The sequence below is a fragment of the Cololabis saira genome, chromosome 5, assembly GCF_033807715.1.
Source record: "Cololabis saira isolate AMF1-May2022 chromosome 5, fColSai1.1, whole genome shotgun sequence".
NCBI lineage: Eukaryota > Metazoa > Chordata > Actinopteri > Beloniformes > Belonidae > Cololabis > Cololabis saira.
Window position 1 is genome coordinate 7,783,858 of NC_084591.1, and position 142,692 is coordinate 7,926,549.

The 142,692-nt window shown below is 43.2% G+C and overlaps 1 protein-coding gene and 34 non-coding genes across 36 annotated transcripts; 16 read left to right on the forward strand and 19 right to left on the reverse strand.

The window, feature by feature from the left end:
• Positions 1-20,615: 20,615 nt before the first annotated feature.
• On the forward strand, positions 20,616-20,687 carry trnac-gca (transfer RNA cysteine (anticodon GCA)). Its single transcript has one exon. It is a non-coding gene; the product is annotated as a tRNA-Cys (tRNA).
• A 480-nt stretch (positions 20,688-21,167) lies between these two features.
• On the forward strand, positions 21,168-21,239 carry trnac-gca (transfer RNA cysteine (anticodon GCA)). Its single transcript has one exon. It is a non-coding gene; the product is annotated as a tRNA-Cys (tRNA).
• Positions 21,240-22,232: 993 nt separating this feature from the next.
• Positions 22,233-22,304, forward strand: trnac-gca (transfer RNA cysteine (anticodon GCA)). The gene has a single exon. It is a non-coding gene; the product is annotated as a tRNA-Cys (tRNA).
• A 2,814-nt stretch (positions 22,305-25,118) lies between these two features.
• trnai-aau (transfer RNA isoleucine (anticodon AAU)) lies at positions 25,119-25,192 on the reverse strand. Its single transcript has one exon. It is a non-coding gene; the product is annotated as a tRNA-Ile (tRNA).
• Positions 25,193-27,629: 2,437 nt separating this feature from the next.
• Positions 27,630-27,701, forward strand: trnac-gca (transfer RNA cysteine (anticodon GCA)). The gene has a single exon. It is a non-coding gene; the product is annotated as a tRNA-Cys (tRNA).
• A 7,016-nt stretch (positions 27,702-34,717) lies between these two features.
• Positions 34,718-34,791, reverse strand: trnat-agu (transfer RNA threonine (anticodon AGU)). Its single transcript has one exon. It is a non-coding gene; the product is annotated as a tRNA-Thr (tRNA).
• Positions 34,792-35,076: 285 nt separating this feature from the next.
• On the forward strand, positions 35,077-35,148 carry trnac-gca (transfer RNA cysteine (anticodon GCA)). Its single transcript has one exon. It is a non-coding gene; the product is annotated as a tRNA-Cys (tRNA).
• Positions 35,149-36,597: 1,449 nt separating this feature from the next.
• trnai-aau (transfer RNA isoleucine (anticodon AAU)) lies at positions 36,598-36,671 on the reverse strand. The gene has a single exon. It is a non-coding gene; the product is annotated as a tRNA-Ile (tRNA).
• A 7,229-nt stretch (positions 36,672-43,900) lies between these two features.
• On the reverse strand, positions 43,901-43,974 carry trnat-agu (transfer RNA threonine (anticodon AGU)). The gene has a single exon. It is a non-coding gene; the product is annotated as a tRNA-Thr (tRNA).
• Positions 43,975-44,259: 285 nt separating this feature from the next.
• Positions 44,260-44,331, forward strand: trnac-gca (transfer RNA cysteine (anticodon GCA)). The gene has a single exon. It is a non-coding gene; the product is annotated as a tRNA-Cys (tRNA).
• A 6,991-nt stretch (positions 44,332-51,322) lies between these two features.
• On the reverse strand, positions 51,323-51,396 carry trnai-aau (transfer RNA isoleucine (anticodon AAU)). The gene has a single exon. It is a non-coding gene; the product is annotated as a tRNA-Ile (tRNA).
• A 270-nt stretch (positions 51,397-51,666) lies between these two features.
• Positions 51,667-51,738, forward strand: trnac-gca (transfer RNA cysteine (anticodon GCA)). The gene has a single exon. It is a non-coding gene; the product is annotated as a tRNA-Cys (tRNA).
• Positions 51,739-56,017: 4,279 nt separating this feature from the next.
• On the reverse strand, positions 56,018-56,091 carry trnat-agu (transfer RNA threonine (anticodon AGU)). Its single transcript has one exon. It is a non-coding gene; the product is annotated as a tRNA-Thr (tRNA).
• A 1,636-nt stretch (positions 56,092-57,727) lies between these two features.
• On the reverse strand, positions 57,728-57,802 carry trnat-agu (transfer RNA threonine (anticodon AGU)). Its single transcript has one exon. It is a non-coding gene; the product is annotated as a tRNA-Thr (tRNA).
• A 1,694-nt stretch (positions 57,803-59,496) lies between these two features.
• Positions 59,497-59,570, reverse strand: trnat-agu (transfer RNA threonine (anticodon AGU)). Its single transcript has one exon. It is a non-coding gene; the product is annotated as a tRNA-Thr (tRNA).
• Positions 59,571-59,855: 285 nt separating this feature from the next.
• On the forward strand, positions 59,856-59,927 carry trnac-gca (transfer RNA cysteine (anticodon GCA)). Its single transcript has one exon. It is a non-coding gene; the product is annotated as a tRNA-Cys (tRNA).
• Positions 59,928-61,335: 1,408 nt separating this feature from the next.
• trnai-aau (transfer RNA isoleucine (anticodon AAU)) lies at positions 61,336-61,409 on the reverse strand. Its single transcript has one exon. It is a non-coding gene; the product is annotated as a tRNA-Ile (tRNA).
• A 919-nt stretch (positions 61,410-62,328) lies between these two features.
• On the reverse strand, positions 62,329-62,402 carry trnat-agu (transfer RNA threonine (anticodon AGU)). Its single transcript has one exon. It is a non-coding gene; the product is annotated as a tRNA-Thr (tRNA).
• A 285-nt stretch (positions 62,403-62,687) lies between these two features.
• On the forward strand, positions 62,688-62,759 carry trnac-gca (transfer RNA cysteine (anticodon GCA)). Its single transcript has one exon. It is a non-coding gene; the product is annotated as a tRNA-Cys (tRNA).
• A 468-nt stretch (positions 62,760-63,227) lies between these two features.
• On the forward strand, positions 63,228-70,189 carry LOC133443711 (uncharacterized). Of its 2 annotated transcripts, none has more exons than XM_061720882.1 (2): positions 63,228-65,187; positions 70,122-70,189. In XM_061720882.1, exon 1 carries the CDS (start codon positions 63,566-63,568, stop codon positions 65,144-65,146), a length of 1,581 nt encoding a protein of 526 aa, XP_061576866.1. In that variant the 5' UTR covers positions 63,228-63,565; the 3' UTR covers positions 65,147-65,187; positions 70,122-70,189. The 2 variants fall into 2 exon arrangements, with proteins under 2 accessions (XP_061576866.1, XP_061576867.1); XM_061720883.1 differs by having other exon boundaries at positions 63,228-64,136.
• A 1,122-nt stretch (positions 70,190-71,311) lies between these two features.
• On the reverse strand, positions 71,312-71,385 carry trnai-aau (transfer RNA isoleucine (anticodon AAU)). The gene has a single exon. It is a non-coding gene; the product is annotated as a tRNA-Ile (tRNA).
• Positions 71,386-71,864: 479 nt separating this feature from the next.
• Positions 71,865-71,938, reverse strand: trnat-agu (transfer RNA threonine (anticodon AGU)). Its single transcript has one exon. It is a non-coding gene; the product is annotated as a tRNA-Thr (tRNA).
• A 285-nt stretch (positions 71,939-72,223) lies between these two features.
• Positions 72,224-72,295, forward strand: trnac-gca (transfer RNA cysteine (anticodon GCA)). Its single transcript has one exon. It is a non-coding gene; the product is annotated as a tRNA-Cys (tRNA).
• Positions 72,296-73,701: 1,406 nt separating this feature from the next.
• trnai-aau (transfer RNA isoleucine (anticodon AAU)) lies at positions 73,702-73,775 on the reverse strand. Its single transcript has one exon. It is a non-coding gene; the product is annotated as a tRNA-Ile (tRNA).
• A 919-nt stretch (positions 73,776-74,694) lies between these two features.
• Positions 74,695-74,768, reverse strand: trnat-agu (transfer RNA threonine (anticodon AGU)). Its single transcript has one exon. It is a non-coding gene; the product is annotated as a tRNA-Thr (tRNA).
• A 285-nt stretch (positions 74,769-75,053) lies between these two features.
• Positions 75,054-75,125, forward strand: trnac-gca (transfer RNA cysteine (anticodon GCA)). Its single transcript has one exon. It is a non-coding gene; the product is annotated as a tRNA-Cys (tRNA).
• Positions 75,126-76,571: 1,446 nt separating this feature from the next.
• Positions 76,572-76,645, reverse strand: trnai-aau (transfer RNA isoleucine (anticodon AAU)). The gene has a single exon. It is a non-coding gene; the product is annotated as a tRNA-Ile (tRNA).
• Positions 76,646-77,124: 479 nt separating this feature from the next.
• trnat-agu (transfer RNA threonine (anticodon AGU)) lies at positions 77,125-77,198 on the reverse strand. Its single transcript has one exon. It is a non-coding gene; the product is annotated as a tRNA-Thr (tRNA).
• Positions 77,199-78,121: 923 nt separating this feature from the next.
• trnac-gca (transfer RNA cysteine (anticodon GCA)) lies at positions 78,122-78,193 on the forward strand. Its single transcript has one exon. It is a non-coding gene; the product is annotated as a tRNA-Cys (tRNA).
• Positions 78,194-81,064: 2,871 nt separating this feature from the next.
• trnat-agu (transfer RNA threonine (anticodon AGU)) lies at positions 81,065-81,138 on the reverse strand. The gene has a single exon. It is a non-coding gene; the product is annotated as a tRNA-Thr (tRNA).
• Positions 81,139-81,412: 274 nt separating this feature from the next.
• trnac-gca (transfer RNA cysteine (anticodon GCA)) lies at positions 81,413-81,484 on the forward strand. The gene has a single exon. It is a non-coding gene; the product is annotated as a tRNA-Cys (tRNA).
• A 1,004-nt stretch (positions 81,485-82,488) lies between these two features.
• trnay-gua (transfer RNA tyrosine (anticodon GUA)) lies at positions 82,489-82,560 on the forward strand. The gene has a single exon. It is a non-coding gene; the product is annotated as a tRNA-Tyr (tRNA).
• A 15,503-nt stretch (positions 82,561-98,063) lies between these two features.
• Positions 98,064-98,137, reverse strand: trnai-aau (transfer RNA isoleucine (anticodon AAU)). The gene has a single exon. It is a non-coding gene; the product is annotated as a tRNA-Ile (tRNA).
• Positions 98,138-98,616: 479 nt separating this feature from the next.
• On the reverse strand, positions 98,617-98,690 carry trnat-agu (transfer RNA threonine (anticodon AGU)). The gene has a single exon. It is a non-coding gene; the product is annotated as a tRNA-Thr (tRNA).
• A 285-nt stretch (positions 98,691-98,975) lies between these two features.
• Positions 98,976-99,047, forward strand: trnac-gca (transfer RNA cysteine (anticodon GCA)). Its single transcript has one exon. It is a non-coding gene; the product is annotated as a tRNA-Cys (tRNA).
• Positions 99,048-142,692: the final 43,645 nt, after the last annotated feature.

Below are 142,692 nucleotides of genomic sequence, written 5' to 3' on the forward strand. Positions count from 1 at the left end.
GTGCCGTGCCATCTCAGGCTATCTTACTTTTTTTATTTTTTTCACTTATAATCAACATGCATGTATGTTTCGTCAACCCTGTTACTGACATATAAATTACTGTTTGAAAAGGTTTTAAATCCATATTTAGAACAAATCTGATATACTATGAAAGATAAACCCCCCCTTGTTACACTAAGTGTGTTTGCAAAGTTGAGAATATTGAGGAGTTTACTTTTTTCCACTGATGAATATCCTCATTTACAATTGACACTTTCACAACATCTTCTGGTTTAAGAAAAAGTTATGGAAAGAAATAACAACGCCTCAATTTCTGTGAGTGGATCATTAGTCTCTTTTACTTAACATATAAAATGAGTTAATTTTACATTTGTCTTTTCCTTTTTTAAATTATATTAGAATATTATACAAGTAACAGGACTGACACCTCAGTAACAGGGTTGACAACATTTACCATATTGGTTATACTGCTTGTTTAAGTTACAGTTTTAGGTGTAATGGAGTTATAATAGGACATTCATAAACCTTTAGTTCAACATGATTAATCGGAATATTTTGGAGAGATTTATTGAGAGGTTTTAGCATAGAAGATGATGGAAAAAATGATGATGATGATGATACTGCAAATGTAAAGTTTGGCCTTAACAGAATAAACAACAGTCTCTTTATCTGCTGTGCCCCCTCAAACGCAATCAGTGGTACCATAGTTCAGTGTTTTTCAACCCAGTCCTACAAGGCACACCTGCCAGGAAGTATTTGTTCCAGCTCTACTCCTGCACACCTGAATTCCACACACCTGTGTCCAGGTAGCTCTATTTCTCCTGCTCAACCAATCAGGATCAAGCCATTAGCTGGATCAGGTGTACAGGAGTAGAGCTGGAACAAATACTTCCTGGTAGGTGTGCCTTGTAGGACTGGGTTGAAAAACACTGCCCTAGTTAATAACAGCAGTAAACCTCTGTGACGAGCGACAGCTGAACAACCATCCTGGTCAACAATTTTGGCACAATGACAATTACATCAATCTGACAATAGTTTGCCCACACAAAAACTCTGAGCAATCTAGAACCGCAAAAAAACTCCCAGATGGATATGACATTTTCAGAACTTTCTCACCTGTGTAACTTAATATTTCTATTTTGCTCCAGTGTATAGAGTGCAAACCATAATGCTAATTATCACTTCACGTAACATTCCTGTCTGCCTACCCAACACGTTTTGACCAGATGTCTACGTGCCGTGCTGTCACTCTAACAGGAGCAGGAATCAGTCTTAGAATGTCATCGAACATGTACCAGATACTGTCCTCACGGGCTGGCCAGAAATATCTATTCTGGCCAACACGGTGTATGCACTTCACTTGGGCATAGCCTTCATCTGTTGCCATGATAATTCCTGGGTAGAGCTGCTTGTCATATGTCAGGACACACCATTCTCCGATAATCTCATCATCATTCCAGTTGATCTCCTGGGGTTCCTGAATTTCCTCTGTCAGGTGCTCCTCTGACTGGGTTGGTGTAGGTCTGACTGGGTTGGTGTAGGTCTGACTGGGTTGGTGTAGGTCTGACTGGGTTGGTGTAGGTCTGACTGGGTTGGTGTAGGCCTGACTGGGTTGGTGTAGGTCTGACTGGGTTGGTGTAGGTCTGACTGGGTTGGTGTAGGCCTGACTGGGTTGGTGTAGGTCTGACTGGGTTGGTGTAGGTCTGACTGGGTTGGTGTAGGTCTGACTGGGTTGGTGTAGGTCTGACTAGGTTGCTTGAGGTTGCCTGAGGTTCCTCAGCCTGGATAATTTGAGGGCCCTCTGGCAGTGGAGGGAAGATGAAGTGGTGAGTGTTGAAACATTTGCAGGACAGGTTCTTCAATGTGGCACACAGACAGCTGACGTCCCTGGAGATCAAGTGGCCTTTTCTGTTGGTGACCACCTGGTGTATTCGCATTGTACCCTGCACCCCAACCTGGGACTTGATGATTGGGCCGGAGCTTCGGGAGCTGCGTGCTGGCCTGCGGTCCCCACCCCTGGTCATCCCGTTGCTGCTTCCACCTGCCTGCTGTGCTGCTGCCGTCCCTGACTCACCAGTCTGGCCCTCGGCAGGAGGGTCCCCCTTATGAGCCTGGTCCTGCTCAAGGTTTCTTCCCTCCTAAAGGGGAGTTTTTCCTTGCCACTGTTTGGCTTAAGGTTTTTCTCCCACTAGGGGAGTTTTTACCTGCCATTGTTTATGTAATAACTGCTCGGGGGTCATGTTCTGGGTATGGGTCTCTGGAAAGCGTCTAGAGACAACTTTTGTTGTATTAGACGCTATATAAATAAAATTAAATTGAATTGAATTGAATTGTCCCTGGGACCGATGCAATGTTTGCTGGCATGTTACAGTATGCATCCACTATGTTCTGGGTTTTCACATAAAAGAGCTTCACTGTCGTGCTAGTTGTCAGTAGCGCTCAGTATAGTGTGGCGGCATCAGGGATGTCACGTCCTTGACTCACAAGCTGATCTGCCAGTCTTTTTAACACTCCCCCAACACCATCAGGGGCTCCCTTGCCATGGCTCGCTTCGAAGAAATTCCAGGTGCCACTCTGAAAGCCTCTCTTGCTCAATTCAGTACTGAACAGGAAGAAATTACCCTTCTGTCTGTACTGAGTACACGGGCCATCACTGAGGAAGTGGACCACAGACACAGATGGATGATGGGCTTGTACATAGTCCAGTACTGGCTCAAGATGTTGCCAGATTGCCGGGGGACCTTTTTGCTTGGATGTGCATATTATGTAAATACTATTTGTAAGAGAAGTATATTTTCATGTACACACAACAGCGTATACTTTTGTCAACCCTGTTACCCTAGAATGGTAACAGGGTTGATGGTAACAGGGTTGACGAAAAATGTTCACCATTCCACACCAAAAATCACCATTCACTTCTACTTACCGTCATTGTGGATCACAAAGATAAAAGAATAAAATGATAAACGGTCGGGAAATATATGTTTCCCCGCGTTTGAATTTCATTGGGCGGCTTGGTTTGCGGTACGCCCAGTGCTTAGTTCGCAGCACGCCCCCCTGTGATGTCACTCGCTACTCCCTGCCTGCCGTTACTCATGACTCCCTGGCGGGGGGGTCTCGTTGGCCTGGCGGCCCCGCCAGGCCTATATAATGGTAGGGGAAACACTGGAGCAGGAGGAGCTTACATTAATATATTATTATATTAATATATATTATATTCATTCTGCTCTCGCTCCTCGGACAGTGGTGAGGTGCTTCACAGCTCTGAGCTAGTGTTTCTTTGTGCTTTTGCCTGAAGAAGACTCTTAAAGAGTTGAAACGTTGCGTCGAGGCACACATTTGTTTTATTGATTATGAATCCCTTTTTTCATTTTCTTATTTTTTTTTTCATTTTCTTCATTATATAAAAAAATCCTAATGGTGATGAATGACTGAACAAGCGTCATTGGGAGCTGCCCGGACAGACCGGACACCTCCTGTCTACGGGGACAGGTTCCTTTTCCTAACACTAACCTTAATCCCATTCATCTAAAATTCAAGTCTTAGATTTATTTAATTTAAAAACAGGGTTAAAAAGATTTTGATCTTAAAATAAGTATGCTATTAATTATTTAAAAAACAAGGTTAAAAGTTATTTTTTTTAAATAAGTAATTAAAATAAACTACATACATTTTTATTAAAAACAAGGTTCAAAGGTTTAAAATAATACAATTATATTTCATTCAGTATTGAAGGGGTTAAGACAGTAAAATATTTGTGTGTAAAGTTCCTGGTAAAACAGCCGGTAAAGACGGTTAAAAACGGAGTATAAAAGGCGGAGCCTCCAGGAGGCTCATTCTGCTTCTGGCATTGGGAGAGACAACATCTCTCTCCCCAGAAACCTCTTCACAGTTTTACTGTTTCCAGCCTGAGGAAGACCCAGGGACGCTCCAAACATTTTCATTTGGAACACCTTCCTTAGTTGCTTTTGATTTAAAAACACCTTTTTGTTTATTTTATTTTATAAAAAAAAATATTTATTTATTTTTCATTAAAAGGATTAGATTTTTTCAAAACATCAAATAGAGTATTTCTTCTTTTTGGAAAGCATTTTTTGTTATTTATATTTTATTCATTGGTGATTTCATTTGAACATTTCTTATTTAAAGGAACCGTCTGTAAGAAATGTCCAAAACTGGTACTGCAGTCACTTTTAAAATATTGTTGAGCGGCGTGTACCCTCCCCCCGACCAGAGGTTGCCAGGTAGGCTGCAGAATGCAGCAGGAACGTAGGCTGCCATGGCTGCGATAATTACAGCAGAGCTGGCAACCCGGATGCCGAAACAATACTGACTTGGTGATTGGGAGATAGGTGGAGGGTGGAGCTTCAGAAACAATACTGACTTGGTGATTGGGAGATAGGTGGAGGGTTTGATTGATTGATTGAATTTATTTATTTAAAACAGGGACAATGCACAAAAAAAAACATTAATCTTGTAAAACAAGAAGAGATGCTCTGAGCCAGGTTATAGCAACAATTGCTAATTTCCGCCTGTAGTCCCTGGGCAGGTAAAGTGCTAAGCAGATACAATATTAAGATTAATTTAAATAAGACATAATAACCATAATATTTAAAAATTTGACAGAATGCACTAATAAATAAAAGCACGGAAACAAGAGCGCCAGATCATAAAGTGCACAATAGAGACCAACAGCACATACACTCTCTCTCACTCTCATCACACATTCAAACACATACACATACAATACAAAGATAACAATCATCCTCATCCTCAACCACACTCATAACCAGACGCATACACACACTCACATAATACTCAACAATGTGTGCAAACTTGCTTACTTAATAACCAGCACTTTGACAAGCATGAGAATGTGTGAGGATTTGTACATAGAATAAGTTCTGTGGGAAGGACATTCCACTGACCCATGGCCACACAGGAAAAAGAAGAGCTGCCAAACTGAGTTCTACGTTGAGGAATACTACACTCACCCCTCGTAACAGATCTAGTTAGACGTACTGCGTTTTCAGAGCAGAGTGTCACAAACTTTTTCAGAGGGGGGGCATAAGCATTATGAATAATTTTGTGAAGTAGACAAACATTTGAGTGTATAATCAAGTTTTCAAAGCTCAAAATATCATATTTGGCAAGTACATGGCAATGATGGTAATGTCGTGGTTTTTTGGCATGGATCTTAAGACTACTTTTGTACAATAACTCTAGTGGTTTTGTAACTGTTTTACATGCCTGAGACCAGGATGTAACACAGTACAAAAAATGGGGCTTAATCATTGCATTTAAATATGTACTTGATGCCTCAAGGGTGAGAGAATTTCTTATGTATCTGAAATTAGCTAAATTATATTTCAACGTGTTACTCAGCTTTTTGACATGCCCTTTAAAACTAAGTGTTGAATCCAACATTACCCCCAGGTATTTAAATTGTTCTACGTGTTTTATTTTTTGCCCATTTACTACAATATCAGGGTAACTTTTAAGTTTACGCCTATTTGTAAAGAACATGGTCACAGTTTTTTCCACATTTAACGTGAGGCATGAGTTGTATAACCAATCACTAACCTTGTTCATTGCCTTTGTTAATTTCACAGCCACCTCTGTTACATTTTTCCCATGAGTATACAATACAGTATCATCGGCATACATTATAGTGTTAACATCCTGACAGACAGAAGGCAAGTCATTAATGTATAAACAAAACAGCAGCGGCCCTAAAATTGACCCTTGTGGGACTCCCAGTGTGGATGCTAGAAATGGAGATAGTATACCATTCACTCGTACACACTGGTGTCGACCACTTAGGTAAGATTTCACCCAGTTATGTACATTGATAGACAATTCATAATTTTTTAATTTATGTAACAGCACCTCGTGATTTACTGTATCAAAGGCCTTGCGTAGATCAAGGAAGACTGCTCCCACCACTCCTCCCTGATCTAGGCTGATTTTAATTTCCTCAAGGAAGTAGCAGCAAGCAGATTCAGTAGAATGTTTCTTTCTGAAACCAAACTGCATTGGATGTAAAAAGGACCTAGAATCCAGATGTGCAGCTAGTTGCTCTGCTACGACCTTTTCAATGACGTTTGAGATGGCTGAGAGTATGCTGATAGGTCGGTACATACAGCTCCTTTAAAGAACAGGATTGGTGATAGATGGTTGGACGGTTGTCAGTTCTGGCTGCAGAGGGAGACGCAACCATCAACCCAGATGGGAACAGCCATACGGGAAGCATTCGCTTTAAAGATATCTACTGCCATCTAGCGTTGTGAATGGGTATAATGTCTAGACCCCGAACGTAAAGCCTGGGATATACTTGCTGTTGGTGCTTGCGTTCGCGTCCGTTCACGTCCGTTCACCTGCACCACTGCAACGTCGCTCGCGTAGTACGTGAGGAGAGCGTCGTACTGGCAGTCACCGATAGAGGGCAGTAAGCAGAGCAACAGTTGGAAAACTGATTAAATATTTAGTAGTAGCGCTAGTAGCAGCGGTTGTAGCAGTAGCAGATTATAACCATAGACATATATACGTAGACGCCGCATCGAGCTGCTCCGATACGTCAATGTTGCCGCCATATTGGATGTGGCAAGACTACAGACTAATTACTTGTAGTAAACTACTACAAGTAAATGGACTTATTTTCATAAAGCGCCTTTCTACAAGGAAATGTATGTTTTTCGTCTCATTTATTCTTTAACACACGCACTAATATACTTGGGAAACAGTTAGGCACCAAATATAATTATTTAATTTTCTCAGATGGCAAAAATAAGAACTTTATTGATCCCACATAGGAGTAATTCATGTTATATCAGCTATAGAGAACAAGGTAGTGTATACCTACATATTTATACACTGATGGTAACCTGAGCTACATATTTCAGTTATATGATCACTATTCACTGCAATGTTTTTGTTCAACTTGCTGAAATTGTTTGAATTTGTGGTCATAAATAAATGAATCACCACATTACTGCCTGGAGGTCTAATATATCGCGCTCTGTCTGTATGGAACAAGTTGCCAATTAAAATCATTGAAGCACCGACTAGAGACAGGTTTTGAAGAACTTTCTGAGGAACACATTGAATGAAAAACCTTCAAACATGCTCAATAATGAAATATATATATTCAAACCAAATAACAATAGTTAGAAAATAATCATAAATACAGTATAATAACAATCATGAACAAAAACGCCTCATTGGCTTTATTTTTTCTTCCCTTTTTTTGCCTGGTCGAAATGGAGCAGGGAGAAGTGAAAACTTATGTAGCCCTGCCCCGGTTATCCACAAAACATAATTCGCCACCCTAAATTAAGCCATATACATCAATTTGTATCCAAATGTTATCTAAATCTGAGGGCATTAGGTGGGATATGAGTTTAATGTATTGTGATGGTTGGTTTTAGTGTACTTTAGTTTGTTTTAATTTGAAGCCTATGCCGTTTGTTTTTATGTTTTGTCAGACATATCTATTGTGTCTCATGTGATGTTTTGATGTCTTATTGTGTCTTATGTTTTGTTGTGTGTGGACCCCAGGAAGAGTGGCTGCCACTCTGGTGGCAGCTAATGGGGATCCAATTAAATGAACAAATCAAATAAACAAATACACTGCCTGACTTGTTTGTGTTGGATTTAAAACTATCTTGCTAGTATTTACATGTATGCATTTCTGTTAACACAGGAAATCTTAATTCAAACACTGTACTCAGGTAAGGGAAAAGAACGTCTGTTTATTATAAGGTCAACTAAGGATATGTCCAATATGAAATGAAACAAAATAAATTGAACCTCAAATTATGACTGAACAAATGATGAGGAAAACTAATTTTTGTCAACAATCTTGCCAAAAATCTTGATTAATTCGGATAATTGCTCATCCCTCTGCTTTTGTCTCTCCTCCTCCTTTTCGTCCAGCTCCTTCTGCCTCTTGAGTTGTTTGTCAGTGTAGTCCTTTAGAAAGGATAACACCTCATTCTTCCTCTTCCTCGATTTCTTCTTGGATGAACCTGGAGCAGAAGTACCAGGGCCCTCATCAGGCCCTGGAGCAGAGGAACTAGGCCCCTCTTCACTAGAGTCCACTGCAGTGGCAATGAGATTGAGGGGCCTGATGGAGTCCCTCTGCCCCAGGGCTCTGTGCATGGCCTCATAGAAAGGCCAGGTTGCGGCTGTGACCCCTCCACCCTCTGTTCCAGAGCCAGTCTTTGGCAGAATCAGATCCTGTGTGAAGGAGACAAGGTCAAATTATATTTTGTTATGAACCCCATTTATACTGCAGGACCGGAGACAGATGATTTCCGAAGATCCACCATGGTGTGAAGCATATCCACATGCAGAAGAATCCCATATGTGAGCCAGTGACCCATTCACCAAACTATTGTGACACATCGAACATTATTCACCCTGTACTACTTCTTCAGGTTTTCCCACTTTTTAGCAGCCTGGGTTGCTGTTATGACCCCCACTAGGTCCATCTCTTTAATGATTACACTTTTGAGTGTAGAAAATGTATGTTGTGAGGGGATTCTGATTATCTGTGCATGACATGACCTCCTCCTCTCAATACCAAGCACTCCAATATTGCTAAGCCTGTCATCATTCATTGTTGTTCTCAAATGATTTTTTATCAGCTTAAGCGCTGAGAAGCTGCGCTCGCAACGGGCACTGCTAACAGGCAAAGCTATAGCTATCCGACACAAGTGAAAAAGCTGATGAAAAACCTCTTTGTATGGTTCAAGAAAAGATGTTAAATCCAGGATACTGGATAGTTCAGTCCCACACTGTGCCTTTCTCTGAATGACCTTCTTTGCCTGATCCAGCTCATGTTTTAGGTCCTCAACATCACAGTCAAAAAGACAGGCAAGACGCAAAACTGTTTTCTCTTCTAAAAAGCTTTCACCCTTGGGGTTAAGTGCCTGTATACCCCTCATTATATCACAGTTATTTTTGCTGAACCGTCTCTGAAGTTCTGCATTCAAATGATCCAGGATGGGGGGACTTCCGGTGTAGCGACTAATGGAATAGGACGTGTTTTTTTGAGCTCCTGCAACAACCTTTAAGAATATCTATTTTTGGTACAGCTTTTTCATCTTCCTTCGGTTTATTTTTCCCGACCTTCATTATTCTACTTTGGCCCCGTATTTTTGCCGACCAAAATGTCTCCAAAAATCAAACCATCCGCACCACCGCCGCGGCCTTCTTCGCACGCCGCATCCCCGCCTCGTGGTGACCCCCCCGTCCAGCCTGGCTGAGGCCGCCGGGGCCGCTCCTCCTTCACACAACTTTAAGGCCGAGCTGCTCGCATCACTCCGCGTTGAGATGGCGGCTGTTTTCAAAGCGGAGCTTCAGGCTGCCTTGAATGAGAACCTGTCGAGCATCAAGACTGAGCTGCAAGCGGTGAAGTCGGAATTATCAAACAGCATTACAAACATCCAGTCTGATGTGCGCGCTCTGAAGAACACCGTGGTTGAAATGGAAACATCTCTTTCATCCTGCACCGATGACGTCACAACCTTACAGGCTAAAGTGAAGCATCTGTCAACTGAACTGATAATAAATGCAAGGATCTGGAGGCGAGATCCCGGCGCAATAACATACGGATCGTGGGAATTCCTGAAGATTTTTCCACCTCTTCTGCTGTTACGGATATTCCCTCTCTGCTCAAGGAGGCTTTCAAGCTGGAGAAGGAGCCTCTCATGGACCGCGCTCACCGCACCCTCCAGCCGAAGCCGAAGCCCGGAGAGCGCCCTCGTCCCATCATCGCCCGTCTGCACTATCATACAGACTGTGTGGATATATTGCGCCGAGCCAGGGCTCAGCAACGGATTACGTGTGGAGAGTTGACTTTTTCTGTCTTTCCCGACCACACCCAGAAGACGGCCCGTGCCCGAGCCGCTTTTAATGACGTCCGCCGCCGGCTCCGCGAGATCCCGGGGATCCGCTACGGTCTGCTGTACCCCGCCCGCCTCCGCATCACTCACAACGGCGCAGAGAGGGAGTTCAGGTCGGCAGAGGAGGCCAGCGCTTTCATCATGAGCGACGTGAGTTCATCAGTGTCGGGTTTTTTTTTTTTCTCCCATATATACACGGTATGTGGTTTTCAGTTTAAAGTTATTCTATGCAACTTCCTAGAGCTAGCAAGATTTGAAAGTGGCGCTTCCTCTAAGCCCCGCCCCCACCCACGAGTGCTCCGTCCAAAGCCACGCCCCCACAAACACGAACGCGCATACGATTATTAAACATTTTGGACAGCACATTTACAGCAAAACTACCCCATGTCTCATTCACCTGTAAGCGAGGCCAGTGCTAGGGGGGGGGCAGGGGGGGGCTGTGCCCACCCAAACGTGCATCCTGCCTGTCTCCATCCCGGAGAGCGCCGGTGCACGGCACGGCAGCGCTGCGGTGCGCTGCAGGCTCTAAAGCCACGGCTACGCCGTAGCCTATGGCGTACCCTACGGCGTACCCTACGGCATAGCTGTGGCAACAGAGACGGCACCGCAGCGCGCTGCCGTGCCGTGCACCGGCGCTCTCCGCTCTCGCCGTGAGACGCCTACATCCCCACGGACCCCAGAGCACAGAGTGCTTGGAACCAGTCTGTTGTATTTTTCCACAGCAGAAGTCAGGATCACTTTCTCCTCCCTAATCTTGCGGCGGATTCTGGCACGACCTTTGTTGCTGTCTGTGTCTTTGTAAAGACGCTGCGAGCGCCTCTTGATACTGGCCACCAGCACCTCAATCTTGATGGCCAAGGCAGCAGCATCGCTTGTCTTGTTGGTTGTTGCTTTGGAGAGGAAATATGTGTGTTGCACTTAGTGACTTATAATAACAACACAATTTGATCTCATTTTCATGCAGTTCTCAAATACCATTATGATAAGGTAACAGATTTAAAAATTAATTTTGGACGCCACATTCTGCTCTTGAAGAAAAGTCAACAAAAAAATCCCTTCTTTTCAGACAATACATTTAGTAAATGTTTCAAAATGAGATATATTGTAATTCCTATGCAAACTATCATAATCCTGAATGATTTGTGAAAACTAGATAATGAGATTGTTATCAATAATTCTGAGACTGAAAAAAAAAAGTATTAATCATGACTTCAAAAACTCTGTGCTGGCAAAACTACAGCGATCATTTTCTCACCTTCTGCCCACTCCTTCACATCACTGACCCGGTCTTCCACCTGACTCTCAGTCACTGCCAACTCTGCCGTCATGGACTCCAAGTTCCGCAACTGGTTTTCCAGAGCTTTTGTGGTCTAAAAATGACAATATGAGACAATAAAAATAATTAAATTAACATTCAAGTCCACAGCCTCAATGCCTGCTAACAAAGAAAATGTAACACTTAAAAAACTGATATTATTACTTTCAGATATCTGCGGGACAGTGAGGTGGCCAAGTTGTTGACCTTTTGCTTATTCCAGCGCATGGCCATGAGCGTCAGCATGTCTGTACGTCCTGCAACAGAAAACATATGATGATTTCATTATTCCACTCATTTCTTACACCAAAGTTTATACTATTTTTTCATCTCACCTGCTTTTGACATATGTTTGGTGGTCACTGCTATACGAGAGAGGAAGGCGTTGACCTGTTCCACCTCCTCCCCTAGTGTTAATCCAGCCCCCTCCTGATACGCCCCATTCCATTTCACCTGTTTAAAATACATTCAAAAACAAGGCATGTTATAACAAGTCAATTTTGAAGTGGAAGTCAGGAGGTTTTCACATAAAGTGATTCTGTGACATGATGGTAACAATTGCTTACTTCACATTTGAAATCATGGGCTTTGGCATGAAACACTGAGAGAAAGGGCTTCATGTTCAGAAGATGCTGGAGCTCCGGGCAGCTTTTTGTGACTCTTTGGAGGTAGGGCCAATATTTGCAGGTCACATCCGTGCAAAAAAACTAAGCACTGGCCAGCTTCTGTTGTAAGTACAGGGGATATGCAAAGATTTCTCCCCTGTACATATTGAGGGCAGAGAGAAGCACTCCATGACAACAGACTGCAAGCTCCAATCCTTCCTCATCTAGCTTACTGGCCGATCTTTGGGAGGTCTCCCTGGCTGCTGACCATTCCCCTCCACAAATACTTCTTCCGGAGATCTGCAATATAGAAACCGATGGATGAAAATGTTCCAAAGACTTACCTAACAAAACTTTCCAATAGGAGATTATTGTATTCCTGGGTTAATTATAGTCTGCAATATTACATGTTTGGTTGTGCTCTGTATGTAATTGACGAAACTGGTGACGTCTTCGTCCTTGGCTATAAAGATCCCGTCAAAGTTGGCCTTTTCCTCAGATCTAAATAAAACAAAGGGACAGTTTATGATACCTTGCATTCTTTTTTTTTTTTAAACATCTTTTTATTGAAAGCAAGGTATAAGAGAACAGTTACATATAAAGATAATATTTTTGCTTTTTTTTTAACGGAACATACATACAAACATACAAATATAACCGCCCACCCGCCCCACCCCCCCACCCTAAGACTCAACCTCTCCATCCCTCCCCCGATACCTCGCATTCTAAGGCTAATTGGTGCACATTAAGAGACTAAGGTTTTGTTAGTCATACAAACACTGTGACATTATATATATGTTACATGTTAGTACCTAGCTGCATTCTTAAAACGGTAATGCTTGCGATTTCCATCCACAGAAACAGCAAGCATATCCGGGCTGCACGCAGGACAGGTGAAGGGCTCCTCCTTGCAGATGCTGTCCACCTCATATCGCACAGCCTCCCATTCAAAGAAGCTTTTTATAAAGCTGTCAGCTGAGATCTTCCCAGTCTATCACAAAAAAAGGACATCAACAGCTAATGATATTTAAGAAATAAATTATAAGGACACAACTTTTCAATGCACAAATCAAACATATCAAAAAGGACAAATAATTTCAATACTCACACGGCCAAAGCGGACAGGTGAAGGAAGTCCTCCTCGCCTTCTTCGGTGGAAGCGCAGTTGTCAAGTACCATCAGTAGGCGAACACTGGGCTTGTCCCCAAGGACGCTATCTAATAAGTCATGAAAGGGGAAACTGTTTCGCCCTGCCCCACTTTTGTTGTTGCCGTCCTTGATCTCTTTATATTTTGTTTTTAAAGTTTTTATCTTCCTCTGGCATTGTAGCCACGTCTGCCGGAATCCCCTTTCTCTCAAAGAACGTGAATGACTTTCATAAATGGACTTATTACGATACGTGCCCTCGAGCTTCGCTTGAGTGGACAGATCTCCCCACAGATTAATGAGGCATTTCGTTTCTTCCTCTGTCCAAGGACTGCTGTTTTCGGCATCTTCTAACTGCTCCATACCTGTAACGTAGCTCCACAACTTGAAATGGGCAGGTGGTTTGGCGCATGGGTCTGGTCTGGCGTCGCGTAGAGTGACGTCACGGACAGTCAAAACCGATCTGAGTGTTTGGAGCTGTTCAGACTGAGACGCATCTGCCCAAATGCGATATGAAACTACCTCCCGGAGGTGGTTTCATATCGCATTCATATCGCATTTGGAGATGCTTGGAGGTTCTCTTTGAATGTGTGGTAAGTTGGGCACTTCAGAGGCAGTTTCAGCGTTGTGAGGCACGTTGAGGCTACAGGTCATTTCAGTGGAAACTTCAACATACAGGTGCTGGGGAGGTAAACTCCAACCTGTCCAAAACTTCGGGAGTTGGTTTAGTTCCTGAGAAGACCCTACAAAGATACAGGCATAAATATTTTAAAACCAAAGAACAAGTGACATAACTTTTTGAAGTTTACCCACCAGCATCTTTTTCACCAATGTGTTTCCATAAATATGGACCCAATGTGAATACTTAGCAACAGCTCTAGGATATGTATTGTTCCAAATCCAATCTATATATTTCTGAGATTCTAAGAACATTTATAATCTCACCATTTTCAATGTAGTCTCTCAAAAAGCCTGTGAGCAGGCATGTCTCCTCCACGCTGCTGTGGTCATCCTCATCCTCACTATCGGGCATTGGCCAGATGATCCTTTTCAAGATGGTCTAAGAAGTACAAACAGTTTCAAACACTAAATTAAAAGGGTATATTAACAGATTAATATCAGGGGTCTTATTTATACTCAAAAATACATCAATTTCGTTGGATATTAATTCCACAAACTTTTCATCTGAGAGTAAACGTATATTAAAACACCACGGGGCCTGTGCATGTCCAATAAAGAAGGGGAAAAAACACTCACATACAAACCAAAAAATACTATCAGGTCGATAGGGTGAGATCTTGGGGAAAGCAGTTCACATTATTGTTAACAGTCCAGCTGATGCATAGGAAAGCACAGCGTAATCATTTTCAGACTCCTCGCATCATAACTCGACGAAGCCATCTACTTACAGTTTTTATTGACAAAGTCAGTGGCCGCAGCAGGGTCCTCAAACCTGTGTGATGTCCCGTCTGGCATGGTGACTCTGAGGACCACCGGGAAGAGATGACCGAACTTCACCTCTGGAAAAGAGTGGAGGTTGTGGTTCACCGTGCTGAACGCGGCTCGTTTCTTGGCGACGGAGGGTGTATAGTCAGGAAACACAGAAATCCTTGCCTTTGAAAAGAAGTGGAGTTTCCCCAGCCCGCTGTAGAATCTGGTTCCGGACATGAAAGAAGTGGATCCTCACGATAAAAGGCTGAGGTGGGTTCCCCTCTCCGCATAGGCGGCGGGTGACTGAAATATTTGGTGAAGCTAAATATAGGGAAGAAAATGTTGAGGTTTTTTTTCACCCAAAACAGTTGCGTAACAATGATTTGTGCATAATTTGACCAATATCTGCAGTACAGCGACACCGCGCCAGTCACCAGGATGAATTGAATCGACTCATCATGCCATAAAATAAGTAGGCCTACCTATACTGCGCGCTGACGCGGTGGCTGCAGGCAGTGCAGTGGTGCAGTCGCTCGCCTCCGACTCACTGTCATTGGTAGCACAGCTGTTGGCAGCAGCTTCGGCAATGTTTTGTGTCTGTTTCTCTTTTGGTTTAAAAAATTAACGTATATCCATCTCAGTCTTGACTTGGAGCTTTGTGTTGTGTTTTGAAAGGACCGCTGCTGGCTGTGCATTTGTAATTGGCGGGCAAAAATGCGGATGTTTACAACAACATAATGCATTGCGGTTCTGATCACCTGAGCGGTCCGCAGACCATGGGGGTGTGACTGGCTACTTTTCATTTTTTTAACCGCATTGTCACTAGGGGAGCTGAAGCAACAACACACATTCAATATTGCAGCAATATTTTATTAATGTTTATTAATATTTTATTAATGTTGCGCACATATTATATAATTTTTGCAAAATACCTGGCATTGTATTTGGGGAGGCATAGCCTTCCCTAGCCTTCATTACCCGCCGCCCCTGCCTCTCTGGGTTTCTCTCGTTGGGTCCGATGGGCACGGTCAAGTAGGGGCTTCTCATTCAGTCCGAGCAGGTCCTGCAATAACTGGGCGACGAAATCAGTGGCTCGGGGTCCCTCCACTCCCTCCGGTACGCCGATCACGCGTATGTTATTCCTTCTGGATCTGCCCTCCAGATCCTCGCACTTATCCTCCAGACGAACAGCTTGTTTGGTCAGCCTGCCAACGGTAGCTCCCAACTCGTTAATCCGAGCGCTGTGGTCGGTGGCGGCACGCTCGAGTTCACGCACCGTCACATCATGAGCATCCACTGCACGCTGAAGTGGTTCAATAGAGTTCTTTGGTAACACTTTATAATAACTATCCGTTATAACTAGGTAATAGATCATTAGTAAACAGTTAATTAATAAGCTATTAATGACTTGTGAAGTATTTGTTAACAGTCTGTTAAGGATTCATAATGATGCCTTATAGATAGTTAATAGGTCATTAATAAACTGATAGTTAATGAGTTATAAATGACTTGCTAAATAACAGTTAACTGTTTGTTAAGGATTTATAACTGCATTATAGATAGTCAATAGATAACTTACAAGCTGTTAGTTAACGATTTATGAATGACTTGTTAACTGTATGCTAATGATTTATACCTATATCTTATAAATTAGTAATAGATCATGAGTAAATCATTTACTAATGACCTGTTAAGTATCAGTTAATGACTTGTTAAGAATCAGTTAATAGTTTATATACGTTATTGGGACGTTATTCTAAAGTTGCAACTATTCCTCATTTATTAATTGTTAGTAAATGAGGAATAGTTGCAACTTTAGAATAACGTCCCAATAACACACATAACCTAATAACTAATACTTAACTAATATATTAACTCACACTTTACAGATAAGTTGTTAATAGTTTGTTAACCATCAACCAGTGAAACTTTGTAGAACAGCAAGTGGATGGAACCAATAATAATAAATAATTTGATGTGATATTTAAAAGTATCACATTTTTGTATCTCACCCATAGGCTTTTCTGTGTACTGTATTTTACCAAAGAAACACCACGGATGAAATGTTGAACATTGTGTTTTATTTATTGACACATACTGAGCCATCACATGGCAGAACAGCAGTATAAAACAGTATACAAGGTTTGGACACTTTTTGTGCAAGACATAAAAACAACATAAAAACAAGATAAATCAAAATCAAGCCATTGGCATTACTAATATGAACATGTCTTAGCACAACTTGGACCCGCTATACTAAGTGAACCAGACCCGAGCGACAACCAAACTGCTCTAGGGCATCATTCCACAGTGACACAAAACCTAAGCTTTCTTAGACAGAGGAATCAGTTTGCCCTTTTTCTTTTGATGTTCGACATCCCTCAAAAGGTTTACATCCTGACTTAACACTTCAAGACATTTTTTTTGCAAAGTCCTGCAGTCGTTGCTGTGGTGTATGTGCAACCAGCAACTCCTTGTATTTCTTCGGGGCCACAACAGCCAGCTCACAGATCGGGGCACTGGCGACGACAGTGTTTCGGTCTACACCGACCTTTCGATATGCCACACTCAGCTTTCTTCCTTTCTTGTATGCCTTAAGGACTCTCTTGTATCTCTTGATGACCTCCTCAGGATGACGTGTTGAAACAGATAGAAATATAGTTAAGTATAACAAACATCAACACAGGGAAACACACAGAAAAGTAAAGAAGATTACATGGGCACAGAGCAATTGGAGAATCCAAGATAATATACCCACCAGGAAGTACATTTTGGAAAATAAACCATATATATATATATATATATTTTTTTTTTTAACAATTTTTTATTTTATTTTAATTCATTTTATGCAGACAGGGCAGACATACAGTATGCTTATCTTTGTACCTTTGGTTGTAGCAGCATATTGTCCAATATACATTGAAAAACAAAAACAGGTACACAATGTCCTACAACAGAAACATTTCATGTACATTTATGCTCGTCTTTCTCCTAGTCAACCCACCCATATACACACGCACTCAAACAAACACACAAGCAGCAACACTCAGTCCGCCTCACCCATACACACATCCAAATGTTAGCAATTAATCAACAAAAACAAAAAGAGAAACCCTCCCACCCCAGTGAGTGATCTGCAACCCCCCCCTCCCTATCTTTATACTTACATGGCAAACAATTTGCAGGATGCAAATTGACTCATTTCTAATCACTCGTGTTGTGCAAGTGATGAGGATGATTCTTAAAAGGATGGCCATTGTGACAAATTTCACTATTATAAATACTACCCATGTCAACACATTACCTATTGAATCGGTTCAAAACCTTCATGGCTATTTAAAAAATGTGCTAACAGGGTAACAGCTGTGCCTGAATGATTAGATCTGTGGAACTAACTCCAGTATCCGCTAAATATATGGAGACTGATTCCCAAGTGTAAAAAAAAATATATCATGTCTGGTCTTGTTAGCCTATGAAGACTGCGCTACTACTCAGTCAACTCATCCACACAAAAATCAAACCAATTTGACTTGTACACCATACCTTTTATTAAACAAGGTAAATTAGCGGAGAACTCTCTTTTCATTTCTTCACAAATTACAATTTTGCAATTAACAGTATGTGTATAAAACATTCACAACTTCTGTGATACCATAAAACAAATTTTCTTCATTTGTAACTATCCAAATGTTTTATAACTAATAAAGTTGGCATTCAGACAAAGGTTTGTTTCACTTGTGCCATTCAACACTCCCAGCTTATTGATGGTCAAAGCCTAAACGCTATCTCTTTTACATTTCTTCATATATTACAATTTTGCAACATACACATCTACAACTTCTGCGATACCATAAAGCATCAAGCTTTTAAAGAAATACCTGCCAAACTGAACAATTGGCATCATAAAACTACATATCTAAGAAAAAAACAAAACTTCTCTACAACCCTTTTCTTTGTAATTGCCATACTATTTACCCAATATGTTTTGACTATTCCTTTTTTCCTCCCTTCCTCCATCCTTCCCTTCTTCATTCTTTCATCCCTCCTCCATTCCTTTCTCTATCCTCCTTCCCTTCTTTCTACCTTCCCCTCAATCTCTCTTTCCTCCCTCCTTTCTGTCCTCCCTCCCTCTTTCCTTCTTCCTCTACTTAACTTTCTTTCCTCCATCCTTCCCTCTTCTTTCTTCAGAGGACAACAAGAGGGTTAAATCTAGACATTTAGATTAGACTACTTACACATTTTCCTTTTTAAGGCGGTAATCCGGTTGTACACATAAAATGTCAAGTTCTGCCAGTCTCTGTTCCTGAGAGCTTCAGGTTCAGCCCTTAAACATTCTTCACAATTACTCTTTGACGGTACAGTACAAGATCAGATTAACTGATTCATTTGCCTCTACTGCCCTAATCTCTGCCGGCTGCCAGCGTGCTCTTTTCTGTGGAGCTTTAACTGTAAGTGAGGAGACAAAAACAAAAGTTTTATTAACAGTGTAAGGGAGACGCTACAGTTCCAAGTCCTGTGCCAGTACATACAGTACAAGTGAAATTAAGAGGCTGATCAGAGCTGAGATAAGCATCGGTCCTCAATTATTTGATCAGTTTACAGCTGACAAATTTACAGCCGAGCCACAACTTGTGATTAGATGGCATTATAGGCCATAAGAAAGGCCCTTAAAAGTGCTTTAGTTTTTGAGGTTCCTTCCGGACGTGGAACAAACAAGAATGTTTTCTGTACACAGTGATGTTGATAGGTTTTCAATGTAGTGAGTCCCCAGGACCCACAGGTGGTGATTTGGGTGGGTCCCTGGGAAATTCTATGGGTCCCCAATAGGGTTGTCATAATACCAGAATTTCTGTAAATTTCCACGATTCTCGATACTTATTCGATACCACAATTTAAAAAAAAAACTAGGGCCTAGGGATGCAAATTATCGATTAATTCATTAATCGATAGTTGATGGACCTCATCGATTCATTAACTATTTACTGATGAGCAGTTATTTTCCTGAGAACCTAAATTTAGGTTTAAGTTTGAGCTCAACATTCCTGATACAGGACTCTACACTAGTATTTGTTAGTATATTTTTAGAGCACAGCACAATGAAAAATGTTTAAGTAACACGTTATTTAACCTTTATGTTGAGGGTCCAATGTGACCCATTTTTACATTTAGGAACGGTAAAAACACCCTAAACATTTTTCCTCTGACTTTAAATTGAACTTCTTCTTGACCAACACAATATTTGATACAGATGAAATGGTCTTTCCTGCCACTACACTATGATGATTAGTGTATTTACTTAAATCACAGCAGCATAAACTGATTTGTTTAACTCAACCTGATGTAAACATTAATAAAACTCACACAGGCAGCTCCATGTTGTCCCTGTGTGATCAGGGATGTGATTGGCCAAGGATTACAAAACTCTCAAATCACCAAGTATTTCATCCACCTAACAAGTCCAAGTCCTGCAATCACTATTTATAAGTACGTCTTAATGGAAAACTCAGACGAGCCGCATTTCCAGTTTGCTTGCACGCAAAAGAAAGTTGAATCTCTGAAAGTTGGTAAAGGCAGCGCTGTGGGGGTGTCGGAATTTCCCAGTTCATTCTTTTCAGGGTTTCCGGAGGTCAGGTGCTTATCCCTACTTTCATCAGCCAAGAGGTAGCATACATCTGGAACATTGTGGCAGAGTTGACCACAGTCAATAATCAAATAATAAAAGGTCTCCAAGAGAGTGAATATTCAGGTTAAAATCCTTCAGTTAACGTTGGTCCTAACGATTTTGCCACTTTGATCGGAGCAGTTGGTTTAACTAAGGTCCAGTCTTACAATCTGGATCCACCAATTTCAAGTCATGACAGCAAGGGGGTAAGCTCAGTGGTAGATCATTTGACTGCAGATCAAGAGGTCCTCATTTCAACTCTGCAAGTTTGAAGTCCAAAAGCTGTTCAAGACTCCTTCCGGGACTGTTGTGTTCAAGGGTGCTAGCACTTTGCTAAATTGAGTCCTTAATCCCAAATAACAGGTTGGGTTTTGTAAAATGGAGTGGTCAACTTTCCTTCCTTTCATGCTTACAGGGGAAGACCCATTACTTAATTGGGAAAGAGTTAATTTATGTCCTAAAAATGTTGCCACTTTGATCAGAATAGTTAGTGCAACTGAGGTCCACTCTTACAATCTGGCTCCACCAATTTCAAAACATGGCAGGAAGGGGGTATAGCTCAGTGGTAGAGCATTTGACTGCAGATCAAGAGGTCCCCAGTTCAACTCTGGGTGCCCCCTACTTGTGTTGTGTGACTTAAAACTTGATTTCACAGCAAGTTTGAAGTCCAAAAGCTGTTCAAGACTCCTTCCAGCACTACTGTGTTCAAGGATGCAAGCAGCTTGCTAAATTGAGTCCTTAATCCCAAATAACAGGTTAGGTTTTGTAAAATGGAGTGGTCAACTTTCCTCCTTTTCATGCTTGCAGTGGAAGATCCCTGCCTTCATTGGGAAAGAGGCAACGTATTTTCCTGAAAATGTTGCCACTTGTTGCTCTATGTCTCTCGGCTGGCCTGGGAACGCCTCGGACTCCCCCCGGAAGAGCTGGAGGAGGTGTCTGGGGTGAGGGAAGTCTGGGCATCCCTGCTGAGGCTGCTGCCCCCGCGACCCGGTAACGGATAAAGCGGGAGAAGATGAGTGATGAGTGATGTTGCCACTTTGATCAGAAAGGTTAGTGCAACTGAGCTCCACTCTTACAATCGGGCTCCACCATAGCAGATAGGGGGTATAGCTCAGTGGTAGAGCATTTGACTGCAGATCAAGAGGTCCCCAGTTCAACTCTGGGTGCCCCCTGACCATGAGGGTTGCCTGATCGCATATTTCTTAAAACCACCTACAGTAAAAGTGCAGGTGGCATCTTAAATTCTTTAAGCTCAATCCTGCACTTATTGTTTAAAAGTAACTTTATAGGAAACTCCAACTTTCATGTTGTGGTTTTGTAGGCTTTGGATGCTACTGGTTTTCAATACAAAGAAAAACTTCTAGCGCGTTTGCTAAATTGCAAAACTCTCAAATCACCAAGTATTTCATCCACCTAACAAGTCCTATTCCTGCAATCACTATTTATAACTAAGTCTTAATGGAAAACTCAGACCAGCCGCATTTCCAGTTTGCTTGCATGCAAAATAAAATTGAATCTCTGAAAGTTGGTAAAGGCAGCGCTGTGGGGGTGTCGGAGTTTCCCAGTTCATCCTTTTCAGGGTTACAGGAGGTCAGGTGCTTATCCCTACTTTCATCAGCCAAGAGGTAGCATACATCTGGAACATTGTGGCAGAGTTGACCACAGTCAATAATCAAATAATAAAAGGTCTTCAAGAGAGTGTGAATATTCAGGTTAAACTCCTTCAGTTAACGTTGGTCCTAACGATTTTGCCACTTTGATCGGAGCAGTTGGTTTAACTAAGGTCCAGTCTTACAATCTGGATCCACCAATTTCAAGTCATGACAGCAAGGGGGTAAGCTCAGTGGTAGATCATTTGACTGCAGATCAAGAGGTCCTCATTTCAACTCTGCAAGTTTGAAGTCCAAAAGCTGTTCAAGCCTCCTTCCGGGACTGTTGTGTTCAAGGGTGCTAGCACTTTGCTAAATTGAGTCCTTAATCCCAAATAACAGGTTGGGTTTTGTAAAATGGAGTGGTCAACTTTCCTTCCTTTCATGCTTACAGGGGAAGACCCATTACTTAATTGGGAAAGAGTTAATTTATGTCCTAAAAATGTTGCCACTTTGATCGGAATAGTTAGTGCAACTGAGCTCCACTCTTACAATCGGGCTCCACCATAGCAGATAGGGGGTATAGCTCAGTGGTAGAGCATTTGACTGCAGATCAAGAGGTCCCCAGTTCAACTCTGGGTGCCCCCTGACCATGAGGGTTGCCTGATCGCATATTTCTTAAAACCACCTACAGTAAAAGTGCAGGTGGCATCTTAAATTCTTTAGGCTCAATCCTGCACTTATTGTTTAAAAGTAACTTTATAGGAAACTCCAACTTTCATGTTGTGGTTTTGTAGGCTTTGGATGCTACTGGTTTTCAATACAAAGAAAAACTTCTAGCGCGTTTGCTAAATTGCAAAACTCTCAAATCACCAAGTATTTCATCCACCTAACAAGTCCTAGTCCTGCAATCACTATTTATAACTAAGTCTTAATGGAAAACTCAGACCAGCCGCATTTCCAGTTTGCTTGCATGCAAAATAAAATTGAATCTCTGAAAGTTGGTAAAGGCAGCGCTGTGGGGGTGTCAGAATTTCCCAGTTCATCCTTTTCAGGGTTTCAGGAGGTCAGGTGCTTATCCCTACTTTCATCAGCCAAGAGGTAGCATACATCTGGAACATTGTGGCAGAGTTGACCACAGTCAATAATCAAATAATAAAAGGTCTTCAAGAGAGTGTGAATATTCAGGTTAAACTCCTTCAGTTAACGTTGGTCCTAACGATTTTGCAACTTTGATCGGAGCAGTTGGTTTAACTAAGGTCCAGTCTTACAATCTGGATCCACCAATTTCTAGTCATGATAGTAAGGGCGTATAGCTCAGTCGTAGAGCATTTGACTGTAGATCAAGAGAACCCCAGTTCAACTCTGGGTGCCCCCTACTTGTGTTTTGTGACTTAAAACTTGCTTTCAGAGCAAGTTTGAAGTCTAAAAGCTGTTCAAGACTCCTTCCAGCACTGTCGTGTTCAAGGGAGCAAGCAGTTTGCCAAATTGAGTCCTTAATCCCAAATAATAGGTTAGGTTTTGTAAAATGGAGTGGTCAACTTTCCTCCATTTCATGCTTGCAGTGGAAGATCCCTGCCTTCATTGGGAAAGAGGCAACGTATGTCCTAAAAATGTTGCCACTTTGATCAGAAAAGTTAGTGCAACTGAGCTCCACTCTTACAAGAGACTTGAGACAGTAATTTCTAGTGTCCTACCTCACTTTACATCAGGGGTTCTTAACCTTTCTGACCTTGGGGCCCAATTTTTTCAGTACAGAGTGGCCCGGGGCCCATTAAATATAAACACTGTATAGCAGGGGTATTCAACTTTAAGAGGTCCATTTAGAGAAAATTTACTCAAGCGAAGGTCCAGAACATCATAATATATATATATATATATATATATATATATATATATATGTGTGTGTGTATATATATTCAAGTAGCCTCATAGTTGTATCAACATCTGCATCTGACTGTTATATTAAAAAAGTACATATTTGCCAATTAACATGTTTAACTTGAATTAAACATATTTTTTTCTCTTAAAAATAAAGTAGATTTTATTTTATTTTTCAAATGCTATCTTATTTTATTTCTCTACCAGCAGTTTGAATTTCCCCTTTTCTTTGTTAATTGTCTCAACACATTTTTATACTAAATTAATATAAACACATCTTAACAATTTAAGGTTCAGGTTCAGGTTCTCATATGCATGTGGAGGTGCTCATTGATGAGCCTGAAACGATATTTAGTTTTAATTATGTTCACTGTGGAGAAAGCTGCTTCACAGCTGTATCTGGACCCAAACATGGGTGTTTTAAGATGCTCAGCTTATTTTTCTGTGACTTCAGTTCAGACTTGAGTGGATATGTTGAAAATCTTTGTGTTTTGTTTCAGTGGCGTTTCACTTTCGCACTTTGAACGCCACGGTCTCTGAACGTATGAGACACTGGTTTTGTCCCAGTGGGAAGACTGAACAGGATGAATTTGTCCATTCCGGGTTGCATATTTAAAAATACAGCGAGGACAAAACTTAGTTTGATTTTACTTTGTTATTTACATTAATAAGTTGTCAGGACTCAGTGTGTCGGGTTCATCCGAGCCTGATCAGCTGCGACGGGCACAGTCCGCACCGCAGCTCTCTGGTCGCGCTGCAGCAGTTACTTTCCGATGCTTTTTCGAAAGCCCGAACAGTCCAGTCCAGCAGACACGACAGCTCACGCATCTACATCTACCATCCTTCAGCAGTAACGACGGAGCCCACCGCCCGAGCGGCAGCCTCAGCCGACCTCCCCGGCCGCGGGCACGCGCCGGGATAAATGAGCACGCCGCGCTCGCTCGCTCTGGGCGCAGACCCAATTAATCGATCCCTAATCCTGGCGGATCTAAACCTACTCTGTGCAAAATGAAGGATTTTCTCTGTAAAGACACACCATTTCTCTTACTATTACACGTACAGCTAGCTGAGTGTCTTCTTCTCCTCATTTGGTTGGGAGTTGCTATGCAGTCCCGCGGCCCTCGCGGCCCACACGTACAAAACTGAATTTTTTTTGGCGGCCCACTAGATGGCGCTCGCGGCCCAAGTGTGGGCCGCGGCCCTATGGTTAAGAATCACTGCTTTACATGTCACTTCAGTTTGGCTACCGTCTCGGGTTATTGCAAATATACGGAGAGAGTAGAGATTCTCCAAAAACTTGAACTCTTGACTTCAAACTTTACATTTTGTTGACTAATGTTTCTGATTCAATCAAACATACACATTTATTTCAGCTTTACAGAATTGATAACTGATGTACGTTATGGACACTTTTGTTAAATGGGTGAGTATGTCAGAGAAAGTACTTGATGGTAAATCCATTCATTATCTATGCTATATTCTTTGCAGGGTCAGGGGGGTCTGCTGGAGTCTGTCCCAGCTCATTTTGAGGTGAGAGGCAGAAACTTTCAACAATAACCCAAGTTTTAGTGGTAAACAGTTTGGCCAGTATGGGGATTGAACCCATGACCTTGGCGTTATTAGCACCACACTCTGACCTTCTGAGCTAACCGGCCTTCGCGGTTGTGGTTTTTTAGGCTTTGGATGCTACTGGTTTTCAAAACAAAGAAAAACTTGTAGCGCGTTTGCTAAATTACAAAACTCTCAAATCACCAAGTATTTCATCCACCTAACAAGTCCAAGTCCTGCAATCACTATTTATAACTAAGTCTTAAAGGGGACATATTATGGCATTTAATGTATATTTTAAACAGGCCTTGAATGTCTTAATAACAATCTAAAGCTTGTTTTTTCTACATAAATCAGAAATTCAGTCTCTGGGCCATGTTTTTATTTTTTCCGCTTCTAAAGCCTTTTTCTGTGATTCATTTTCAGGGCGGGGGGGGCTATGATAATGAGGCTCTGCGCTGATTGGCTGTTTGAATGACGTGTAGCAGGGGAGGAGACAAAGCGTCGCTCCGGGGAGAAAAGCAGCGGCTGCGTAGCAAAGCATGTCCACGGTTCTGCGTTAAATCGACGCGTACCCTACGCCGTAGGCTCTGCGTTGGTGTAACGCGGAACCATAAATCAGCCTTTAGTCACCTCGTCTTCACACAGGTAGATTTAATTTAATTCTAAACAGGTACACCACAGTAATTTACTCTGATTCCTCATCATTTCATTTCTTATGTTACAAGACAAATGAATCATGTTAACTGTAAAGAAATCACAACACTGAATTTTCACAAATGGCAACTCTATTGTTAAAATATATAGATAAAATGTATGCACTATTGCTGGCTCAAGGAAGGACCGCGCGTTTTCTGAATGTGAACAGCTCCCGGTGCTTGAAAGATCTGAAACCACAGAAGAAAAATGTATTACGGTACTAATTAGGGGTGTAACAATATATCGTGCCACGAAATTTCGCGATACAAAAACGTCACGATACGTGTCGTGGAGGTGACAACCTGTATCGCGATATAGTCCCTGATTTACAGAATATAAAGAATATATTTATAAAATAATGAACCCTGAATTACCAAAATAACCTTCTTAACAAAAATAAATCTCCTCTTACACTTATAAGGTGAGCATGAATCAATCTTTTTTATGATGTAAAATTGTATGTATTTATTTACTTGTATTTATTTATTCAATTTTAGTTGTTACATTTCTGGAAAAGAAAAAAGTCAAGTCATACATGAGAGAAACTATTCAGTTTGTGGCTAAATATTTTTACTTGTATGAAACTGAAGATGCATAATGCAAACCTGACATTTATTTTTAGTTCAGTTTGTGGAAAATGGTTGGCCTGGCTTTCTCTTTAAAACTTAAACAGTTATAAAGCATTACAAACTGTAACAATAGGGCAAACGCACAGCATTGTTTTGTATTTTGTGTCTTTCAAATAAAAGACAATTTTTTCCAGTCATATATTCCTCTATCAAGGTTGTTAAAAAATACTGCTATAATATCGTATCGTATCGTTATCGTGACCTCAATATCGTGTATCGTACCGTATCGTGAGATTAGTGTATCGTTACACCCCTAGTACTAATAGAGCCCCGAGCCCGGAGCCCCCGGGTTCGGAGCTCCGAACCCGGGGCTCCTCGACGGTCCGGTCCGTGAGCAGCCCCCGCAGCTCCGTATGCGGCGCCGGGGCTCCGGAGCTAAGCTAAATACTTAGCCCATGCAAAGATCATACAAATATAAATAACATAAAAAAAAAAGGAACATACCGCTGACTCGTGTGCAGTTACCGGGTCCGTGCTGTGGGAACTGATCCTTTTATGAGGGTAAATGTCGATGCAAAATCTCATTTTTACTCTCCCTCACTATATAAACAGCCACCGCTTCTGAACAATGGCGGACGCTCGAGCCGACGGAGAGAGCTGGTTGTGGGCGTGGTTTCAGCAGCGGAGGCCGAACCTCTGCGCCTAAGGTGACGTCACCATAGGAGCAGATTCTCATCGGCTCAAAAAAAACCATGTGACACTGGGGGACTCTGTAAGGCAGGGGTCAAAGACCTTGTAGAAATTCATGGTATTTTGTCTCCCCTGTGCTGGCAGGGTGAGGGGAGCCCACTTTACATATGTTAAAACAAGAAAAAACATGTTTTTCATAATATGTCCCCTTTAATGGAAAACTCAGACGAGCCGCATTTCCAGTTTGCTTGCACGCAAAAGAAAATTGAATCTATGAAAGTTGGGTAAAGGCAGCACTGTGGGGGTGTCAGAATTTCCCAGTTCATCCTTTTCAGGGTTTCAGGAGGTCAGGTGCTTATCCCTACTTTCATCAGCCAAGAGGTAACATACATCTGGAACATTGTGGCAGAGTTGACCACAGTCAATAATCAAATAATAAAAGGTTTCCAAGAGAGTGTGAATATTCAGGTTAAAATCCTTCAGTTAACGTTGGTCCTAACGATTTTGCCACTTTGATCGGAGCAGGTAGTTTAACTAAGGTCCAGTTTTACAATCTGGATCCACCAATTTCAAGTCATGACAGCAAGGGGGAATAGCTCAGTGGTAGATCATTTGACTGCAGATCAAGAGAACCCCAGTTCAACTCTGGGTGCCCCCTACTTGTATTGTGTGACTTAAAACTTGATTTCACAGCAAGTTTGAAGTCCAAAAGCTGTTCAAGACTCCTTCCACCACTGTTGTGTTCTAGGATGCAAGCAGTTTGCTAAATTGAGTCCTTAATCCCAAATAACAGGTTAGGTTTTGTAAAATGGAGTGGTCAACTTTCCTCCTTTTCATGCTTGCAGTGGAAGATCCCTGCCTTCATTGTGAAAGAGGAAACGTATGTCCTGAAAATGTTGCCACTTTGATCAGAATAGTTAGTGCAACTGAGCTCCACTCTTACAAGAGACGTGAGACAGTAATTTCTAGTGTCCTACCTCACATTCACTCTTTACAGGTCACTTCAGTTTGGCTACCGTCTCGGGTTATTGCAAATATACAGAGAGAGTAGAGATTCTCCAAAAACTTGAACTCTTGACTTCAAACTTTACATTTTGTTGACTAATGTTTCTGATTCAATCAAAAATACACATTCATTTCAGCTTTACAGAATTGATAACTGATGTACCTCCATTTTATGGACACTTTTGTTAAATTGGTGAGTATGTCAGAGAAAGTACTTGATGGTACATACATTCATTATCTATGCTATATTCTTTGCAGGGTCACGGGGGTCTGCTGGAGTCTGTCCCAGCTCATTTTGAGGTGAGAGGCAGACCCCTGGACAGGTCAATTTTTATAATCTGAAACTTTCAACAATAACCCAAGTTTTAGTAGTAATCATTTTGGCCAGTATGGGGATGGAACCCATGACCTTGGCATTTCAGTTTTTTACGATTGAATAAACACTAAAATCTAAAGTTTTGCCCAATTATGAAAACCTTACACTCAAGGAGCAAAACTCGGCCCCAGATTTGCACCACTGTAAGCACAATGAGTCCATTCACACTTTGTGCAAAACAATACACACGGTGATTTGAAACACTAACACACACGTCTATGCATTAGACACAGAAGTATATCAAGATGTCACTTCCTTGCACTTCTAAAGCACTGACTGTCAAATTACCACACCTATGAGCCAGTTGATTGAACACTGCCATTTGGTGTGCAAACACAAGATTGCTTAATTGTAGACACACCAATCAGGTTTAAGCACTATAAAAATGCAGCAGGTGATTTCACCAAACTTAACCAAAATGGAAGGAAGAGGAAGAGGAAGAGTGAGGATGAGAGGGGGAATCGGAGAAGGAGGAGAAGGAGGCAGAGGCCGTGCCAGAGGTAGAGGCCAAGGAAGAGGAAGAGGAAGACTTCAAGCAGGAAGAGGTGAAGCTGAAAGGAGAAGAGGTCCAACTTTAAGAAATGTGGAAGAAATGTAATTGGCCAGAGGGCAATTACAGTTTTTTACGATTGAATAAACACAATTTTGATTGTTTTGTTTTGTTTAGCAAAACCCAACACACGAATAGCACAACCACATACCCAATTAGCAAAACACCTTAGCTCCTTTGCAAAATGAACCACTCTTGTAAAAACTATACACTAACTTATCAAATCCATATTTTTTTACCATATGAAACACACACGTTGCATATGACTTAACTCTGTTTGCACCAGTTACACTCTGCTGTTGAAAACCTTAAACACTTTCGGCTAATTCTGCTTCTAAGTGCATAGAGTAGTATGGGTGAAGCACACAGTGAATTTGCAAAACATCGCTCGGATTTGCACATCTGTAAACACAATGTCTGCTCACACTTTTTGCAAAACAATACACAGTGAACACTAAACACACTTGTATGCATTACTGTAGACACCACACAGGAGACAAGACTAATGCTGTTGACAATGTTATTTATTTTTTTCCATATACTCAAGCCAACATGGCGAAAAAAAAAAAGCATTTCCCAGTTTTCATGAACATAACATTTTATCCTGTACAACCCCCCCCCCCCCCCCCCCCCCCAAAAAAAAAGAAAACACGGCACATAAATTGCTACTGTTGGTCTCTTCTCCTAGCTGGATCTGGCCAGAGAATTTCATCCACATCACAGGCGATATCCTCATTCGCAAGACAGCGGGGAAAGAATCGCCGTGCATGCCGTATCCACCCCTGTATGGCTGTGGCCTCAATCTGGTCACAGGCCTCCTCCATGGCCTGAATGAGGGCTACCCGAGCCAGGGGGTGCAGATCATAAACCTTCCACCGCCATGCAGAGAAAAATTCTTCAATTGGGTTAAGAAATGGAGAATATGGCGGCAGGAAAAGGACTGTGTAATGTGGGTGCTGTGTAAAACAGTTCTGAACCAGTGCAGAGCGGTGGAATGAAACATTGTCCCGGGTGACAATGTATTGGATCTGCATGTTTATGATTGTGAGGTTGTATACTCTGTCCAAAAATGTAATGATGTGAGGTGTTTTATACGGACCCATGTTGGCATGGCGGTGGAGGACCCCATTCTGGGTGATTGCCGCGCAAAAGTTGATGTTACCCCCCACTTTGCCCCGGGACACTAATAATTGCCCTCTGGCCAATTACATTTCTTCCACATTTCTTAAAGTTGGACCTCTTCTCCTTTCAGCTTCACCTCTTCCTGCTTGAAGTCTTCCTCTTCCTTGGCCTCTACCTTTGGCACGGCCTCTGCCTCCTTCTCCTCCTTCTCCGATTCCCCCTCTCATCCTCACTCTTCCTCTTCCTCTTCCTTCCATTTTGGTGAAGTTTGGTGAAATCACCTGCTGCATTTTTATAGTGCTTAAACCTGATTGGTGTGTCTACAATTAAGCAATCTTGTGTTTGCACACCAAATGGCAGTGTTCAATCAACTGGCTCATAGGTGTGGTAATTTGACAGTCAGTGCTTTAGAAGTGCAAGGAAGTGACATCTTGATATACTTCTGTGTCTAATGCATAGACGTGTGTGTTAGTGTTTCAAATCACTGTGTGTATTGTTTTGCACAAAGTGTGAATGGAATCATTGTGCTTACAGTGGTGCAAATCTGGGGCCGAGTTTTGCTCCTTGAGTGTAAGGTTTTGATAATTGGGCAAAGTGGGGGTAACATCAACTTTTGCGCGGCAATCACCCAGAATGGGGTCCTCCACCGCCATGCCAACATGGATCCGTATACTGTAAAACACCTCACATCCTTACATTTTTGGACAGAGTATACAACCTCACAATCATAAACATGCAGATCCAGTTGTACAGGATAAAATGTGATGTTCATGAAAACTGGGAAATGCTTTTTTTTTTCGCCATGTTGGCTTGAGTATATGGAACATTGTCAACAGCATTAGTCTTGTCTCCTGTGTGGTATCTACAGTAATGCATACAAGTGTGTTTAGTGTTCACTGTGTATTGTTTTGCAAAAAGTGTGAGCAGACATTGTGTTTACAGATGTGCAAATCCGAGCGATGTTTTGCAAATTCACTGTGTGCTTCACCCATACTACTCTATGCACTTAGAAGCAGAATTAGCCGAAAGTGTTTAAGATTTTCAACAGCAGAGTGTAACTGGTGCAAACAGAGTTAAGTCATATGCAACGTGTGTGTTTCATATGGTAAAAAAAATATGGTTTTGATAAGTTAGTGTATAGTTTTTACAAGAGTGGTTCATTTTGCAAAGGAGCTAAGGTTTTTTGCTAATTGGGTATGTGGTTGTGCTATTCGTGTGTTGGGTTTTGCTAAACAAAACAAAACAATCAAAATTGTGTTTATTCAATCGTAAAAAACTGTAAGCAATAAAATTCGCTTGTGTCACTCTTGTGGACCATGTTGTGAACCATGGATTGACGCTGAGGGAGGCTGGACTGAGAGTCCAGCCAAATCTCAGCAGATTCACCGTGGCATCTGTCATAAGGGCATTCAGACTGGAAAACAGGTAAAAAAAATTACCTGTTTACAGCTTCTTACTGCATGCACCCCATATCAGCACTTTTGCGCGGCAATCACCCAGAATGGGGTCCTCCACCGCCATGCCAACATGGGTCCGTATAAAACACCTCACATCCTTACATTTTTGGACAGAGTATACAACCTCACAATCATAAATAACATGCAGCTCCAATACATTGTCACCTGGGACAATGTTTCATTCCACCGCTCTGCACTGGTTCAGAAGTGGTTTACGCAGCACCCACATTACACAGTCCTTTTCCTGCCACCATATTCTCCATTTCTTAACCCAATTGAAGAATTTTTCTCTGCATGGCGGTGGAAGGTTTACGATCTGCACCCCCTGGCTCGGGTAGCCCTCAGTCAGGCCATGGAGGAGGCCTGTGACCAATTGAGGCCACAGCCATACAGGGGTGGATACGGCATGCACGGCGATTCTTTCCCCGCTGTCTTGCGAATGAGGATATCGCCTGTGATGTGGATGAAATTCTCTGGCCAGATCCAGCTAGGAGAAGAGACCAACAGTAGCAATTTATGTGCCGTGTTTTCTTTTTTTGGGGGGGGGGGGTTTGTACAGGATAAAATGTTATGTTCATGAAAACTGGGAAATGCTTTTTTTTCTTCACTATTTTGGCTTGAGTATATGGAAAAAATAAATAACATTATCAACAGCATTAGTCTTGTCTCCTGTGTGGTATCTACAGTAATGCATACAAGTGTGTTTAGTGTTCACTGTGTATTGTTTTGCAAAAAGTGTGAGCAGACATTGTGTTTACAGATGTGCAAATCTGAGCGATGTTTTGCAAATTCACTGTGTGCTTCACCCATACTACTCTATGCACTTAGGGCCCGATTTACTAAAGGTTTGCGTGTGTTAAAACGTTTGCAAACTTGACAGCACCCGCAAACCAAAGTGCCAGCTGATCTACTAACAGCGTGCAAAGACGACTGCGTCTCTGAAATGCGCAAAATTGCACACGCAATTCAGTTAGTACTTTTGCCCTGATGAATAATCAATATGGGGCGTACCCGGCAGAAATCCTAAATACTGGGAGGGGAAGATGCAAATTGCTCCATTTACCACGCGCAATGAGATTTACCAAGCCTGAAAGTAATTGCGCGTATTGGGATTGCGTCTGTATTTAATACGTTCGAAAGGAAGGTGCAAATCTGCTGCTGCCGTTATTGTGGCAAGGAGGCGACATCCAAAATCAAAGAATATGCAGAGAGAGAGAGAGTCTTTATTCTGCTGCATGCTATTTTAAAAATGGTTGCACAAGTTTTATTAAAGGCCACTTTTTCTTTAGTTCTTCGCCTTATATCTTTGCCACCTTCTCTTATTGTGCCCCCCTCCACTCGCCCACAAGCAGGCCAAGCGTTTGTGCCAAAACTTTGTATTTTATTGATTACTTATCTTATTGAACGTGAAATCATCCTTCGTAAATTACATTTAATTAAAACCCGTGCTTATTAATCACAAAACACAGGTTAAACATCATGACCAAATCCGCTCCGTCCCGCTGTGTCAGGATCAGCGCAGAGACTGCAGCTTCGCCTGAATTATGGTTCTGCGTTAAATCGACGGCGTAGCCGACGCGTAGGGTCGCGGTGCGGTGTGCGTCGCCGCGTACCCTACGCCGTCGGTTTTGCGTTGGTGTGACGCGGAACCATAAATCATCCTTTAGTGTGCGCTCTCCTCTGTGCGCTGTTCTGAACACTTCTCTTCTCTTCTTTCGGATGATGGTCCCGTCTGTCACACATTTACTGTCAGTGTTTGCTATATAATATATAATATTTGCAATATACTGTGGACATCTGAATAAAAACTTAACTCATAAATAGATGAATCAAAGCGCTCTCCAGCTCTGTGTCTGATGTCTTTTTCTCCTCAGATCATGCCGAGCACCGCGGGGTCACGCAAACCCGACCAATTCAATATTAAAATCAAATTCGGTTCTGTGGCCCGTTTTTCTATTTCGTATTTTTGATCTGTGCCTAAAATTGAAATATGAAAAACCAGACGTTTTTCTGTTTTTTGTGTTACCAAATTTATTCTATCGCAGGTTTTCTCCGATATTGCGTTTCTTTTGGTAATGTTTAAATTTCTTTGCTGTAGTTCATGAATGTGTTTATTGCCTCTTCCACTAATATCTCTAACTCCAACTCGTCAAATTTCATTTTGCGCTTGTGACTTGTGACTGTGCATTCCATCCAGACTCTCCATGGCGCAAACGTAAGACACGCAACACCTCATTTAAATACTGCAGTTTGCACCTGTTATCAATTGCGCAGGCAATCTTAGTTGATCACCCGCAAACCACGCAACAACAGCACGCGCAAACTTTTTCAGTGCACACGCAATTTAGTACTCTTTATTTAGGATCTTAGTAAATCGGGCCCTTAGAAGCAGAATTAGCCGAAAGTGTTTAAGGTTTTCAACAGCAGAGTGTAACTGGTGCAAACAGAGTTAAGTCATATGCAACGTGTGTGTTTCATATGGTAAAAAAATATGGTTTTGATAAGTTAGTGTATAGTTTTTACAAGAGTGGTTCATTTTGCAAAGGAGCTAAGGTGTTTTGCTAATCGGGTATGTGGTTGTGCTATTCGTGTGTATGGTTTTGCTAAACAAAACAAAACAATCAAAATTGTGTTTATTCAATCGTAAAAAACTGTATTAGCTCTGACCTTCTGAGCTAACTGGCCTTCGTGGTGAGTTTTTCTTTTTCATATGTACGTATGTATGTATGTGTATGTTTGATCCAGGCCTGGTTTACAACATCTTGAGTTCCATGCACAGTCTCCCAAACCAAGTAGAGACCTTTTTAAGTGAGGTAAAACTTGGGAAGTAACTGTCTGTCAGACACACCACGTAAAGAAATACACATTTGGTCAAGAAGAATTGGAGGAGTACCCCACCTTGTGGTAAGAGTGAAGAACAGCAAAGCATTAAAGTGACTAAAAGGAGAAGAACCAGACACTTCTGTACCTCCCTCCCAAGCAGTCCACATCTCTTAGAAAAACTTTAAGACTGGAATGTGTGAATTAACTTTGGTTAAGAAACCTTCAATGTGCCTTTCTTTTTTTTAAGCTACATGTCATTTTTCCATTTCACCACCACGGTTGAACTATGAATGAATGAGACATCTCTAATCTTTCTCACATCCAAAGACTGATGAGTTTTGAGGCTCTGCTGGGATTTGAACCCAGGATCTCCTGTTTACTAGACAGGTGCTTTGACCAACTAAGCCACAGGGCCTGATTTCACAGTAAGTTTAAAGTATCAAAGCTGTCCAAGACTACTTCCAGCACTGTTGTGTTCAAGGATGCAAGCAGTTTGCTAAATTGAGTCCTGAATCCCAAAAAACAGGTTGGGTTTTGTAAAATGGAGTGGTCAACTTTCCTCCTTTTCATGCTTGCAGTGGAAGATCCCTGCCTTCATTGGGAAAGAGGCAATGTATGTCCTAAAGATTCTGCCACTTTGATCAGAATAGTTAGTGCAACTGAGGTCCACTCTTACAATCTGGCTCCACCATAGCAGATAGGGGGTATAGCTCAGTGGTAGAGCATTTGACTGCAGATCAAGAGGTCCCCAGTTCAACTCTGGGTGCCCCCTGACCATGAGGTTTGCCTGATCGCATATTTCTTAAAACCACCTACAGTAAAAGTGCAGGTCGCATCTTAAATTATTTAATCTCAATCCTGCACTTATTGTTTATAAGTAACTTTATAGGCAACTCCAACTTTCATGTTGTGGTTTTTTAGGCTTTGGATGCTACTGGTTTTCAAAACAAAGAAAAACTTATAGCGCGTTTGCTAAATTACAAAACTCTCAAATCACCAAGTATTTCATCCACCTAACAGTCCAAGTCCTGCAATCACTATTTATAACTAAGTCTTAATGGAAAACTAGGACGAGCCGCATTTCCAGTTTGTTTGCACGCAAAAGAAAATTTAATCTCTGAAAGTTGGGTAAAGGCAGCGCTGTGGGGGTGTCGGAATGTCCCAGTTCATCCTTTTCAGGGTTTCAGGAGGTCAGGTGCTTATCCCTACTTTCATCAGCTAAGAGGTAGCATACATCTGGAACATTGTGGCAGAGTTGACCACAGTCAATAATCAAATAATAAAAGGTCTTCAAGAGAGTGTGAATATTCAGGTTAAAATCCTTCAGTTAACGTTGGTCCTAACGATTTTGCCACTTTGATCGGAGCAGTTGGTTTAACTAAGGTCCAGTCTTACAATCTGGATCCACCAATTTCAAGTCATGATAGTAAGGGGGTAAGCTCATGGTAGAGCATTTGGCTGCAGATCAAGAGGTCCCCAGTTCAACTCTGGGTGCCCCCTACTTGTGTTATGTGACTTAAAACTTGCTTTCAGAGCAAGTTTGAAGTCTAAAAGCTGTTCAAGACTCCTTCCAGCACTGTCGTGTTCAAGGATGCAAGCAGTTTGCTAAATTGAGTCCTTAATCCCAAATAACAGGTTAGGTTTTGTAAAATGGAGTGGTCAACGTTCCTCCTTTTCATGCTTGCAGTGGAAGATCCCTGCCTTCATTGGGAAAGAGGCAACGTATGTCCTAAAAATGTTGCTACTTTGATCAGAAAGGTTAGTGCAACTGAGCTCCACTCTTACAAGAGACTTGAGACAGTAAGTTTTAGTGTCCTACCTCACATTCACTCTTTACTGGTCACTTCAGTTTAGCTACCGTCTCGGGTTATTGCAAATATACGGACAGTAGAGATTCTCCAAAAACTTGAACTCTTGACTTCAAACTTTACATTTTGTTGACTAATGTTTCTGATTCAATCAAACATACACATTTATTTCTGCTTTACAGAATTGATAACTGATGTACGTTATGGACACTTTTGTTAAATGGGTGAGTATGTCAGAGAAAGTACTTGATGGTACATACATTCATTATCTATGCTATATTCTTCGCAGGGTCAGGGGGGTCTGGTGGAGTCTGTCCCAGCTCATTTCGAGGTGAGAGGCAGACCCCTGGACAGGTCAAAATTCAATAATTTGAAACTTTCAACAATAACCCAAGTTTTAGTGGTAAACAGTTTGGCCAGTATGGGGATTGAACCCATGACCTTGGCGTTATTAGCACCACGCTCTGACCTCCTGAGCTAACCGGCCTTCGTGGTGAGTTTGTGTGTGTGTGTGTGTGTGTGTGTGTGTGTGTGTGTGTGTGTGTGTGTGTGTGTGTGTGTGTGTGTGTGTGTGTGTGTGTGTGTGTGTGTGTGTGTGTGTGTGTGTGTGTGTGTGTGTGTGTGTGTGTGTGTGTGTGTGTGTGTGTGTGTGTGTGTGTGTGTGTGTGTGTGTGTGTGTGTGTGTGTGTGTGTGTGTGTGTGTGTGTGTGTGTGTGTGTGTGTGTGTGTGTGTTGTTCTTGTCGGCTATTTTTAAATTTTGTTTCAGTCTTAGTCCTGTTTCAATCGCCGTTGTTATTTTTTGTCATATTTAGTCGAACTCATAGTCACATTTTTGTCGACTAAAAGTCGAGCATTTTAGTCTTTGTCTTAGTCCATGAAACCGTGAATTTATTTGTTTAGTTTTAGTCAACAAAAACTATTTGCATTTTAGTCTAGTTTTAGTCTGACAATTTAGTCTAATTTTAGTTTGACAATTATTTTAGACATCAGTAGATCAAATCGAAAAATATTTTCCATCGCATTTTCTCTTATCCTTTTGATAAAAATGTCAATTTTAAGAAATACATCTAGAAAGGGAACATGAATTGACATGAATTTGCACATTAATTGGGATCATATTCAGACACGTTGATGGATGCATTAAAATAAATTTACATCTGCGATGAAAATAAAATAAAGTGCCTAATGGGCTAGTTCACATTCAACAAAATGGATCTGAGGTCAGTGAAAATAAAAGAAAAATAAGAAAATAAAAACAAACTCCCAATGTATCCCAACATAGTTTATTTGTGACACTATAAAGTGCATATAGCAAACTAGTTCACATCATTTCATATTATACACAGAGCACTATAATTATGCAACTTGCAAAAATGTAACAATCTCAGTCAAATACCGTACGAACTACGGTAACTGCAGCATGTCGGCATAGGTCTGCACTCTACAGACCCCTTTTCCCCCCTGTGCAGATGAAACGGTCAAGTCAAACATTCAAATTCATTCAAGTACCTAACTTGAGTTGGAGCTACTCCACAACACAGACACAGAGCTACAACATGGAGCTTGCCAAGAAAATGTGTCATTTGATTTGTAAATGAAAACAAATTTGCAAATGAAAACTTAAATGATTGCTTTTTGTCCAGAAAGAGGAAAAAGGCAGGATCTATGTTCAATAATACAAGTCAAACATTCAAATTAATTCAAGTCCCTTACTTATTGGAGCCAGAGCTCTACTTCAGAGCTCAACACTTACTCGCAAAAAAGTGCATATATCAAACTACTTCACATAGCATATACAGTTAACGGTGAAACAAGGCAGAGCTTGCTAGAACTAAGACAATGGAAAAAAGTGCATTATTTTTTAAACTTGCAAATGAAAACTGAACCAGGGTTGATTTTGAAACACATTTGTATATGTTTTACTTACTTAAGCTGCAGAGATTTAACACAATCTTAGTAAAGTACTCTGCGCCCCGCCCCGCCCCCCCAGTATATTTAGTCCTTGTTTAGCTTGAGAAAGGCTCTTCTTTCCAATGTGGTTCTTGCCCTGTTGCGGCGACCAGTTGAGAGGTTACCAGTTACACTGAAGACACACTCTGCAAAAGCTTGTGATGCCGGTATTGCTAGAAGATCCAAGGCCAAAGGTTTCAGACGCACAAACAAAGTGTCACTCTGAGATACCCAAAACGCTATCCCAGACATATCAGCAGCTTGGGACAGGGCAGGGCCTCTTTGTATTTCTGAATCTCCTGCTTGATAGAGGCCTTGGGGGTCCTGGGCCTTGCTGAATGCCTGGGGTTAAAAAATCGAAATCTAGGCCGCTTTGTCAAAGTGGCTGACTCTTCAGTCTCACTCTCTGCTTCTTCAGTGTCGTCCTGCTCTTCTTCACGGATCATTGGTGGCACACTTGGAATGATGTATTCTTCAGCTTTTTTCAGTAGTTCCTGAATTCCCTCATCTTCATTTTCAATTAGGACATCTGCTGCTACAGAGGGGTCAACAAAACATGCAGCTGCAGCAAGAGGAGAGAACCTGTCATCTGCGACATTAAGGAAAAGGCCAAAGCGTAGCTTTATATTCTCCCTCATCTTCTGTGCCAGTGCAGCTGCATCCTTGTAGCTCCGGGTATGAACTCTGGAGAACTCAGACAGGTGACCAATCAAGTCCAGCAACGCAGGCACAGCAAGGCATAGCAAATTGGTGTCACTTTGAAGTAGTTTTGTGTGTTCAGCAAATGGAAGAAGCAAGGTCTTGAGGATAGCCAGCTTCTGCCACTCACTGGGTTGCAGGCTGTCCCAGGTCATACTCTCAGCTACCGATGCAAGATGGTCCTTCACCTGAAGAGCGCGAGACATCATCAAATAAGTACTGGACCATCTGGTTGGGCAGTCTTTGATGAGGGTGAGTCCACACCTTGCCAGTAACCGTTCTATGGCAATGGATGATTTGCGGAACAGTTTCACCAGGTGCCTGAGTTTGTCCAGAACTTTCTTGGTGGTGGGTTCCTTCTGGACCATGTTCACAACTAGCTGAAGGGTATGAACCACGCAAGGGGTCCTCTCCCAGGTTCTGTACCTAATGGAAAAAAAAGTTTAACAAAGAACAGAGTTTTCATAACCATTGAATTAGCACATACTTATCAGCACATAAAACAGGCTCATTGCCGATTCAATTTTAGAATATAAACACATCTTGGCCGGGTTTCCCAGATCAGTTAAGTAGTTCTTAACAGCGAAAGACTTCTTTCAAACCTTCTTAAGGAGCCTGTGAAGTTGCTCTTAGCTTAAGTATCTCTTTCATTAAGAAGGAAATGAAAGATGCTGCTGACCCAGTCTTTACAACCATCTTAGTGAACAAAGACTCACAGATCCAGCCGCGTCAGGCAAATCAATATCACACCAAGCAATGATATATTAAAACAATGCAGCCCACACACATTTTGATCTATTTTATACTTTAGATTTATATTGTTTAGCATTCATTGGTGACAGCAAAGGGGGAAAAAAAAGAAAAATAAGGAATAACAAGTGTGTTCCTGTATATGCTTTATGCACACAAATAAAACGATCATCATGAATATCATTTATTTGATAATTTGGCTGCTATACAGCATGTTCTCGCTGCAAATCAACCGCGTCGCCGTGCGCGAAGCAGAACTGTTTTTATGAACGCATTCGTGCGTCAGCACTTCAGTCCCCTGGACGTGCTGTCGGACCGGGCTGTCCAGGCAGCCGTGACACCGATACTCCTGCACCGTGTCCGAGCCTGAGCGCACCTATGTGATGACAGGGAAGCAGCAGCTGATGAACGGGATCCTTTGATGAATCATTCATTACAGTCTCAAATATAATCAATGGTGTCGGTTTATATTAAAGAATCTTTTTGCCCAGAAGAAAAAAGAGCGAAGACAACGACACATAACTATTTTCTTCTCTTGAAAAAACACACCTGCACCGCGGGCTTTAGGATAAAAAGACGCGAGTCGGGATGCAGCGTCTCAGAAGAGCAGTGGAATACGTGCGAGGCGGGGATGATCTCTGCAATCTGAAGCCTCTATAATTGTAAAAAGAATTTCACTTATCACGGGTTCTTTTTGGAACATAACCCCTGCGAAAAACCAGGGATTCCTGTAATTCCACGTTGCGATTTGCGAAACTCGCCTTCTCTTGGCTCTTGACCGCTCATGTTTTTGAACGCACACACACGCCCACCACGTTTCCTCCCGGTCTCTGCGTGTGGGGAAAAAAAGCCTCACTGTAGCCAGAAATAATGGAGTAACGCACCGTTTGGATGAAAAAGGGTCATTGAATTATATTTATCATCTTAATTTTTCATTATAACGCACAGGCAGCAGGGAATTAGTGCGTTAGGTAGCAGTGCTGCATGTGAAAATGCGCTGATAGTGATCGGTGATCGATTTGCCTGGCATCGATTGATTTGGTTTCAGAACCGGACAGCTGCTCCAAAGAGCTTCTGAAAGAGCGAAACTAAAGAACGGTGTTAAGAAGTCATCTGGGAAACACCCGTATCTTAGGGTTCTCTCTTAAGTGAAACCTTCTTTGAACCTCTCTTAAGTCCTTAAGAGAGGTCGGATCTGGGAAACCCGGCCCTTATCCATCCATCTACTGCTGCAGCAGTGTTTTACACAAACCAGGTCTGACATAATAAGACCTGCATTTATTGCATTTCAAATACTAAACTGAAATAAGTTATAGTTACAGAATAGAATAGAATTAATGGCAGCAAGCATGCACACAGACTGACCTTTCATCAAGGACTTCGACCTCTTCTCCCTCTTCTTCGTCCTCGTCAGAGCTGGTGTCACTGTCATCCCCATCCTCTTCATCATCATCATCATCGCGACGTTCACGGAAGGCAGCAACCATGTTGCTCCCATTATCTGTGATGATGGTGAGGATTTTTTCTTTTGGGATGCCCCATTCTTCTGTTGACTCCTCCACAAGAGTGGAAATAGCCTGAGCAGTGTGTGGGTGAACCATTTGCTTTAGGTTCAGGAGTATGTGTTCTGCCTTATTGTCTTCTGAGTTAAAATAACAAGCACTGACGGCAAGAAAGGACACTGTGAGACCCTTTTTAGTCCAAATGTCTAAGCCAATGCTTATTTTGCGTGCCTTGGACAGTCGTCGTCTGAATTTGTCCTTTTCGTCCAGGTAGATTTTGTTCACTCCGTTTGTAATTTTTTTTCTTTTTGGTACAGTGACTCTTCTATCTATTTTATTAATCATAATGGCAAAATCCTCATCATCAACTATGCGTGAGGTAAGGCCTGTACGGGCTATCCACAGTGCTATGCCTTCCTCTTTGTACTGTTTTTCTCGTGACTCAGCCTTGTATTTTGTGTGGGCCAGTAAAGACCCTTGTATTGCTGGCCTGCTGTCATTTCTGGGTGGTTGATTGGTGGTTGTAGCCACAGGTGGAACTGGAATCTGGGACAGGAGTAAATACAATGTCAGGACAGATGCACACATTGCACAGGATAAAATAGGAAACTATAGGATAAAGACTAAGTAAAGCTATTATTATTATTCAATATGGTATCTGTAAAAACAAAATGCCAATTACTGCGTTTACATGCACTCAATAACCCTTTTAAAACCCGAATATTAGTAAAAACCCGAATTTTGACTGCATGTAAACGTAGTCAATGTCATTCCAATCCAAATTTAATTGCAGTCTGAATAATTGTTACACTCTGACCCCTTAGCGCAAAAAATGCGGTTTTCATAAGGTAGCTATAAAACATATTATACATTAATATTATATTCTACTTTAATTGAGCTAATTTATTTCATTCATATCTGACCTAAGTATTGATATCAAATATTCATGATTTTTTAAAGATTTAACCCTTTAAATGCCAGGTTTTATAAACTTTGGCTGCAGTCGCAGCTGTGTAAACGACTCAACAAAAAGCCGGAGTTTGTTATGATTCTCTCTATGGCTGCACCTTTCATGTGATTCAAAATGCCCCATGTTTGGATTTATTTGTGTTTATGGACCTCTTGTGTAGGTGTGTGTAGTGTGCATTTATACAAAATAATCTTAGAGGGGCTTTGAACTTCTGCACAAAAACCATGTGAATGAATGAAAACAGTCGCACTTGAAAGCCTTTGCTCATAATGTCATAAGGTCACACACACCACACACACATATACTAACTGTACATGCATGCACACACACACACACACACACACACACACACACACGCACACACACACACACACACACACACACACACACACACACACACACACACACACACACACCACACACACATATACTAACGGTACATGCATGCACACACACACACACACACACACACACACACACACACACACACACACACACACACACACACACACACACACACACACACACACACACACACACACACACACATTAACTAGTAGACTACTTTTGGGGAGGTTTTATTGTAGTAACATTAAGCTGACAGTACACTCAACAACACAACGTTGATTTAATGTTGTAAACAACCAGCAACATACTTTATGTTAACTTAGCTTACCTTGATTTCTTTGTGGTAAATGGAGATGTGTCGTTTCAGATTTGTAGTGTTCTTTCCCTTCAACTTATGACCGCACTGCTCCCCGTCCGTTAAAATCAAGCATTCCGTTTTATCTTCGACGTCAATGTATCTAAAATGTTTCCAGACATCTTCCCTTCTCTTTCTCCCGATCCCCGTGCAAAGCATGTTACCGTTTTATTTTATTTACTGTAATGAAATGAAATGTCCGCGTTGAGATCGTGTGCAGCTGCGGCTGCATGCTGCGCTGGCGGTAACTTCAAAAAGGGGGTGTGTTTGTTTGTGTGTGAGTGTGAGTGCGAGTGTGTGGGGGAAGGGTATGTTCGATATAGCACCCTGACCACAATGCCAATACAAAGTGATAGACAACTGTGCTCCCGGACAGTCCCGGTGAGCATTTGCGAACGCACAGCGGCGCTCTATGGCAAAAGAGACAGGAGGAAGTGATACGTTCATTATAATTACATTTCGTTTCGTCTTTGTTTGTGAACGAAAATGACCATAGATTTTAGCAGAGTATTTATTTTGTGAACTATATTTTCGTTTAGTTTTTATTAGTCAACGAACTTGCATAATGATTTAGTCCTAGTTATTGTTTATACACGTGTTTTTTTTTATAGTCCGGTCTCGTTTTCGTCCGGGGAAAAATGGGCGTTGACGAACATATTTCGTTTCCGTTTTCGTGAACGAGAACAACACTGGTGTGTGTATGTGTGTATGTATGATCCAGGCCTGGTTTACAACATCTTGAGTTACATGCACAGTCTCCCAAACCAAGTAGAGACCTTTTTTAAGTGAGGTAAAACTTGGGAAGTAACTGTCTGTCAGACACACCACGTAAAGAAATACACATTTGGTCAAGAAGAATTGGAGGAGTACCCCACCTTGTGGCACGAGTGAAGAACAGCAAAGCATTAAAGTGACTAAAAGGAGAAGAACCAGACACTTCTGTACCTCCCTCCCAAGCAGTCCACATCTCTTAGAAAAACTTTAAGACTGGAATGTGTGAATTAACTTTGGTTAAGAAACCTTCAATGTGCCTTTCTTTTTTTTAAGCTACATGTCATTTTTCCATTTCACCACCATGGTTGAACCATGAATCAATGAGACATCTCTAATCTTTCTCACATCCAAAGACAGATGAGTTTAGAGGCTCTGCTGGGATTTGAACCCAGGATCTCCTGTTTACTAGACAGGTGCTTTGACCAACTAAGCCACAGGGCCTGATTTCACAGTAAGTTTGAAGTATCAAAGCTGTCCAGGACTACTTCCAGCACTGTCGTGTTCTGGGATGCAAGCACTTTGCTAAATTGAGTCCTGAATCCCAAATAACAGGTTGGGTTTTGTAAAATGGAGTGGTCAACTTTCCTCCTTTTCATGCTTGCAAGGGAAGATCCCTGCCTTCATTGGGAAAGAGGCAATGTATGTCCTAAAGATTCTGCCACTTTGATCAGAATAGTTAGTGCAACTGAGGTGCACTCTTACAATCTGGCTCCACCATAGCAGATAGGGGGTATAGCTCAGTGGTAGAGCATTTGACTGCAGATCAAGAGGTCCCCAGTTCAACTCTGGGTGCCCCCTGACCATGAGGGTTGCGTGATTACATATTTCTTAAAACCACCTACAGTAAAAGTGCAGGTGGCATCTTAAATTCTTTAATCTCAATCCTGCACTTATTGTTTATAAGTAACTTTATAGACAACTCCAACTTTCATGTTGTGGTTTTTTAGGCTTTGGATGCTACTGGTTTTCAATACAAAGAAAAACTTGTAGCGCGTTTGCTAAATTACAAAACTCTCAAATCACCAAGTATTTCATCCACCTAACAAGTCCAAGTCCTGCAATCACTATTTATAACTAAGTCTTAATGGAAAACTCAGACCAGCCGCATTTCCAGTTTGCTTGCACGCAAAAGAAAGTTGAATCTCTGAAAGTTGGTAAAGGCAGCGCTGTGGGGGTGTCAGAATTTCCCAGTTCATCCTTTTCAGGGTTTCAGGAGGTCAGGTGCTTATCCCTACTTTCATCAGCCAAGAGGTAGCATCAGAGATGGGAGTAAGTCCCATACATGCAAGTCTCAAGTAAGTCCCAAGTCTTAGCCCTCAAGTCTCAAGTAAGTCCAAGTCGTCCCTATAGGAGGATCAAGTAAGTCAAGTCCAAGCAGAGCTTTAGTCAAGCAAGTCAAGTCGAGTCACGAGTCAAGTCATTAGCATTGCTGCCTTGGTCCTCCGTCGCTGGGCGGGGGCCAAGTGCCCCTGCGGATGTGGGGACTCCGTGACCCTTGGGGTGTCCGCCGGGGTGGCCTCGGGGGGGGGGGTGGGGCCGGGTCCGGGGAGCGGGCCTCCCCTGACCGGGGGGTGCACGGGCGGGTGCGACGGCGGGGTGGCACCATTCCCAGGTATCTATGTCTTATGTTGTCAGTATGAATGGGAGGATGTTGGACCGTTTCCCCCTCCGTCTGGGGGCTCCGGCGGCGCCGGGGGCGCCCGTGGAGGTACGGTGGGGCCCTGGCCCGGCTCGGAGGGCCGCCCCCCGTCTACTGGATGGCCGGTGGGGGGACGCGGGTGTCTTATCAGGGCCGGCTTTGCTGGTCCTGCTTCCTGGCTTCGGCCTCCGCTCCCCCTCTTTCCCCCCCCTACACGATTCATACGTACATAGGCGAAGGGCGGGGGGTCCGGGTCGTGGGGGGCACCGTCCCGCGTGGCCCGGCACTCCCCGCCTCACGGTTTTAACAGCAAAATAGACACTGCACATTCAACACTTAATAAATACATTTGACAAGGACACGTAGTTCGGGAGGGGGGGGGGTCGGTGTCAATCAATACTTGGCCCTCCCCCCTCCTTGTTTTTATGGCATTAATCACACGCACTCAACACCAGGGGCGGGAGGGGGTCCCACATCACCCGCGTTCCCTCACCGGCCTGGGACGGGTGGGTCGGGTTACCCGGGCCTGGCGGGGCCCGCCGTGCAGCCTGGGGTGCCTTCTGGCGGTGCTGGACCCCCCCGGGGAGGGGGAAACGGTGCGTGATTGTATGTCTGTGTCGGTGAGAATGCGGTATGGAAGGGTCCTGCCATGGAGGATCTGAGCCTCCATTGGCAGGACATCAAAACTTAATAATTTATGAATATTATATTATACAAAGATGGTTATTATTATTTTTATTATTATTATTATTATTATTATTATTATTATTATTATTAGTAGTAGTATTATTATTATTATTATTATTAGTATTATTATTATGTATAGTATATTATATTATTATTATTATAGGTATCGGATAGGTGAATGGATGAATGAATGGGATGCCTGGGCCTGGGGCCCTCCGTTGTCGGGCCTGCATGGGTGTCACCTTGTTGGGGGGTTCCCTCTCTCCGGGCCCGTCCCCGGTCCCCCCCGCTGCCTCTGCGGCGGGGCGCCCCTCTGGTCTTGGAGGGCCACTTTCGTGGGGGATGGGTGCGCCTGCCCGCGTCGGCGGCCGGGGCGGCTCTGTCTCTCCGGGCAGGCTGGCCCCCTGCCGGGTGGGGGTCGTTGGCCTGAAGGGTGAGGGCCTCCTGGCCGCGTGTCCGGCCCGGACCGGGTGGCCGGGGATTGCCTGGGTCGCGGTCCGCCACCGCGGGATCCCTGGCTGCTTCTTCCCGCGCCGTGGGGGCCCCGCCCGCGGGCCCCCTCGGCCGCCGCCGGGGGGGGGGGGGGCCTCGCAGGCGGTGGGTTGCCTCCCTCCTACTTCTCCCCTCTGTGGGGTTGCCGGTGGCCTGGGTTCCGGGCTCTTCCGTGTCGGCCTCTGGTCTCGCGGGTGGCGGGGTTGCTCCCCCCCCTCCCCCACTATAGATACACTTCAGGTGGAGCTTTGTTTGGTTTATTACACACACACACACACACACACACATATAGTCACTTAGTCACATGCATATACACACACACACACACACACACACACACACACACGCATGATCATATACATACACACACACACACATAGACATACACACTGGCTTGTTCACCTGCATGCTGGCTCTCTAGTTTTTGGGTTTAGGTAGCGGTAGCGGTTTCGTGCTTTGTTTGTGTTTTTTTGTTGTTGCAGATTTCCAGTGCTTGACGTGTGTCTCCGTGTGTTCCTGCTTCCTGGATTGGCAGTGGATGTCGTCACCCCCCCCCCCCCCCCCCCCTCAAAAAAAAAAACACTGGGTTTGTATGTGTATATTTATGTATGTGTACGCATATGTGTGCGTATATATATGTATATATATTAAATATAGTAATAATGCACATATATACACTTTTGGTTTCTACCGTCATGGTATCAATCAATAATATGTGTGCAGACAAGGTAAAAAAAAAAAAAAGTCATTAGTTTTTTTTAAATGTCTGTATTTCACCAAACCTGTTTTTCAGAGTCAATACCTTTTTTTAAGCTGATAAGTTAATGAATCAGCTCAACATGAATTAATTTAAAACAGCTTTTTATTACTTACACCATCACATTACTGTATGTAAAAAGAAACACTGTAACAGAATGTGCTTAATTCAACAAAACACCATGGTGTCTGAGATCAGCTGCTGTAACGTACCCGTGCACACAGGGGGAGAGAAACTACTTAAGAGTGGTCACCATGGGAAACAATGGCTATTAAGAACGAGGATAATTTCTTTTTTAATTCAAGATCTTTTTATTTAAATTTTCAAAAGTAAAAAAGGTGAAATGCTGAATGTCAATTACAAATATTTTGAGTAGGCATGGGCATTTTAATCATAGCATACACCAGTGTACAAAATATAAAAAAACTATTAAACAGTATGAAAAAATATAAAATAGTAACAAAAACAGACTTCAGACCAAACTAATCCCTCCCATGTCACTGCCAGATTACTAATCACAATATGAGGTCATTCTAACATCAAAAGCCTGCACTAGGAATACAAAAGAAAATATGAAGTATAGTTCACAGGGTCTGGAATGCTTCTAGAAAAGGTCCCCACACTTTCTGGAACTTATTTGATTGCTGAAGCGAGTATCTAATTTTCTCCAGTTTTAAGCAGGACATGATGTCTTCCAGCCATTGTGCACGAGTAGGAGGGAAGGGATCCTTCCACCTGAACAGAATTGCCCGACGAGCCAAAAGGGAGGCAAAAGACAAAGTGTGCCCCTGTGCAGTGGTTAACTTCCTTCCTCCCTCCATGACCCCAAACAGGGCAGTCTCTGGGTTTGGTTCTAATCTGATTTTAAGCACCAGAGAGAGAGTATGAAATACTTCCATCCAGTACTTGTTTAGACATGGGCAGGACCAGTACATGTGGATGAGAGAGGCTAGAACGAGGATCATTTCTGAATTTATATCCATTGTAGAACAGGTGAAGTTGAAACAGTCATTAGTTTTCTCACAAGTTGTTGAATATAAAAAGCAGTGATAGATTTTTTCTATTCTTTCCCCTGTATGGGAACCCCTGAACCTATTACAAGACAGCAAAGCAGATTTCAGGACTATTCCACCTTCTCCATTATCCAACCAGTGAGCAGTAACTCCTAGGAAGCCCCGCATTTTCCGATCTGACCATATGTCAACTGGCTTTTCCAGCACTACACCATCCAGTTTTGAAGTAAGAGTTCTTCGGCTTACTGGGTTGTACCTTGTGTCAACAACAGACATGAAGCGCCGGAAACTTGGGTGTTCTATGATACACAACGGCAAGCTGCAATCAATAACCAGGTCTGAAAGTATTGAACGTGTGATGGCGTTCTGCTGGGGATGGCTAGAAGTGTAGTGTTGCTTGTTGATTGTGATGAACTGGGAGATCTGGGGCTGACTCGAGTCTGTCGTAGGAGCTGCTTTTGAGCGAAGGTACTCGTCATATCTAGACATTTGGGACAGAGGGGGGAGAAAAGATATATTTTAAACTCATGTATTCGCTGCACACAGCTTGCTATTACTGCCTACAAAGGAGTCCTAACATCTGAAAGTAAAGTTCTAATATAGCCTCATTGTATGCATACATAGATATAAGCACACTAGTCAGTTTTGGTGTTTAAGCTCAGGGATGCAAATGCATTGTATGGTCAAAAAAAGAGAACTAGTTTATTTATGTACGCAGTTGTTTTTCTTCCCGTTTGTACTTATTTTATGTTAAGTCTAATTTAGTGCCTTAATTAGCTCTTTTTTTGATCATATGTGTTTGCATCAATGTGTTTGCATCAATGAGCTTAAACACCAAAACCATGCCATAATGTCTGAAAATAAAGTTTTGAATACATATAGCCTCATTCTAGGCATGCAGTTTTGATGTTTAAAACTCAAGGCTGCAAACGCAAAAAAGAGAGAAAGAAACTAATTGATGCACACAAAGGGCTATGCAAAACAACAGCCAACAGAGAGGAAGGCAGAGGTATTTAAAGAGTAACTAACGCCGCGGTTGAATTGGTTTGATATTGGATATTATAAATTCAACACCCATAAAACTTGTGATACATACCACTGATTTTGGTCAAACCACTTGTGATGTGTTCATGGTCATCTAGACTATATATCACAAAACAGTAATTATTAAAAAATCATATATATGGGCTGATTTAAAAATCATATATATGGGCTGATTTAAAAATCATATATATGGGCTGATTTAATGTGGTTTAATGAATTCAACACCCATAAACAATCAGTGTTATGTATCACAAGTTTTATGAGTGTTGAAAACCTCATTAAATCAGCCCATAATATGATTTTATAATAATTACTCTCTTGTGATATATAGTCTAGATGACCATGAACACATCACAAGTGGATTGACCAAAATCAGTGGTATGTGTCACAAGTTTTATGGGTGATGAATTCATAATATCCAATATGAAGCCAATTCAACCGCGGTGTAACTAACGTTACTCGTTAGTCTACGTTAGCGCCGCTTGCAGCTACTTGCCGCTTTTTATTTTTTAGCTAAAGTAAAAAATCACTGATAAGAAAAATATTAACGTATCAATCCACTAGCCTAGTAGTATCTCTGATGTCAGCAGCCAAGAAGCAACATAATAATCAGGACGTTAATCCATCTAGCTTTAACCTACGTTACACCATGTTACTCACCTTTCTTTATGAGCTGTCCTGAAATGTCTGATGAAATTCGACGTTGTGCTTGCAGTATCCGTAATTTTAACATTGCATATGTTGCATGTCGCTCCTCTTTTATTTGGTGTTGTCTGATAATCTTTGAATCCAAAATGTATGATTTTCGGGACGGTGTTGGTCTGAGTGCCGTTCTCCATCTCTGCTGATCACACACTGGACTCACGCAGGCACGTCGCGTTGTGTGGAGGAGGGGTTGCCAGGTTTGCCGTTATGCAGCAATTTAATTATTTTATTTTATTTTTTAAAACAAGACATGTTTTAAAAAGACAGGTTTTTCATGTGACTTGGCAAGTCACATGGCAAAAGTCAAGTCAAGTCGCAGGTCAGGAAAGTCAAGTCAAAGTCAAGTCAAGTCTTTTCTTAATGTTAATAAAGTAAGTCACAAGTCACAAATCTGGCGACTCGAGTTGGACTCGAGTCAAGTCATCGACTCGAGTCCCCCCATCTCTGGGTAGCATACATCTGGAACATTGTGGCAGAGTTGACCACAGTCAATAATCAAATAATAAAAGGTCTCCAAGAGAGTGTGAATATTCAGGTTAAAATCCTTCAGTTAACGTTGGTCCTAACTATTTTGCCACTTTGATCGGAGCAGTTGGTTTAACTAAGGTCCAGTCTTACAATCTGGATCCACCAATTTCAAGTCATGATAGTAAGGGGGTAAGCTCAGTGGTAGATCATTTGACTGCAGATAAAGAGAACCCCAGTTCAACTCTGGGTGCGACCTACTTGTGTTGTGTGACTTAAAACTTGCTTTCAGATCAAGTTTGAAGTCCAAAAGCTGTTCAAGACTACTTCCAGCACTGTCGTGTTCAAGGATGCAAACAGTTTGCTAAATTGAGTCCTTAATCCCAAATAACAGGTTAGGTTTTGTAAAATGGAGTGGTCAACTTTCCTCCATTTCATGCCTGCAGTGGAAGATCCCTGCCTTCATTGGGAAAGAGGCAACGTATGTCCTAAAAATGTTGCCACTTTGATCAGAAAAGTTAGTGCAACTGAGCTCCACTCTTACAAGAGACGTGAGACAGTAATTTCTAGTGTCCTACCTCACATTCACTCTTTACAGGTCACTTCAATTTAGCTACCGTCTCGGGTTATTGCAAATATACGGAGAGAGTAGAAATTCTCCAAAAACTTGAACTCTTGACTTCAAACTTTACATTTTGTTGACTAATGTTTCTGATTCAATCAAACAAACACATTTATTTCAGCTTTACAGAATTGATAACTGATGTACTTCCACTTTATGGACACTTTCGTTAAATGGGTGAGTATGTCAGAGAAAGTACTTGATGGTACATACATTCATTATCTATGCTATATTCTTTGCAGGGTCACGGGGGTCTGCTGGAGTCTATCCCAGCTCATTTTGAGGTGAGAGGCGGACCCCTGGACAGGTCAATTTTGATAATCTGAAACTTTCAACAATAACCCAAGTTTTAGTGGTAAACAGTTTGGCCAGTATGGGGATTGAACCCATGACCTTGGCGTTATTAGCACCACGCTCTGACCTTCTGAGCTAACCGGCCTTCGTGCTGAGTTTTTCTTTTCCGTATCAACGTATGTATGTATGTGTATGTTTGATCAAGATTGATCCAAATTGAGTCCTGAATCCCAAATAACAGGTTGGGTTTTGTAAAATGGAGTGATCAACTTTCCTCCTTTTCATGCTTGCAAGGGAAGATCCCTGCCTTTATTGGGAAAGAGGCAACGTATGTCCTAAAGATTCTGCCACTTTGATCAGAATAGTTAGTGCAACTGAGGTCCAGTCTTACAACCTGGCTCCACCACAGCAGATAGGGGGTATAGCTCAGTGGTAGAGCATTTGACTGCAGATCAAGAGGTCCCCAGTTCAACTCTGGGTGCCCCCTGGCCATGAGGGTTGCCTGATCGCATATTTCTTAAAACCACCTACAGTAAAAGTGCAGGTGGCATCTTAAATTCTTTAAGCTCAATCCTGCACTTATTGTTTATAAGTAACTTTGTAGGCAAATCCAACTTTCATGTTGTGGTTTTTTAGGCTTTGGATGCTACTGGTTTTCAAAACAAAGAAAAACTTCTAGTGCGTTTGCTATGTATGTATGTGTATGTTTGATCCAGGCCTGGTTTACAACATCTTGAGTTACATGCACAGTCTCCCTAACCAAGTAGAGACCTTTTTAAGTGAGGTCACACTTGGGAAGTAACTGTCTGCCAGACACACCACGTAAAGAAATACACATTTGGTCAAGAAGAATTCGAGGATTATCCCACCTTGTGGCACGAGTGAAGAACAGCAAAGAATTAAAGGGACTACAAGGAGAAGAACCAGACACTACAGATGACTGCTTGAGCAGTTGTCAAGCAGTCCACATCTCTTAGAAGAACTTTAAGACAGGAAGGTGGGAATTAACTTTGGTTAAGAAACCTTCAACGTGCCTTTCTTTTTTTTAACCTACATGTCATTTTTCCATTTCACCACCATGGTTGAACCATGAATGAATGAGACATCTCTAATCTTTCTCTCATCCAAAGACAGATGAGTTTAGAGCATTGGTCGGCAACTGGCGGCCCGTGGGCCAAATTGGCCCGTCTCCAATAATATCTGGCCCGCCAGATGACATTGAAAATCTGATAAATATTTTTTTTTATTTAAAATTTTTTTTTTATTATTATTTACTATCACAAAAACGACAATTTCATAGAGAATTCAAAGCCTTTATTTAGAAAAGATAAAATAAAATTAGAATCTTCTTGATTCCGGACGCACACCGGCTTGTGGTGGGAACGTGGGACGTATGCGCTTCTGAAATTACAGAGCAAAAAAAAGAAAAGGAGAAAGCGAAAATAAATTACTATTTAAATAAAATAAAGCAACAATGAATATATCTAATAAAAACAGTAATGACAGTCTTAAAAGATTACTCACTTAATGGGAAAACTGGCATCTCCCTTCAGTCACGATCTTTTGGATGTCTGGAGATATGGATGTGACTTTAACCCGCAAGCAGTTCTCCAGATTTTTGTGCGTCAGGCGGTTCCTCTCGTGCGTCTTAATTGCATTCATAGAAGAAAAGGCCGACTCGCATGTGTAGGTGGAGGGAAACATTGTCAGCACATAAAATGCAAGTTTTTTGATCCAGCTGTACTCATCTGAGCATGTCATCCAAAAGTCATCCACGGATTGCGCACTTTTGAGCGCATCGCTGACCAGGGGGGTTGTTTGGAAATCAATAAGCTCCATTTGAAATGCGGCCTCATCCAACAATGGGATGGTTTCTTTAGCCAGGGAGGAGAAATGCGCACTTCGGACAGTGAGAGGGTTACAGACAAAAGCAACGATGTCCTTCGGGATGGAGTAGTCCTCAAACCTGGACTTGAAGTTGACTAGGAGCCTGCCAGTTAATAGGTCTGACTGGAACAACTCCAGTTTCCTGGTGAATGATTCCATCTTTTCAACCATGTCCACTATGGTTTTGCCTCTCCCCTGTAGCTGCAGGTTAAGCTGGTTCAGATGGCCAAAAATATCTGTTAAAAATGCTACATTGGACATGGACATTTCATCTTGTAGAAAGGCAAGGTGGACGTCTGCAGCTCGCATCTTGCTTAATCTCAGGAAAGCCTTTACCTCATCCAGTAGCGCACAGAAGCGCTCCAGCGCTTTGCCTTTACTCAACCAGCGCACGTCGTTGTGAGGAGCAGATCATCGTGAGTGGCATCCTCTGATTGAGACACAAGTTGTCGGAAAAGACTGTGCTGAGTGCTTGATGTACCCCTGATAAAATTAATGATGCGCATCACTTTATCCATAACCCCCTTTAGCTCACCACTGAGCCTGGCGCACAGGACACTCTGGTGAATGAGGCAATGCAATGCGTGCGTTTGGGGCGCGATCTCCTTCAGTCTGCTCACCAGACCTCTGTGCTTTCCAAGCATGGCCGGTGCCCCGTCTGTCACGATGAGGTTGATTTTCTCAAAGGACAATGAATGCAGCCTGAAGACTTCCTCCAGTTTGGTGAATATAATTTCTCCGGTGGTGTTCCCCTCTAATGGAATTAAAGACAGCAACTCCTCCCTGAACTCCTTCCCATCAAAATATCTCACATAGACACACATCTGGCTTACATCTGTGTTGTCTGTGCTCTCATCAATGGCCAGAGAAAAGTAATTGGCCTGACTCAGACCACTGAGAATAACTCCATGCACAGCATCCGACAGTGCGTCTATGCGCCGGGTAGCGGACCTCGCAGAGAGAGGCACCTGTTTCACCGAGGCAATCACGCCATCCATTGATTTATCAGTAGCCAGCTCCTCCAAAACTGCCACCATTACCTCTTTAAAAATCTCTGCGTCAGTGAATGGTCTGTTGTGCCGGGCGAGCACCCATGTTGCTTTAAGGGACGCACTTGTCACTTTTTGTTGCGCTGTGAGGCCTCGTACCAGGATCTTGCTGCTGTGCGCATAACTGGCTGTCAGCACTTCAAGTTTGTGCCTCCTTGTCCCTGTCTGGAGCGGATAGGCCACTTTGAAGGTGCCATGCTTTGTGTCGTGGTGCCGTCGGATGTTGTATTCCTTGCAAACTGCAACAACTTCGTTGCAGATGAGACACACAGGCTTGGCATTTATAAACTCAGGTAGGATGAAAGCATACTTCTCTTTCCACTCTTCTTTGTACGTCCTACCCTCGCTGTCAACTTTACTCTTCAATGCTTTGGACAGTGACATTTTGTCTTACTAACTAGCAATGTTTGCTAATGTCTCTGTGCACACAACAGTTGTGGCGTTGTTGTGCCGTATTCAGCACCCCTGCCGTGAAAAGCACCCCCTCATGACATCAATAACCATTTACCCGATTTTTGTTATCTGTGACTGTGATTGTGGGAAAGTATGACAATTGTGGAATCCATGAGCGCATTTAAACATGAATCATTAACACAAAACTGGACGCTAAACAGAACGTGACACGGAATGAGAATAATTTTTGTCATTGTGTGTACGTTGTCATTTGGAGTAAATTAAACATGAGCATTTAGTCCTTTTTGACATTTACTCGTGAATAAGAGATCTGTGGGTAATATATGTCCGTTTGGTAGTAGTTTATAGCGTCCTCTCCACATGCGCGTTCCCGCAACGAGGGGGTGCTTTTCACGGCAGGGGTGCTGAATACGGCACAACACCTGTGTGTCAGTATCAGCGCAGACGGACTGTAGCTTCGCCTGAATTATGGTTCCGCGTTAAAACGACGGCGTAGCCGACGGCGTAGGGTCGCGGTGCGGTGTGCGTCGCCGCGTACCCTACGCCGTCAGCTCTGCGTTGGTGTGACGCGGAACCATAAATCAGCCACCGGGAGCAAGGGCTCGCTGCGGGTTGATGTTGATCCGCGGACCAAACTTGTTAAGGAGCATCAAACTCACTCTTATCTACGCGGAAATAACGCTAAAATATAAAGAAGGCTTCCCAAAGTGTGATCTATGGTGAAATAGGAAAATTAAGATGTGCAACTCTTCTAAAGGTGAGACATGCATTTAATTGACTTCATGGCGCCAGCCTTGGTGTTTATTATTATGCAAATGTGGAATGTTTGGGTCTGTCTAATTTCGTCAAATTAAATTTGGAGATTCACCGTTCACATATTTATGTGTATGCGTTGTATGAGAGAGAGATGGAGAGGGCGAGGGAGGGAGGGAGAGACGTGGACTGTACGTCGTTGTTTTTTGTTTTTTTGCAGTTTGGGTGCACAATACACTTGTGTGTGTGTGTGTGTGTGTATTAAAAATTGCATTCTTGAACGGCAGTTTGTGCCCCCCCGCTGGTTATTATGTGCCCCCCAATTAGATCCAATTAGATCTGTTCTGCCGCCGACTCTGATTATCACCAAGTTACTTATGGTTTCATAACGCAGCCACAGAGTAGCGCTAAAGCAGTAATAGCACACTAATAACAGTCTGTAGCAAATTCAAGTTACTTTATTTAAACTAATGACTTTCTTAAATTACCTTTTTGTACAAGATATAATAGTATAATAATACTAGTAGCCTATAGATAAAGGGAAAAAAGTTTTGTTTAGAAGAAAAAAAACATGTTTCGCCTGATTGATGTGATGGCCCACCATTCAGTTGCTCCGAAAAAATTTGGCCCGAGGCCAAACTTACTTGCCGACCCCTGGTTTAGAGGCTCTGCTGGGATTTGAACCCAGGATCTCCTGTTTACTAGACATGTGCTTTGACCAACTAAGCCACAGGGCCTGATGTCACACTAAGTTTGAAGTATCAAAGCTGTCAAAGACTCCTTCCAGCACTGTCGTGTTCTAGGATGCAAGCACTTTGCTAAATTGAGTCCTGAATCCCAAATAACAGGTTGGGTTTTGTAAAATGGAGTGGTCAACTTTCCTCCTTTTCATGCTTGCAAGGGAAGATCCCTGCCATTATTGGGAAAGAGGCAAAGTATGTCCTAAAGATTCTGCCACTTTGATCAGAATAGTTAGTGCAACTGAGGTCCAGTCTTACAATCTGGATTCACCAATTTCAAGTCATGATAGTAAGGGGGTAAGCTCAGTGGTAGATCATTTGACTGCAGATCAAGAGAACCCCAGTTCAACTCTGGGTGCCCCCTACTTGTGTTGTGTGACTTAAAACTTGCTTTCAGAGCAAGTTTGAAGTCCAAAAGCTGTTCAAGACTCCTTGCAGCACTGTCGTGTTCAAGGATGCAAGCAGTTTGCTAAATTGAGTCCTTAATCCCAAATAACAGGTTAGGTTTTGTAAAATGGAGTGGTCAACTTTCCTCCTTTTCATGCTTGCAGTGGAAGATCCCTGCCTTTATTGGGAAAGATTTTTTTTCCTGAAATGTTGCCACTTTGATCAGAAAAGTTAGTGCAACTAAGCTCCACTCTTACAAGAGACGTGAGACAGTAATTTCTAGTGTCCTACCTCACATTCACTCTTTACAGGTCACTTCAGTTTGGCTACCGTCTCGGGTTATTGCAAATATACGGAGAGAGTAGAGATTCTCCAAAAACTTGAACTCTTGACTTCAAACTTTACATTTTGTTGACTAATGTTTCTGATTCAATCAAACATACACATTTATTTCAGCTTTGCAGAATTGATAACTGATGTACCTCCATTTTATGGACACTTTTGTTAAATGGGTGAGTATGTCAGAGAAAGTACTTGATGGTACATACATTCATTATCTATGCTATATTCTTTGCAGGGTCACAGGGGTCTGCTGGAGTCTATCCCAGCTCATTTTGAGGTGAGAGGCAGACCCCTGGACAGGTCAAATTTTATAATCTGAAACTTTCAACAATAACCCAAGTTTTAGTGGTAAACAGTTTGGCCAGTATGGGGATTGAACCCATGACCTTGGCATTATTAGCCCTGATCTTCTGAGCTAACCGGCCTTCGTAGAGAGTGATTCTTTTTCATATGTACGTATGTATGCATGTGTATCTTTGATCCAGGCCTGGTTTACAACATCTTGAGTTCCATGCACAGTCTCCCAAACCAAGTAGAGACCTTTTTAGGTGAGGTCACACTTGGGAAGTAACTGTCTGCCAGACACACCACGTAAAGAAATACACATTTGGTCAAGAAGAATTGGAGGAGTACCCCACCTTGTGGCACGAGTGAAGAACAGGAAAGTATTAAAGTGACTAAAAGGAGAAGAACCAGACACTACTGTACCTCCCTCTTAATCAGTCCACATCTCTTAGAAGAACTTTAAGGCAGGAATGTGGGAATTAACTTTGGTTAAGAAACCTTCAATGCACCTTTCTTTTTTTTAACCTACATGTCATTTTTCCATTTCACCACCATGGTTGAACCATGAATCCATGAGACATCTCTAATCTTTCTCACATCCAAAGACAGATGAGTTTAGAGGCTCTAGCTGGGATTTGAACCCAGGATCTCCTGTTTACTAGACAGGTGCTTTGACCAACTAAGCCACAGGGCCTGATTTCACAGTAAGTTTGAAGTATCAAAGTTGTCCAGGACTACTTCCAGCACTGTCATGTTCTAGGATGCAAGCACTTTGCTAAATTGAGTCCTGAATCCCAAATAACAGGTTGGGTTTTGTAAAATGGAGTGGTCAGCTTTCCTCCTTTTCATGCTTGCAAGGGAAGATCCCTGCCTTCATTGGGAAAGAGGCAACGTATGTCCTAAAGATTCTGCCACTTTGATCAGAATAGTTAGTGCAACTGAGGTCCACTCTTACAATCTGGCTCCACCATGATAGTAAGGGGGTAAGCTCAGTGGTAGATCATTTGACTGCAGATCAAGAGAACCCCAGTTCAACTCTGTGTGCCCCCTACTTGTGTTGTGTGACTTAAAACTTGCTTTCAGAGCAAGTTTGAAGTCCAAAAGCTGTTCAAGACTCCTTCCAGTACTGTCGTTTTCAAGGATGCAAGCAGTTTGCTAAATTGAGGTCTGAATTCCAAATAACAGGTTAGGTTTTGTAAAATGGAGTGGTCAACTTTCCTCCTTTTCATGCTTGCAGTGGAAGATCCCTGCCTTCATTGGGAAAGAGGCAACGTATGTCCTGAAAATGTTGACACTTTGATCAGAAAAGTTAGTGCAACTGAACTCCACTCTTACAAGAGACTTGAGACAGTAATTTCTAGTGTCCTACCTCACATTCACTCTTTACAGGTCACTTCTTTATTGTGTGCTTCTCCTGTCGCGAAACTAATCGCCCCCTTGGGGACAAATAAAGTAATTGATTGATTGATTCAGTTTGGCTACCGTCTCGGGTTATTGCAAATATACGGAGAGAGTAGAAATTCTCCAAAAACTTGAACTCTTGACTTCAAACTTTACATTTTGTTGACTAATGTTCCTGATTCAATCAAATATACACATTTATTTCAGCTTTACAGAATTGATAACTGATGTACTTCCACTTTATGGACACTTTTGTTAAATGGGTGAGTATGTCAGAGAAAGTACTTGATGGTACATCCATTATTATATTCTTTGCAGGGTCACAGGGGTCTGCTAGAGCCTATCCCAGCTAATTTTCAGGAAAAAGTCAGACCCCTGGACATGTCAATTTTGATAATCTGAAACTTTCAACAATAACCCAAGTTTTAGTGGTAAACAGTTTGGCCAGTATGGGGATTGAACCCATGACCTTGGCATTATTAGCTCTGACCTTCTGAGCTAACTGGCCTTCGTAATGAGCGATTCTTTTTCATATGTACGTATGTATGCATGTGTATGTTTGATCCAGGCCTGGTTTACAACATCTTGAGTTACATCCACAGTCTCCCAAACCAAGTAGAGACCTTTTTAAGTGAGGTAAAACTTGGGAAGTAACTGACTGTCAGACACACCACGTAAAGAAATACACATTTGGTCAAGAAGAATTGGAGGAGTACCCCACCTTGTGGCACAAGTGAAGAACAGGAAAGCATTGAAGGGACTACAAGGAGAAGAACCAGACACTCCTGTACCTCCTTCTCAAGCAGTCCACATCTCTTAGAAGAACTTTAAGACAGGAATATGTGAATTAACTTTGGTTAAGAAACCTTCAATGTGCCTTTCTTTTTTTTAAGCTACATGTCATTTTTCCATTTCACCACCATGGTTGAACTATGAATCAATGAGACATCTCTAATCTTTCTCACATCCAAAAACAGATGAGCTTAGAGGCTCTGCTGGGATTTGAACCCAGGATCTCCTGTTTACTAGACAGGTGTTTTGACCAACTAAGCCATAGGGCCTGATTTCACAGTAAGTTTGAAGTATCAAAGCTGTCCAGGACTACTTCCAGCACTGTCGTGTTCTAGGATGCAAGCACTTTTCTAAATTGAGTCCTGAATCCCAAATAACAGGTTGGGTTTTGTAAAATGGAGTGGTCAACTTTCCTCCTTTTCATGCTTGCAAGGGAAGATCCCTGCCTTCATTGGGAAAGAGGCAACGTATGTCCTAAAGATTCTGCCACTTTGATCAGAATAGTTAGTGCAACTGAGGTCCACCCTTACAATCTGGCTCCACCATAGCAGATAGGGCGTATAGCTCAGTGGTAGAGCATTTGACTGCAGATCAAGAGGTCCCAAGTTCAACTCTGGGTGCCCCCTGACCATGAGGGTTGTCTGATTGCATATTTCTTAAAACAACCTACAGTAAAAGTGCAGGTGGCATCTTAAAGCTTTCTTTCTTTAAGCTCAATCCTGCACTTATTGTTTATAAGTAACTTTATAGGCAACTCCAACTTTCATGTTGTGGTTTTTTAGGCTTTGGATGCTACTGGTTTTCAAAACAAAGAAAAACTTCTAGCGCGTTTGCTAAATTACAAAACTCTCAAATCACCAAGTATCCACCTAACAAGTCCAAGTCCTGCAATCACTATTTATAACTAAGTCTTAATGGAAAACTCAGACCAGCCCCATTTCCAGTTTGCTTGCATGCAAAATAAAATTGAATCTCTGAAAGTTGGGTAAAGGCAGAGCTGTGGGGGTGTCAGAATTTCCCAGTTCATCCTTTTCAGGGTTTCAGGAGGTCAGGTGGTGCTTATCCCTACTTTCATCAGCCAAGAGGTAGCATACATCTGGAACATTGTGGCAGAGTTGACCACAGTCAATAATCAAATAATAAAAGGTCTTCAAGAGAGTGTGAATATTCAGGTTAAAATCCTTCAGTTAACGTTGGTCCTAACGATTTTGCCACTTTGATCGGAGCAGTTGGTTTAACTAAGGTCCAGTCTTACAATCTGGATCCACCAATTTCAAGTCATGACAGTAAGGGGTAAGCTCATGGTAGAGCATTTGACTGCAGATTAAGAGGTCCTCATTTCAACTCTGCAAGTTTGAAGTCCAAAAGCTGTTCAAGACTCCTTCCAGCACGGTCGTGTTCAAGGATGCAAGCAGTTTGCTAAATTGAGTCCTTAATCCCAAATAACAGGTTAGGTTTTGTAAAATGGAGTGGTCAACTTTCCTCCTTTTCATGCTTGCAGTGGAAGATCCCTGCCTTCATTGGGAAAGAGGCAACGTATGTCCTGAAAATGTTGACACTTTGATCAGAATAGTTAGTGCAACTGAGCTCCACTCTTACAAGAGACTTGAGACAGTAATTTCTAGTGTCCTACCTCACATTCACTCTTTACAGGTCACTTCAGTTTAGCTACCGTCTCGGGTTATTGCAAATATACGGAGAGAGTAGAGATTCTCCAAAAACTTGAAGTCTTGACTTCAAACTTTACATTTTGTTCACTAATGTTTCTGATTCAATCAAACACACATTTATTTCAGCTTTACAGAATTGATAACTGATGTACGTTATGGACACTTTTGTTAAATGGGTGAGTATGTCAGAGAAAGTACTTGATGGTACATCCATTCATTATCTATGCTATATTCTTTGCAGGGTCAGGGGGGTCTGCTGGAGTCGGTCCCAGCTCATTTTGAGGTGAGAGGCAGACCCCTGGACAGGCCAATTTTTATAATCTGAAACTTTCAACAATAACCCAAGTTTTAGTGGTAAACAGTTTGGCCAGTATGTGGATTGAACCCATGACCTTGGCGTTATTAGCACCACGCTCTGACCTTCTGAGCTAACCGGCCTTCGTGCTGACTTTTTCTTTTCCGTATCAACGTATTTATGTATGTGTATGTTTGATCCAGGCCTGGTTTACAACATCTTGAGTTACATGCACAGTCTCCCAAACCAAGTAGAGACCTTTTTAGGTGAGGTAAAACTTGGGAAGTAACTGTCTGCCAGACACACCACGTCAAGAAATACACATTTGGTCAAGAAGAATTGGAGGAGTACCCCACCTTGTGGCACGAGTGAAGAACAGCAAAGCATTAAAGTGACTAAACGGAGAAGAACCAGACACTTCTGTACCTCCCTCTCAAGCAGTCCACATCTCTTAGAAGAACTTTAAGACAGGAATATGTGAATTACCTTTGGTTAAGAAACCTTCAATGTGCCTTTCTTTTTTTTAAGCTACATGTCATTTTTCCATTTCACCACTGTCGAGCCACATTGTCATGGGAAGCTCCAGCCCCTACCCCCTACAGGGCTTTGAACTGGACTCAAGACCTTTGTTGTGACTCCAGCTTCCTACCCCCGTGCAGATCCTGACACCTGGAAGTTGGTTCAAACAGATTTGAATCACGAGAGCACCCTATGGGGTGATTTGGAGGTCTGTGACAGTCATGCCAAATGTCTGATAATGACATTTGGCCCGAGTCACATCCGACTGTAAATTACTTTTTGTCTCTCGCCTGATTCGTGTATTCCTGCATTCTGTTGTTTGTTCTTGTATAAGAAGCTTGTTTCAAAACCACTCGATGTCAGCCCACCGAACGAGACACTGTGTCTGTGTTGGTCTGCTGAACGCCGGCTAGAATAAAATCTCTCATCCCACAGCGGACTCCTGAACTGGACTTTGTATTATTCCTCAACACCACCATGGTTGAACTATGAATGAATGAGACATCTCTAATCTTTCTCTCATCCAAAGACAGATGAGTTTAGAGGCTCTGCTGGGATTTGAACCCAGGATCTCCTGTTTACTAGACAGGTGCTTTGACCAACTAAGCCTCAGGGCCTGATTTCACAGTAAGTTTGAAATATCAAAGCTGTCCAAGACTACTTCCAGCACTGTCATGTTCTAGGATGCAAGCACTTTTCTAAATTGAGTCCTGAATCCCAAATAACAGGTTGGGTTTTGTAAAATGGAGTGGTCAACTTTCCTCCTTTTCATGCTTGCAAGGGAAGATCCCTGCCTTCATTGGGAAAGAGGCAACGTATGTCCTAAAGATTCTGCCACTTTGATCATTATAGTTAGTGCAACTGAGGTCCACTCTTACAATCGGGCTCCACCATAGCAGATAGGGGGTATAGCTCAGTGGTAGAGCATTTGACTGCAGATCAAGAGGTCCCCAGTTCAACTCTGGGTGCCCCCTGACCGTGAGGGTTGCCTGATCGCATATTTCTTAAAACCACCTACAGTAAAAGTGCAGGTGGCATCTTAAATTATTTAAGCTCAATCCTGCACTTATTGTTTATAATTAACTTTATAGGCAACTCCTACTTTCATGTTGTGGTTTTTTAGGCTTTGGATGCTACTGGTTTTCAATACAAAGAAAAACTTCTAGCGCATTTGCTAAATTACAAAACTCTCAAATCACCAAGTATTTCATCCACCTAACAAGTCCAAGTCCTGCAATCACTATTTATAACTAAGTCTTAATGGAAAACTCAGACAAGCCGCATTTCCAGTTTGCTTGTGTAGAGGGTTCAGAAATAGCCTCTATTTATAGTTTAGCATTAAACATGCACCCCCCATTTTTTTAGATTTATTTTGAACTAATGTAACAAAATTGCACTTATGTATGTGGAATCACATGCTATTAGACGTCCAAGTCTATAGATGGCGCCCACGCGCTCCTGTGAATCACAGAGAAACAGCGAGATAGTCACAGTCCCACGCATGCGCAGTCAATAATAAACCGCTGCTGACCGTGCAAGCAAAAGTTTAACAGTGTGCTGTTCCTCGTATTTTCACAGTGCTTCCTGCCCTGTGAACACCTTGTGCCGACCCAGATAACCCCTAGGTCTGAGGCCGGTAACAATTGGGGGCTCGTCCGGGATAACAGCGCCACCTAGGAGGGAAAGAGTGAACTGCCACGGCGAGAACCTGTGTCTAAAGCTTCAGGGAAGGCTGCATTGCTGTGCGTCATCCAGAGAGTAGAGGCCACGGGTGCTGAAGATGGCTCCCACCCCAACCCCACGACGGCTGCTGATATTCACCATACAGAAGAGACTCCTAGCTTTGAGTTCTAGTCAACTACAGACTGTCGCCAGTGCAGTTGATGACGACAGAGATGTGGAGGACCTGGCGGCACTCAGTGAACCAGAACTGTTTGATTTGATTGTCGACTACCTGAGAAGTGAAAAGTTGAAAGGAATGGAGGACGAAGGAATGTCTCAAATCCTTCCCCTCAACGACATGATCGATGACATGCTACGTGCCCCGGATGGAGGAGACGTTGTGGGAGGAGCTGACCGTGGAGACGCTGACGTGGGAGAAGAAGCCGCAGCTGCATCTCTCCAGATGGATGACACAGCGACTCATCAACAGACCAGCCCCTCTACAGCAACCATGGACAGTAACCTGCTGTCCCCATCCAGAGAGAGAGACCCTCACACACCTCAACCGACCATGGACAGAGGCAACAACGCACCAACCAGGAACCTCGTCACCACATCGCCAGCCCGATCCGTCACCAACAGTGCAGGTGGTGTCCCTCCTGGCCGTGCCAGTACGTCCTCCAGTATTGGTGAGCAGGTGGTGAGAATTACCGATGTAGCCGCTCTGTTTCCACGTAGAGAATTTAAACTTTATGGTGGTCAGATTTCTGACACAGGGTCTGACATGTCATACAGTAGCCTTTGTAAACAGATGGATGAAGGGTTACGAGAAGGGTTTAGTGAGTCAGAGGTTATCCGCACTGTGCTAAAGATAACTAAGCCTGGTACATTCAGGGATATGCTAACTAACAAAGAAGACCTTACCATGAGTGAGTTAAAACGCTTTCTCCGTTCTCATATCAGGGACAAAAACAGCACTGAGCTTTTTCAGGAGCTTAGTACTGCTAGACAGCAAGACAAAGAGGGCCCACAGCAATTTTTGTACAGAATTATGGGTCTAAAACAGAGAGTTGTTTTTGAGTCACAACAGCCAGGTGCAGATTTTTGTTATGACAGAAAGCTTGTTCAGGGTACATTCCTTCACACACTCTACCAAGGGTTAAATGAAAAAAATAACCATGTCCGGTGTGATCTCAAACCTTTCCTCGCCGACTTACAGGTTAGTGACGACCTTCTCCTCGAACAGATCACTAAGTCCACAAGTGAGGAGGCAGATCGGTTAAAACGCCTTGGTACTGTGACTAAACACCGACCAGTGACTGTAAGTACAGCTCAGACTGACGAGACTGACCAGACTAAAAAGACTGACCAGGCCAAACAGACCAACGTTGACTCTGAATTACAGGCTAACCGTGCTGCTATTCTAGAGCTGACCGCACAAGTGACCTCACTGACCAAACACTTTGCCCAGGTTGTCAAACCCGCAGAGACTGTGACTCCCATTAGCCACTGTCCAACCCCGACTCGACCCTCAACGCGACCCCAGACATCGTCTGAGACCAGGGGCAGATGTCAAGCGTGTGTGCAGAAGAACATAAAGAGCTGCCCTCACTGCTTCGCCTGTGGTCAGGAAGGACATAGAAAAGTTGGCTGTCTACAAAGGAAGGCATCGGGAAACGGGAGGAGGTCACTGGAGTGAGGCTGCCAGTGACCGTCGCCAGTAACAAGCCTCCAGTACAGGTGAACTCAGTCGAAACTATACACCCAGTCAAACCAACTACACAGGTCCAGCCAACACCCAGAAAACGTGTAGCACAACTCATTGGCAAGCGATGTATGGTCTCATGTGCAATCAATGGGGTCCCCCTCCAAATGCTGCTTGACTCAGGGGCCCAGGTGACCATGGTGGGGAGGGCGTGGGTAGAAGAAGTGTTGCCCAGTGTGAAAATACAGCCACTCTCATCCCTATTCACAGATCAACCACTCCAAATATCTGCAGCAAATGGCACGGCTGTCCCCTTTGATGGATGGGCTAATGTTGACTTACAGATACGCAGTGAGAGTCATGGACATGCTGACATACAAGTGCCCATCTTAATCAGCCAGAACTGTGTTAACTGTCCCCTTCTAGGTAGTAATGTCATTGCAGAGCTGATCAAAGAGAACAAAGAACAGGTGGATATTACAGCCATACTGAAAGAAGCCATGAGTGTCAGTGAAAGCACAGTGGAAACCCTGATTTCCGTTCTCCAGGTACTGACCCCTGACGAAACACCTTCCCAGTACACTGTGCGAGTTGGAAAGAAAGGACTAACTGTTCCTGCTGGTCAGATCTGTGAGGTGAAGTGCAGAGTCAGAGCGTGGCCCCGGGGTGGAACGATGCTATTTGAGCCCAGTCAAGGAAACAACTGCTCCGAGGGTTTAGACCCCTTTCCCACTTTAATTGATGTCCCCAATGGCTCATCAAAAATCACCAAAATCCCTATCCAGAATTTCACTAAACATGACATCTATCTGTCACAGAGAACCATTTTGGGCACATTGGAGGAAATTATTGAGGCCAAACCCCTTAACCATTCCCCCAGCAACCCAAAACCCCAAATCCGTCCCACAGTTCAAACCTGCTCCGCTCTGACTCAAGATAAATGGCACCCACCTATTGAATTGTCACACCTCGAAGAGGAGGAACAAGCAATAGCCAGAGACATGTTATACGACGAGTCAGATGTCTTTGCCAAGGATGATGCTGACATAGGTTGCATCCCAAGCCTGCAACTCAAAATTCAGCTAAATGATGAAACCCCAGTCCAAAAACGCTACAATGCCATTCCAAAACCCCTGTACAGAGAAGTAAAAGACTATGTGCAGAACCTGCTTGACCATGGCTGGATAAGGAAGTCCACGTCACCGTACTCATCCCCCGTGGTCTGTGTCAGAAAAAAAGATAAGAGTTTACGTCTATGCGTTGATTTCAGGGAGTTAAACCGCAAAACTGTCCCAGACCGTCATCCGCTCCCACGCATTCAAGACCTGCTGGATAACCTGGGGGGCTACTCCTGGTTCTCAATACTCGACCAAGGCAGCGCATACCACCAGGGCTTTGTCGACGAGAGTTCCAGGTACCTGACCGCTTTTAATACCCCTTGGGGATTATATGAGTGGCTTCGACTCCCCTTTGGCCTTACCAACGCCCCAGCAGCCTTTCAAAGATGTATGGAGGGTGTCTTTGATGGCATGAGAGACGAGTACTGCACTCCATACTTGGACGACGTCTTGTGCTTTTCAAAATCATTCCATGACCACGTAGAGGACCTGAGGCGTGTGCTCCGCCGCCTGCGGGAGCATGGTATCAAGTTACGTCCAAAGAAATGTGAGCTGTTCAGACGACAAGTGAGGTACATTGGGCGCCTAGTGACAAGTGAAGGTGTCCAAATAGACCCTAAAGACCTGGAAGCAGTGTTGCAGCTGAAAGAGAGAGAGCCAAAGAATGTCGGAGAAGTCAGAGGTCTATTAGGCTTCTTAGGCTATTACAGATCCTTCATACAGGACTTCTCCAGAATTGCACGGCCGCTGTTCAAGCTTGCAGAGGGTCCCAGTGAGCCCAACCAGAGGCCCACTAAAGGTAACAACGCTGCACCCAAAAGAAAAGTCACAAAGTCTGGCCAGCTCCCCTCTCATACACCCGTCCAGTGGACCCCCGAACACAGTGCTGTGGTTTCTCGCCTGGTAGACATGTTGACCAATCCACCCATTTTAGCCTACCCAGATTTTAATTTGCCTTTTGTATTAAATACTGACGCATCCAATGAAGGTCTGGGGGCTGTGCTCTATCAACAGCAGGGAGGAAAGCTCCGTGTCATCGCTTATGGATCCAGAACACTCACGCCCGCAGAAAAGAATTACCATCTCCATTCTGGTAAGCTCGAGTTTCTGGCACTGAAGTGGGCCATTTGCGATAAATTCAGGGATTATCTCTACTATGCACCCACCTTCACCGTGTATACAGACAATAACCCCCTGACTTATGTGTTAAGCACAGCCAAACTCAACGCTGTTGGACATCGCTGGGTGGGTGAGTTGGCAGATTTCTATTTCACCATAAAGTACAGGCCAGGCAAGGCAAATGCTGACGCTGACACACTCTCAAGGTATCCCGTTAAGCTTCAGGGTCACACAGGGGAGTACACTGAAACCCTACCCCCAGATGTTGTTTCTACCATATGGCAGGGGAACAAAGCAGTGGCCGAGAATGATGTGCCATGGATGGCAGCACTGCAACTCTCCTCTGGTGGTGACGAAGATCCCCCTGTGACAATTCCAACCATCACCCCAGATGACATCAAAGCTGATCAAAAGGAGGATGCGTCAATCAATGAGGTGATGACATTGAAGAGGAGAGGATGGAATCCTAACGATAACGACAAAAGACAAATGACACGAGAGACAAGGAGACTCGTACATGAATGGAATAGACTCAAACTCGACAAAGGAATTCTATACAGGCAAGCAGGAAAATGGAAACAGCTCGTTCTCCCCAGTAAGCTGAAGTCGACCGTGCTCAAACACCTGCATGACGACATGGGTCATGTCGGGGCTGCCAAAGTGATCCATCTGGCAAGACAAAGGTTCTATTGGCCATTCATGCAGCGTGAAATAGACGACTATGTCATCCGCCAGTGTTCCTGTATTAAGCAGAAACGACCCACCATCCCAGAAAAAGCACCCATGGGTTCAATAACAACCAGTGCCCCATTTGAGCTTATTTCTATTGATTACCTTCACTTAGAGCCAAGTAAAGGAGGTTTTGAGTATATTTTAGTTCTGGTAGATCACTTCACGCGCTTCGCACAAGCCTACCCGACTAAAAACAAGTCAGGCAAAACCGCAGCTGAGAAAATCTTCAATGATTTTATTCCACGTTTCTCGTATCCGGAAAAGCTACACCATGATCAGGGTCGGGAGTTCGAGAACCATCTATTCCAGCGACTCCAGCAGTTGTCAGGCATTTCCCATTCTCGAACCACCCCATACCACCCGCAGGGAAACCCGGTGGAACGCCTGAATAGAACACTGTTACAGATGCTCCGCACTCTCCAAGAGGAAAGAAAAGCTGAGTGGAAAGACCATTTGCCTCACATAGTCCACGCGTACAACTGTACGAGACATGAAGCAACGGGCTATTCGCCATTCTTTCTCCTCTATGGAAGAGCCCCACGTTTGCCTATTGACTTAGTATTCGATCTTAGACCTGAGGGAGACGTGTCCAGTCGACAGGAATTCGCACAGAAATGGGCTTCTCGGATGCAAGACGCATACAGAATCGCCTCAGAGAATAGCCAAAAGTCCTCAGCAAAAGGAAAAAAATACTACGACCGTGGTGTTAAAGGGATGGCTCTTCAGCCAGGAGATCGAGTGCTTGTCAGGAACCTGTCCGAGAGAGGTGGACCTGGCAAACTCCGTGCTTACTGGGAGGAGAAAGTTCACAGAGTCATTGAAAGAGTGGGAGACGGACCCGTGTACAAAGTACAGGCAGAAAAGGGAGACAGAAATATCCGTGTACTGCATCGTAACCTCCTTCTACCTGTAAATGACTTGCCATTTGAACAAGATGACCAGCCCTGTCAGACACAAAAGAAACAGACAAAACAGAGAAACAGACAGACTAACAACAGAGAAGCAGCAGAGCAGGAGACTGATGATTCTGATGAAGAGGAAGGGTATTCCTACAGCCTCCGACCGTTACCTGTGTATACAAGGAGGATAGTCAGACATCAAACACCTCAACCTGAACCACACCGTCATCTCAGAGCTATAGCACCAGAGTTCCAACCTATGAGACAGACAACAGAACCAGGTGAGGTGCATCAGCAAGAGGAAGCTGTGGTTAGACCACAAGCACCACCAGCAGACACACTGCCTGCAGAGGAGGTCCAGGAACGACAAGTGATAACTGAGGACGAAGGTGATAAAGGCCCAGTAGTTCCAGAAGAAACGGTTGAACCTGACGCAGAGCCACGAGTTGGAGAGGAACCGATGAGGAGATCTACCCGTACTGTAAAACCCAGAGAAAGATTCACATATGAACATTTCGGTCAACCATCATACCAGCCCTGGAGACCTGGAGCAAACGCCATGTTCACATGTGTGCCTTACCCCATGACCCCTTACCCTGTCCTGCCCGAAACCTGTTACTACCCTACCCCAGCGGTATGGACTTATTAGGACAGAGGACTGACAGTAGCTTTAGGATTTGACAGACACTCACTGACTGACCCCACTGACTCATCAGACACTACACAGACTAGACAGATGACTTTTCTCCAGACTACTACTACTACCTGATTGTTTCTTTGGTTCTAAGATGTCCGGAGACATCTCTTAAAGCAGGGGAGAGTGTAGAGGGTTCAGAAATAGCCTCTATTTATAGTTTAGCATTAAACATGCACCCCCCATTTTTTTAGATTTATTTTGAACTAATGTAACAAAATTGCACTTATGTATGTGGTATCACATGCTATTAGACGTCCAAGTCTATAGATGGCGCCCACGCGCTCCTGTGAATCACAGAGAAACAGCGAGATAGTCACAGTCCCACGCATGCGCAGTCAATAATAAACCGCTGCTGACCGTGCAAGCAAAAGTTTAACAGTGTGCTGTTCCTCGTATTTTCACAGTGCTTCCTGCCCTGTGAACACCTTGTGCCGACCCAGATAACCCCTAGGTCTGAGGCCGGTAACACTTGCATGCAAAATAAAATTGAATCTCTGAAAGTTGGGTAAAGGCAGCGCTGTGGGGGTGTCAGAATTTCCCAGTTCATCCTTTTCAGGGTTTCAGGAGGTTAGGTGCTTATCCCTACTTTCATCAGCCAAGAGGTAGCATACATCTGGAACATTGTGGCAGAGTTGACCACAGTCAATAATCAAATAATAAAAGGTCTTCAAGAGAGTGTGAATATTCAGGTTAAAGTCCTTCAGTTAACGTTGGTCCTAACGATTTTGCCACTTTGATCGGAGCAGTTGGTTTAACTAAGGTCCAGTCTTACAATCTGGATCCACCAATTTCAAGTCATGATAGTAAGGGGGTAAGCTCAGTGGTAGATCATTTGACTGCAGATAAAGAGAACCCCAGTTCAACTCTGGGTGCGACCTACTTGTGTTGTGTGACTTAAAACTTGCTTTCAGATCAAGTTTGAAGTCCAAAAGCTGTTCAAGACTACTTCCAGCACTGTCGTGTTCAAGGATGCAAGCAGTTTGCTAAATTGTGTCCTTAATCCCAAATAACAGGTTATGTTTTGTAAAATGGAGTGGTCAACTTTCCTCCTTTTCATGCTTGCAGTGGAAGATCCCTGCCTTCATTGGGAAAGAGGCAACGTATGTCCTGAAAATGTTGACACTTTGATCAGAAAAGTTAGTGCAACTGAACTCCACTCTTACAAGAGACTTGAGACAGTAATTTCTCACATTCACTCTTTACAGGTCACTTCAGTTTGGCTACCGTCTCGGGTTATTGCAAATATACGGAGAGAGTAGAGATTGTCCAAAAACTTGAACTCTTGACTTCAAACTTTACATTTTGTTGACTAATGTTTCTGATTCAATCAAACATACACATTTATTTCAGCTTTACAGAATTGATAACTGATGTACTTCCACTTTATGGACACTTTTGTTAAATGGGTGAGTATGTCAGAGAAAGTACTTGATGGTACATACATTCATTATCTATGCCATATTCTTTGCAGGGTCACGGGGGTCTGCTGGAGTCTGTCCCAGCTCATTTTGAGGTGAGAGGCAGACCCCTGGACTGGTCAATTTTTATAATCTGAAACTTTCAACAATAACCCTAGTTTTAGTGGTAAACAGTTTGGCCAGTATGGGGATGGAACCCATGATCTTGGCGTTATTAGCACCACGCTCTGACCTTCTGAGATAACCAGCCTTCGTGGTGAGTTTTTCTTTTCCGTATCAACGTATTTATGTATGTGTATGTTTGATCCAGGCCTGGTTTACAACATCTTGAGTTACATGCACAGTCTCCCAAACCAAGTAGAGACCTTTTTAGGTGAGGTCACACTTGGGAAGTAACTGTCTGCCAGACACACCACGTAAAGAAATACACATTTGGTCAAGAAGAATTGGGGGAGTACCCCACCTTGTGGCACGAGTGAAGAACAGGAAAGCATTAAAGTGACTAAAAGGAGAAGAACCAGACACTTCTGTACCTCCCTCTCAAGCGGTCCACATCTCTTAGTAGAACTTTAAGACTGGAATCAGGGAATTAACTTTGGTTAAGAAACCTTCAATGTGCCTTTCCTTTTTTTAAGCTACATGTCATTTTTCCATTTCACCAACATGGTTGAACTCTGAATGAATGAAACATCTCTAATCTTTCTCTCATCCAAAGACTGATGAGTTTAGAGGCTCTGCTGGGATTTGAACCCAGGATCTCCTGTTTACTGGACAGGTGCTTTGACCAACTAAGCCACAGGGCCTGATTTCACAGTAAGTTTGAAGTATCAAAGCTGTCCAAGACTACTTCCAGCACTGTCGTGTTCAAGGATGCAAGCACTTTGCTAAATTGAGTCCTGAATCCCAAATAACAGGTTGGGTTTTGTAAAATGGAGTGGTCAACTTTCCTCCTTTTCATGCTTGCAAGGGAAGATCCCTGCCTTCATTGGGAAAGAGGCAATGTATGTCCTAAAGATTCTGCCACTTTGATCAGAATAGTTAGTGCAACTGAGGTGCACTCTTACAATCTGGCTCCACCATAGCAGATAGGGGGTATAGCTCAGTGGTAGAGCATTTGACTGCAGATCAAGAGGTCCCCAGTTCAACTCTGGGTGCCCCCTGACCATGAGGGTTGCGTGATTACATATTTCTTAAAACCACCTACAGTAAAAGTGCAGGTGGCATCTTAAATTCTTTAATCTCAATCCTGCACTTATTGTTTATAAGTAACTTTATAGACAACTCCAACTTTCATGTTGTGGTTTTTTAGGCTTTGGATGCTACTGGTTTTCAATACAAAGAAAAACTTGTAGCGCGTTTGCTAAATTACAAAACTCTCAAATCACCAAGTATTTCATCCACCTAACAAGTCCAAGTCCTGCAATCACTATTTATAACTAAATCTTAATGGAAAACTCAGACCAGCCCCATTTCCAGTTTGCTTGCATGCAAAATAAAATTGAATCTCTGAAAGTTGGGTAAAGGCAGAGCTGTGGAGGTGTCAGAATTTCTCAGTTCATCCTTTTCAGGGTTTCAGGAGGTCAGGTGGTGCTTATCCCTACTTTCATCAGCCAAGAGGTAGCATACATCTGGAACATTGTGGCAGAGTTGACCACAGTCAATAATCAAATAATAAAAGGTCTTCAAGAGAGTGTGAATATTCAGGTTAAAATCCTTCAGTTAACGTTGGTCCTAACGATTTTGCCACTTTGATCGGAGCAGTTGGTTTAACTAAGGTCCAGTCTTACAATCTGGATCCACCAATTTCAAGTCATGACAGTAAGGGGTAAGCTCATGGTAGAGCATTTGACTGCAGATTAAGAGGTCCTCATTTCAACTCTGCAAGTTTGAAGTCCAAAAGCTGTTCAAGACTCCTTCCAGCACTGTCGTGTTCAAGGATGCAAGCAGTTTGCTAAATTGAGTCCTTAATCCCAAATAACAGGTTAGGTTTTGTAAAATGGAGTGGTCAACTTTCCTCCTTTTCATGCTTGCAGTGGAAGATCCCTGCCTTCATTGGGAAAGAGGCAACGTATGTCCTGAAAATGTTGACACTTTGATCAGAATAGTTAGTGCAACTGAGCTCCACTCTTACAAGAGACTTGAGACAGTAATTTCTAGTGTCCTACCTCACATTCACTCTTTACAGGTCACTTCAGTTTAGCTACCGTCTCGGGTTATTGCAAATATACGGAGAGAGTAGAGATTCTCCAAAAACTTGAAGTCTTGACTTCAAACTTTACATTTTGTTGACTAATGTTTCTGATTCAATCAAACACACATTTATTTCAGCTTTACAGAATTGATAACTGATGTACGTTATGGACACTTTTGTTAAATGGGTGAGTATGTCAGAGAAAGTACTTGATGGTACATCCATTCATTATCTATGCTATATTCTTTGCAGGGTCAGGGGGGTCTGCTGGAGTTGGTCCCAGCTCATTTTGAGGTGAGAGGCAGACCCCTGGAAAGGCCAATTTTTATAATCTGAAACTTTCAACAATAACCCAAGTTTTAGTGGTAAACAGTTTGGCCAGTATGGGGATTGAACCCATGACCTTGGCGTTATTAGCACCACGCTCTGACCTTCTGAGCTAACCGGCCTTCGTGCTGACTTTTTCTTTTCCGTATCAACGTATTTATGTATGTGTATGTTTGATCCAGGCCTGGTTTACAACATCTTGAGTTACATGCACAGTCTCCCAAACCAAGTAGAGACCTTTTTAGGTGAGGTAAAACTTGGGAAGTAACTGTCTGCCAGACACACCACGTAAAGAAATACACATTTGGTCAAGAAGAATTGGAGGAGTACCCCACCTTGTGGCACGAGTGAAGAACAGCAAAGCATTAAAGTGACTAAACGGAGAAGAACCAGACACTTCTGTACCTCCCTCTCAAGCAGTCCACATCTCTTAGAAGAACTTTAAGACAGGAATATGTGAATTACCTTTGGTTAAGAAACCTTCAATGTGCCTTTCTTTTTTTTAAGCTACATGTCATTTTTCCATTTCACCACTGTCGAGCCACATTGTCATGGGAAGCTCCAGCCCCTACCCCCTACAGGGCTTTGAACTGGACTCAAGACCTTTGTTGTGACTCCAGCTTCCTACCCCCGTGCAGATCCCGACACCTGGAAGTTGGTTCAAACAGATTTGAATCACGAGAGCACCCTATGGGGTGATTTGGAGGTCTGTGACAGTCATGCCAAATGTCTGATAATGACATTTGGCCCGAGTCACATCCGACTGTAAATTACTTTTTGTCTCTCGCCTGATTCGTGTATTCCTGCATTCTGTTGTTTGTTCTTGTATAAGAAGCTTGTTTCAAAACCACTCGATGTCAGCCCACCGAACGAGACACTGTGTCTGTGTTGGTCTGCTGAACGCCGGCTAGAATAAAATCTCTCATCCCACAGCGGACTCCTGAACTGGACTTTGTATTATTCCTCAACACCACCATGGTTGAACTATGAATGAATGAGACATCTCTAATCTTTCTCTCATCCAAAGACAGATGAGTTTAGAGGCTCTGCTGGGATTTGAACCCAGGATCTCCTGTTTACTAGACAGGTGCTTTGACCAACTAAGCCTCAGGGCCTGATTTCACAGTAAGTTTGAAATATCAAAGCTGTCCAAGACTACTTCCAGCACTGTCATGTTCTAGGATGCAAGCACTTTTCTAAATTGAGTCCTGAATCCCAAATAACAGGTTGGGTTTTGTAAAATGGAGTGGTCAACTTTCCTCCTTTTCATGCTTGCAAGGGAAGATCCCTGCCTTCATTGGGAAAGAGGCAACGTATGTCCTAAAGATTCTGCCACTTTGATCATTATAGTTAGTGCAACTGAGGTCCACTCTTACAATCGGGCTCCACCATAGCAGATAGGGGGTATAGCTCAGTGGTAGAGCATTTGACTGCAGATCAAGAGGTCCCCAGTTCAACTCTGGGTGCCCCCTGACCGTGAGGGTTGCCTGATCGCATATTTCTTAAAACCACCTACAGTAAAAGTGCAGGTGGCATCTTAAATTATTTAAGCTCAATCCTGCACTTATTGTTTATAATTAACTTTATAGGCAACTCCTACTTTCATGTTGTGGTTTTTTAGGCTTTGGATGCTACTGGTTTTCAATACAAAGAAAAACTTCTAGCGCATTTGCTAAATTACAAAACTCTCAAATCACCAAGTATTTCATCCACCTAACAAGTCCAAGTCCTGCAATCACTATTTATAACTAAGTCTTAATGGAAAACTCAGACGAGCCACATTTCCAGTTTGCTTGCATGCAAAATAAAATTGAATCTCTGAAAGTTGGGTAAAGGCAGCGCTGTGGGGGTGTCAGAATTTCCCAGTTCATCCTTTTCAGGGTTTCAGGAGGTCAGGTGCTTATCCCTACTTTCATCAGCCAAGAGGTAGCATACATCTGGAACATTGTGGCAGAGTTGACCACAGTCAATAATCAAATAATAAAAGGTCTTCAAGAGAGTGTGAATATTCAGGTTAAAGTCCTTCAGTTAACGTTGGTCCTAACGATTTTGCCACTTTGATCGGAGCAGTTGGTTTAACTAAGGTCCAGTCTTACAATCTGGATCCACCAATTTCAAGTCATGATAGTAAGGGGGTAAGCTCAGTGGTAGATCATTTGACTGCAGATAAAGAGAACCCCAGTTCAACTCTGGGTGCGACCTACTTGTGTTGTGTGACTTAAAACTTGCTTTCAGAGCAAGTTTGAAGTCCAAAAGCTGTTCAAGACTACTTCCAGCACTGTCGTGTTCAAGGATGCAAGCAGTTTGCTAAATTGTGTCCTTAATCCCAAATAACAGGTTATGTTTTGTAAAATGGAGTGGTCAACTTTCCTCCTTTTCATGCTTGCAGTGGAAGATCCCTGCCTTCATTGGGAAAGAGGCAACGTATGTCCTGAAAATGTTGACACTTTGATCAGAAAAGTTAGTGCAACTGAACTCCACTCTTACAAGAGACTTGAGACAGTAATTTCTCACATTCACTCTTTACAGGTCACTTCAGTTTGGCTACCGTCTCGGGTTATTGCAAATATACAGAGAGAGTAGAGATTGTCCAAAAACTTGAACTCTTGACTTCAAACTTTACATTTTGTTGACTAATGTTTCTGATTCAATCAAACATACACATTTATTTCAGCTTTACAGAATTGATAACTGATGTACTTCCACTTTATGGACACTTTTGTTAAATGGGTGAGTATGTCAGAGAAAGTACTTGATGGTACATACATTCATTATCCATGCCATATTCTTTGCAGGGTCACGGGGGTCTGCTGGAGTCTGTCCCAGCTCATTTTTAGGTGAGAGGCAGACCCCTGGACTGGTCAATTTTTATAATCTGAAACTTTCAACAATAACCCAAGTTTTAGTGGTAAACAGTTTGGCCAGTATGGGGATTGAACCCATGACCTTGGCGTTATTAGCACCACGCTCTGACCTTCTGAGCTAACCGGCCTTCGTGCTGACTTTTTCTTTTCCGTATCAACGTATTTATGTATGTGTATGTTTGATCCAGGCCTGGTTTACAACATCTTGAGTTACATGCACAGTCTCCCAAACCAAGTAGAGACCTTTTTAGGTGAGGTCACACTTGGGAAGTAACTGTCTGCCAGACACACCACGTAAAGAAATACACATTTGGTCAAGAAGAATTGGGGGAGTACCCCACCTTGTGGCACGAGTGAAGAACAGGAAAGCATTAAAGTGACTAAAAGGAGAAGAACCAGACACTTCTGTACCTCCCTCTCAAGCAGTCCACATCTCTTAGTAGAACTTTAAGACTGGAATGTGGGAATTAACTTTGGTTAAGAAACCTTCAATGTGCCTTTCCTTTTTTTAAGCTACATGTCATTTTTCCATTTCACCAACATGGTTGAACTCTGAATGAATGAAACATCTCTAATCTTTCTCTCATCCAAAGACTGATGAGTTTAGAGGCTCTGCTGGGATTTGAACCCAGGATCTCCTGTTTACTAGACAGGTGCTTTGACCAACTAAGCCACAGGGCCTGATTTCACAGTAAGTTTGAAGTATCAAAGCTGTCCAAGACTACTTCCAGCACTGTCGTGTTCAAGGATGCAAGCACTTTGCTAATAGTAAAGCAGATTAGTGAAACGATACTTCACTTGGGTATAGAAGCATGAAATTTGGCACAGATAATCTCCAAGATCTACACTTTAGGGAACAGGCGCGTGCCACTCAAAATTCCAAGATGGCGACCCCAAAATCCAAGATGTCCGCCCAAAAATGTGTTTTTTCCTTTATAACTCAAAATGCCTTGGTTTTAAAGTTGGGTAAAGGCAGAGCTGTGGGGGTGTCAGAATTTCCCAGTTCATCCTTTTCAGGGTTTCAGGAGGTCAGGTGGTCCTTATCCCTACTTTCATCAGCCAAGAGGTAGCATACATCTGGAACATTGTGGCAGAGTTGACCACAGTCAATAATCAAATAATAAAAGGTCTTCAAGAGAGTGTGAATATTCAGGTTAAAATCCTTCAGTTAACGTTGGTCCTAACGATTTTGCCACTTTGATCGGAGCAGTTGGTTTAACTAAGGTCCAGTCTTACAATCTGGATCCACCAATTTCAAGTCATGACAGTAAGGGGTAAGCTCATGGTAGAGCATTTGACTGCAGATTAAGAGGTCCTCATTTCAACTCTGCAAGTTTGAAGTCCAAAAGCTGTTCAAGACTCCTTCCAGCACTGTCGTGTTCAAGGATGCAAGCAGTTTGCTAAATTGAGTCCTTAATCCCAAATAACAGGTTAGGTTTTGTAAAATGGAGTGGTCAACTTTCCTCCTTTTCATGCTTGCAGTGGAAGATCCCTGCCTTCATTGGGAAAGAGGCAACGTATGTCCTGAAAATGTTGACACTTTGATCAGAATAGTTAGTGCAACTGAGGTCCACCCTTACAATCTGGCTCCACCATGGCAGATAGGGGGTATAGCTCAGTGGTAGAGCATTTGACTGCAGATCAAGAGGTCCCCAGTTCAACTCTGGGTGCCCCCTGACCATGAGGGTTGCCTGATCACATATTTCTTAAAACCACCTACAGTAAAAGTGCAGGTGGCATCTTAAATTCTTTACGCTCAATCCTGCACTTATTGTTTATAAGTAACTTTATAGGCAACTCCAACTTTCATGTTGTGGTTTTTTAGGCTTTGGATGCTACTGGTTTTCAATACAAAGAAAAACTTCTAGCGCGTTTGCTAAATTACAAAACTCTCAAATCAGTATTTCATCCACCTAACAAGTCCAAGTCCTGCAATCACTATTTATAACTAAGTCTTAATGGAAAACTCAGACCAGCCGCATTTCCAGTTTGCTTGCACGCAAAAGAAAATTGAATCTCTGAAAGTTGGTAAAGGCAGCGCTGTGGGGGTGTCAGAATTTCCCAGTTCATCCTTTTCAGGGTTTCAGGAGGTCAGGTGCTTATCCCTACTTTCATCAGCCAAGAGGTAGCATACATCTGGAACATTGTGGCAGAGTTGACCACAGTCAATAATCAAATAATAAAAGGTCTTCAAGAGAGTGTGAATATTCAGGTTAAACTCCTTCAGTTAACGTTGGTCCTAACTATTTTGCCACTTTGATCGGAGCAGTTGGTTTAACTAAGGTCCAGTCTTACAATCTGGATCCACCAATTTCAAGTCATGATAGTAAGGGGGTAAGCTCAGTGGTAGATCATTTGACTGCAGATCAAGAGAACCCCAGTTCAACTCTGGGTGCCCCCTACTTGTGTTGTGTGACTTAAAACTTGCTTTCAGAGCAAGTTTGAAGTCCAAAAGCTGTTCAAGACTCCTTCCAGCACTGTCGTGTTCAAGGATGCAAGCAGTTTGCTAAATTGAGTCCTTAATCCCAAATAACAGGTTAGGTTTTGTAAAATGGAGTGGTCAACTTTCCTCCTTTTCATGCTTGCAGTGGAAGATCCCTGCCTTCATTGGGAAAGAGGCAACGTATGTCCTGAAAATGTTGCCACGTTGATCAGAATAGTTAGTGCAACTGAGCTCCACTCTTACAAGAGACTTGAGACAGTAAGTTCTAGTGTCCTACCTCACATTCACTCTTTACATGTCACTTCAGTTTAGCTACCGTCTCGGGTTATTGCAAATATACGGAGAGAGTAGAGATTCTCCAAAAACTTGAACTCTTGACTTCAAACTTTACATTTTGTTGACTAATGTTTCTGATTCAATCAAACATACACATTTATTTCAGCTTTACAGAATTGATAACTGATGTACGTTATGGACACTTTTGTTAAATGGGTGAGTATGTCAGAGAAAGTACTTGATGGTACATACATTCATTATCTATGCTATATTCTTTGCAGGGTCACGGGGGTCTGCTGGAGTGTGTCCCAGCTCATTTTGAGGTGAGAGGAAGACCCCTGGACAGGTCAATTTTTATAATCTGAAACTTTCAACAATAACCCAAGTTTTAGTAGTAAACAGTTTGGCCAGTATGGGGATTGAACCAATGACTTTGGGATTATTAGCTCTGACCTTCTGAGCTAACCGGCCTTCGTAGCGAGTGATTCTTTTTTGTATGTACGTATGTATGCATGTGTATGTTTGATCCAGGCCTGGTTTACAACATCTTAAGTTCCATGCACAGTCTCCCAAACCAAGTAGAGACCTTTTTAAGTGAGGTAAAACTTGGGAAGTAACTGTCTGCCAGACACACCACGTAAAGAAATACACATTTGGTCAAGAAGAATTGGAGGGGAGTACCCCACCTTGTGGCACGAGTGAAGAACAGCAAAGCATTAAAGTGACTAAAAGGAGAAGAACCAGACACTACAGATGACTGCTTGAGCAGTTCTCAAGCAGTCCCCATCTCTTAGAAGAACTTTAAAGGTATTGTGACATCATTTTTAAAATGCTTTTAACACTATTAAAAGTCTTGGCCAACATCCCTCAAATGTGTCTAAAAGGTTTTAACAAGAAAAACTTCACTCTAGTACTCCATTCCTGGCTTTTTATTACAGTGGTTTTTTGCGCCGTGAAAAACGCTTCCTTTTCCCCCTTTCCTGTCAATCATTGCTCCGCTCCTCCTCCAAACCTCCTCCAACCAACTGCTACACACTTCTGCCGGCGTCTCCACACACACGCGCGCACACCACAAACACCCACACACACAGCCCAGACAGGGCGACTACAGCCCGGGGATGAAGTCCGTGCGCACACCGAACCGGACTTCTAACAGCGGCGTCGGAGAGTTAAGCCGGGAGCGACAGGCGAAACATGCACAGAAAAGCAGTCCACCGCAAACAATCATAAAAATAAAGGCATGCAAGCAGCAGGGTCCCCTTATCTTAAGTCCAGTCAGTGGCCGCGGGTCTTCTTAGCAGTTTTCCTCCGGTGATGAGAAGAGAAGAGGCTCTAAACAGCTCCGTGTTAAGCCTGATTTATGGTTCCGCGTTAAATCGACGCAGAGCCTACGCCGTAGGGTTCAGCGTACGGTGTAACACGGAACCATAAATCAGCCTTTATGCGCTGGAGAGCTGGGTGGAAGGGGGGGTGATTTAGCGGGCCGTTACGTAACGGCCCGCCACCAAACCAGATGCGCCGTTTTTGCATAGTTATGCGGAAAATCCCAGAAAGCACACAATACACTGAATGTTAAAAGTTTGTTGTTTTTTGGGTGTAATTGATGTCAAGACACCCAACAAAACACAAAAAAATCAAGAAAAATGTGTTTTTCATGTCACAATCCCTTTAAGGCAGGAATGTGGGAATTAACTTTGGTTAAGAAACCTTCAATGTGCCTTTCTTTTTTTTAACCTACATGTTATTTTTCCATTTCACCACCATGGTTGAACCATGAATGAATGAGACATCTCTAATCTTTCTCACATCCAAAGACAGATGAGTTTAGAGGCTCTGCTGGGATTTGAACCCAGGATCTCCTGTTTACTAAACAGGTGCTTTGACCAACTAAGCCACAGGGCCTGCAAGTTTGAAGTATCAAAGCTGTCCAAGACTACTTCCAGCACTGTCGTGTTCTAGGACGCAAGCATTGCTAAATTGAGTCCTTAATCCCAAATAACAGGTTGGGTTTTGTAAAATGGAGTGGTCAACTTTCCTCCTTTTCATGCTTGCAGTGGAAGATCCCTGCCTTTATTGGGAAAGAGGCAAAGTATGTCCTAAAGATTCTGCCACTCTGATCCTAATAGTTAGTGCAACTGAGGTCCACTCTTACAATCTGGCTCCACCACAGCAGATAGGGGGTATAGCTCAGTGGTAGAGCATTTGATTGCAGATCAAGAGGTCCCCAGTTCAACTCTGGGTGCCCCCTGACCATGAGGGTTGCCTGATCGCATATTTCTTAAAACAACCTACAGTAAAAGTGCAGGTGGCATCTTAAATTCTTTAAGCTCAATCCTGCACTTATTGTTTATAAGTAACTTTATAGGCAACTTCAACTTTCATGTTGTGGTGTTTTAGGCTTTGGATGCTACTGGTTTTCAAAACAAAGAAAAACTTCTAGCGCGTTTGCTAAATTACAAAACTCTCAAATCACCAAGTATTTCATCCACCTAACAAGTCCAAGTCCTGCAATCACTATTTATAACTAAGTCTGAATGGAAAACTCAGACGAGCCGCATTTCCAGTTTGCTTGCACGCAAAAGAAAGTTGAATCTCTGAAAGTTGGTAAAGGCAGCGCTGTGGGGGTGTCAGAGTTTCCCAGTTCATCCTTTTCAGGGTTACAGGAGGTCAGGTGCTTATCCCTACTTTCATCAGCCAAGAGGTAGCATACATCTGGAACATTGTGGCAGAGTTGACCACAGTCAATAATCAAATAATAAAAGGTTTCCAAGAGAGTGTGAATATTCAGGTTAAAATCCTTCAGTTAACGTTGGTCCTAACGATTTTGCCACTTTGATGGGAGCAGTTGGTTTAACTAAGGTCCAGTCTTACAATCTGGATTCACCAATTTCAAGTCATGACAGTAAGGGGGTAAGCTCATGGTAGAGCATTTGACTGAAGATCAAGAGGTCCTCATTTCAAATCTGCAAGTTTGAAGTCCAAAAGCTGTTCAAGACTCCTTCCAGCACTGTCGTGTTCAAGGATGCAAGCACTTTGCTAAATTGAGTCCTTAATCCCAAATATCAGGTTGGGTTTTTTTTAAATGGAGTGGTCAACTTTCCTTCTTTTCATGTTTGCAGGGGAAGACCCATTACTTAATTGGGAAAAAGTTAACTTATGTCCTAAAAATGTTGCCACTTTGACAAGAAAAGTTAGTGCAACTGAGATCCACTCTTACAATCTGGCTCCACCAATTTCAAAACATGGCAGAAAGCGGGTATAGCTCAGTGGTAGAGCATTTGACTGTAGATCAAGAGAACCCCAGTTCAACTCTGGGTGCCCCCTACTTGTGTTGTGGGACATAAAACTTGCTTTCAGAGCAAGTTTGAAGTCCAAAAGCTGTCCAAGACTCCTTGCAGCACTGTCATGTTCAAGGATGCAAGCAGTTTGCTAAATTGAGTCCTTAATCCCAAATAACAGGTTAGGTTTTGTAAAATGGAGTGGTCAACTTTCCTCCTTTTCATGCTTGCAGTGGAAGATCCCTGCCTTCATTGGGAAAGAGGCTACGTATGCCCTAAAAATGTTGCCACTTTGATCAGAAAAGTTAGTGCAACTGAGCTCCACTCTTACAAGAGACGTGAGACAGTAATTTCTAGTGTCCTACCTCACATTCATTTCATTCATTTCATTTCATTTTATTCTTTATTTCATTCAAAAAAAAAACAATACAATTTAATACAAACACAAATACAAATGTTCCTAACTTATGAATGAAAAGGAGCAGAAAGAAGAAGAATCTTATCTGATCTGCCCCTTTCACAAATAACATAAATTAACAATAATTAAAAAAACAAAAAAACTAAGTGAATAAAAACAACTAAAATAAAATTAAAATAACATTAAAATAAAATTACCACCGCCTACGGGTATGTCAATCAAACTCAACATTTTTCGTTATATTTCCTTAACATACAGGTTTTAATTGTTCTTTTAAATGTAATGTTTGATTTGGATTCTTTGTTTTCTTTATTCAGATTGTTCCATAAATTGATTCCTTTCACAGAAACACAACGTTCCATCAATTTTGTCCTGCATCTTGGTTTTATAAAAATCTCTGTTCCTTTTAAGTTATACTTGCTTTTTCTTTTTTCAAATCTTTTCTGAATGTTGATTGGTAAAGTTTTTTTATGAGCTTTAAACATAATTTGCAGAATACTATAGTCTACTAATTCATGAAATTTCAACAAATTTAACTGAAGGAATAATGGATTTGTTGGATCTCTATATCGTTTTCTACTAATTATCCTTATGGCTCTTTTTTGCAGAATGAAAATTGATTGAATATATGTTTTACAGGCATTTCCCCAAACTTCAACACAGTAGGTCAGATATGGAACAATCAGAGTGTTATATAAAATGTACATTGCTTTGTTGTCCAATAAATCCTTAACTTTGTGTAACAGAGCAATTGTTTTTGATATTTTTATCTTTGTATAATTGATGTGTGATTTCCAATTCAAATTCTCATCCAGCATGACACCCAAAAACTTGGTTTCTCCTACTCTATTAATTTCAATACCATCTATATTAATTGAAGAGTCCGTTTCTCTCTTTCTGTTACTAAATATCATGAAGTTTGTTTTTTCAAGATTCACTGATAATTTATTTACCTCAAACCATGTTTTTATTTTTTTAAATTCCTTTTTAACCACATTCAACACATATGTTAAATCTTCCCCAGAATAACATAAAGTAGTGTCATCTGCAAACAAAATACATTTGAGCAGTTTGGAAACATAAACAAAATCATTAATATACAAAATAAACAGTTTTGGCCCAAGAACCGACCCCTGAGGTACGCCACACTTAATAAATTGTGATTCAGATTTGACATTATTTATCTGCACATACTGCTTTCTATTCTCTAAGTAGCTTGAGACCCATTGATGTGCCACCCCTCTGATACCGTATTTGCTCAATTTTTTTAGAAGTATGGTATGATTTATGGTATCAAAGGCTTTTTTGAGGTCAACAAAAATACTTACAAAAAAATGTCTCTTATCAATTGCAGTGCAAATTTCTTCAGTTAATTCCATAAGTGCCATTGATGTGGAGTGATTGGTTCTAAATCCATACTGACCATTGTTTAAAATATTGTATCTGTCTATAAATGTATCTAACCTAACTACAAATAATTTCTCTAATATTTTTGAAAATTGTGGAAGCAAGGATACTGGTCTGTAGTTGGAAAAAACATGTTTATCTCCATTTTTATAGAGTGGAATTACTTTTGCTGTTTTCATATTATCAGGAAATATCCCCGTTGAAAATGATAGATTGCATATATATGTAAATGGTTCAATAACCAATTCAATTATATTCTTTACTAATATCATGTCCATATCTGCACAGTCAGTAGATCCTTTACTTGCACAACTTTTTACAATCTTCAGTATTTCTTCTTTTTCTACCTTCCCAAGAAAAATGCTATTCACATTATCCATTATTGTGTTTTCATTTGTATTGTCTTTTATTGTTGGTATGTTTGCTGCAAGACTAGGGCCTATGTTTACAAAAAAATCATTAAACTCGCTTACTATTTCAGTTTTGTCATTAATGTCATAGTTATCTTTCACAAAATAATTTGGAAGAGCTGATTTTATTTGATCATTTTTTATTACACCATTTATTATTCCCCATGTAGCCTTTATATTGTTTCTATTTTTATTTAGTAAATCACCATAGTATTCCTTTTTATGTCTTCTTATTATCCATACTAATTTATTTTTATATTTCTTATACCTTTCTTCTGCTTCTTTTGACCTTAGTTTTAAGAAACATCTATATAAATAGTTTTTCTTCTTGCAGGCATTCCGTAGTCCTTTGGTCATCCATGGTTTGTCAATAGCATTTTTCTTGGTAATACTCCTGAGTCTACAGTGTTTTTCATACAAGTCTATCAATAGCGTCATGAATGAATCATAAGCTATATTTACATCATTTACATACACTCCATCCCAATTCTGTTTTTTTAGGTCTTCTTTCAGTGCCTCCAATGCTTCGTTAGATCTGTTTCTTATTAATTTTTCTGAGGTGATTCCCGTTGTATTACATTGATCATTTTTATAAACTGTGAAAACAGGTAAATGATCACTTACATCAGTTATCAAGATCCCACTCTCTACTTTTCCATCAACTGCGTTTGTAAAAATGTTGTCAATAATAGTTGCACTCTGTGATGTAATTCTCGTTGGTTTAGTTATCACTGGAAACAGACTCAAGGTATACATTGAATTTATAAATTCACTTGTTGTGTTCGTTGAATTTGGATTTTCAAGATCAATATTAAAGTCTCCACATAAAAACACAATCTTATTTTGGCTTCTGTCAAACAGCTCCATTATTTTGTCTGTAAATGTCTCTACGCAGGAACCTGGTGATCTATAGACACAACTGATTATAGCATTTTTAGCTTTTTCATTGATAATTTCCACTGTGATAATTTCCATAATACTGTCAACAACAGTTGTCATATTGCTAATGACATTACATTTCAAACTAGTGTTGATGTACAAAGCTACTCCTCCACCTTTTTTAATCATTCTATTTACATAATATAACTCATATCCATCTATCTGAAATTCATCCATATCCCCATCCTTCAACCATGTTTCTGATACTGCAATTATACTAAAACTATTTCTGAACTGCTTTAAGTAATCTTTTATTTTTGATAAGTTACAATTTATACTTCTACTGTTGAAATGGATGATAGACAGTGTTTCATTCATGACTATTTTATCATTAAATTGCTCCTCCGTGTAATACTCACATTTGTTGTGAACAGGAATTAATATGTTTTTGTTTGTACCCTTATCTACATCATATATTTTACTCTCTAAATCTGCATCTAAGTTTGTATTATCATCCATGCTCCTGTATATCCATACATTCTGTATCCATTCTTCAATCCATTATCTTATATTTGATATCAGTTACATCAGCCATGCTACATTATCCTGTTCTAAATTTTTCTAGCTCTTTAAGGTCTCTTATCATCCTAGCCTGTGAACCTTCTTGTTCTCTTATCCATACGTTGCCATTTCGGGTCCATGTTGCTATTATTTTTTTCTGTTTTCTTAACATCCTTGCTTCTCGTGCGATGTCCCCATTCTTTTTTGTTAAATGTTCGTTTAAGTATACATTTGTACCTTTCAGCTTCTTTGCTTGCATTAATAAATCATTCCTCTGCTTTCTACTGATGAATCTTATGATGATAGCAGGTTTTGCCTTCTCTGTCTTTCTTGGTAATGTGTGACAAACAGAAATAGCATCATTTTGAATGTGTATGTGCTTACTGTGCAGAAAGCCCACCACTTGTTGCTCTAATGTCAGCAGTTCTTCCTGTGGGGCATCTTCTGTAGTCTCCAAGTTTGCAGTAGCTCTAGCATATGTGCGGTGTCGAGTTTCCAGACCTGTTAATACTAAATTGTCTCTTTTTGTGTATTGTTCCAGTTCATCCACCCTCTGCTCCAGCACAATTATCTTTCTGTCTTTCTCTATTACCATGGCTTTCAGTGTTTTCACCTCCTCCACTAGTCCAATTAGTCGTTCCTGCTGTGATGTTAGTTTTGTCAGCTCACCTGACATAAAGTTTAGAGATCTTTTAATCTCTTCCATGTCATCTGCAGTTGTCATGTCTTTGCCCCGCGTACTGTTTCTTCTGTTCGGCATTCCTTCTTCACCAGCCGCAGGCCTGCTCCTCAGCACCAGCTCCGCACCACCAGCTCCGCACCACCAGCTCCGCAACACCAGCTCTGCTCCTCAGCCCAGCTCCTCAGCACCAGCTCCGCAGCACCAGCTCCGCAGCACCAGCTCCGCAGCACCAGCTCCGCAACACCAGCTCTGCTCCTCAGCACCAGCTCCGCACCACCAGCTCCGCACCACCAGCTCCGCAGCACCAGCTCTGCTCCTCAGCACCAGCTCCGCACCACCAGCTCCGCACCACCAGCTCTGCTCCTCAGCCCAGCTCCTCAGCACCAGCTCCGCACCACCAGCTCTGCTCCTCAGCCCAGCTCCTCAGCACCAGCTCCGCACCACCAGCTCCGCAGCACCAGCTTCGCTCCTCTTCAGCGTCCCACCAGCGTTGCTCCACTGCAGCGGGACGACCAAAGCTCCACACCCACCCAAGGCGTCAGTCAGGGGGGAAAAAGGCCCCAGGGAGAGTCGGACCGGGAACCCGAGGAAAGTCCTGGACGTCCGCGGCTCAACCCAAGCTCAACCCAAGCAAAGTCTCCGCGTGGAATCTCCGCGTGCCGCTCCGCGTGCAACTCTCTGCAATACATTCACTCTTTACAGGTCACTTCTTTATTGTGTGCTTCTCCTGTCGCGAAATTAATCGCCCCCTTGGGGACAAATAAAGTAATTGATTGATTGATTCAGTTTGGCTACCGTCTCGGGTTATTGCAAATATACGGAGAGAGTAGAAATTCTCCAAAAACTTGAACTCTTGACTTCAAATTTTACATTTTGTTGACTAATGTTCCTGATTCAATCAAACATACACATTTATTTCAGCTTTATAGAATTGATAACTGATGTACTTCCACTTTATGGACACTTTTGTTAAAGGGATTGTGACATGAAAAACACATTTTTCTTGATTTTTTGTGTTTTGTTGGGTGTCTTGACATCAATTACACCCAAAAAACAACAAACTTTTAACATTCAGTGTATTGTGTGCTTTCTGGGATTTTCCGCATCTATGCAAAAACGGCGCATGTGGTTTGCTGGTGGACCGTTACGTATAAACCCGCTAAATCAACGCCCCCTCCACCCAGCTCCCTGCCTCCTCTCCTCTCCAGCGCACCATAAAAGCTGATTTATGGTTCCGCGTTACACCGACGCAGAGCCTACGGCGTAGGGTTACGCGGCGACGCGCACCGTACGCTGAACCCTACGGCGTAGGCTCTGCGTCGATTTAACGCGGAACCATAAATCAGGCTTAACACGGAGCTGTTTAGAGCCTCTTCTCTTCTCATCACCGGAGGAAAACTGCTAAGAAGACCCGCGGCCACTGACTGGACTTAAGATAAGGGGACACTGCTGCTTGTGTGACGCACACAAAATGTATGGTCACATTTTTTGTTGTTTATTTTCGTTTTATTGTGAAAGATTATATTTTCTGTAAAAAGAGTACATTTCTGCTTGAAGCAACATGGACAATTATTACTTTCAAGCTCTTTCAAAAACACGGAACAGTGGGACAATCCTAGTGTGCCACCACTAGTGGGCAGTAAGACGATTCACAGCTCTCTCAGAGACCACCTGCTGGACGGACTGAGTACTTCCTCATTCTATTAAGGAAGGCTGACTGGAGAAACACGTGTGATCGTCTCTGTCTATTACTCCTGTTTTAACAGGTTTGTACATGACCAAAGTGTCTTAAACTGCCTACAGTTGTTGCTAAAGTTATTGTTTCCCTGTGGGATCGATTTTTGTGAAGCTAATGTGTTGATTTGAGTGACTTTGTGACCAGGTCCAGTCCATTTATTTTCTGTTTAGTTTGCTGCTGCCTAAAATGGTGGTTCCCCACCTCTGTCTGTGTAAGTGCAGACCTTGTTTTTTGGGTTCCAGAACATTCTTTGAATTAATTAATTAATTAATTGAAGAAGTGTTAAAAACGATTTTCGATGACAGTATTTTGAATGTAAAATGTGTTTCTTTATTTTAATGCACTTTAAGCAGTTCAGATAAAAACGTTTTTCCAGAGCCATAAATTGAACTTAGTCATGCACAAACATACCAGCCAAGTATGTTTGTATGTTACAGGCCTATGATAAGATATTTATGGCATTGTGCACTACTGTCTATATGACAGACACTTAAAGGGACACTCCCAGTATTTTTTCATGTTTTGGTGAACAGATGCAAATTGAATTTAACAGTTAACTAAGATGTGAATGTGACTGAAAGGTGGTTATGATGACAAAATGTGAATTGTGAGATGACGTAATGAAAAGAAAAGAAGAATTGTGACTATGTTATTTTTGATTTATTGAAAAAAAGAAAAGAACAAGCAAGAGATAAAAAGAATAATAATTCAGGCTGAAATAAATATGCCTCATTCTACTAAGGAAGGCTGACTGGAGAAACACGTGTGATCGTCTCTGTCTTTTACTCCTGTTTTAACAGGCCTTTCCGGTAGCAATACCTTATCTGTCTATGGGTCTTCGACCTGGACCTGTAACAGATTTGTGGGGGCTCGTCCGGGATCGGCGCCACCTGGTGGTCGGAGTAGGACGCCGGTCTAGTGATTCCTGAACCTGTGGGCCAAGGTGCTGCATCATCAGAGTGAGGAGCTGTGAGAGTCAAGAGCGTCTGACTGTTGCCAGAGCGAGGACTTCACGAGCTGAGGGTGTCTGATTGATGTTCGCAATGGCAGACAACGAGAGGAAGAAGCTGACTTGGACCATAAAGAAGAAACTGTTCAACCTTTCATCAGAGGAACTGCTAAAGCTTGCCACGTTGGTCTCAGAAGAACCTGCTCAAGCTAAGTTGGTCAAACAGGATGAAGAGGGTTGTTTTGATTATGTGTATTATGCCTACATGGAGAGTACCGATCTGCTAGAGTCAGATGATTCTGGCGTGTCAAAGTTAAGTGATTTGCTAAAAGTTATTGAACTTATTGCTTTACAAAGTAAGAGTGATGCTGCCACAGCAGATGTTGATGTACCTGTTGCTTTAGCGGATGATGTTTCTGATGTTAATGTGCACACTAACACACATGTTACCACATATGTCACAGATGCACACTCCGACACTGACCCAGTTGATGTAGTTTCTCAAACAGAGGCCCTTGAATTGCAAATAAGCAAGCTAATGTCTACTTATGATGAGTTGCGCCAACGGGTTAAACAGGGTTCACCTGCTTCACACACCTTACCTACCACTCCACCCTCTACTTCTCACCAGTCTACACACAACCCTCCATACACCTTAACTAACACTCACCCGACACATTCACACCAGTTCACACATGCCAGTCCATACACCACTACCAATACTCAGCCCACTGATTCTCACCAGGCCCGCAGTTCACACACAACAACTGATAGACAACACACTCCCCATTCTCACAGTTCACCTGTCAGACCATTCCCCCATCCTAATCCTGAACAACATCCCACTCACCGTACTGAAAGCATGATTGCCCTCAAAGACCTCCCATTTCTCCAGAAGAAGGAATTCAAGGTACATGGTGGGCAGATTGGCGATAGTGCATCTGATATAACGTACAGCAATATCAGCAAGCAGATTGATCAAGGACTGAGGGAAATGCACACTGAGGGTGAAATCATACGAGCAGTGTTTCGCATTATAAAGCCTGGGAACTTCAAGGATATGCTCTCCAGCAAGGATGACATGACCATAGCCGAGTTGAAGAGCTTCCTCCAATCCCACTTCGGAGAGAAGAGCAGCACTGAGCTGTTCCAGGAACTAATAAGTGCCAAACAAAATGAGCAGGAAACGCCACAGCAGTTTCTCTACAGGATGATGGGGCTCAAACAAAAAGTGATCTTCAGGTCAAAGCAGACAGACTCTGAAATCAAGTACGAAGCACAAACGGCACAGAATGTCTTCCTTCGCACGGTCTATCAGGGCCTGAATGAGAAGCATGATGACCTCAGACGGGAGTTAAAGCCCCTCCTATCAGACCCTGCAGTCACAGACGATGCACTTCTAAGACAAGTCATCAAAACCACGAGTGAAGAAAGTGAGAGGAAGCGACGTTTGGGACGTAGCGCTCGCCCCAAGACAGCTCAAGCCCACAGTAGTGAAGTCACCACAAGTGAGGTGACTGAAACAAAGCCTGGCTCTGACACGAAGGCCAAGGATGACCTTATCCAGCAGCTAAGCGCTCAAGTACAGGCTCTGGCTGAAGTCGTATCCTCACTACAGTCAAAAACTGAAGCAAAGACGTCAACATCGAAGCCTCAGCCCGAGTCCACCTGCGAGTGCTCCAATAAACAAAGTCAAAGTCGACATGTTAAGAAAGAGAGAACATATGGCTGTCCTAACTGTGTTGCAGATGGCCGTCCCAACTGCAAACACTGTTTCGCTTGTGGAGAAGAGGGACACCGTGCTGTCGGGTGCCTAAAGAGACCTAAGCCGTCGGGAAACTCCCCCCGGTCGCAGCACTGGGACCACCTGTGACCGGCACCAACTTTCAGTCCCATCCAGACAGTACCAAACCAGCACCTGTGCATGTCAATCACCATCTTGCCACCCCTTCCCACTCATCGGCCAATGATAAGACCCCTTCACAGAGAGTAGCTAAGTTAATTGGGAAGAAATGCTTATTGAAATGCAGTCTAAATGGATATACTGTGAATGTTCTGCTAGACTCTGGGGCCCAAGTCAGTATTATCGACAAGCCATGGAAATACAAATACCTACCTCAACAAGAAGTGCGCCCTCTCAGTGAACTCATAGGAAACAGAGGATTGGATCTCACCGCAGCCAATGGAGGACAGATCCCATATGATGGATGGGTGGAACTCACCTTTAACCTACCCGGCAACGATGATCCAAATCTCGCCATCAGAGTACCCTTCCTGGTCAGCCGTGTGAGCCTTGTGACACCGATATTGGGCTTCAACGTCATTCAAGAGCTCATCCTAGGACAGGAGGGTGACATAGAAGTTGTTGCTGTTATTGGCAAGTTGCTGAGAGAGGCCATGCAGCTGGAAAATGATCAAGCAGAGACAATTGTGAACCTGATACAGACCAAAGAATCCAACCAGCATCATACTGTGGTGAGAGTTGGCCGTCAAGACATCACTGTCCGCCCAGGCCAAGTTGCCCGCGTCAAGTGCAGAGTGCCTGCTGAATTCACCTCCTCTGTTGCTCTGTTCGAGGTCAACCATCCAGACCTGAGACTGGAGGAGCTGGATATTGGTGATGGCTTGGTCGAAGTCCATCACGTCAGGCAGCCCTATATTGAGATTCCGGTGGGTAACCACACCCAACACAATGTGTCACTGAACAACTTCACAACGTTGGGCAGTATCCAGTCGATCGACAAGATAGTGGAGACGGATCAGATGGACAGAGTCGAGATCAACAAGGTGGACTCACCTGTCCCTATCTATGAGGATAACAGTGCTGTGGTCTCCCCCTATCGACCTTAGTCATCTAAGCGACGAGCATCAAGCAATAGCAAAACAAATGCTCTATGAGGAGTCACGTGCGTTTGCTCAAGATGAAAATGACATGGGGTGCATCCCAAGCCTCCAAATGGGCATCACCCTGAGGGATGACATCCCAGTACAGAGAAGCTATGCAGCAGTTCCCAAACCACTGTACAAGGAAGTTAAGGAGTACATCCAAGACTTACTGGCGAAGAAATGGATTGTAAAGTCCAAATCTCCATACTCTGCCCCAGTGGTTTGTGTCCGCAAGAAGGATGGAAGCCTGCGGCTATGTATTGATTACAGGCTCCTGAACCAAAAGACAGTCCCAGATAGACACCCACTTCCCCGTATTCAAGATCTCATTGACACGCTGGGTGGGTACAACCTGTTCTCGATTTTGGATCAGGGAAAAGCTTATCACCAAGGCTTCATTGCTGAGGGGTCACGACATATGACAGCCTTTATCACTCCATGGGGCTTGTACGAGTGGGTGCGCATCCCCTTTGGGCTTTCAAACGCTCCAGCGGCTTTTCAAAGAAGCATGGAGGAAATGCTGGACTCCCTGCGAGACGAATGTTGCATCCCATACTTGGACGACGTCCTCTGTTACAGCAAGACCTTTGAAGATCACGTTGAGTCACTGAGACAGGTGCTGAGGGCTCTCCAACGCCACGGCGTAAAGCTCAGGCCAACCAAGTGTGAGCTCTTCAGAAAAGAGGTCCGTTACGTCGGAAAGCTGATCTCGGCTGACGGAGTGGGGCTAGACCCCAAGGATCTTGAGGCCATCCAGGCCCTGAGCAGTAAAACTCCAAACACTGTCGGAGGAGTCCGTAAACTGCTAGGGTTCTTGAGCTACTACAGGACTTACATTCAAGATTTTTCTAGAATCGCCAAGCCAATGTATGACCTCTTGCAGTCCAAAAGCCCTGTCACCCCTGTTTCTCAGCCCAGACAGAAAAAGGGTAAAGGCGCCCAGCTGTCATCTAGAACCCCAGTACAGTGGACTGAAGAGCACCAAAGGACCCTCAACCAACTCATTCACATCCTCTCCAATCCACCAGTGCTAGCGTACCCGGATTTTGAACTCCCTTATGAGTTGCACACAGACGCGTCGCAACAAGGTCTAGGTGCAGTGCTCTACCAGCGCCAGGGAGGAAAGCTCAGAGTCATTGCATACGGGTCCAGGACGCTGACGCCTGCAGAGCGGAATTACAACCTTCATTCAGGGAAACTTGAATTCCTGGCTTTAAAGTGGTCCGTATGCGAAAAGTTCAGAGACTACCTCTTCTATGCACCCCACTTCGTGGTGTACACAGATAACAACCCATTGACCTACGTGTTAAGCACTGCTAAGCTCAACGCTGTTGGCCACCGATGGGTCGGCGAGCTGGCGGACTTCCGGTTTGAAGTCAAGTACCGCCCGGGGAAGGTTAATGTAGACGCAGATACTTTGTCTAGGCTGCCACTAGACATGGACAACTACGTCGACTCATGCACAGAGGAGCTGTCCAGAGACACCATTCTGGCAATATGGGAAGGCAGTCAAGCTGCTAAGCAGAATGATGTTGCATATGTCGCTGTCCTGAACCTGTCGCAAGATAGCTCAGTCCCACAGCCATCAGGGCTGCTCCCAACCATCCCCCTTGATGAGCTTGTTAAATCGCAACGAGATGACCCTGCCATCAGTCAAGTCATCAAGCTGAAAGAGACTACCAACACACTGACAAGTGACATGAGGAAAGGAGTCAGTGGTCTTGCAAGAAAGCTGCTACACCAATGGGAGAAACTTCATCTGGAAGATGATTTGCTGTATCGGAAAACAAGCCAGAGGAGACAGCTCGTCTTGCCTGACCAGTACCGACCTCTGGTGTTACGACATCTCCACGATGACATGGGCCACATGGGAACAGAAAGGGTCTTGGGCCTAGCCAGGGACCGGTTCTATTGGCCATACATGAAGCAAGATGTTGAAGCTTATGTCACCAGGAAGTGTCCCTGCATAAAGCAGAAGAAGCCGGTTTCCCACATCAGAGCGCCAATGCGATGTATTACCTCCACCACTCCCCTAGAGTTAGTTTCCATCGACTACCTTCACTTGGAGCCAAGCAATGGAGGCTTTGAATACATTCTGGTCGTTGTGGACCATTTTACACGGTACGCTCAAGCCTACGCCACCCGGAATAAATCTGGAAAGACTGCTGCAGAGAAACTCTTTTAGGATTTTATACCACGATTCTCTTACCCGTTTAAACTGCACCATGACCTTGGTCGCGAATTTGAGAATGAACTCTTCAAGACCCTGCAACAACTCAGTGGAGTTGGTAATTCCAGGACCACACCCTACCATCCTCAGGGTAATCCAGTGGAAAGATTCAACAGGACCATACTCCAAATGCTCAGAACCCTTGGAGAAAAGGAGAAGGAGAGATGGAGAGACCACTTGCCGCAGGTCGTACATGCCTATAATTGCACCAGGCATGAGGCAACAGGGTTTTCACCTTTCTACCTGATGTTTGGACGTCATCCACGCCTGCCTGTGGACATGATATTTGGCCTGGCGACTGAAGAGGAAGCCACCTCTCCAAGAGGCTATGCTGAGAAGTGGGCTCAAAGGATGAAAGAAGCTTACCGACTGGCCTCTGAGAATAGTCAACAGTCAAGCGCTCGGGGAAAGAAATACTATGACCGCCACATGAAGGGCGTTGTCCTTGAACCAGGTGACCGTGTCCTTGTGCGGAATCTGAGTGAGAGAGGAGGACCCGGTAAATTGAGGTCGTACTGGGAGAACCAAGTTCATATTGTGAAAGAGAGAATTGCTGATGGACCTGTTTACAGGGTTACGCCAGAAACAGGTGGAAACAGGATCAGAACACTGCATCGTAACCTACTCCACGTGGTCAATGACTTACCTGTAGACTTACCCCCGCAGCCACAACCTGGAAAGAAGAAAAACTTACCTAGACACCTACCTGAACCCCAGACCAGGCCAAGAACAAGGAGCAGACAGTCTGATCCAAGAAGACAGAATGAAGGAAGACTGAGCAGTGAGTCCTCAGATTCAGATGATGAGGGGCCAACATACTGGCTAAGGGTGCCAATGAGGAGAGAACTTGAGAATTCTCAAGCGCAGCCCAGTAGTGAACCTCAGAGACACACTGAACAAACCAGACCACTGATACCTGAAAGAGAAACCAGAGGATATCCTATCCGGGAAAGGAGGGCGGAAATGCCTGTGGGAGAGAACAGAGAAGAGGAGCAATTACCGGGTGATGCAATACCAGATATTGAACAGGAAGATGCACACCGGCAAAGGGAAGAGCCAGAAGAACCTCAGATAATCCCTGTGCAACTCACCTGTGAGCAACCCAGTAGTCCACAACCACGGAGGTCCACTCGTGACAGAAGGCCTACCCAGATGTTCACCTACGACTCATTGGGCCAGCCCTCTTACCAATCCCGACCCATGGTCAACACAGTGGGTGCTTATGAGACACCAACCATGCCATTCTGGAACATGGGGCCACATCCCATGACATATCACACCCCCTTCAACACACTGCCATATCCCTTACCATATCATATGCTTCCTTACCCCTCGACCATGCCATACAGTGTACCACGCTTTGTTTACTGATTAACAAACGCAAACCTCAAATACCTACATTTACACAAACCTACCTGTATACACTACTTACCTTGAACCTATGGAAGGAAACATACACACATACACAGACACAAACACTCACTCCCACTTACCTTTGATTTCTTTGTTTTTGTTTTGATACTGACCCTGCACTTACCTTTGGGTATTTTTGATATTTTGAATTTAATAGTTTAAGAGTTGAATGTCTGGAGCCACTTTTCTTTTGTCAGGGAGCGTGTGACGCACACAAAATGTATGGTCACATTTTTTGTTGTTTATTTTCGTTTTATTGTGAAAGATTATATTTTCTGTAAAAAGAGTACATTTCTGCTTGAAGCAACATGGACAATTATTACTTTCAAGCTCTTTCAAAAACACGGAACAGTGGGACAATCCTAGTGTGCCACCACTAGTGGGCAGTAAGACGATTCACAGCTCTCTCAGAGACCACCTGCTGGACGGACTGAGTACTTCCTCATTCTATTAAGGAAGGCTGACTGGAGAAACACGTGTGATCGTCTCTGTCTATTACTCCTGTTTTAACAGGTTTGTACATGACCAAAGTGTCTTAAACTGCCTACAGTTGTTGCTAAAGTTATTGTTTCCCTGTGGGATCGATTTTTGTGAAGCTAATGTGTTGATTTGAGTGACTTTGTGACCAGGTCCAGTCCATTTATTTTCTGTTTAGTTTGCTGCTGCCTAAAATGGTGGTTCCCCACCTCTGTCTGTGTAAGTGCAGACCTTGTTTTTTGGGTTCCAGAACATTCTTTGAATTAATTAATTAATTAATTGAAGAAGTGTTAAAAACGATTTTCGATGACAGTATTTTGAATGTAAAATGTGTTTCTTTATTTTAATGCACTTTAAGCAGTTCAGATAAAAACGTTTTTCCAGAGCCATAAATTGAACTTAGTCATGCACAAACATACCAGCCAAGTATGTTTGTATGTTACAGGCCTATGATAAGATATTTATGGCATTGTGCACTACTGTCTATATGACAGACACTTAAAGGGACACTCCCAGTATTTTTTCATGTTTTGGTGAACAGATGCAAATTGAATTTAACAGTTAACTAAGATGTGAATGTGACTGAAAGGTGGTTATGATGACAAAATGTGAATTGTGAGATGACGTAATGAAAAGAAAAGAAGAATTGTGACTATGTTATTTTTGATTTATTGAAAAAAAGAAAAGAACAAGCAAGAGATAAAAAGAATAATAATTCAGGCTGAAATAAATATGCCTCATTCTACTAAGGAAGGCTGACTGGAGAAACACGTGTGATCGTCTCTGTCTTTTACTCCTGTTTTAACAGGCCTTTCCGGTAGCAATACCTTATCTGTCTATGGGTCTTCGACCTGGACCTGTAACACTTGCATGCCTTTATTTTTATGATTGTTTGCGGTGGACTGCTTTTCTGTGCATGCTTCGCCTGTCGCTCCCGGCTTAACTCTCCGACGCCGCTGAAGTCCGGTTCGGTGTGCGCACAGACTTCATCCCCGGGCTGTAGTCGCCCTGTCTGGGCTGTGTGTGTGGGTGTTTGTGGTGTGCGCGCGTGTGTGTGGAGACGCCGGCAGAAGTGTGTAGCAGTTGGGTTGGAGGAGGTTTGGAGGAGGAGCGGAGCAATGATTGACAGGAAAGGGGGAAAAGGAAGCGTTTTTCACGGCGAAAAAAAACACTGTCATAAAAAGCCAGACATGGAGTACTAGAGTGAAGTTTTTCTTGTTACACTCTTTTAGACACATTTGAGGGATGTTGGCCAAGACTTTTAATAGTGTTAAAAGCATTTTAAAAATGATGTCACAATACCTTTAAATGGGTGAGTATGTCAGAGAAAGTACTTGATGGTACATCCTTCATTATCTATGCTATATTCTTTGCAGGGTCACAGGGGTCTGCTGGAGCCTATCCCAGCTCATTTTCAGGCGAAAGTCAGACCCCTTGACAGGTCAATTTTGATAATCTGAAACTTTCAACAATAACCCAAGTTTTAGTGGTAAACAGTTTGGCCAGTATGGGGATGGAACCCATGACCTTGGCGTTATTAGCACCACGCTCTGACCTTCTGAGCTAACCGGCCTTCGTGGTGAGTTTTTCTTTTTCATATGTACGTATGTATGTATGTGTATGTTTGATCCAGGCCTGGTTTACAACATCTTGAGTTACATGCACAGTCTCCCAAACCAAGTAGACCCTTTTTAGGTGAGGTCACACTTGGGAAGTAACTGTCTGCCAGACACACCACGTAAAGAAATACACATTTGGTCAAGAAGAATTGGAGGATTAACCCCACATTGTGGCACGAGTGAAGAACAGGAAAGAATTAAAGTGACTAAAAGGAGAAGAACCAGACACTACTGTACCTCCCTCTCAAGCAGTCCACATCTCTTAGAAGAACTTTAAGACAGGAATGTGTGAATTAACTTTGGTTAAGAAACCTTCAATGTGCCTTTCTTTTTTTTAAGCTACATGTCATTTTTCCATTTCACAACCATGGTTGAACTATGAATGAATGAGACATCTCTAATCTTTCTCACATCCAAAAACAGATGAGCTTAGAGGCTCTGCTGGGATTTGAACCCAGGATCTCCTGTTTACTAGACAGGTGCTTTGACCAACTAAGCCACAGGGCCTGATTTCACAGTAAGTTTGAAGTATCAAAGCTGTCCAAGACTACTTCCAGCACTGTCGTGTTCTAGGATGCAAGCACTTTGCTAAATTGAGTCCTGAATCCCAAATAACAGGTTGGGTTTTGTAAAATGGAGTGGTCAACTTTCCTCCTTTTCATGCTTGCAGTGGAAGATCCCTGCCTTCATTGGGAATGAGGCAACGTATGTCCTAAAGATTCTGCCACTTTGATCAGAATAGTTAGTGCAACTGAGGGCCAGTCTTACAATCTGGCTCCACCATAGCAGATAGGGGGTATAGCTCAGTGGTAGAGCATTTGACTGCAGATCAAGAGGTCCCCAGTTCAACTCTGGGTGCCCCCTGACCATGAGGGTTGCCTCATTGCATATTTCTTAAAACAACCTACAGTAAAAGTGCAGGTGGCATCTTAAATTCTTTAAGCTCAATCCTGCACTTATTGTTTATAAGTAACTTTATAGGCAACTCCAACTTTCATGTTGTGGTTTTTTAGGCTTTGGATGCTACTGGTTTTCAATACAAAGAAAAACTGTGTGTTGAATTGTGCTATACAAATAAACTTGCCTTGTCTTGCCTTAAAACTACTTGTGAGAGGTTTTCACCAGTGTGTGTGAGAGGATTTCACCAGTGTGTGTATGAGGGGAAAAATGTTCAGCTGTATATATGAGCAGATTTCACTAGTTTGTGAAAGAGCGTTCTATTTCGTCCCTACTGACCGCCAGGCGGTGCTGTAAGCACTGGATATCTCCCCTCGCGCATGCGCATGTCGAGTACAATACCAACAATGTCACGTCACCCGTGACCCCTGCATGACCCCCGGAAGGGGTATAACTTCTTCCTTTTTTCTTCTCGCTCCGCGCGTCTAAAGTACGGGACGGAAATAGGAGCTTTGTGAAGCTTCTTCCTTTCCTCCCTAAAACCGCCGGCCCGGTGCAGCTTCGTGCCATTCAGGTAGGAGTAACGATTTTTTTCGTCCTCCGAGGAGCTGTGGCCGGCGCGGTATTGATGGTGTCGGGTTGCGGCGGCGTCTCCCCGCCCCGCCCCCCAGCGCGGCTGGCAGAAGGTGAGTGTGAGATACCAGTCCTGTGCCCAGTTGATTCCAGTTCCAGTTTTTATCAAAAAAGGTTTATTTTTTTTAGTTTTTCCTCAGGCATAAAAAACAGAGACACATACTCAGAGACTGCCTCCCTCTAGCAAAAGAAAAGAACATCACCGACTGTCAGGTGAGGCACCCTCTTAAATAGCCCAAACCAAATTGGTCCAATTGGGCAGCTACCATCTGCAGGGGTTTACTCCCCTCCATAAACATAACAATTTCAAATAACAAGGTAACAAAAAGACAAGACCACAAAACCTTAATCATTTAACAATAATCATAACACTTAAACATAATCCCACATAAATCCCAAACTGAAAAATTACAATAAATTGGTACATTTACAAATCCAATCACCCCTCACCTGCCTGACACATTCACACCTGTCTGCACTCAGCATGAATAAAGGCGTGGTCCCACTGCGGTGCGCGCCTCCGCAATGGGACCCAGCTGCCTGACAGCTGCGTAGCATGCAGGTGAGCAAATGCTGACCAGTTTTATTCAACAAAAACAAAATTAATTGTGACTAGTTGATACCACACCACATTGACTGCAACTAAATAAACATTACAATAAACTTGGTCCCTGAGCTCATGAGTGGGGGAGAAATGTGCATGTTCACTTTCTCACAGTGAGCTGTCAGCTGCGCCTATTTTTTCCTTGCAGATTATTTTTTTCTTTTGAAAAAAAAAAAGGACAGAAAAGGATTATTTTTTTCTTTTGAAAAAAACAACACAAACACCTTTTTTGGTCTTTCTTACAGCCGTGGTGAAGGCAGCGTGTCCGCTCCCTCTCCCACCGGCACATTCGTGGTGACGGCAGCGTTTGCTCCCTCTCCCACTTTATTAATGTGACAACATTATTTTTTCCTTGCAGATAATTTTTTCTTTTGAAAAAAAAAACAAAACAGAAAAGGATTATTTTTCTTTTTTCTTTTTGAGGAAAGACACCTTTCTTGGCCTTTTCTTTATAGCCGTGGTGACGGCAGCGTTTCCGCTCCCCTCTCCCACTGACACATCCGTGCTGACGGTAGCGTGGCCGCTCCCCTCTCCCGCCGGCGTTTGGTGGTGACGGCAGCGCGCTCGCCGTGGTGACGGCAGCGTTTCCGCTCCCCTCTCCCACTGACACACCCGTGTTGACCGTAGCGTGGCCGCTCCCCTCTCCCGCCGGCACATTGGCGGTGACGGCAGCGTGCTCGCCGTGGTGACGGCAGCGTTTCCGCTCCCCTCTCCCACTGACACACCCGTGTTGACGGTAGCGTGGCCGCTCCCCTCTCCCGCCGGCACATTGGCGGTGACGGCAGCATGCTCGCCGTGGTGACGGCAGCGTTTCCGCTCCCCTCTCCCACTGACACATCCGTGCTGGCGGTAGCGTGGCCGCTCCCCTCTCCCGCCGGCATATTGGTGGTGACGGCGACGTGCTCGCTGTGGTGACGGCAGCGTTTCCGCTCCCCTCTTCGCTGACACATCCGTGCTGGGGGTAGCGTGGCCGCTCCCCTCTCCCGCCAGTATATTGGTGGTGACGGCAGCGTTTTCGCTCCCCTCTCCCACCGACACCTACGTGGTGACGGCAGCTCGTCCGCTCCCTCTCCCACCGGCACATCCGTGGTGACGGCAGTGTGTCCGCTCCTCTCTCCTGCCAGCACATCTGTGGCAACGGCAGCGTGTCCGCTCCCTCTCCCACCGGTTGCTGTGATGGAGCGTTCATGCCCAGGGTGCATGACCGCCCTGGATCCCGAAGATGACCAGGACCTCTGCTCGGCTCTACGTGACATTGTTGGTATTCGTCATCCAGTGCTTACAGCACCGCCTGGCGGTCAGTAGGGACGAAATAGAACGAAAGTTACGCCTGTAACTACGGTTCTATGAGTCCCGGATGACCGCCAGGCCTGCCGGTCACTCCGAATCCTCGTGCTCTCGCGAGAAGATTCTAGGAGTCTATCCCATTCTGACGCCCGAAGTTATACCCCTTCCGGGGGTCATGCAGGGGTCACGGGTGACGTGACATTGTTGGTATTGTACTCGACATGCGCATGCGCGAGGGGAGATATCCAGTGCTTACAGCACCGCCTGGCGGTCAGTAGGGACGAAATAGAACGCTCTTTCACAAACTAGTGAAATCTGCTCATATATACAGCTGAACATTTTTCCCCTCATACACACACTGGTGAAATCCTCTCACACACACTGGTGAAAACCTCTCACAAGTAGTTTTAAGGCAAGGCAAGGCAAGGCAAGTTTATTTGTATAGCACAATTCAACACACAGTTTTTCTTTGTATTGAAAACCAGTAGCATCCAAAGCCTAAAAAACCACAACATGAACCGTAGTTACAGGCGTAACTTTCGTTTCAGTAGTATCTGTGAGCACATTTCAGTTGTATCTGTGAGTGGATACATTTCCAGTTGTATGTGTAAGAGCATTTCACCTGTGTGTATGACAGATTTCACAAGTGAGTGTGAGAGGTTTTTATAAGTGTGTAAAAGAGTTGGATTTCATATGTGTTTATGAACGCTAATTCAGAATTATGGCTCAGACCAACATTCAGCTCTTTGAGCTGAATCAGAGGATTCAGCAGGAGTGTAAAAATGTATAATTTTTTACAATTTGTATATAGTTTTTTTATTTTTTATATAATTTATATATTTGTTTATCATGTGTGTATAGTTTGTCTTTTTGTATGAATAAATGTGGCTTGTTTCTCTTTCAACTTTCAAGCTTTGTCTCATTCCTTGTTAAATTATACATATATAGTTTGATTATCCACTTGAAATGATTGTTAATTATATGACTGGAACAGATAAGATCCCATTGAAAAAAACCTCAGGGAATACCTTTAATTATAAATAAATACCAACAATAACTGGAGTAAGTAGCCAAAACACAAAGGTTAGGAAAGCGACAAACCCAAATGACAGAAGGACTCTGTGGAAGGTGGAGCTGGTTTATTTTTGGGGCTTTAAGTATCCAGAAAGGACAGATTCTTGGCGGGTACATCGTTTAGTTCTTCTCCAGGTCCACGTATCTGAAAGAGAAACACATTTAATATAAACCATATTAAGGTATCAACCATATTATGGTTTTATCTAGTTTTATCTCCTCTCCATTTGTTGTTGCAGTGCAATTATTCGTCCAGCAGATGGCGACATTTTCCCGGATCGAACTCCAGTACAACATAAACCAGAAGGCTAATCTGGATTCTTCCGGGCCTGAGGGGTTTCCAGAAAGCAGGTTCAACAAGACTATCATCACTGCCATATTTTATTGAAAATATAAGTTGTTACATCTGGAAAATCTCATCAAATACTCACACTTATGTCTATTGTTTAAAATCATTCATGGACTTGCTCCTCCTGTACTGAACCAGTTTATAAAGGAGCAGCTAGAGGAGATTGTGTGGTCCAGTTTAGGAAAATTGCTTTTAGCCAGTCTGCATTTTCTATCAGGGCTGCTCGTGAGTGGAACTTCATACCAACTGAGATTAGAAACCAATCAAATTATTCTTCTTTTAAATTTTATTTAAAAAAGTGGTTAATTAGTGGTCAAGGCTGTCAACATTGAATTTTAGTGCGTAATTTACATTTGTTTAAATGTGTTATTAATGTGCATTGTCCCTGTTATCTAAACCTTTAAATAAATAAACAAACTCTGAGTCTAAACCTGAACTCTGAGTTGATTTACCCTGAGATAGGAAACTCAGAGTTTTCGGTTCCAGAACAGCGGATATGAGTTAGTTCAATCAACTCTGAGTTTATTAACCTTGAGTTAAGCGCGTGCATGAAGAAAATAAAAAGCCATCATCAATGGAGCCCTGATACTACGATTCACCATGGCAACCGGTGACAACAAAAGATCCACATACTTCACGCCACTGGAGTTAGAAGTGTTAATACGTGTGTATTAGGCTCGCCACCCGTCCCTTGAAATACGGAATTGTTACGTAAATGGGAATTAAAAGTTACGGAACGCAGTTTATTCCGTATTTCACAATTGTCCCATGCACGTTTGTCACACACGCACACACACTCGCACACACATGACCAACGAACTAACAATAATGAACAACTGCAGCCTGCTGGCGGAGCCCAGCGCCTCAAAGGGAGAGGAATCCAGGTCATAAGTCTAATCAAAATGAATGGGTACAATAAGGCCGCGTTCAGACTGCCAGCCAATATCCGATTTTTAGCCCATCCAGATTGAACCTGGATGACTCTTTTGAAGTCTGAACAGTCCCAAACCGCATGAGATCCGATTTTTGCAAACCAGATGGAAACCACCTCCGGGAGGTAGTTTCATGTGGCATTTGGGCAGATGTTGGGTGACGCCTCCGCTCCGACGTTGTTGCTACGGCAACCCGTCAGATCAGTCAATGATGTGGCCCAGTCTGAACAGAGAGAAATGCAATTTGGACACTTGCTAAAAACAGTGTGGACAGTCAGCCCTGAAAATCAGATATGATATGATATGATATATTAGTGCCTCCTGAATGTAACCTGGTGTAAGGCCCATGATGAGATGGTGTTTTGTTTACTGTATTGTAGAGAATAATGTTTGATGAATTTATATACGCTAACAATTCCCATGGCAGTGTGAGTCTTCTCACATAAAAACACCGGTGCATCGGCAAAAATAGTCCCCGGTAATTCACTTCCGTTGTGGCTTTTTTTATTTGCGCCATTTTTTTATTTTATTTGTAGCGGGTTTATTTGCAGTGGGGTTTCTTTATATTTTCAGCGTTTCTTTTATTGGCTAAGCGTTTTTTTTAATTTGCAGCGGCGTTTGTTTCTGTTTGCATCGTTACTTTTATTTTCCGCAATGGCGGGTCTCGGCCACCGTATATATGTGACAAAACATGCAAAAACAAATACACACCCCCCCCCCCAAAAAATCACTCAGTGATGTCACTATTGAGCTTCAACAGTAATTGGCTCTCAAGGTTCTTGCAGTGAAGCTGTGATCGTTTAGCAGTGAACAGGAGTCCAGCATGACTGAAAAGTCTCTCACAGGCTGCAGATGCAGGAAGACCTGTGTTGACTTTGAGTGACAGCTTCTTGATGTGAGGAAAGGTGTGGAGTAGATCCATACCTGCAGGGGACAGACATGAAAGGTACCTCTCCAGCTCTCCTACTTCTGATTTTCCCAACTCCATGGATGCAAAGAAGTCATCTTCATCAGATAAGCTGCTGTTTGTGCTGGTGACATCATCCAAGTCGATGTCGAGGTGATTTCTGATGTAGTGAAGACCTGTGGCAAGATAAATCGTTTTCAAAATAATTAGGTCTGCACATTATTCTTACCCTTCTACTGTATAGGCTGTCAAGCTGCTGATATTTGACATTAAAGGCTACCTTCTAACTATATTGCCACACTGTGGTTGGTTGGTCACTGACACACTATAATCCTAAAATGTATATAAGTCACATTTGAATTGATAAACTATATTTACCAGAATGTAAGATGTTCTCCTCTGTAGTCCAGGAGGTTCTGAATCTTGGTAGGAGTATTGCTGCTGCAATCAGCTCAGGCTCTTTCATGGCGTCTCCAAAACGTTTCTGGATGCCTTGCTGCAGGGCGTGAACAAGAGGTGTACACATTTTGCAAGATGACTCCAACCTCTTCAGCTTGTCCCGCAACTGGTAAAGCGTTGGCAGCAGGAGGCCCATATGCACAGATGATTCCCCTTGGAGGATATTAAGAGCCATGGAAACAGGCTTCATCACAGCAGCATACTCCACCAAAAACCCCATTTCAGCCGGATTGAACCTATAAAAGATGTAATGATAAAAAAAATTACTTGGGGAGTCCGGCGAGCGGCTGTACAAGATGGCTGCGTAGACTTCAGCTCCTCAACCCATCGCTTACAATTTTGTTTATAAAGACCGTTTGAGTAATTTTTTTTTTCCGACAACAGGTTAGTTTTGTTTTGAGTAAAGAACCGCAACGTTTTTATATGGGATAGACTTCGCCTGATGGTGATTTTGAGATCGGGAAAGGGCGCAATGACCGAATTGGAAGCAAAAATGGACACTGTGCTATCAAAGCTAACCAGCGTGGACAGCGTGCTGGGGAAAATCGATGCTCGGATTGCTAGCATGGACACCCGTTTTGCTGGTTTCGACACACGCCTCGATAATCTTCAGGGCGAGGTGTCTGGTATTCGGGCTGACTTTACATCACAAAAAAGGGAAATTGGCAACGTAAGAAAGGAAGTTGGCGTACTGCAAGCTAACGTGGAAGCTAACTCCAGCAAGCTAGCTGAGCATGATGCCGGTGTGGAAGCTATGCGAGCTAAGTTAGCCGACATGGAGGACCGGAACAGACGCTGCAACGTGAGGATCAATGGACTGCCGGAGGGGACGGAGGGATCTAATGCTATCCAGTTTCTCACTCAAAAGCTGCCGGAGTGGTTTCCTTCTCTTAACAACCTCCAGGGAGAAATTATGAGGGCGCACCGCGTCTACAACGGCGCCGGGGCTACAAACGTGCGGGGTCGTACTCTGATTTTCTGCTGCCTTCGGTACACCGTCAGACAAGACATACTCACCGCTGCGAGAAGAAAGCCTCCCGTCATCGAGGGTCGGAAACTGCGGTTCTCACCGGATTACAGTGCCCACACAGTGAAGCGACGCTTGGCCTTTTCCACGGCCATGGATCAAGCAAGGGCCAACGGCATTGAATTCTTCCTGATCTACCCGGCTACGCTCAAGATTAAATCCAAATCTGGCGCCATGGAATCCTTCCAATCCCCGAGGAAAGCCGAGGAATACATCACGCTGTTGCTGAGAGGATCGCCCAGAACGGAGGATCAAGACACGGACAACTAGCTGGTAATTATGTCCACAGCCAGCTGTTGTGGCCGCACTTTACTCGGTGTGTTTTCACTACGTCTTTATTCCACAACGCTGCTTGTTTGTTGACAAGTTGCTGGTCGCGCTCACCTGCAAGCTCTCGGCGCTCATCGATGACGTCACGAGGCACGTTAACCGGCTCACTGTTATTGATATGCGGACAGTTTTCCTAGTTTTGACATCCACTTTTTGAGTTACTGCCTTCCATCCAGATTCATAGCCCACTCCCTGGACTCTCTTTTCTTTCTTTTTTTTTTTTTTGGGAGATGTGAGATTGGGAGGTTCTTTCTCTCTCTCTGCCTGTTTATTTTATCAAGTCAATATTCGGGGGCTGGACTGATATATTTGATTTTTGTAAGGAAGGTTATTGCTGATTTTTATTTATTTTTATTATTTTATTTTATTTATTTTATGTTTATATATATATATATATATACTCGCTCAACGGTTCACTGTGTTATTTAAGTATTGGGTTGGGTCCTGCTCTTTCGCGGCCCTATGTTCACACCAATCGCGGATCAACATTTAAGTGTTTATTTTCTTTACTGTTTTGTGTGGTTTAATGTTGTGTTTTTTGATTTATTTGTCTTGTCATTAGGGTTATGGTGCCACCTTGGGGTTTACAGTAATATTGTGAGGGATGTGTTTTTTCTATGTTTTGGGGAACGTGCTCAGAAATTGATGCTGGTCAGGAAAAGGGGATCATGTTTATACCAACTACTTACCATCTTATCGACATCTGTGAGTGATATCTGGAATATAATGCAACCTAATGGGTGAATTAACAATCCTGGTGTGGAATTGTGATGGTTTGAATATACCCCACAAACGAACCAGTGTCTTAACCTTGCTGAAACGAAGGAGAGTAGATATAGCTTTGCTTCAAGAAACGCACCTGCTAAAGAAGGACTCAGCTCGCATGGCCAACAGATTTTATCACACCATAGCATCTTCCTCAGCTGATTCCAAATGCAGGGGGGTGGCCATTGTTTGTAAACGTAACTTGAAAATTAAAGTTTTAGATACGTGGGCAGATAATAATGGGAGGATGGCAATTGCCAAAGTAGAAATATATGGGAGAAAGATAGCTATTATTTCAGCCTACGCCCCCAATAAGTTTGACAGGGAATTTTATAGTGTACTCACTCAGGAAATGTTGCAACTGTCTGAATACACATTTATTGTTGGTGCTGATATGAATGCTGTTTGGCAGGTATCTGAAAGGTCTAGCGCTACTGCTAATAAGGACCAGGAGCTGGCGACTGCAGCCTTACAGGCCTGGGTGGAAAGTTTAGGACTGTTGGATGTCTGGCGTACTTTTAATCCGACTTTGACAGATTACAGCTTCTTCTCGGCCAGGCACAAAACCTCTTCGAGGATAGATTTTCTTTTCTCTTCACCCCAGCTGTTTCAGAATATTAATAATGTCACTCTTCTTCCTATGGCGCTTTCGGATCATAAAGGGGTCTACAGCAATGTTTTAATTGGTGGTTTATCTAAAAAAGCACCTAGATGGCGATTCAACTCTCAATTGTTGGGGAATGAAGCCTATAAGTCACAGTTCAACGTTCAATTACAAGATTTTCTAGACATTAATGTGGGCTCGGTAGAAGATCCCAGAGTTCTTTGGAACGCTGTTAAAGGATTTATCAGGAATAACACCACTCTGTTCTCCTCGAACATGCGCAAGGCTAGAGCTGCTACACTACAAAACCTAGAGGCAGACTTTGCTAGATTAGATTTGATATTGCAGACAAATTATTCCAGACAGATTGAAATACAACGTGATATTATTAAAAAGGAAATAAATAATATTCTTAAACAACAATCAGAATTCCTAATACACAGGACTAGACAACGATATTATTTTCATGGCTCGAGGCCCAGCCATCTTTTGGCTTCCAAAATTAGAACCAGTGAATCCTTTGCGGATATCCCATCTATCAGGTCATCTACGGGTGATGTCACAACAGATCCTAAGCAAATAAATGAAACCTTCAGGATTTTCTATTCTAACTTATATCAGTCAGAGTCTGACTGACAGAGTCTGTTTCCAGGTCCTCCCGGCAGGGTTGCCCCTTGAGCCCGGCACTGTTCGCGCTTTCTCTAGAACCATTAGCCCAGATGATCCGTCAATCTGCTACCATGCAGCCTATTTCAGTTGGCCGTACGTCTCATCATCTAGCGTTATATGCTGATGATGTGCTTGTATTTATGGAGAACCCGGTCCAATCCCTGCAGACTTTGCTCTCAATCTGTAGTGAGTTTGGCGATCTGTCTGGCTTTAAAATCAATTGGAATAAATCTGTCTTATTACCCCTTACCGACACGGCTAAAGCGCTACAATTCCCACCTAATATTACCGTTGTCCAGCAATTTAAGTATCTTGGAGTACACATTTTTCCATCCCTGAATCGCATTGTCTCCCACAACTACTTAGAAATTTGGAACAGAGTCAAATTTGATTTAGATAAATGGTCCGGCCTTTCCAATTCTCTTCAAGCCCGCATTTCCATTGTGAAAATGAATATTCTACCTAGGATTAATTTTGTGTGCTCAATGATTCCCCTTGCGCCCCCTGTCGATTATTGGAAGAAGATTAATTCTAGCATTTCACAATTTATTTGGAATAAAAAGCGGGCCCGCTTAAAACTGGCAACCTTGCAGAGAAATAGAGGAGACGGAGGACTGGCAGTTCCTGATTTTAAGCTGTATTTTTATTCTTTTGTCCTTAGACCTCTTTTTGTGTGGGCTAAAGCTGATATTCAGGTGTCCTGGCGTGAACTGGAGGAAGATATTGTTCGACCACTGACGTTGCAAGGGGCACTTTTCTCCAACATGTCCGACTCACAATGTAAGCTTCGTTTTGGCCCAATAGTCTCCTTTCTTATTCGGACTTGGCACACAGTAGAATCCCTGGCTAAGATATCCTGTAAATGGCACTCGTTCTCTCCGTTATTCCACAATAAGAGTCTTATGATTGGAGGCAGACCCATCACAGCATCTCCTTGGAGTAATAGTAGTATCTGCTATCTAGGTGATATTTTCAACGGTTCAGGTTTACGCTCCTTTCAAGATGTGAGAGACACCTTTGCCGTACCGCCTTCTTCATTCTTTTTTTATTTGCAACTAAGACATGCGCTTAATGCACACAGTATTCCACTTCAGCAAGCCCTATCTATTCACCCCCTTTATAATTTGGTCACTACCCAAAGAGATAATTCCGGCCTGGTTTCCAAATTATACTCTTATTTTCTAACATCTTCATACTCTGATTTACCGATGGACAGATTGTGGAGAAGGGATCACCCTGGTTTAGATACTGATTTTGACTGGGAGCAGGTGTGGACGAATATCAGGGAGGCATCCCGCAATCCGAATCACCAACAGATTCACTTTAATTATATTCATAGAACCTATCTCACTCCACGTAGACTACATGCTATGAAAATGATAACCGATCCGACTTGCAGTCTCTGCAATTTGAATTCTCCAGGAACCTTTATTCATATGATGTGGGAGTGTCCACCGGTTGAGCAGTTCTGGGCTAAGGTGGCCTCTCAACTGTCAGACTTGACATCGGTAACTATCCCAGTGACAGTTCCTGTTCTATTACTGAACGATTTATCTGGGATGGGTCTGTCGAGGGCTGCAAGGCGGTTAGTACTGGCTGGTATCACAGCTGCTAAGAAGCTGATCGCGATGCGGTGGAAGCCCCCGCACTCCCTTGCTTTTAAACACTGGATTCTTACTTATTTAGATGTTGTATTCATGGAGATGTCGACTGCCAGAATCAATGGGGCCAAAGAATCCATCTTGAACAGTTGGCGGGGTGTGGCCAACTCATTAAAGGACTTGTTGGTATGATCACATTTTGATCCCGACCAGTTAACTTATTTTCTTTGTGTATGTGAGGGCGTGGTTATACAGTTTCCCTCTATACTATGCTATATGATATTTGAGTTCGGGGTGGGTGGGGTGGGAGGGGGGAGGGGAGGTGGCACACCTTTTTTGTTGGTCTTGTCTGTTTTGTTTGTTTCTTAGTCTATATTTATGGTTTAAGCTTTTGGTTAATCTGGCGGCTCCTGTGATTTGAGAAATCTTGCAGGCCACAATCTGTGTAAGATAGTTTATGATGGACATCATAGTAAAGCTGAAGGTATGGTTTAGCTCCTGAGTGGAATTTTGGTAATGCCAAGGCTGGTTCTGGCAATCCTGCATGCTCCAGTAAATATGTTTGTTCCGCCATGTGCTGCTGAAGCCAACAATTTTTTTTTTTTTTTTTTTTTTTTTTTTTTATCTTGCATATGTTTTTGTTTTATGTGGTTATTTTCATTTTTTTTCTGTATCTGTGTTGATGGTTATTTCTATTTGACATCTATGTTATGTGAAATATGTGTTGTATCCTGTTAATCTCAGTTATTCAATAAAAAAAAATTTGATCACAAAAAAAAAAAAAAATTACTTACAATGTCTTTATTATGCATTGTAAATGTTAAATACACAAATGAAAAAAATTTAATTATTTAATTCAAGTCATTGTTACACCACCATGCAAAGAAAACCTTGTTACTTGAGACAAGTGGATTAATCAGCAAGGGCTAATTAATTTTTATTACTCTTTAAAAACAAAAGATACGTTTTGTCAACTTACATCTTTATCTTTAGTGCTGTGCAGACATTGCGAATGGCTTGTTCTCCCTGCTCTCGATGAATACGCACAATCCTTTCTACAGCGAGGAACAGGGAGGTCCAACGTGTCTGATTGGGTCGGAGAAACTGCAGCTTGCATTCACGTTCCACTGTTTCATGAGCCATGGTTGATCTGCTGGTTTTATTCCACAGAGCATGACATTTTGCAAAAGTAGAACGAGACAGTTTCTTGTAGGTTTCGTTCGCAGCTCCTCCTGCAGCAGTAGCAGTAGCATCAACTGTAGATATAAGATTGAGGAGATGGCATGCACACTTTTGGTGTCTTGGAAGTTGGTACTCAAGGCCTGTGTTGTCATCCAGAATAGCAGACACATCTTGAAACTCCAACTCTGGCTCACTCTCATCATCACTCGCATCATCAAGGATGGAGTCACTCTCCTCTTGTACATCGGTGGCTTCCTCCTCTTTCTTACCATATAATCTAAAGGCTTTTAGGAAGTTTGAGCCACTGTCTGTTGTCGTCCTGATCACTTTTTCCCTGATGTGGTACTCGGAATGTATTTCCTCTAATGCAGCAGCAAGGACTTCAAAGGTGTGCGAGCCTTTTACAGGTCTACAAGCCAATGCAGCAGAGTGCCTCTCCAGTGAGGTGTTGTCTATCCAGTGACAGGTGACACCCAAGTAGCTACGTTGTCTGGCAGACCAGCAGTCTGTTGTAGTAGCAACATAATTCACCGCACTCAGCTTTTTGATTATTAAGCTTTTCTTGTGTTTTGCAGCTTCCTGTATTCTTCCGCATAATGTTTTCCTCGTCATGACTGTATGAGGTTGTAAGGTTTCAATCAAAGTCTTGAAGGATGGTGTCTCAACCACGGAAAATGGTTGGTTGGCCTCACATACAAAATTTAGCACCAGCTTGTCAAGTGTTGCTTGTGTTACTCGCCCTGGGGCAGTGAAGGCTGTGATTTTTGCATTTTTCCCAGAGGTATCACCTGAAGAGGAGGACTTGCGCTTTCTGTGGGACTCTTGTAAGTCTGTGTACTCAGACAGTTTGTTTAGGTGAACTCTCTGTAGATTAAAAAATATATATGTGAGGCTACAGGAAGATCAAGACATTAAAAGAGACTTATCACATCAGATTGGATATATATATATATATATATATATATATATATATATATATATATATATATATATATATATATATATATATATATATATATATATATTTTAACATAATAAAAGGTAAAAATATAAACATACATAAATAAACATAAGAAATGTTTAAAAGGTGCAATAAGCGATATTCATAATTTTTTGATTAAAAAATCCCCTCTCTGCAGCCCACTGTACAAGCTGGTCCCTTCATCAATAAACTTCTCCATGCAGCGCGGATCCACCAGTACGGAAGCGTATTGCATTCACTTGAGAAAAAAAAAATCTGCTCTGTTTTTCTGAATTAACGAGATAATTATCTCAGAATTCAGAGAAAAGTTTTAATAAAAAAGAATCTGCTCGGTTTTTCCTCACAACTTTCAAGAAGTTGTCATTCGCTTGAGAGCTCGATTTCATGGAAGCAAACATGTTCCTGTCCAGTTTAATCCAGTTTTATTTTGCTTTCGGTTTGAAACATTGGGAGATACTCTTGTCTTTAAGTTATATAGATGGTATTATTAGTTTGTCGACTTTGCGGTTGTTCAGACGGAAAGCGATTTTTTTTTTCTTTAAACTTTTTTCAGAATTCTGAGATAAGGAACTCGTTAATTCAGAAAAACAGAGCAGATTTTTTTTTCAATTGAATGCAATACGCTTCTGTACACCAGAACTCATTCACTAAACAAACATTTTAACAGTTTTTAGCTTGTTGTCTTGCAGGCAGACCTGACAAAGCATCAATTCATACTTTTTATGAATCAGCATCATGATGTTGTTATTTCTTTAAATCACTTTATTACATGAAAATCTAAAGTTTATTTTGGCGCGGCTCATGAGACACTTTGCTTTGATGTACAGGCAGAACACAATGAACCCTAGCAGTGAAATGAAATCGCTTTTTGCCCCTTTAAAAATAATGTAACCTAAAAGACAAACATTTGCCTATTCACAGCAAAAAGAGAACAAGAAAACGAATTTAGGAAACTTACCGCCACATGTTTCCTCAAGTTAGACGTCGAGTTCTTGAATGCTGAAATGACCGTTTGTTTAGGCAAACAATGAAGACACTGCATATTGTAGCTGGTGTTTCCCACCGTTTTTAAGGTGAACATGGTTTTAATCTGAGGCCAGGGGTGTTCCTTTTCGTCTGCGTCTGCGTCTGCATTGCTGATGAGTGACATTTTGGATTAATTTTAACTGTAGACAACAATCCTCTCCCGCCGACTGAGAATGAATATGGTCACGTGACGAGACTACACGGCGCAGCTACGTTTGATTGGTGAAACACAGTCACGTGGTAGAGCCTGGCGGACCCCTCTCTCGCTGTGACTAAACCTGAATTATGGTTCCGCGTTAAATCAACGGCGTAGGTTACGCGTCGCCGCGTACCCTACGCCGTTGGTGTGACGCGGAACCATAAATCAGCCTTCAATAAATGCGCCGCTCTCTCACTGAGAGAGAGGGATTGATGGTACGCGGATAAAAGGGATAAAAGAAAAGTAACGAGCTCAACGTTGCCTAATGTAGCGGAGTAAGAGTACGGTTTCTTCTTCACAAATCTACTCAAGTAAAAGTAAAAAGTATAGTGATTCAAAACTACTCCTAAAAGTAAAAATTTTCCCAAAACGTACTCAAGTAAATGTAACGGAGTAAATGTAACTCGTTACTACCCACCTCTGGTGATAAGGCACCACACCTTGATTGGACAAGGACCCCAAGCTGCAGGAAGGGGTATCAACTTCCTGTATGCAGCTATAAAAGAGAAGACCCCCCTCTCTCCGGTCTCTCTTCTCTCCTTTTTCTGCTTCTTCCTTCTCACCCACAGGTCTCTGCTGTAGCACCAGATAGCCAGCCAAGGGCCGGCTTTCTCCTTCGGGAACGAAGGAGCGTCCGTTTTGCAGCGCTGCACGAACGACCCACGCAGTTCCGAGCACAGAAAGCCGAACTAGGGACCCTGCATTGCCTCGACGTGAACGCGACGCCGATCCGAAGTTGAAGGAAGCCAAGTGCTGTGCCCAGCTGCTATCCCCTCATCCACAGCAAGGACACAGGAGGGAGTGATAGCCGCTTTATCAGGATCACCTGCTGAGCGTAAACACCCAGCTGTTCCCCGAGGAACGCTGACTGACTACCCTTTTTTTTCTTCAAATGCAAAGATTCACGTAAGAGGCTGTTTTTGGTGTCTGGGCAGAGAAAACTTAGTAATACACTTTAAAAGTTAGTTTACTCTGTGAGCTGGACTGCTGATCCCGTCATAGTGGTGTTTATTAACTTAAGTGTTTTTGTTTATCTTCTCATTTGTCTACTGCTGCATCCACATTGCTGGATCGTTATGACATGCTTCTCGACAACCGAAAACAAGGCCCTTCTAAATTTCACGGTTGAATGACCAGAGCGCACGTGTGAAGTTTAGTTTCACCGTGGGGCATTTCTGGGTGGGAAAGATCAGAAGGTCTTGGGTTTCTGGTAGTGAGAAGTTATTTAAGAGTGTCTATTATTTTACTTTTCGTCGGTATCTCTCTCTCTTCCTCTCGTACTAACCCCCCCCACACGCACACACACACACACACACACACACACACACACACAGACGCTCCCCTCGGTCATAAATTCCCGAGCCATTCTGAGATCACACACACACACACACACACGCACACACGCACACACGCACACACACACACACACAGACACACACGCACACGCACACACACACACTAGTCACACCCCACACAGATGACTGGAACTTTTGCATTGTATAATTTCCGTCCCTGTTTACGTAGTGTGCCATCAGGATTTTATTTGGGGTTTTGCGTTTATCATCTTTTGGCACCTGTATGTAAATAAATTCTGATTGATTTTTAATGAGTGGTTTCTGTTGTTTCATGCAGTTTAGTCACAATTGATTTGTTTGACAGAGCCTAGTGCTCGAATCTCACCCTTCAATTACTGTATACTAGGCATAAACCTTAATTTCTGAGACTGATTTTCTGCTGTTAAATTATCATTTTTCCCTGGATTAAGGCCCCGGGGTGGTGCCCCATACGAGGATTATTATCAATTTGATAATTCAATTTGATAAATAGTCGACTTTATTAATTATTAATAATTATTAATAATATTCATTAATAGCCTTCGATAACTGATCAGTTTAGCTACCTGAGTTGCACAACAATAGTAAAGGAAAATATTTACAAAGTTGCAGGAAAGTATTGACCAATTTGCAGAATGTACAATGTAGCCTTTTTTTAAGGGCAATTCAGGGGCTGAATCGATACAGTTGTTCCGTTTCTCGTCTGTGGCGTTTGTATTCACAAGGCAAACGTCTGTACCGTTTCAAAGCTGTTAACATATGCCATGCGTGAACCAGCTGCTCTCTGATTGGTCAAATGAACGCAGAAGGAATTTCCTCTACCGTACCCCGGGATAAACGTCACGCCCCTTTCAATGCAGACCGCAGCCGCGTCTTTAGGTTGATTTATGGTTCCGCGTTACACCAACGCAGAGCCTACGGCATAGAGTACGGCGTAGGCTCTGCGTCGATTTAACGCAGAACCGTAAATCAGGCTTTACCCATTCATTTATGTGCGACCAATCGGCGCAGAGCGGAGCTCAGCGGCGGATGAGAAGGCGCCTGCCGCAGGGTTTGCGCTGCGCAAACCCTGCCTGAATTGAACATCTTTTAATTTCACCGTGCCGCACTGGGACGACATCTCGGCACGTCCAATAGGAGAGAAGGTGGTGGAGGCTGCACTGACTCCTCTCCTTGCGCCGCGGTCGCACATACACATGAATGGAGTTGTGTCGGTTGCTGTGTGGATTATGTTCTCACTACAAATAAAAAAAATCAAACGTTTCAGGTCTGGAATGGAATCGGGCCGAGACCACCTCTCCTAGGTGATCTCGCTTGTTTTGTACCGTTTCAGAGCGCGATTGCTGTGTTCACATATACCAAACGAACCGATCTTTAGGGGGAAACGTTCCCTGTTCCGGAACAACTGCTTGAAACGGGACAGGTGTGAAAGCACCCTAAGTGTAACCAGAGCTTTCGCTGAAGCCTAAAGGTTTTATGTTTGATGCAAAATACAAAACTTTTTAGTCCGAAAAAAGGCTCTGTGATGAAGATTTTCTTTTCTTTGGAGAAAGAATACGGATTCTTGTAACTGACTTCCGGTTCCGGGTCGGACTTCCGGTTCCTATTCGCTGCTCGTGTGGTCGACCGGCCGGTCAGCTGAGCAGATTTACGTTCCTTTATGCTCTTTTTACGCTCTTTTTATGCTCTTTTTTTCCTTTTTTTGGTCTGTTTTTGTTTGTCTTTTCGCCGACCATCCGGCACTTTTTTTGGGATTATTTCTCTGCGACGCTACCTGTGTTTTTTCTTTTTTTTCGCACCCGACATGGCGCCGCGGCTCAATTACAGCAGAGACTTCCTCATCCAGCTGCAGCCGCAGCCTGAACTCCGGACTTCAACCCCGCTCCGACGGATTACTTTCCTGGGATTATACTCCGTGGATACCCCAATAACCAGCACATCTCTGTCTGCAAAACTTTACCCAAGGTTAACAGGAGGGGTTTAAAGAAGGGTGGAGTAAGAGCGAGACTTAAACGGGAGACGCACAAACAAAGAGCGCTCCCGTCCATTATCCTGGCCAACGTGCGGTCTCTCCGCAACAAATTGGACGAGCTGCAGGCTTGTGTGAACCATCTGCACGAGTTCAGAACTGCTTCTGTTCTGGCTTTCACTGAATCATGGCTTAATAACAGCGATCAGGACGGCATGCTGCAGATAGACGGCTTTTCAGCACCTGTTCGTCTGGACAGAGACAATGAGCGCACCGGGAAACAACATGGCTGCGGCGTGTGTCTGTATGTAAATAACAACTGGTGCTCTACAGTCACTGTGAGGGAGAAGCTGTGCACCGCAGACATTGAGCTTCTGGCTGTTTCCCTGCGCCCCTACTATCTCCCCAAAGAGTTCCCTCAGCTCTTCATCATCCTGGTCTACATCCACCCCAGAGCTAACGCAGCTAAAGCAACTGAGCATCTCACCAGCACTCTGCACAACCTGGAACACTTATCCCCGGACTCTCCTAAATTCATACTAGGTGACTTCAACCACTGTTCCCCCGACAAGTCCCTTAAAGGCTTTGAACAATATATAACATGCAACACTCGGCAGGGGAAGACTCTGGATAAATGCTATGGTAATGTACCAGACGCATTCAAAGCCCCCCCCCCCTCGGCTCTGCAGACCACCACACCCTCCTGCTGGCCCCTGCTTACACTCCAGTCATCAGGAGGATCAAGAAGACCAAGAAAAAGATCAAACAGTGGACAGCGGAAAGTATCCTCACCCTGCAAGGATGTTTTGAAGCCACTGACTGGGACAGCCTCCTCTCTCCCTCCGATGACATCAACGTACAGGTCGACACAGTGTCATCATACATCTCCTTCTGTACGGACACTATTATTCCATCAAAAACAGTCACAATCTACCCCAACAATAAACCCTGGATCACCAAGGAGCTCAAGAAAATTCTCAACAATAAGAAAAGGATTTTTTTCACCGGCTCTGAACTGGAAAAAAAGGAGGTCAACAGGGAGGTGAAGAGGGCCATTAAAACTGCCAAGCTGGACTACAAAAAGAAAGTGGAGGAAAAATTTGTCGCAGGGGACCTCCGCTCAGCCTGGCAGGGCCTCAAAACCATGGCCTCTGTGAACACTGCTTCCACCTCCCCCAGAACCATCCACCCAGCTAGAGGAGTCCACATCCTTACTCAAACCTGGCAGCTCTGCACTCACCTTCAGGACTGAGGACGTGGTGAGTGCCCTCAGGAGGACCAGAGAGAGGAGCTCACCCGGTCCCGACAACATCAGCGGCCGACTCCTGAGACACTGTGCAGGGCAACTAGGGAGTGTGTTCCGGACTCTTTTTCAATACTCCCTCGACAGTCACACCGTTCCACAGCTGTGGAAACACTCCACAGTCATCCCTATCCCCCAAAAAAATAAACCTAAGACTCTGAATGATCTCCGTCCCTGGTGATGAAGGCCATGGAGAAGATCATCAAAAAGCACATCATCATAGCAACTGACACCCTAATGGACGCACTCCAGTTTGCATATCACGCAGGCAGAAGCGTGGATGATGCAAAAATCTTCATCATGGAGTCCATCCACAAACACCTGGAGCTCCCTGACTCATCCGCCAGACTTCTGTTCGCTGACTTCTCCTCAGCATTCAACACCCTGCAGCCCCACATCCTGGCCACTAAACTCTCCTCCCACTTTCACCTGGATGACCAGTTAATCCTGTGGATCCTGGACTTTCTCACCAACAGGACTCAGAGGGTTCGTGTCAACAACTCTCTCTCTGACCTCTGCTCCACCTCCACTGGCTCCCCCCAGGGCTGTGTGCTCTCCCCCCTGCTCTTCATCCTCTACACCGATGACTGCAGAGCCACACAGCCCAACCGCCATCTGGTCAAGTACGCTGACGACACAGTTCTCCTGTCGCTGCTGTCAGGCCCCTCACAACACCACGGACCCGCTCTGCAGGAGTTCGTGGAGTGGTGTGACAGCTCCAAATTGGAACTAAACCCCAGCAAGACCAAAGAGATGGTGGTGACCTTCTCCAGCAGACAGAGGGATCTGGCTGCTGCAGTCACCACCACCATCCACGGGAAGCCAGTGGAGACAGTCGTGGAATACAAATACCTGGGCACCATCTTTGACAACCTCCTGAAATTATCCGCCAACACAGAGGAGATTCTAAGGAAGTGTCACCAACGGCTGTACCTCCTCAGGAAACTCAACTCTTTTGGAGTCAGCACACACATCGTGATGACTTTCTACTACGCCTTCCTGGAAAGCATCATGACCTTCTCAATGACCTGCTGGTTCCACTCCCTCAGCATCCAGAACAGGAACAGACTGCAGAGCACTGCATAATTATGCTCAAAAATCATCGGCCTGCCGGTCAGAACTCTGTCTGTGGTTTTCAACCAGCAGGCCCTCAGTCAGGCAGATAAAATCATGAAGGACCCCTCCCACATACTTCATCCCGCATTCCAGTGGCTCCCCTCCAGGAGGCGCCTGCGCTGTGTCGCCTGCAGGACATCGCCCCCCCCCACCCCCCCGGACTACTCTATACACCTGTTGGACTGTTTACATCCACTGTCGACACTTTGCATTGACACTTTATACTTTATATTTTTACTTATACCACTACAGTCACTCTGTTGTAGATTTTTCTGACATTTGTATATTTATATATTTTTTGTGCACTGTTCATTTTATTCTATTTTATTTGTTGTTCTATTTGATATTTTCAATGTCTGCTGCTCAGTTGTCCTGCAATTGCCCCTCGGGGATGAATAAATTTTTCTGAATCTGAATCTGAAGGAACATTCTAGCTAAAATCTGCGATTAAACTCAGGTCAGACAGTCTCAGACGGTCCACCAACTCAAATATAAGACTGTATTTGCGTTGGTGGACGTATCAAAAGTAAAAATGAGGAACGCTTCACATATTTGCGTGTCATCCTCGCGCATGGATCTCAGGCACCGTTTACACGGAGCAAAAACGGTGGTGTTTTCATGCGTTTTGGCCGTTCGTTTACACGAAAACGAAGCTCAAAGTCACCAAAAACCATCATTTCTAAAAACTCCGGCCAAAGTGGAGATTTTCAATAACTCCGTTTTCACGTTTGCTTGTAAACGGAGGGAAAAAGAGATTTAGGCTTCAGAACGTCACATTATGAGACAGAAACGTCACCAGCATCATTTGTGCGACCTGTGTTTACAATTGGTTTGGCCACCGTCAATATTTTCTTGTATTTTACCTGTTTTATATTAAAGTCACACTTAAAAGTAACTCCACTTCTCTGTCACTCCAAACCAAAGACTCTCGTTCCGTCTTGGAAGTAACGGGCAGTCAAGGCTGATTTATGGTTCCGCGTTACATCAACGCAGAGCCTACGGCGTAGGATACGCGGCGACGCCCACCGTACGTAGGCTACGCCGTTGATTTAACGCAGAACCATATTATTCAGGCTTCACATGTGTCATTTGTTGACGTTTTTTTCCAGGATTCTGATTGGCTAGCATGACATTATGCTTCTTGTTACACTGCCCCCTGCAGGTTTGGATGCTCATAGCACCTTAACAGCGTATTTATCCGGGTTCGTGTAAACGAGGATATTTTTCAAAACGTAAAGGGGGAAATATCCGTTTTTGTAAATACCCGGCTATGTATAAACGTGGCCTCAGTCATCTTCTCTGTTCCAAATGTTCCAAATAAAAGCCTTTTCTAGTCAGGGGTGCACACAAGCCGGGACTCGAGGGCCAGTCTACTGCACGTTCTAGATGTTTCCCTGCCTCAACACAACCCTGATAGACAAGGCTGTGTCACAAACAGAGTTGTGAAAACCTTGATGACACGTTGATGACGACCTTGGTTTGCTTTTAATCTTTATGTCCTCACAGAGCAGGTTTGTACGGTACTTTGTACGATTTGTACGGCCAAAAAGACAGCTGCAATTACAGAAGAACGCAGCTGGCGAGCGAGTGACAAGGAAACTAACTGCATTCTTTAGCACCCACGCAGACAGTTTAAAACAGATGGAGTATCTGTTTTAAAGCATCCCGAGTTATAAAATCACATTTAAACCGTAACATTTTAAATAACATTCAAAAAGTGGTTCAGAAAACATTTAGGGGTTCTGATTTAATAAAGAACCATTTGAAAATCTTTCTGAGCGATAGCTGTCATTGTTCCTGCTGGTACACAAAAAGATCAATTGATGACTATTCCAATACTTTAAATTTGATTATCATATCACAGCATTCCACAGTGCTCTAATAGAGTGCTTTAAGTGGACAAAAATAAGTGCCGGTATTCCCCTTATTAAACTGATGTCAGGTAAATTAGGCGGTGGGTAACAGCAGATGATTAAGTGATATATTCAAATACTAGGACATGATCCTGATTTTTAAAAAGAAAATTGTTTTATGGAATTTTCCAAACAAATGATGTGTACACAAGTGAGGTGTTCAGGGGGGTGGCCCTCAGGGAGCTGAGAGGCTGATGAACTGGCACCTAGAGTTCCCTGTGGACAGACACATGAGAGACACAGAGATAAAATATGGAGACAAGGCATGGAAAAATTGGAGAAGTGAGCTATGCAGTTGACAAGTAAATCAATTAAATAACATACAGTACTCCTGTGTTTGTTTCTATCATAAAAAAAAGGTTGACAATGAATGTCTATTATTTTAGACTTAAATATTTGATTGTAGTGAAACTTCAAAGGGCAAATTCACATATTTAGGAGGACTGTAGCTCCTCCCGGTAGAAAGAATGAGACCCAGGCTCGTTTTAAAACCAGGGCTTATTCCCGGTCACTGACCGACCCGTGAGAACTGAAGAAAATAAAAGTGAACAAGCAATCATGTAAATACACGTGCAAATTCAGGCTTAATGTAATTACACAGACACACAATGAACACACCTCGTAGGTTGCACATTGTCTACCAAAAGGGCTGAATCTTGACTTTTCTTCTGTCTTCGTCTTCTTTGTGTATATTTAGTGTTGTTACTATTTATCTTTACATTCATTTTATCGCGTTTGGAAACAACCGTATGTTTTCTCCCTTACCTGCTTTGCCAGGTGGTGTTGCGAAAAGTGGTACCGTCTAGAACAGGGGTCGGCAACCCAAAATGTTGAAAGAGCCATATTGGACCAAAAACACAAAAAACAAATATGTCTGGAGCCGCAAAAAATGAAAAGTCTTGTATCAGCCTTAGAATGAAGACAACACATGCTGCATGTTTCTATATTAGGTACAAACTGGGTCCTCGGCTGCAAACGTAGCATACTAATGTCTTTCCACATGACTCCTTTTGTTATGCGAATCTATGGAAGAGTGTTAGTGTTAGTGGGCAGGAGAAAAATAAAAATAATATTTTAGAGGAAGTTTTTTTTTTCATTATGCACTTGGAGAAAAAGTCGAAATGTCGAGAAAAAAAGTCAAAATTTCGAGAAAAAAGTCGAAATGTCAAGATTATTGTTGAAATACAATCTTGAGAAAAAAGTGGAAATGTTGAGAAAAAAGTCAAAATTTCGAGAAAAAAGTCGAAATGTCGAGATTAATGTTGAAGTACAATCTGGAGAAAAAAGTCAAAGTCGAGAAAAAAGTCCAAATTTAGAGAAAAAAGTTGAAATGTAGAGAAAATAGTCGAAATGTTGAGATTAAAAATGAAAGGAAAAAAGAAAAAAAGAGAAAAAAAGAAGAAAAGAAAGGGAAAAAAGAGAAAAAAAAATAAGAAAAAAAGAGGAAAAAAAGGAAAAAAAAGGTCAAACATGTTTGAAAAAGCTCCAGGAGCCACTAAGGCGGCGCTAAAGAGCCACATGCGGCTCTAGAGCCGCGGGTTGCCGACTCCTGGTCTAGAAACAAGAATACAAACAATACGTCCGCACAATAATGGGCAGGTAGGAACCAAAAAATACATAAATAAATGAGAATATTAAACTGACATGTGGGCAGTTACAAGGACCAACAACATGATATTATTGAGTGAATGTCTCGCCAGGGGCAGTCGCGTTGTCATGGCGACACCACTGTATAGCCAAATCGCAAGGAGAGAACAGAGAACTATGAGCTCATGAGAAGTCCCGGTACGGCGTAAAAAGTCCCGGTACGGCGTAAAAAGTCCCGGTACGGCGTAAAAAGTCCCGGTACGGCGTAAAAAGTCCCGGTACGCCGTAAAAAGTCTCAGTACGCCGTAAAAAGTCCCGGTACGTGTAAAAAGTCCCGGTACTCTGTAAAAAGTCCCGGTACTCCGTAAAAAGTCCCGGTACGCTGTAAAAAGTCCCGGTAAGCTGTAAAAAGTCCCGGTACGCCGTAAAAAGTCCCGGTACGCCGTTAAAAGTCAAGGTACGCCGTTAAAAGTCCCGGTAATATTGAGTAGTGTGGGTACTCCGTGCCGGTGCGTACCGGCCCACATAAAGCACTGCTCTAATATTCAATCAGCCTTTTTCCTGACGTTTGTGTTGGTTATCATCTCGCAATTTGCTTTGTGGTTGCGACATGCAGCCGACAGAGAGGCTGGTGAACTTTCTTGCCAAGTGGATGTAAATGGCTCGAACGGCATCTGTTCAAGTCTGTTAGAAAAATAAATAAATGACTTCATAAAGCCGCTTTTTTGTTGATATATATCAATCTTTTGATCTACCACAATAATGTATTGAATTCAAAGGAAAACACCAGGAGTTGAGGGCTTTTCTCAGCAATTTTTAGGTGCGATTAGAAAGGCGATTCATTTGATTAATTAATTACAGATCTGTTTCAAATCTTTTTTATTATTTTTCACAATGAATATAAAAGTAACAATGTTACATTGAGAATGTACATCACAACTGTAACAAAAACAAAAATACCCCCCACTGAGGGTTGTGCTGGTGTAGGTTCAGATGGGATCAAAATTGTTATCTTAGAAAATCTATCGAAGAGAAAAAATAAAAGGAAATCTGGGAATCTTGAGGTAGTACAGTGACCGAACTGAAGAACCGAGAAAAGAGTCTTTAAATGGAAGATATTTCAGTCTCTCAACTCTGTAAACATTATCAGACAATAAATGTGATAGTGAATGCAAGTTACTTCATATATCATCCATTTAGATTATTTTTTTCCCTCACTTTACCTCTGCTTTACAAATTCCTCTTTTCATTGATTGTGTTCTTTCAGATACACCGAACGCTAGTACAACAGCCAGCGGATCAGAAACCTTTGCAACACAGTGAGCAATGTGACGATCGTATACGTGTAATGTTTAGCTTTCAGCAAATCTTTTATATAGTAAGGTTTCAAACGTTTGTTTCTGTGTTTAAACTTTTAAGCAATAAAAGCCTTTAGATGTCATGACAGAAGCATTCAGAAGACGACTTCTGCACTTTGGCCTCTTTGGATGTTTGCTTTTAATCTTTATGCCATATTACAAATGGAGCTCAAGAACAGAGAAGTAGGCCAACACTACACCTGCTACCCAAAATTCTCACAGAGCAGGTTTGTACGGTAATTTGTTCAAAAACAAAGCCAAACAGACAGATGCAATTACAGAAGAATGCAGCTGGCGAGCGAGTGACAAGGAAAGTAACTGCATTCTTTCTAGAACAGGGGTCGGCAACCCAAAATGTTGAAAGAGCCATATTGGACCAAAAACACAAAAAACAAATATGTCTGGAGCCGCAAAAAATGAAAAGTCTTGTATCAGCCTTAGAATGAAGACAACACATGCTGCATGTTTCTATATTAGGTACAAACTGGGTCCTCGGCTGCAAACGTAGCATACTAATGTCTTTCCACATGACTCCTTTTGTTATGCGAATCTATGGAAGAGTGTTAGTGTTAGTGGGCAGGAGAAAAATAAAAATAATATTTTAGAGGAAGTTTTTTTTTTCATTATGCACTTGGAGAAAAAGTCGAAATGTCGAGAAAAAAAGTCAAAATTTCGAGAAAAAAGTCGAAATGTCAAGATTATTGTTGAAATACAATCTTGAGAAAAAAGTGGAAATGTTGAGAAAAAAGTCAAAATTTCGAGAAAAAAGTCGAAATGTCGAGATTAATGTTGAAGTACAATCTGGAGAAAAAAGTCAAAGTCGAGAAAAAAGTCCAAATTTAGAGAAAAAAGTTGAAATGTAGAGAAAATAGTCGAAATGTTGAGATTAAAAATGAAAGGAAAAAAGAAAAAAAGAGAAAAAAAGAAGAAAAGAAAGGGAAAAAAGAGAAAAAAAAATAAGAAAAAAAGAGGAAAAAAAGGAAAAAAAAGGTCAAACATGTTTGAAAAAGCTCCAGGAGCCACTAAGGCGGCGCTAAAGAGCCACATGCGGCTCTAGAGCCGCGGGTTGCCGACTCCTGGTCTAGAAACAAGAATACAAACAATACGTCCGCACAATAATGGGCAGGTAGGAACCAAAAAATACATAAATAAATGAGAATATTAAACTGACATGTGGGCAGTTACAAGGACCAACAACATGATATTATTGAGTGAATGTCTCGCCAGGGGCAGTCGCGTTGTCATGGCGACACCACTGTATAGCCAAATCGCAAGGAGAGAACAGAGAACTATGAGCTCATGAGAAGTCCCGGTACGGCGTAAAAAGTCCCGGTACGGCTTAAAAAGTCCCGGTACGGCGTAAAAAGTCCCGGTACGCCGTAAAAAGTCTCAGTACGCCGTAAAAAGTCCCGGTACGTGTAAAAAGTCCCGGTACTCTGTAAAAAGTCCCGGTACTCCGTAAAAAGTCCCGGTACGCTGTAAAAAGTCCCGGTAAGCTGTAAAAAGTCCCGGTACGCCGTAAAAAGTCCCGGTACGCCGTTAAAAGTCAAGGTACGCCGTTAAAAGTCCCGGTAATATTGAGTAGTGTGGGTACTCCGTGCCGGTGCGTACCGGCCCACATAAAGCACTGCTCTAATATTCAATCAGCCTTTTTCCTGACGTTTGTGTTGGTTATCATCTCGCAATTTGCTTTGTGGTTGCGACATGCAGCCGACAGAGAGGCTGGTGAACTTTCTTGCCAAGTGGATGTAAATGGCTCGAACGGCATCTGTTCAAGTCTGTTAGAAAAATAAATAAATGACTTCATAAAGCCGCTTTTTTGTTGATATATATCAATCTTTTGATCTACCACAATAATGTATTGAATTCAAAGGAAAACACCAGGAGTTGAGGGCTTTTCTCAGCAATTTTTAGGTGCGATTAGAAAGGCGATTCATTTGATTAATTAATTACAGATCTGTTTCAAATCTTTTTTATTATTTTTCACAATGAATATAAAAGTAACAATGTTACATTGAGAATGTATATCACAACTGTAACAAAAACAAAAATACCCCCCACTGAGGGTTGTGCTGGTGTAGGTTCAGATGGGATCAAAATTGTTATCTTAGAAAATCTATCGAAGAGAAAAAATAAAAGGAAATCTGGGAATCTTGAGGTAGTACAGTGACCGAACTGAAGAACCGAGAAAAGAGTCTTTAAATGGAAGATATTTCAGTCTCTCAACTCTGTAAACATTATCAGACAATAAATGTGATAGTGAATGCAAGTTACTTCATATATCATCCATTTAGATTATTTTTTTCCCTCACTTTACCTCTGCTTTACAAATTCCTCTTTTCATTGATTGTGTTCTTTCAGATACACCGAACGCTAGTACAACAGCCAGCGGATCAGAAACCTTTGCAACACAGTGAGCAATGTGACGATCGTATACGTGTAATGTTTAGCTTTCAGCAAATCTTTTATATAGTAAGGTTTCAAACGTTTGTTTCTGTGTTTAAACTTTTAAGCAATAAAAGCCTTTAGATGTCATGACAGAAGCATTCAGAAGACGACTTCTGCACTTTGGCCTCTTTGGATGTTTGCTTTTAATCTTTATGCCATATTACAAATGGAGCTCAAGAACAGAGAAGTAGGCCAACACTACACCTGCTACCCAAAATTCTCACAGAGCAGGTTTGTACGGTAATTTGTTCAAAAACAAAGCCAAACAGACAGATGCAATTACAGAAGAATGCAGCTGGCGAGCGAGTGACAAGGAAAGTAACTGCATTCTTTCTAGAACAGGGGTCGGCAACCCAAAATGTTGAAAGAGCCATATTGGACCAAAAACACAAAAAACAAATATGTCTGGAGCCGCAAAAAATGAAAAGTCTTGTATCAGCCTTAGAATGAAGACAACACATGCTGCATGTTTCTATATTAGGTACAAACTGGGTCCTCGGCTGCAAACGTAGCATACTAATGTCTTTCCACATGACTCCTTTTGTTATGCGAATCTATGGAAGAGTGTTAGTGTTAGTGGGCAGGAGAAAAATAAAAATAATATTTTAGAGGAAGTTTTTTTTTTCATTATGCACTTGGAGAAAAAGTCGAAATGTCGAGAAAAAAAGTCAAAATTTCGAGAAAAAAGTCGAAATGTCAAGATTATTGTTGAAATACAATCTTGAGAAAAAAGTGGAAATGTTGAGAAAAAAGTCAAAATTTTGAGAAAAAAGTCGAAATGTCGAGATTAATGTTGAAGTACAATCTGGAGAAAAAAGTCAAAGTCGAGAAAAAAGTCCAAATTTAGAGAAAAAAGTTGAAATGTAGAGAAAATAGTCGAAATGTTGAGATTAAAAATGAAAGGAAAAAAGAAAAAAAGAGAAAAAAAGAAGAAAAGAAAGGGAAAAAAGAGAAAAAAAAATAAGAAAAAAAGAGGAAAAAAAGGAAAAAAAAGGTCAAACATGTTTGAAAAAGCTCCAGGAGCCACTAAGGCGGCGCTAAAGAGCCACATGCGGCTCTAGAGCCGCGGGTTGCCGACTCCTGGTCTAGAAACAAGAATACAAACAATACGTCCGCACAATAATGGGCAGGTAGGAACCAAAAAATACATAAATAAATGAGAATATTAAACTGACATGTGGGCAGTTACAAGGACCAACAACATGATATTATTGAGTGAATGTCTCGCCAGGGGCAGTCGCGTTGTCATGGCGACACCACTGTATAGCCAAATCGCAAGGAGAGAACAGAGAACTATGAGCTCATGAGAAGTCCCGGTACGGCGTAAAAAGTCCCGGTACGGCGTAAAAAGTCCCGGTACGCCGTAAAAAGTCTCAGTACGCCGTAAAAAGTCCCGGTACGTGTAAAAAGTCCCGGTGCTCCGTAAAAAGTCCCGGTACTCCGTAAAAAGTCCCGGTAAGCTGTAAAAAGTCCCGGTACGCCGTAAAAAGTCCCGGTACGCCGTTAAAAGTCAAGGTACGCCGTTAAAAGTCCCGGTAATATTGAGTAGTGTGGGTACTCCGTGCCGGTGCGTACCGGCCCACATAAAGCACTGCTCTAATATTCAATCAGCCTTTTTCCTGACGTTTGTGTTGGTTATCATCTCGCAATTTGCTTTGTGGTTGCGACATGCAGCCGACAGAGAGGCTGGTGAACTTTCTTGCCAAGTGGATGTAAATGGCTCGAACGGCATCTGTTCAAGTCTGTTAGAAAAATAAATAAATGACTTCATAAAGCCGCTTTTTTGTTGATATATATCAATCTTTTGATCTACCACAATAATGTATTGAATTCAAAGGAAAACACCAGGAGTTGAGGGCTTTTCTCAGCAATTTTTAGGTGCGATTAGAAAGGCGATTCATTTGATTAATTAATTACAGATCTGTTTCAAATCTTTTTTATTATTTTTCACAATGAATATAAAAGTAACAATGTTACATTGAGAATGTATATCACAACTGTAACAAAAACAAAAATACCCCCCACTGAGGGTTGTGCTGGTGTAGGTTCAGATGGGATCAAAATTGTTATCTTAGAAAATCTATCGAAGAGAAAAAATAAAAGGAAATCTGGGAATCTTGAGGTAGTACAGTGACCGAACTGAAGAACCGAGAAAAGAGTCTTTAAATGGAAGATATTTCAGTCTCTCAACTCTGTAAACATTATCAGACAATAAATGTGATAGTGAATGCAAGTTACTTCATATATCATCCATTTAGATTATTTTTTTCCCTCACTTTACCTCTGCTTTACAAATTCCTCTTTTCATTGATTGTGTTCTTTCAGATACACCGAACGCTAGTACAACAGCCAGCGGATCAGAAACCTTTGCAACACAGTGAGCAATGTGACGATCGTATACGTGTAATGTTTAGCTTTCAGCAAATCTTTTATATAGTAAGGTTTCAAACGTTTGTTTCTGTGTTTAAACTTTTAAGCAATAAAAGCCTTTAGATGTCATGACAGAAGCATTCAGAAGACGACTTCTGCACTTTGGCCTCTTTGGATGTTTGCTTTTAATCTTTATGCCATATTACAAATGGAGCTCAAGAACAGAGAAGTAGGCCAACACTACACCTGCTACCCAAAATTCTCACAGAGCAGGTTTGTACGGTAATTTGTTCAAAAACAAAGCCAAACAGACAGATGCAATTACAGAAGAATGCAGCTGGCGAGCGAGTGACAAGGAAAGTAACTGCATTCTTTAGCTCCCAGGCAGACATATTAAAACAGATCAAGTATCTATTTTAAAGCATCCCGAGTTATAAAATCTAATTTAAACCGGAACATTTTAAATAACATTTAAACAGTGGTTCAGAAAACATTTAGGGGTTCTGATTTAGTAAAGAACCTCTTTCTGAGCGATAGCTGTCATTGTTCCTGCTGGTACACAAAAAGATCAATTGATGACTATTCCAACACTTTAAATTTGATTCTATTTCGTCCCTTACTGACCGCCAGGCAGTGCTGTAAGCACTGGATATCTCCGCTTTGCGCATGCGCATGTCGAGTACAAAATAACAACAATGTCACGTCACCTGTGACCCCTGCATGACCCCCGGAAGGGAATATCTTCCGGCTTCGGCAGGTGATCGGTTCCTTTCTTCTTCTCTTCTTCTAATAGTTAGCCTATAGCAGATATGCTAGGCTTATGCTGCAGGGGTTCACCGACATGATCCGCTGGGCGGTGCCTCTCACCCTTCTTCTCCTCTCCTTTTCCCTTCCTTTTCCCTTCCTCTCTTCTCCCTTTCCATTTTTATTTATTATAAATATCTAATAGCTATCGTTTTTGTCCATCGTTTCTGTAGTTTCTTGTGCCGGCCCCCCTTTTTTTTCTCTTTTGTGCATGTTTGCAGGCCGGAGCCTCGGGAGCTGCGTTCTGGCCTGCGGTCCCGGTCCCCCCCAAGCCGATGAAGCAGATTTCCAGTGCTTGACGTGAGAAAAAAAATAAAAAAATTCACTGGGTTTGTATGTGTATATATATGTATGTGTATGCGTATGTATGCGTATATATATGTATATATATTTAATATAGTAATAATGCACATATATATATGCCTTTGGTTTTTACCGGCATGGTATCAATCATTAATATGTGTGCAGACAAGGTAAGAAAAAAAAAAAAAAAAAGGAGTAGTGATTTTTCACCCTCCGGGAGGCTGTGGCCGGCGCAATATTTGATTGTTGCTCTGTCTTGCTGGCGGTAGTGGCGTCTCCGCCCCGCCCCCCAGCATTGCTGACGGGAGGTAAGCTGTCAGCTGGGTCTGTTAGCTGCGCCTCTTGTTACTTATTATTCTGTGCAACAATTAATGTGTTTTTCTGGTTAAGAAAGTTGCATTTTTTGGTGAAGGCAGCGTTTCACTCCCTCTCCCATCTGATACATTTAAGTTTTCCTTGTAGGAATATTACATTATCGGTGAAGGCAGCATTTCGCTTCCCTCTACGACCGGTTACATTGTGTTTCCTTGTGAAACGAAAGTTACGACTGTAACTACGGTTCTATGAGTCCCGGATGACCGCCAGGCAGTGCTGTAAGCACTGGATAGCTCCGCTCGCGCATGCATGCGCATGTCGAGTACAAATAACAACAATGTCACGTCACCCGTGACCCCTGCATGACCCCCGGAAGGGAATAACTTCCTGCGTCGGCATGGGATCGGTTCCTAGAATCTTCTCGCGAGAGCACGAGGATTCTGAGTGACCGGCAGGCCTGGCGGTCATCCGGGACTCATAGAACCGTAGTTACAGTCGTAACTTTCGTTCTATTTCGTCCCTTACTCAGAGTCAGAGTCAGAGTCATTTTTATTGTCCCTCTAGGGGGAAATTCTTTTAGCAGTCTGGGAAAACAGTCATCATACAAACACTGACATACCAATAAGAAAAATTAAAACATTAAAACGTGACATAGTAACCATAATAAATGAGTAAAAGCAAAAGTGCTTTCAGCAGTGCAGGCAGAATGATAAAATGTATTAAAAATATAAAAATGTATGCGAGTTGATCATTTTAACAGCGGTTGGTATAAAAGTGGTGCGCCGCAGCAGAGCCTCCGCAGCAGTGGGAACCATGGTTTCCCTGGCCAGAAGGGGGCCACCAAGAGGAGCCTGTGACCTTTCTGGAGGACCCTCTACAACGTTGGCAGGATCAAAGGTAGTGGGGGGAACGCGTATAGGAGCCCGTCGGGCCACTCGTGCCCTAGGGCATCCTGACCCAGAGGACCGGTCTCCTCTGTCCAAGAGAACCAGAGGGGGCAGTGAGCAGAGTCGCCCGAGGCGAAGAGGTCCACCACTGCTCTGCCAAAGAGGACCCAAATCGTCCCCACTACCTCGGGATGAAGCCGCCACTCTCCCGGACGTGCCTCCCCCACAGGTGAGGTAAAAAGTGCTTGAGTGCGAGGTGTACAGCACGGAGCTCCAGCACATTGATGTGGCGTGTGCGGTCCCGCGTAGACCACTGCCCTTGGGCAGGCCTGCCACGCCAAACAGCACCCCACCCCGAGAAGGAGGCATCCGCGGTGACAGTCTCCCGTAAGGAGGGGATAGATCCCAAGTGCACACCCCCCAGCAGGAATACCCTGTCTTTCCAGGGTGCCAGGGCATGGACACACACCCGCGACACCCTGACCAGCCTGTGCCTGTGCCATTCGGCATCCAGGCGAAGGCCGTTCAGCCACATTTGCAGGGGGCGTAGCGACAGCAGGCCCAAAGGCACAACAGCCGAGGCGGCTGTCAGTTTGACCAAAAGCTGCAGAAACTGGATGTAAGGCAGCCGTCTGCCCCTCCTGAATCGGGGAAGGAACTGCAGGATGTCGCTCACGCGCCGCGGTGAAAGACAGGCCCTCATGGTCACCGAGTCGAGCACCAATCCCAGGTAGGCGACTCGCTGGGAGGGAATCAGACAGCTCTTTCCTCTGTTCACTGTGAGCCCTAGCTTGGTCACATGTGTCCACTACCACCTGGTCTCGGGACGGTGCGCATACCAGCCAGTCGTCCAGGTACGGCAGAATCCTCATACCCTGTGCCTGCAGGGAAGCAAGGGCTGCCGCCACGCACCTGGTCTCGGGGACAGGGAGAGTCCGAACAGGAGCACCCTGAATTGGTAATGGCGGCCTTGGTAGGCGAACCTCAGGAATCGCTGGTGCCGTGCCGCGATCGGCACTTGAAAGTAAGCGTCCTGTAGGTCCACCGTTGTGAACCACTCCCCCTGACCGACCACATGCAGAGCATCTGCTGTGGTCAGCATTCGGAAGGACAGGGCCTTCATGTACCGGTTGAGTCCTCTCAGGTCCAAGATGGGACGAAGGCCGCCGTCTTTCTTGCTGACAAGAAAGTAAGTTGAGTAGAACCCCCGGGGCTGCAGCAGGTGGTCTACCGGCACGATGGCGCCCTTGGCCAGCAGAACGGACAACTCCTGAGCCAGAGCCAGAATGTTCGCCGGGTCTCTGATGATGGTCATCTTGACCCGGCCGGAGGTAGGGGGCCGGTGTCGGAACTGCAACTCGTACCCCCAGGTTAAGGTGGAGATCACCCAGGGGTCCGATGAGCAGGCAGCCAAGTAACTGAGCCGCTGCCGGGAAAAGCAGCCGACGACCGGCCCCGTGGCCCTAGTGCCGTCTCCCCCGGCCTCTGGACGTGCTGGGGGGGCGACGGTCGAGGTCAACACCCCGACATTGCTGGGATGGTCCGCGCACAGGGGGGCGAAAGTCACAAGCAGGCTGTTGGGAGCTGCGCCGGCCTCCGTGGGCAGGCAGCTGGAGTCGACGCCTAGGGGCAGACGAAGGGCCTCTTGGTGTCCTGGAAGCGGGCGCTATGCTGTGAAGGTGCACCAGTCGCTGCCTGGTATCATCGGCCAGGGCGGTGCGATTCAGAGCTTCCAGGGCAGTTGCCCCAAACAGGTCCCCCGGTTCTGCTGGTGCCTGACGAAGAACCCTACGGGCAGTCTCCGTCAAAGGTGACTGCGCCAGCCAGACATGACGGCGCATGTGCACCAGGGTGGACATCAGCCGCCCCAGCTCCCTCGTCTGGGAGGCAAGAGCCTGTAGGGACACGTCACACATGTCACGTGTGGAATCATCCACCTGTGCATCCTGCAGGGAAGTGGAGAGAGCCAGCAGGAGATGGGAAAGGGTGTTCCCCAGCCGGCCAATGCGCGCCGCTGTGTCATAGGCCTTACAGATATACCCATCAGCAACCCTACACTGGGTAGAGGGGCACTTGGGATCTGGCTTCAGAGCCTCATCAGGAGCCACTATCAGCGCTGCCATGGAAGTGTTACGGCCGCTGCCCTTTCCTCCTTTATGTTATGTTTTAATTTGTTTTCTCTCCCTGCCTCTGCCAAGCTGCACAGCTCCTCCCTCGTTAACCTGATTGGTGCGGCCTCCCGGCTCCTGGCAGTCCATCCCTCCGATCACCTGGGTCCCTGATTGGTGCGGCGTGTCTGGGGATGGCCAATCCCAGCCGCCCAATCAGGAGTGAACACCTGAAAAACCCCTGCCAGACTGTCAGTCTCGGCGGCTGATTGTGGGACAGCTCGCCTCTGTGTGTGTTGTGCAGAACTTTGTGCTAAAGTTAAACTTTGTCCAGCAGCTATTGTGTGGTCCTTTGCTGCCATGTTTTGTTCAACCTGTGAAGTGTGGCCAGGGTTTAGTTTGTGTTTTTTGTAGGGATGGGAATCGAGAACCAGGTCTTGTTGAGAACCGGTTCCCAGTGTTTCAATTCCTTGGAATCGTTTGCCTTTTTCGCAAACGATTCCCTTATCGATTCCAGTGGGCGCGAATGACGTCACCAAGCACGTTGCGCAATGTGCGCATTCGCGCCCAGCAGGAAAACACGGGGACAAAGCGGCATAAACACTCGAAAGTTTGGTTACATTTTACCAAAAAGGATGACAACAGGGCGACAATTCTTGCAATGTGGACATTTTAACAAAGGGGGGAAACTGTTAGGACTCAGCCGGCTGATGCGCTGGGAGCGCGGAGTCAGCCGGCGTGTGGTAAGGCTGATTTATGGTTCCGCGTTAAATCGACGCAGAGCATACGGCGTAGGGTTCGCGGCGACACGCACCGTACGGCGCGTGTCGCTGCGTACCCTACGCCGAGGGCTCTGCGTCGATTCAACGCGGAACCATAATTCATGCTTAAGCAGAGCTGCGCTCTCGGCCACGCGGACGTGCCGGGCGTTTCCGGCGGACAGCGGAGCGCGCTCCTGACACAGCTGCAGCTCGTCAGCTCATCTATGGAGAAGTTAAAGAGCATCTACCGCTAGATTCTCCTTTCATCAAGGCAGGGAAGAGTATCAGGCCAGAATAGATGAATGTCACCAGCAGTGACTAAGTTTGTGGTGTTGAACATGTTACTGGACATTCTTGTGCAATTGCTACAAAATAATTTGTTGTTTTTAGTTAATTTCTACAGAAGAATATTTATTTTATTATTATTATTATTTTATATTAAATACATATTTTACTGTATATTACAAATCATTTTGTGGGGACCCCCTGGCACCATCGAGGAGCCCAAGGCTGGGGGCATCTTAAGACCTCACTTATATTTTTTTGTTCAAAGATATAAAAGTTATATATCTTTGAACAAAAAAGATCAGAGAAACAAAGAAATTGAAACAAAGAAACAATTTTAGTATCAACTTTGTTTTATTAAAACAAAGTTGATACTAAATTGGTTTCTTTTCCTTTTTTCCAAATGAGAATCGATAAGAGAATCGATAAAGAATTGAATCGTTAAGCAGAATCGAAAATCAATTCCGATCCCTAGTTTTGTGTTTGTGTGATTTTTGAGTTCCCACACCTAGTAACCTTTATGTTAGAAACTCTAGGTGCACGGGTGCTGTTTTTGTTGTAGTTTGGTTTTAGTAAGTGTAGACAGCCTTTGTTTTCCTTCTTGGTTTTTGAGTTAGTTGGGTTATCCATTTTAACTAGAGAGTCCTCTTTTGGTTATATTTGTTTTTTGATTTAAACAGCACCCACCGGCCCTCTTCCTTGGTTTGTTTTTTCCCTTTTGTTAATCTGTTAACTGGTATTCCGGCAATTTTTAGTAAACAATAAACTACCTTACCTTACACCAACTGGGTTTTATGTTGTTTCCCTTTCCCCCTACGAGCTGGGGCGTAACAGGAAGGCTCGACGGGGGGCATGTGGCTGAGACCAGCCACCTCTGCGTCCTCCATCGCCGCCAGAGCGCGGTCATCTGATGTCGGCCTGGAGAGGTCTGTGACACCTCTCCAGCATGAGTGCAGCTCCCTCAGAAAATACGACGAAGGCGGAATGGTGAACTCCACTGGAGAAGGATTGCGCCTGTGGAAGGCGCTATAGCCAGGCACATTAGTGAAATGATCGTTCACTTTGTGAGACAAGCGCCAAATTTTGCACAAAGTATGTTCTAGTTCTACTTTTTCAAAAAAGCCCATTAGCCACGCAAAAAAAAGAATATGGCTGCCGTTTTCCAAAATGGCTGCCACAAAAGCCGTTTTTATATGTTTTTGACCTGGAATGTGATTGGAAAATCCAATTTTGATTATGCTGACATCAGACTATAATCTTGGGACCCCCCACACCCTCTCCCATTAGCCATGAAAATAAAACAACAATATGGCTGCCACTTTCCAAAATGGCTGCAGGCAAAGGGCAGTTTATATGGTTTTTGACCTGGATTGTGATTACATAATTAGATTTTGATTGTTTTGGCATCAAATTATAGTTCCCCCCCGCTCCCATTTCTCTATCACATTTTTTCTAATCATCACAATTGCAGGCAGACAGCTGTGTGCACTGGAGGCCAAAAGGGTAGCACTTCCGCAACATTCCTTTTTGCACTTGCACTTCGTGAGTTGTTCACAGCTCTGGGCAGTTGGTGGGAGTGTCATCCAATTCAATTCAATACAATTTTATTTGTATAGCGTCTAATACAACAGATGTTGTCTCTAGACGCTTTCCAGAGACCCTGGCAGGTGGAAGCAGCAGCGGGATGACCAGAGATGGGGGGGGGGGGGGGGGGGGGTGCAGGCAGTTGGAAGCAGCAGCGGGATGACCGGGGGTGGGGGGAAGCCAGCACGCAGCTCCCGAAGCTCCGGCCTGCAAACATGCACAAAAGAGAAAAAAGGGGGGCCGGCACAAGAGACTAAAATGATAGCTATGAAATACTTATAATAAATAAAAATGGAAATGGAGAAGAGAGGAAGGGAAGAGGAGAGGAGAAGAAGGGTGAGAGGCACCGCCCAGTGGATCATGTCGGTGCCCCCCTGCAGCATAGGCCTATAGCAGCATATCTACCACCAAGCTACATTTGAGACTAACTATTAGGTGTTCACACTTTACAGAGAGGGAGCAGAACTAGACACACCCACACCCAGGCCAGACTATGACACTGTAAGCACTTTCAGTGGTTCTCAAACTTTTTTGACCCTGACCCAAAAGATAAATTTGAAGATTGCGCGGGACCCAAAATAGTGAAAACAGCAGATCTACAAGCTCACGTGTCACATCGCATTACGAGCTTGTAGATCAGCGATCATCATAAACATTTTTTATAAATGTTTTTTTTTTAGATTTTAATCCAGTTAAAATTTAGAAACTTAGTCAAAATTGGCCCACCATCTTGAAAACTGGAAGCCATATTTCATTTGTATTGACATCATAGAATTTGTTATGCCAAAACACATGCATTTGGATAAAGAGATCATTAAAATATGTTCAGCAATTCAAGTTCTACACTGACAACCTTGTTTTAGCTTTCATAAGACAGCCATCTTGAAAAACGGCCGCCATCTTGGATTTTCAGGTGGCTAACGGGCTTTTTCTGCATAAGTAGGTACTAGGCAAAGTTCATGCAAAATTTGTCGCTTGTCTCACAAAGTGAACGATTCTCCTAAAAACCTGACTTAATTTCCCTCACTACTAGAGGCCACCTCCGCACGCGGTGTATCATCCGCAAGGACCCGCGCAAGTTCGCCCGGGTCAAGGACCTGCTGACCATGACCGAGGAGCTGAAGAGGGCCCGCAAAGCCTTCGATGAGGCCAACTACGGCTCCTGACACTGTGTACACTGACCATAATCCACTTGTTTTTTTGAGCCAGATGTACAACAGTAACCAACGCTTGATGCGTTGGGCCCTCCTGGCACAGAGCTACAACCTGGTTATCCACCACAAAAGAGGAGCAGACAATGTGGTGGCAGATGCGTTGTCCCGTGGGTGAGGCTACTCCCATAATAAATGTATTGAGTACATTAGCTGGGGATTAACGGGGTGATGTTCATTCTTATGGGAGGGGTTGTTACGTGTGTGTGCGTTTTCTTTTTCTGCTTGTTGCAGGAGCTGCTGGGACGGGGCCTCGCAGCTGCTGCCCATCTACAATCAGGAGGCTTCGCAAGTGTGACAATCAGGAGACTGCTATAAAGGAGAGTGGACTGGAGCTGCCGGGGGACTGTCCTGTGTGGACGGTGCTGTGTGCTGTGTTCAGTGCTGCCCAGAATCGCTGTCTCACCACCTTGCGTTCTGCCAGTGTTTTTTGACTTAGGTGTATCCTACAAGTGTGTAGCGAGTTTAATTTGATTCCTAGAGACTGGTTTTATTCCTGAGTTGTCCTGATCGTGCTTGGTTGTCCCTCCTTTTGACTGGATTGTTTTTTGTTAAATGGTTAGTCCTTGTTGTCCTCGGTTTTTTGGAGGATTGTTTTGTGTTTTAACAGTTTGAGTCCTTGTTTGTTAATAAAATACCTGAATTTCGTTTTTCACTCCCAGCCGTCATCTTTTTCCCTTCCTGGGTATTTCTACTATTGTTACTCCTGAACCCCCTAGCCTGTTCAGTGCGTAACACTAGAGTATTAACCTAATAAACCAAAACTGTTCCCTAGAAATACTGTAAAGACATGTTGTGGTATTGGCCTGCAAGACTTTAGTGAATCTTGCCCTTTGACTTAAAGGGGACCTATTATGAAAAACACGTTTTTTCTTGTTTTAACATATATAAAGTGGTCTCCCCTCACCCTGCCAGCACAGGGGAGACAAAATACCATGGAATTCTGCAGGGTCTGCTCCCCCCCCTGACTGAGTCTTCCAGTGTCACGTGACCGTTTTTTGAGCCATTCTGAATCTGCGCCTATGGTGAAGTCACCATAGGCGCTCATTTCCATAGGTTCAGCCTCCGCTGCTGAAACCACGCCCACAACCAGCTCTCTCCGCTGCTGGAGCGGTTCATCCTTGAGCCAGTCGGACGCGGCGCCGCGGCGGAGCGGATCCGGGTTAAATCATCCAGGTTCCCGGGTGGTTTGGGAGCTGGGTCCTCGGAGGTCCGTCCCAGGCTGGACCAGCTTCACCCTCCGAGATTTTCAGGCAAATCTGTCGGTTTGATCACCGGTAACGGGCAATGCGCAGAGGATGCGCTCCAGAGCCGATCCGTGCGCCATGCGCCCGCCGTGCGGTTGCAGCGCCCGTCGCGCAGCATCCGCCGGGCAGATCCGGCTGAAATTCCGCTGGTCGGTCCCCGGGAGTCCCTGCTACCAGTCCAGGCGGGTTCCTGCGGTCCCGGCCGGTCGGAACCGGTCAGATTCCCCGGTTAAAGCCGCGGTGATGCGCGATGCGCCCCGGAGCCATGCCGGGCGCCCGGCGTGGCTCCGGGGCCAGCGTTCAGCATCCGCCGGGCAGATCCGGCTGAAATAGTGCATAAATGTTATTTATATACAACTCATAATTCGGTGTTGATTTATTTACAGGCTCGGGCTGCTCTGGCGGAGCGAGGTTTATGCTCCTCCCCTGCTACACGTCATTCAGGGAGCCAATCAGCACAGAGCCTCATTATCATACCCCCCCCCCCCTTCCCTTAGAATGGAGCACAGAAAAAGGGGTTAGAAGCGGTAAAACTAGTGACAGGGCCCACAGGGTGGATTTCTGATTTATGTAGAAAAAACAAGCTTTAGATTGTTTTTAAGACATTCAAGGCCTGTTTAAAATATACATTAAATGCCATAATAGGTCTCCTTTAATGAATAGTTCAGAAAGACCATACAAGATATTCTTCTCTATTATGAACATGCCTTGGTTCATTCGTAATAAAAACTGAACCCACAATTGAATATTTTTTCTTGGCTACATTAGTAAACTTCCCACCACCTTTTGTGGGACATATTGTGCCTCATTTGGTATAAATTGCATTCATATTCATAGAATATCTGAAGTCTAGTCAAACAAACATAGTTGACCTGCAACACATGACTGTGGTGGTTTGATAAATCCAAAAAAGAAATCCGTGTAAAATCACAAAAAAGAACATTTTAAATTGAAAAAAATCATAAAGCATTTAAAACAACCACTTCTGTAGTTTAAAAAAAAAGTATGGCATGACTGCACTTGAGAACTGCAACTACAAAAGGCATTTTTAAGGTGCAAAACTAGAATTTTTGTAGTAATTGCAAATTGCACAACTGTGAACATATGAAGAAAATATACAGTATAGTGCGGAACATGTATTTACATGGGAATACATTTATAGGGCTCTTGGTTATTGCACAAATACAGGAGACCTGAAGATAAACTGCATCCATCAAAACTTTCAAAATAAGTAAGAATAATTCTAGTTTTTGTGTCAAATAAGTAAGACTTTGGACCAAACGTACAACTAATGTAATGTATCAATCTAAATGAGTGTCTGTTATAACAGACTAAACATGCTGTTATATCAATATCATATTGCTGGAGTTTTTTGTGCATCAAGCAAGCCTTTTGCATCATTTTAGAAATGATGGCTTGGAAGCGGTATGGCCACAATCACGGTTGAGGGGCTGCATATTGTGTTACACAATGTCCATCACCCAGACGTTGCTGTCAAGGATTTCATTGAATTCAGCACGAAAGTCTGCGAAATGTTCGTAGCAGTCATGTATCTCTAGGAACATTCCACATGTTTGTCCAATTGGACGTCTTGTGAAATCAGACATTACTGTGAACTCAACAGTGATACTGTCTGACACAATCAAATCTTAGAAATATACCAAGTTTTGCTTCATCCAGTTCCCTAATATACCGTCTGAGATGATGTTCGACCTCTTTTTGCTTTGCTGTCATATTTGCTGGGAACTTCAACAGCCTTGACACCTTCTTAGTTGTTGGTTTAAGGCAGAGCTGGTAGAGTAGCCAAACATTGTACTCAAGTAAAAGTACTGTTACTTCAGAATAATATGACTAAAGTAGAAGTAAAAAGTAGTCATCCAAATAATTACTTGAGTAAAAGTAAAAAAGTACTGGTTGAAAAAACTACTCAAGTACTGAGTAACTGTTGAGTAACGTCTGATTTATTTTTTTAACAAAACCATTCAAACAGACAAAAGTACAAAATAATCCTCTTCGGGTAAATTAAATTAATAAAATAATAAAATAAATTAAAATTAATAAAAAATAAAAAATAGCTTGAATTAAAATAATCTTAAAGTAAATTCAAGTACTTTAATAAATAATAAAATAAATAAAATAACAGAATAAAAAAATAAATTAAGCACAAGTAGCACAAAATTTCCAGCCTTTGTACTTTTCTTTTTTAACCAGAACTAGAACAAGCCCATGAACTCATAGAAACTCTGTGTATGTTTGAGTCTGTTTAAATGTGACAAAACATGCAAAAACAAACATTTTTCCCAAAGAATCACCCAGTAATGTCATGAGATTGACGCGTACGTGGATAAAAGGGATAAAAGAAAAGTAACAGCTCAACGTAGCCTAATGTAGCGGAGTAAGAGTAACAGTTTCTTCTTCACAAATCTACTCATGTAAAAGTAAAAAGTATAGTGATTCAAAACTACTCCTAAAAGTACAAAATTTCCCAAAACTTACTCAAGTAAATGTAACGGAGTAAATGTAACTCGTTACTACCCACCTCTGGTTTAAGGTGGTGTACATCTTTGTCAGCTTTTCATAATTCAGACTCATCTGTGGTTTTGTGATGTCCCTCCAACAATCAATTACAAACTTTGGCTTTTGCACAAGTTCTTTGTGGGAAGTTCCTTCCAGAATTGCTGGAAGGGTGTCTGCTGAGGCTCTTTTTCTGCATTCGTAGTTGTTGAGGACCTCCAAAAGGTCATCAGGTTCAACAGAGGAGAAGTCTTGTAAAGCTTGCATGAGGACCTCTCTATCTTGGCAGCTTGTGAACTGAAAAAAGACTTCTGTCAGGTCACTGTACACTGCTCCAAATAACATCTCCTCAATGAAAGGGGGTGCAAGCTTGATAGGAAGATAGTGGCAATCTTGGTATCCCCTCAAGAAAATTCTGCCAATGGCTTTCCAGGTGTCAGTCTTGAAATTGTGTCTGATGAAGGCTACTTTCCATGTAGTCCCAAGTGTGCAGCGGTTATAGAAATCCTGCCAAAATGTACTGTAGACATCTCTGAGAAGCCCTGATCCACTACCAGCTTCCTAAGAGTCATCTGGTAGTAATCACCTAATTTCCAGAGGTCTGGTCAGAATCTCAGGGTCAGAAAAACCTTCAATCATGTCACAGAAGCAATTTTCATTGTGTATTGTTATCATTTTTCATAAAGTTGCATGGTCAGGTGTTTCAGGCTGATAAATCAGTGTGTCATCTGGATCAAACTCAGCCTCTGTGTCTGGGCCAAATATAATTTCAGGGTCAGAATTATCATACATGATGTGTCCTGTTGAACACTCTTGAAAAACAACTGCTTCCGCCTGTAATATCTCCGGTAAAATAAGATGGATCCCTGAGAACGCTGGGGGATCTGTGATGACTGGGGGTTGCCACCCGTCCCGTAAAAAATACGGAATTGTCCTTTATTTGAGAAAAAAATGTTGCGTCCCGTATTGAACTAATACGGGACGCGATTTGTCCCGTATTTTCATTAACGCCCCATACACACGTCTGTCACACACACATCAACACTAAATTTAACAATAATGAACAAAATAAAACACAGGAAACATTAAGGCCAGCAAAATCTTTGTGGCGGGACAACAGGACCTGCTGCGTCTGTGCCCAGATCTTTCTATGTGCCAGACAGCCGGGAGGACTCGGGCTTCACCTCCAGGTAGGAGTTGGGAATTGGGAATTAAAAGTTCCGTATTGAACCAATATATTATATTATGCCAGGCCCGGTTCTACGATGGTGCATAAGCAAGCATTGCACCCTCAGTTTGTGTTTGCGTGCTCAGTTGAAAAGACGAAAAGAAAACTGACAATGCGCCCGCGTTAAGCCTGATTTATGGTTCCGCGTTAAATCGACGGCATGGCTACGGCGATGGGTACGTGTGCGATGCGCACCGTACGTTCGCGTCCCCGCGTATCCTACCCCGTAAACTCTGCGTTGGTGCAACGCGGAACCATAAATCAGCCAGTGTCCGTCACTCATCTCCGTGCAGCAGTTTCCTGCACCAGCAAGACGCTGCTCTCTGATTATGGCTCA

Coding starts and splice junctions, on each gene's coding strand:
- LOC133443711 (XM_061720882.1), top strand. CDS start 63,566: ATGGCTCCCACCCCAACCCCACGACGGCTGCTGATATTCACCATACAG.